General features: G+C 48.2%; 2 protein-coding genes, 2 long non-coding RNA genes and 1 pseudogene across 11 annotated transcripts in view; 3 read left to right on the forward strand and 2 right to left on the reverse strand.

Moving 5' to 3' along the window:
- The window catches only part of LOC125629175 (uncharacterized), a 13,102-nt gene extending 4,843 nt beyond the window's left edge, over positions 1-8,259 (forward strand). Inside the window, exons 2-3 of the long non-coding RNA XR_012665024.1 lie at positions 5,647-6,523; positions 6,965-8,259. This is a non-coding gene — a long non-coding RNA (uncharacterized LOC125629175). The remainder of the gene's footprint in view (positions 1-5,646; positions 6,524-6,964) is intronic.
- Positions 8,260-14,198: 5,939 nt separating this feature from the next.
- Positions 14,199-47,579, reverse strand: LOC125629159 (uncharacterized). Of its 4 annotated transcripts, XM_075119756.1 has the most exons (6): positions 47,375-47,579; positions 40,478-40,566; positions 39,034-39,147; positions 37,629-38,852; positions 35,028-35,031; positions 14,199-20,661 (listed from the first exon to the last, which is right to left on the reverse strand). In XM_075119756.1, exons 2-6 carry the CDS (start codon positions 40,506-40,508, stop codon positions 19,731-19,733), a joined length of 2,304 nt encoding a protein of 767 aa, XP_074975857.1. In that variant the 5' UTR covers positions 40,509-40,566; positions 47,375-47,579; the 3' UTR covers positions 14,199-19,730. The 4 variants fall into 4 exon arrangements, with proteins under 4 accessions (XP_074975857.1, XP_048690425.2, XP_048690426.2 ...); XM_048834468.2 differs by lacking the exons at positions 14,199-20,661; positions 35,028-35,031 and having other exon boundaries at positions 35,899-38,849; XM_048834469.2 differs by lacking the exons at positions 14,199-20,661; positions 35,028-35,031; positions 40,478-40,566 and having other exon boundaries at positions 35,899-38,852.
- LOC125629143 (E3 ubiquitin-protein ligase TRIM39-like) lies at positions 42,469-76,319 on the forward strand (annotated as a pseudogene).
- An 850-nt stretch (positions 76,320-77,169) lies between these two features.
- SH3BP5L (SH3 binding domain protein 5 like) lies at positions 77,170-87,334 on the forward strand. Of its 5 annotated transcripts, none has more exons than XM_075119768.1 (7): positions 77,170-77,189; positions 78,556-79,297; positions 82,652-82,714; positions 83,221-83,349; positions 83,585-83,746; positions 84,365-84,538; positions 85,249-87,334. In XM_075119768.1, the coding sequence occupies exons 2-7, from the start codon at positions 79,094-79,096 to the stop codon at positions 85,612-85,614; spliced, it is 1,098 nt and encodes a 365-aa protein (XP_074975869.1). In that variant the 5' UTR covers positions 77,170-77,189; positions 78,556-79,093; the 3' UTR covers positions 85,615-87,334. The 5 variants fall into 5 exon arrangements, with proteins under 5 accessions (XP_074975869.1, XP_048690449.1, XP_074975872.1 ...); XM_048834492.2 differs by lacking the exon at positions 77,170-77,189 and adding an exon at positions 77,609-77,702; XM_075119769.1 differs by lacking the exon at positions 77,170-77,189 and adding an exon at positions 78,356-78,437.
- Positions 87,335-89,159: 1,825 nt separating this feature from the next.
- LOC142069236 (uncharacterized) lies at positions 89,160-91,939 on the reverse strand. The gene is made up of 3 exons (XR_012665035.1): positions 91,813-91,939; positions 90,424-90,599; positions 89,160-89,253 (listed from the first exon to the last, which is right to left on the reverse strand). It is a non-coding gene; the product is annotated as an uncharacterized LOC142069236 (long non-coding RNA).
- Between the last annotated feature and the right edge of the window lie 39,609 nt (positions 91,940-131,548).

Below are 131,548 nucleotides of genomic sequence, written 5' to 3' on the forward strand. Positions count from 1 at the left end.
GTCTAGGTCCCTCTGTATCCTATCCCTACCTGCCACCGTATCTACCACTCCTCCTAGTTTAGTATCATCCGCAAATTTGCTGAGAGTGCAATCCACACCATCTTCCAGATCATTTATGAAGATTTATGAAGATATTGAACAAAACCGGCCCCAGGACTGACCCTTGGGGCACTCCACTTGATACTGGCTGCCATCTAGACAATTATCAATCAATCCCTTGATTCCAGAAGCTTGTGCCTTCAGATAAATACCAAACATTGCCATTGCCATGATAAAATAATGAGAGTTGGCGACACAGGATATATGTATTTGACTACCTAGAAACACACAGCATTGGTATGAATAGGAAATGTTTGTTTAAATTATTTCTAGATAGAGGCCTTCATTTGCAAACATTGATCGGGTGCTACTTCTCCCAAAGAATGATTTGATACCATTTTGGATTTCTAAGTATATTGTGTCACCACTATTACCTATTACTGTTTGCCAGAAGCTGGGAATGGGTGACGGAATGGATCACTTGATGATTACCTGTTCTGTTCATTCCCTCTGGGGCACCTGGCATTGGCCACTGTCAGAAGACAGGACACTGGGCTAGATGGACCTTTGGTCTGACCCAGTATGGCTGCTCTTATGTTGACCAACCAAACTTGTAATCTCATCACAAAAAGATATCACGTTAGTCTGACAGGATTTATTTACCATAAACTCACGTTGATTTGCATTAATTACATTACCCTCCTTTAGATCTTTATTAACTGAGTCTCTTATCAGCTGCTCCATTATCTTGCCCAGGATCATAGTTAGAATGACAGATCTATAATTACCCAGGTCATCCTGTTTATCCTGTTTAAAAATTGTTGCAACCTTGGCTGTCTGCCAGGCTTCTGGAACTTTCCCAGTGCTCCAAGGCTTATTGAAAAATCAGCATTAAAAGTCCAGCAAGCTTCTCAGCCATCTCTTCTAAAACTCTTGGGTGCAAGTTACCTGGACCTGCTGATTTAAAAATGTATCACTTTAGTAGCTTCTGTTTAACGTCCTCCAGAAATACTAGTGGAATGAAAAATGTGTTGTCACCACCATATGATGACGTTTTTTTCCTCAAATACAGAACAGAAATATTTATTGAACATATCTGCTTTTTCTGCATTATTATTGATAATTCTGCCATTTCCATCTACTAATGCACCAATACCTTTCTCATGATTCTTTTTGTTTCTAATATTTTTTTTTAAAAGCTCCTTCTTGACTCTAATGACTCTAGATTTCTCCTTATGTCCCTTGGCTTCCTTTTTTAATTTTTTTAGAATTCCTAACTTCTGCTTTATATGTATGACTATCAACTTCCCCTTTTCTCCATTTGTTTTATATATATATATATATAATTTTTTGCAGCGGCCTTCACTTCCGCATTAAACCAAGTTGTTTTTTTAACCAGTGTGGCCTTCTGCCTTGATTGTAGGATTGTGGCTTTTTGGACACCTAGTAAGATGTTTTTAAATGATCTGCAAATATCATTCAAATTTTTCTGATTACATTCTTCCTCCCAGCTGATCTGGATCATAATTGTTTTCAGCTTTGCAAAATTGGCCCTATTAAACTACCAAGTATAGATCTCACTGGTCTGGACTTTATTCTACTTCCTTGTTATAAATGTGATCAAGCCATGATCACTGGTGCCTAAGTTTCCATTGACTTTTAGTTCTGTGATCAGTTTCTCTTTATCAGTTAAGACAAGGTCTGATAAAAAAATCCCCTATGTTGATTACAACACTATTTTGCTTAGGAAATTGCCATCTATTACATTTAGAAATTCCCAGGGATTTAGCAGTGCTTAATTTTTGCCAGGGCTGAGCCTTGGCACCTCTGGTGGCAGTTCATAGCTCCAGCACCTCTGGGTTTGCTGCATCACTTATTAATGTAAAAATATTGCCTGAGCCCTGGCACCTCTTTCATTACGAATTAAACACTGTGTTTTAGTACTGAAAGCATGGGACCTACAGAATATGTCACTCAAACTGAAATCCCTCATGATCACACAGGTTTTTTTCCCTACACATTGTAGATAGGTGTGTAACCCTTCTGCCAAGGCACCAGCAGGGGACAGGTCCTTATTTCAGGGGATTCTCTTCAATTTTGTCTCAAGCTCCCACCCAGTAATCTAGAAACCTCTAATCACTCGGGTACCTTTGCCGGGCAAATCTGTTCCTATTTGCAAGCACAGAGATTTAAAACAAATAAAATTCAAAAAAGAACTAGATAAATTCATGGAGGATAGTGTGACATTGCACTTCATATGATTTTATGAAAATATGCTAATAAGTGTGAATATAATGTAACTGGAATATGCTTCATGCAAAAGGTCTCTTATAAGGTATCATTATAAAGCTTATAATATACTGAGTGTGGTCATCCTATTTGTATGAATGTATCATTCTTGTATCTAAAACTAGAAATATGAAATATAACTCTGGGGTCCTATTGTACTTATGCAAAGTGTGGGCCATTAATAGTGGTTTAGAATCTTGATGGCTTCCATCGACTAGGACAATTGACTGTAGATGACTCTGTTTACTTGCAAGCCTTCCTGTGAGTCAAGCTGGGAAGAATGAAGGTTTGGGGTCTCACAGGACATGTGACCATGTCACCTGGTACTGAAGTCCATCTTAAATCTGGTGCTTTTCCATTTAGAAAGAGATGTGGGGACCCAGAGAGACAAAAGATTCCAACCTTGTGCCAAAGCTATAAAAGGGGGTGGAACAGAACAAAGTGGGCTGCGATCATGAGAAATCCCCTAGCTACCACCTGAGCTGGAACAAGGACTGTACTAGGGGAAAGGATTGGGCCCAGACTAGAAAGGAGTCTAGTCTGTGAAAGAAGCTTACTGGAACATCTCTGAGGGTGAGATTTATCTGTAATCAGTTTCTTACTGTATTAGGCTTAGACTTGCGTGTTTTTCTTTTATTTTTCTTGGTAATTTACTTTGTTCTGTCTGTTATTACTTGGGTCCACTTAAATCTGACTTTTTATACTTAATAAAATCGCTTTTTGCTTATTAATTGACTCAGAGTAAGTAATTAATTCCTGGGGGAGCAAACAGCTGTGCATATCTCTCTGTCAGTGTTATAGAGGGCGGACAATCTATGAGTTTACCCTGTATACGCTTTCTACAGAGTAAAATGGATTTATTTAGGGTTTGGATCCCATTGGGAACTGGGTATCTGGGTGCTAGTGACAGGAGCACTTCTTAAGCTGTTTTCGGTTAAGTCTGCAGCTTGTGGGGGACATGGTTCAGACCTGGATCTGTGTTTGTAGCAGGCTAGCGTGTCTGCCTCAACAAGACAGGGTACTGAAGTCCCAAGCTGTCAGGGAAAACTGGTTCAGAGGTAGTCTCAGCACATCAGGTGGCAGTCCCAGGGCGTCTTCTGTGACCCAGCCCATCACAGATAGGTCCATCAATGGCTATTAGCCAGGATGGGCAGGGATGGTGTTTCTAACCTCTGTTTGCCAGAAGCTGGGAATGGGAGATAGGGAGTGGATCACTTGATGATTACCTGTTCTGTTCATTCCCACACCTGGCATTGGCCACTGTCGAAAGAGAGGATACTGGGCTACAAGGACCTTTGGTCTGACCCAGTATGGCCATTCTTATGGTCTTAACTTTATTGGGGGGGCCAGGGAAGGGCCAGGTTAAACTAGGACAAATATTTACAGTTTAACACCTTTCACCACCATTTACCTCATGGTGCATAAGTCTTAGTCCCAAACAATTGGACCCTGAATGGCTGATGCAGTTTGTTCTGCCATCCCAGCCTTCAACTCTCAGTTCATGGGTCCCCAACTTCCTCCCTCATTGTTGGTGGTTCCCAGAGTCCAGGTAAACCTGTCCTGCTATAGCAGCAGTTCTCAATCAGCAGCCCAATTAGCACAGAGCTGTGGCCCAGCTGTGTGCTAAAAAAAATGTCAAAATTTCCCATGCTGGTCTGATAAGGGGTGGGGCTGGCTGAGCAGGAGAGAGAATAAGGCAGCCTGCTGGAGTGATGCTGCCAGCAGGGGGCTGGTGAGTTCTGCAGGGAGTGGGTCTGTGGGCAGGTTGGGGAGGGCACTGGGATCTAGAGTTTTGCTGGGGTGCTGCAGAACCCCCAGGTTTTAGGTGGGGCTCTGCTCCAGAGGTTGGGTTCAGCTGCCCAGCCCCATGTGGGGGGGTCAGATCTGGCTGTGGGCTGCCTGGCCCCTCACAGTGGTGTCCCGGGGTCTTGCTCCCGGCCCTGCACTGAGAGGTCCAGGACCAGCTGCCGGCTGCACAGCCCTGCACTTCAGGGTCTCGGGTCCTGCTGCCCGGCCCCACATCTTGGGATCCTGGGCTCCTGCTGCCTGGCCTCGCACAGCAAGGTCCTGGGCTCTGGCTGCCTGGCCACACTGTGGTTCTCAGCCTGCAGCCCATGTAACACATTGTGGGCCGCATATGCAGCCCCCAGTGATAAACAGGTTGAGAACCACTGTGCTATAGTGAGTTCAGAAGCTGGGACAAAGTCACTAGGCTGACACAGATGGTTGCTGTGAATTCCTGCTCCCTGTGTCATTCACACAACTGCTCTCTGCCACAAGCTAAGGCCTGTGGGTGAATCCAATGACTGCCTTGCTTTGGCAGCTGCTCAGACATCCAGAACTGCGGCTAGGCTCCCACCTCTGCTTGCCAGTGTCGAGACAACTGGAATCTCTGGTGACTTCTACCCATGTGAAGCAATTACACCTCTTAGCTCAGCTTTCCAGATGCAAGGAGACCAGTAGCCTTAGGACCACAGTAGAGACTTTACCACCCAAAGAGCTATTCCCAGTGACAAACATCAGTATCCATCAGGGTGACCATACTCAGTCATTCTCCAGCCTTTGCCCAGGTGGGTTCTCAACAGCATACTCTCAACTATATGGACCCCAAGTACAAAACTTAGTCAAATTATACCCCAATGTCCCCAAACTATCTGCAGTTAATATGCAAATGAGGTACTGCCTCACTCAGTCCACTGCACTTGCTCCCTGGCAGATGCCAGCAGAGAGCTCACTCAGTTACCTCCCTTCTCTTATAGGCTTGAGGCCCCAGGACTTAGAAATGTGTGAGAAGCCAGTCATCCTGTTCTCTATTGTGATGTGGTGGTCTGTAGCAGACACCAACTAGTATCCCATCTTGTGCTTGATCTGCTCGGACACCGATCCATAAACAGCTCAACATCATTTTCTTCCAAGTTATCAGTGACTTGGAAACAAGTAATGTTATTTTTGACATAGGATGCCAAGTTCCCCCCTACACACACACTTTTTGCCCACTTGCTCCTTCCCAGAGAGGGTATAATAATTGACTGTAACATTCCAATAGTGCAAATTATCTCACCAAGTTTCCATAATACCAACTAGATCAAAGTTATACTCATAAATGAGCAATTCTAATTACTCTTGGTTTGTTACCCAGGCTCCTAGCATTGGTTTATAGGCAATATGAGTCAGTGTGCCCCCTTCCTCCCACCCTTGTAAGTCTTTTATGTGGGGTCATGGAAAACCTGTTAAAGCATTTTAAATTTAAAGGAATTAACAGATGTTCCCCACCCCGCACTCACACTTTCTTTTATTCCCTTTCCTTTACTTACTTAGGCCTGGTCTACACTACAAGTTTATGTCGTATTTAGAAGCGTTACATTGAATTAACCCTGCCCCCGTCCATACAACAAAGCCATTTTTTTCGACATAAAGGGCTCTTAAAACCGATTTCTGTACTCCTCCCCAATGAGGGGATTAGCACTGAAATCAACATTGCCATTTCAAGTTAGGATTAGTGTGGACGCAATTCGAAGATATTAGCCTCTGGGAGCTATCCCACAGTACACCATTGTGACCGCTCTGGACAGCACTCTGAACTCGGATACACTGGCCAGGTGTACAGGAAAAGCCCCGGGAACTTTGGAATCTCATTTCCTGTTTAGCCAGGCAAGCTCATCAGCAGAGGTGACCATGATGGAGTCCCAGAATCGAAAAAGAGCTCCAGCGTGGACCGAACGGGAGGTACTGGATCTGATCGCTGTATGGGGAGATGAATCCATGCTATCACAACTACGTTCTAAAAGACGAAATGCCAAAACATTTCAAAAAATCTCCGAGGCCATGAGGGACAGAGGCTACAGCAGGGACGCAACACAGTGCCGCGTGAAACTTAAGGAGCTCAGACAAGCATAACAGAAAACCAAAGAATCAAATGGATGCTCCAGGACAGAGCCCCAGACATGCCACTTCTACGCTGAGCTGCATGCAATTCTAGGGGGGGCCGCCACCACTACTCCACCCCTGTCCGTGGACTCCGATGATGGGGTACTCTCCGCCATGCCTGAGGATTTTGTGGACGGGAAAGATGAGGAGGAGGAGGACGAGCTTGGGGAGAGCACACAGCACACCGTTCTCCCCGACAGCCAGGATCTTTTTCTCACCCTGACTGAAATACCCTCCCAATCCAACAAAGCCGGAGAAGGGACCTCTGGTAAGTGTACCTTTTTAAATATAATACACATTATAAAAGCAAGTGTTTTTTAATGATTAAGTAGCCCAGAGAATTGGATGGGGTTTGGGATTAGTTTGGTTTCTGCTGCTGCACGTTAACAGGAAAACCGCAGCACTAAATGGCCAACTCAACGTGCTTTGCTTGGTATGGGAGAGGAGGGCACTGCTGTTATGAAGATTGCAGAAGCCGAAAGACTATGGCTTACCATGGCCGCCTGCAAGCCGAATTCTGTTGCCTGGCACTGCATGTGTGATCTCTAACACCAAAGCCACAGGCACTCAATATAAGATGCAAAATGCGACCTTGTACCAAAATCACATGTGCTATGTAATGTGAATAGTGTTGTTCACCGTGAAAGAGTATAGCCATTGTTCTGTAAAATGCTCTTTTTAAATACTTCACTCCCATTTTTTCCTCCAGCAGCTGCAAATGTTTCAAGCCTCCCTCCTCCATCCCAAAGGCTATCTCAGATAAGGCGGAGAGAAAAACGCATGCGAGATGAAATGTTCTCTGAGATCATGCAGTCGTCCGGCACTGACAGAGCTCAGCAGAATGTGTGGAGGGACACAATAGCAGAGTACAGGAAAGTGGCCGATGAATGTGAGGAGAGGTGGCGGCAGGAAGATCAGAGGAGGCATGAGGCAACCCTGGGGTACTGTGAGATCAAACGGACATCTGTCCAGTTCATGAACGGCAGCAGGATCACAGACTGCTGCTGCAGCCCCTGCTTAACCGCCCTCCCTCCTCCCCAAGTTCCATCGTCCTCACCCAGACGCCCAAGAACGTGGTGGGGGGGAAGGCTCTGGGCACCCAACCACTCCACCCCAGTGGACAGCCCAAGCAACAGAAGGCTGTCATTCAAGAAGTTTTAAAGTGGCCTTTTCCTTCCGTCCTCCCACACCCCACCCAGGCTACCTTGTGAGTTATCTTCCTATTTTTATAATCAATTAATAAAGAATACATGGTTTTTAAATGATAGTGACTTTATTTCCTTTGCAAGTGTAAGCAGAGTCAGGATGAGCTCCACCCTGACATCTGGTGGTGAGGTGTGGCAAGTTGTGGAAAAGAACTTCACGGGCCGATCTCATTTGCATAGGCTCACCCACCCCCGCTAGAATGAGGCCATAGCTGCCCAAATGATCACTTTGGCTGCTGTGGGATCCCCAGTGTCTCTGTTATTGGGGCAGGAAGAATAAATTGTTATTACCCTGATTATGGGAATCAAGGACAGTAGAACTGTACTTGGCCTTTTGTTATGATGGAGGGATTCACCATCAACTAAGTAGCACTCGCTAGGCAAGGGACATGGGTTCCAAAACTCTGTGAATGGAGAGAGGCTGGGGACAGGTTGTCATAAATATAAAGGGAAGGGTAAACCCCTTTGAAATCCCTCCTGGCCAGGGGAAAGCTCCTCTCACCTGTAAAGGGTTAAAAAGCTAAAGGTAACCTCGCTGGCACCTGACCAAAATGACCAATGAGGAGACAAGATACTTTCAAAAGCTGGGAGGAGGGAGAGAAACAAAGGGTCTGTGTCTATCTGTATGCTGGGTCTTTGCCGGGGATAGACCAGGAATGGAGTCTTAGAACTTTTAGTAAGTAATCTAGCTAGGTATGTGTTAGATTATGATTTCTTTAAATGGCTGAGAAAAGAATTGTGCTGAATAGAATAACTATTTCTATCTGTGTATCTTTTTTGTAACTTAAGGTTTTGCCTAGAGGGGTTCTCTATGTTTTGGAATCTAATTACCCTGTAAGATATCTACCATCCTGATTTTACAGGGGGGATTTCTTTATTTCTATTTACTTCTATTTTTTATTAAAAGTCTTCTTGTAAAAAACTGAACGCTTTTTCATTGTTCTCAGATCCAAGGGTTCGGGTCTGTGGTCACCTATGCAAATTGGTGAGGCTTTTTATCCAACATTTCCCAAGAAAGGGGGGGTGCAAGTGTTGGGAGGATTGTTCATTGTTCTTAAGATCCAAGGGTCTGGGTCTGTAGTCACCTAGGCAAATTGGTGAGGCTTTTTACCAAACCTTGTCCAGGAAGTGGGGTGCAAGGTTTTGGGAAGTATTTTGGGGGGAAGGACGCGTCCAAACAGCTCTTCCCCAGTAACCAGTATTAGTTTGGTGGTGGTAGCGGCCAGTCCAAGGACAACGGGGGGAATATTTTGTACCTTGGGGAAGTTTTGACCTAAGCTGGTAAAGATAAGCTTAGGAGGTTTTTCATGCAGGTCCCCACATCTGTACCCTAGAGTTCAGAGTGGGGGAGGAACCTTGACACAGGTATTAGTACTTGGTGGTATACACCCACCCCCCTCTGGTAAGGGCCTTACATGCTAATTGCACTTCCTCCTCTCTCTACTGTGGAATATCAGAGCTAATTTTGATTCCATTAGGAGTCTAGTTACAGGCTGCTGAGCTGAATTCACTTGGGGCTAATGGTGCACCAGCACTGAGGCTCCTCTACTACAAGCTGAAATCACAAAAGAGCTGAAATCACTGAGTGTTGTGTTAAGTAGTGGGGGAGCCTGAAGCTATATGGTGGAGCAGTTTGTGGGATGGTGAGCAGAGCGGCTGGTGGAGCAGAGTGGTTTGCGGGATGGCTGGCAGAGCATTGCAGTTTTTGGGATGGCGAGCGGAGCGGCTGCAGAACATTGCAGTTTGCAGGATGGCGAGCAGAGTGGAGCGGCTGGTGGAGCAGAGCAGTTTGCGGGACAGCGAGCAGAGCAGAGCGGCTGGTGGAGCAGAGCAGTTTGTCGGATGCCTAGAGCAGCTCATGGGGCGGCTGGCAGAGCGGAGCCCCATGGAGAGGTGGGGCCATCAGATTTGGACCACATAAGGTGCCCCTTAACCCCCCTCCTCCCCCCCCATCTCCACCCAGGTTGGGAGGTAAAACTCTGCAGATAAACTTTTGAACTCTGGGGCTGCCCTGACCAAGGACAGAGACTTTTGGGTTGTGGAACTTTGGGTGATTTTGGGTTGCTGGACTCAAGAACCAAAGGGAAAGGACATGCCCCTTTTTTTGCTTGGGGTGGGTTTTAATCATGGGTTGTGTTATGAATCCTGTTGGTGGTGTTTCCCCCAACATAATGCCACATTGTTTCTCTCTGTTATTAAAAGGCTTTTGCTACACTCAGACTATGTGCTTGCAAGAGGGGAGGCGCCCAGCGCGGGTGGTATATATTTGTCCCAGGTCACTGGGTGGGGGATCAAGCCGGTTTTGCATTGTGTTATTGGAATGGAACCCCTAGATACTGAACCCTTGTTGCTGCCAACTCTGACGGGCAGAAGGGTTACACAAGCAAGCTGTGATCAAAGCGGGGAGGGCGGGTGGCTGACAGAGAATTTAGAGGCAACTAAGGGGGCAGGTTTTCATCAAGGAGAAACAAATAGAAGTGTCACACAGTACCCTGGCCAGTCATGAAACTGGTTTTCAAAGCTTCTCTGATGCGCAGCACTTCCTGCTGTGCTCTTCTAACTGCCCTGGTGTCTAACTGCGCGTATTCAGCGGCCAGGCAATTTGCCTCAACCTCCCACCCCGCCATAAACATCTCCCCCTTACTTTCACAGAGATTGTGGAGCACACAGCAAGCAGCAATAACAATGGGAATATTGGTTTCGCTGAGTTCTGACGGAGTCAGTAAACTGCGCCAGAGACCCTTTAAATGTCCAAATGCACATTCTACCACCATTCTCCACTTGATCAGCCTATAGTTGAACAGCTCCTTACTACTGTCCAGGGTGCCTGTGTACAGCTTCATAAGCCAGGGCATTAAGGGGTAGGCTGGGTCCCCAAGGATAACTATAGGCATTTCAACATCCCCAACTGTTATTTTCTGGTCTGGAAAGTAAGTCCCTTGCTGCAGCTGTTCATACAGACCAGAGTTCCTGAAGATGTGAGCGTCATGTACCTTTCCCGGCCATCCCACGTTGATGTTGGTGAAACATCTCTTGTAATCCACCAATGCTTGCAGCACCATTGAAAAGTACCCTTTTTGGTTTATGTACTGGCTGCCTTGGTGGTCCGCTCCCAAGACAGGGATATGTGTTCTATCGCCCCACCACAGTTAGGGAATCCCATTGCAGCAAAGCCATCCACTATGACCTGCATATTTCCCAGAGTCACTACCCTTGATAGCAGCAGCTCAGTGACTGCATTGGCTACTTGGATCACAGCAGCCCCCACAGTAGATTTGCCGACTCCAAATTGATTTCCAACTGACTGGTAGCTGTCTGGCATTTCAAACTTCCAGATGGCTCTTGCCACTCGCTTGTGAACTGTGAGGACTGCTCTCATCTTGGTATTCTTGCGCTTCACGGCAGGGGAAAGCAAGTCACAAAATTCCATGAAAGTGCCCTTACGCATGTGAAAGTTTCGCAGCCACTGAGAATCATCCCAGATCCGCAATACTATGCGGTCCCACCACTCTGTGCTTGTTTCCCAGACCCAGAATCCGTGTTCCACGGCATGAGCCTGCCCCAGTAACACCATGATCTCCAAATTGCTGGGGACAGCAGCAGTTTGAGAGAAATCAGTGTTCATGTCCTCATCACTGCGCTGCCATCACCTCCTCGCATGGTTTTTCAGGTGCTGGTTCTGCATAAACTGCACGATAATGTGCGAGGTGTTTACAATGGTCATAACTGCTGCAGTGAGCTGAACGGGCTCCATGCTTGCTGTGCTATGGCGTCTTCTCAGGCAATCCAGGGAAAAGGGCGCGAAATGATTGTCTGCTGTTGCTCTGACGGAGGGAGGGGCAACTGACAACATGGCTTACAGGTTTGGCTTACAGGGAATTAAAATCAACAAAGGGGGTGGCTTTGCATCAAGGAGAAACAGAATGGCCCCCTCAAGGATAGAACTCAAAACCCTGGGTTTAGCAGGCCCTTGATTTCATGGAGGGAGGGAGGAGAAAATGAATACAAAACAAATCTGGTCTATTTCTTGTTTTGATCCACTTCATCTATCTTTATACATCTTGCTGGCAGCAGATGGTGCAGTACAACTGCTGGCCATCATCATCTCCTGGGTGCTCGGCAGAAGACGGTGCAGTAGGACTGCCGGCAGGACTGAATCGCCATGAGACAAAAACTTAAAAGGGAAATGACCTGGCTGAGTCACTCCCATGTTTGCCCAGGCACCCCTGACCGACCTCACCGAGGTCGGCTAAAAGAGCACCCTGGAGTACGGCAACGATAGCTACCAGTCATACTGCACTGTCTGCTGCCAAAAGGCAATGAGCTGCTGCTGTGTAGCAATGCAGTACCACGTCTGCCAGCACCCAGGAGACATACAGTGACAGTGAGCTGAGCGGGCTCTATGCTTGCTGTGGTATGGCATCTGCATGGGTAACCCAGGAAAAAAGGCACGAAACGATTGTCTGCCATTGCTTTCACAGAGGGAGAGAGGGAAGAGGGGGCCTGACGATATGTACCCAGAACCATCCGCGACAACATTTTTGCCCCATCAGACATTGGGATTTCTACCTAGAAATCAAATGGGTGGCAGAGACTGTGGGAACTGTGAGATAGTTACCCACAGTGCAACGCTCCGGAAGTCGACGGTTGCCTCGGTACTGTGGACACACTCCGCAGACTAAATGCACTTAGAGCATTTGTGTGGGGACACACACAATCGACTGTATAAAAATGCTTTCTGCAAAACCAAATTCTATAAATTCGACCTAATTTTGTAGCGTAGACATGGCCTTAGACCTGCTCTATTTGGGGAATTTTTTTCAGATTAACTTTGGGGGTGGCATAAACTGCCTTGTGTCCACACACAAAATTCTCCCCTCCTCAATTTCTCTAACATTTTACTCCACATTAATTAATCCATTTTGGAAGATCTAGTTAATTCAGTCAGATTCATGTGGATGTATCCTTAATTCAGAATAACTACTCTTCTTCTAGCCGTCCTCCCACTGCTATCCCACATTGCACTGCTTCACACTTGGATCGGACTGTCTGTTTACGTGTGTGCTCTCTATTGTGCTGGGTTCATCATAACCCAACATCACCTTCCCATTTAAATGCTGGCAAGCAGGCAGGTCCCGTCATCCCACCCACCCATGAGATTCAAGCTTGTGAGTTCACACACCTAGTGTCACATGCCCATTACAGACAATCATCAAGTGATCCATCCCCTGTCATCCAGTCCCAACTTCTTGTGAACAGAGGCTAGGGACACCCAGAGCATGGGGTTTCATCCCTGACCATCTTAGCTAATAGCCATTGATGGACCTAATCTCCATCAATTTATTTAGTTCTTTTTTGAACCCTGTTTACTTCTGGCCTTTATAACAAGTTCCACAGGTTGATTGTGCGTTGTGTGAGGTACTTCCTTTTGCTTGTTTTAAACCTGCTGCCTATTAATGTCTTTGGGTGATCCCTAGTTCTGGTGTTATGAGAAGGAGTAAATAATACTTCCTTATTCACTTTCTTCACACCAGTCACAATTTTGTAGACCTCTATCATATTCCCTATTAGTCATCTCTTTTCCAAGATGAACAGGCCCAGTCTTTTTAATCTCTCCTCATATGGAAGCTGTTCCATACTCTTAAGCATTTTTGTTGCCCTTCTTTGTACCTCTTCCAATTCTAATATCTTTTTGGAGATGGGGTGACTAGACCTGCACATAGTATTCACGGTGTGGGCATACCATACACTGTGGGGTGTCAGGGAGCTAGTACGCAGCCAACCGCCAGCAAGTCTCTCTCTCTCACTGATGCAGAAGGTTAACAAAATGACTCTCAGTACTGGGCCCTCTGAGAGACCATCACACCCACAGAATGTCTCCAGCTAAATGACAAAAAAGCCTGCTTTGGGAGCTTGCCACTGGGCTAATCAGAAGGTGCTTCTCTACCCCCAGGATTTTTGCAGACTTCTACATCATAGAATACTAAACTGCATCACATTTCACATTATTCAGCATCATATATTAAAATATAAATTAAAGCTAAAATATCTATCAAATGGGATATGTATGCAGATTTCTTTATTAAACTTTTTACCATATCTATGTACATTTAATCATTTTTGTTTTTAAATTCTGGACCAGGATTAAAATTTCCTCTTTCTACACCAGTCTTTAAAAACTGGCAAGACACCCCAATGGACTTACATGCCCAAACTGTATTCCAATTTCCCTTTATTCTACTTACTCAAAGTAACATATTTCTTGGCAACTTTTTATATTTATTAGAAATTAGCACCTTTTAGCTTAAGCTGTACTAGAAACTCTTAATTTTAATGAAGTCTTGCCCAAATGAATTGCTCAGCATACACAAGTGCAAACAAACAAAAATTGTAAAAATAGTTCACACGGACATCATTTGTAAATTATGAAGGAAGTTTAGGTTGCAGGGAATAGCAGTATCACACAAACCCCTCCTTTCCAGCAGGATTTGACAATGTATGTCCTTCCTCAACACACACATCTGTAGCACCATCATCCCCTCTTGCCCCCATCTCTGTTACCTTGAAAACAGATTTAGGGTACTCCCAGAATAAGCTCACCTATTGTCCCCTCCCGAGTTCATCAAGAGTTCCCTAAAAACAATTCAATATTAACCAATCTGTTTTCCTAAGGTATGGGTCTCCAGGGGAGCTAGGAAATACGTGGAGGACACAGATACATGATTGACACAAGCAGTATTCTTTTCCAAAACAAGGCACCTTTTTATTGGTGCAAATAATAAGAATCCCTAATACAATAACAAACTAACAATCCCCTTATTGATGTTATAAACACAAATCCCTTATAACAAGTGAAAGAGCACCCCAAACCATACTACCTTACTGTTTGAAATGATTCTAAGTGGTTGCACCCTGTTACAGATGGCCAGTCTGTCACAGATTGCTAACAGCAATTTTTAAATGGTTTAAATCTCATACATTTCTTTCACTATCAACACACACTCATACATCTTTCTTAACCCAGAAATATACATGTACTCACTAACACTATACTATACTGTCCTATACTATACTATAATTATAATTGACAGGTTTACTCTGTCTGCTGACACAGGACTCCTTCTGCTGCCACTGTTGCTGCTGCCTTCTTGCTTGCTTCTTCAGGACTCCTCTTGTCCACTCTTCTCTCCTCAGCTCTATCTGCACTGGCTGCTACCCACTGACACATCAACTTTTATACTGTCCTGTCAAAACATTCTAGATGCCTTTTTCCCCCCAGTGTACTACACTCCCGTTTGTTTGAATGGCCTGGCGTTTGTTGTGATCTTTACTGCACATGCTCAATACCAACATTCCACAAATGCTCAGGACTGTTGTTTACCTGAGAATTATGATCTGCTGACCTTTCCCCTACTTTTACACATACTCCATAAATATCATGTGACCTGCAGCTTCCAATAGTGGAGTGACTTGCTTATTCAAAATGGTGGTCAGGAATACAAAATGAAGTCTGAGTAATTTCTCTGCTATCATCTCCTCCTTCTCAAAACAATTAAGCATATATTCAAGCCAAAGAGCAGACTATTTTATAAATATGCCACATTTAGCATATTGGATTTAATAAATAAAATACAAACAACAATGGAGCATTAGGGAAACCTATATTTTAAGTCTTTGAGAGGCAGTAGCTACAAATAAAATGTCCTTAAGATTCAATGTATTTTATATGCTTTAGCAGTACATATTTTGCATTATTAACTTACTTGGCACATTTAGCAAAATACAAAAAATAAATAAAAATAATGAAACAGACACAAACATCCACATTCACACACTTACCAAGACTTTTGAAGGTAACATGAAAAAACAGGGCATGAGGATAAGAGCTGCCCAGGATTTTAGGAGACATTTTCATGACTGTTTGAAATTTTTATTTAGTGAAAATTTTGTATCCATTCTTTGTTAGTTGTCATGCTTTAACAAGGGTAAATGCATATAATACATAAGGCATTACTTTCCCACTGTTATTTTTCTAGTCACTTTTTCACAGAAGGGCAGAAATACTAAATATATACATTGGAGCCCCACAGAATAGCAGTGACTAAACACCTAAAAGCAAGATGGGGAGCAAACACATTGAGAGAATTGTGCTGTGACACTGCTGCAAAAAGCCAAAGCCAGACCCTTTCAACTCATAAAAAAAGCCCTGTGATATAATGAAAATGTATCAACGTCTTTACATTTGTACCAATATTTTACAGAGCTATCTGCAAAACAATTACTTTCCCGCCCATTTTATTTATCACCACACTGAAGCGGCCTTACAGAATTAATTGCCCTGTGCAGATATAAAACTTTACATTGTATACAGCCTTTAAAACTTCTAGCACCTCCCCAAACCCCTCTCATACAACATTATGATTTTGTCTTACCGAAACAAAATGAAAATGACAATACGTTTAAAAGAGAGACTATCCCAACTTGGAAAAAAAAATAGCATTAGCTTGTTTTTAAAATTTTGCCTAAATGAATTGCCCAGTATGAAGAAACACCAACCAGATAAAAACTTCTCTAAATCTCTTTACAAATACAGGACATAGAACTTTTAATAAGCTCATCATTTTGTGAATTGTGAAGAAAGTTTTAAATTCTGGGATACTGTATTAAAAAAACCCACCCACTCCCACATTTATAAGGGGATTTCACAGTCAACACATACAATTTTAAAAGACAAGAACGGAGATAAAATCTCCAGCCTGGCACTGACATCTAAAGAAACATGCCTATTCATGCCTACCCCACACCCCACCTCTTCTTTACCTGACTTATTTTTTCTTCAACTACCATCTTCTGTTAACCACATGATTTTTAATCACATCAAATAAAATTTTAAAATACAAACTATCATAACTTTTTAAAAGTTTAACATGAAAAAAACAGGGTATAGGGGTAAGAGAGCTGGCCCAGATTTTAGGGAAAATTTGACAATTATTTGAAATACTTTTTAGTGAAAGTATGCATTCTTTGTTAATTGTCAGGCTTTAGCATGGGCATTTGTCACACAGCAGCTCTCCCCAGCTTCATGAAGCTTTATTCCCCCTATTGCTTTGCCAATCTTTCTAATCTTTGTCCTGGCCTATCAGAAATAGTAACAATAAATAAATAAAATAACAGTAACAAAATCATTGGCAGGATTACATACTTGGTGATACTCTGTGGTGGTATTTCTGCAGAGCAACAACTCCTTTGCTGTTTTTTTTTTTTTTATCATTATCACATTGAAGAAGTCCTAAAGAGTCAAGTTTTCCCTGTTCTTATATAACACTTCACATTTTACTTTTACACAATGTGTCACCTCAGGCTAGTCTACACTAGAAGTGCTGCAGCAGCACAGCTGCACCGATACAGCTGCGCTGCTGTAGCACATCCGGTAAATACACTCGTATGTCGACGGGAGAGAGCTCTTCCATTGGCAGAATAAAACCAGCTCCACAAGAGGTAGCAGACACCGGCACTTAGGATGGTGTAACTTATGTTGCTCAGAGGGGTGGCTTATTCACACACCTGAGTGACATAAGTTACACTGACAGAACTGGTAGTGTGTACAAGTCCCTAGATATTTTACAATGTCAAATAATACAAGACAGTAGATGACAGAAGTGAGAAATTACAGAAAACTGTGTTATGGTGAGTACAAGTGTAATGCAGAGAGACTAAGGGGAAATTAAAAGGCATAGTTGAAGCAGAAAAAGGTGTAATTGAAGAGATTTTAAGCAAATGGGAGCCAGCTGGTTCAGGGTATACCACTTCCCATAACCCCCCCCCCCATACAAGCACCTAGGGCCCTTTTCAGGGGAACGGGTGTGTATGCCTTTTGTTTTTAAATGAACGGTAACTTTCCAACAACTATAAAAATACAAAACAAAGTGTTCAAACATCTTCACCCTCACTCCTTCCCTTTTTACAACTGTCTCTGTCCCACTATGCACTGATCAAAAGTTTCTCCTTACCTTGGAGGAGACCAGGCCTTTTAAAGCATTGTCCCCAAAACTATTGGCTAAGAAAGTAATATGCAACCATCATATAAAAGAGGACACGCCATTCAAAAAGGTCTGTGAGTTAAAGATGGAGGTTTCTCACAGTCCCTTGAATTAAGCCTCGCCAGCTCTGGCACTCAAACAGCTCATGAAGAGACACCAGACGGAGGAAACTGTGGGAACAGAAGGAACCAATATACTCTTGGCACAACCAGTGCGTGCCACTCTGGAAGCATGTCACGGGAGCAGGCCAACAGGGAGAGCACCTGATGAAGGTTATCAAGACAGTGCAGAGGGGGAGCATGAGGCCAGACTGCTGACCCAGCTTTGGTTTAACACTCCAGATCCCAACCAGGAGACCCCAGTTCAAACAGAGTGGGGTGGGTTGGAGAGGGCTGGTAACAGGACCTGGCCATGCTAGCTCAGTGGACTCTCATGTTCAGCTTCCAGCTGAAAGGTCAATGGAGTGAGACCATCCCAAGGCAATTAAGAAAAAAAAAAAAAAAAAAAAAGCTGTGACCTGAAGAGGTCTCTTGACACACAAAGGAAAGGTTTTCAAGCACAGTATAAAAACTAGTATGATGCCTTATCTGCGTTTCTTATTTTAAATCTCTCAGCAGCTGAGTGATGGTTCTTTAGAGGCCTGGGAGAATGTGACCACCAAAAGCCATGAAGAAACAAACAGTTTGGGCCTGGCCTGCTTTTGCCCTGGCCCAAAACCGGATGCTCTGTAGGCAAGGGTGCAGAAACAATTTTTATAGTAAGGGTGTTGAGAGCCATTGAATCAAACTGTAAGCCCTGTATATAATGGAAACCACTTCAAGCCAAGGGGTGAGGCAGCACCTCCAGAACCCCGACGTCCATAGGATACCAAAAAAGAAGGGGATGCTGATTCTATAGACACGTACTATCTAACTCTGAGAAAGAAATCTGGCATGGAGGCTGTGCTAACCCATAACTGGTCAAACTTTTGCTTTTGATTGTACAAGTTGCCATAAGCAGAATCATCACACATTGTCTGAAAGAGAAACAGTCTGAGAACTGCTGAGATTGTGTCATAGATGCCCCAGGCCAAAGCAGCCATGACTGTGAGCTGGACTGCACATGATGTGAACCAAAAACTCTCAAATATTTGTCCCTGTTTAACCCAGGAATATTGTGCTCAAGCAGTAGAGTAGGTGAACAACATGACAGATGCTAGAGACCCAGATAAAGTATTGGATGAAATAATAAGAGCCTCAGGTAAATGCTTAATGCAGAATCTTGAATTTCTTCTTCCTTCAGCAAATTACAAAACCCTGTTTAGAAGAAGAAAAAAAAAGAACTGTTTGTAAAATACCTAAGTTAGAGGGTACTTTGGGAACAAAACTGCTGATGCAAAAATAAAATAAAATAAAATAAAAGTGTGGTGGGGACGGGGGTCGTAAATACAATGTCAGTTGCAAATGCCTGTGTGAAGCATGTTTTTCATGGGACACTCCATTGGAGTCCCTGTTCACATGAAGAGATCGGCACTGAGCTACTCAGCTCCTCGTGCAAATCCTACGAAAACACAGACCCATGCATACAGCATCTGAGGCACTGGTTTGCCCCTAGCAGACCAGGAAGCAACTTGAAGATAAGAACCGAGACCTGAACTTGATTCAATATTCTATGGGAAGCCAGAGTAGAGACCGAGGGCAGGCCTGAGTTGTCCATGCATAGCCTTTGTCGAGAGAAGTGCTGCAGTGTTCTGTACTAGCTGGAGTTTCCTAAGTGCTGACGCTTTTGTGCCCAGGTCCATAGCACTGCTGTAGTCCAGCCAACAGGTGACAAAGGTATGAACAACTACTGAGGCCAGCTTATTGTCCACCAGGATGGGACAGAGTTTCCTAGCCAACTAGAGATGAGAGAAAGCATTACTCACAGGGGCAGCTATGTGAGCGCTTAGTGCCAACAAGGAATCCAAGAGTCCTCCCACACTACACAGGGAACTGGCCACTTGTGGGTAAATGATTTAGATGTAGGAGCTGATCACAGGATGTTCAGAGCTTTCTGAGATGTAATAATCAAATCCCATTACAACGTGGAAATCTTATCTCAGCCTCCTGCTCTGTACAACTCTGTCCCAGGAAGGTGGTTCCATTCTCTGCTTTGATAACCATTACATGTCCCCATTACACGACCACTCCAGCCTGGCCTGACTCGCTGAGACTGTGGGAACCAGCAGAGGTATCATTCACTTGGCCCATCCCTAGTTAGAACACTTCTGCGGTTTCTCCCCTGTGTGGACTCTCTGATGTGAAAAAAGGTAGGTGCTACGAGTGAAGGTTTTCCCACACTCGGTGCACTTATAGGGCCGCTCTCCCGTGTGGGTTCTCTGGTGTATAATAAGGTCTGAACGCAGACAGAAGCCTTTCCCACACTCGGGGCATTTGTAGGGCCTCTCTCCCGTGTGGGTTCTCTGGTGTTTTCTAAAATGAGATCGATCGCTGAAGGTTTTTGCACAGGTCAGGCATATATAAGGTCTCTCTCCCGTGTGGGTTCTGTGGTGTGTAACCAGGTATGAGCGCCTCCTGAAGCTTTTCCCACACTCAGGACACTTGTAGGGCATCTCTCCTGTGTGGATTCGCTGGTGTGTATTAAAATGTGACTTGTCACTGAAGCTTTTCCCACAGTCGGGGCATTTGTAGGGTCGCTCTCCCGTGTGGGTTCTCTGGTGTATAACTAGGTAAGAGTTCCGACTGAAGCTTTTCTCGCACTGTGGGCATTTGTAGGGCTTCTCTCCTGTGTGGATCCTCTGGTGAGTCTTAAATTGAGATCTATCACCGAAGCATCTCTCGCAGGTCAGGCATTTGTAGGGTCTCTCCCCAGTGTGGGTTCTCTGGTGAATGACAAGGTGTGAGCTCTGACTGAAGCTCTTCCCACACTCAGGGCATTTGTAGGGTCTCTCTCCTGTGTGGGTTCTCTGATGGGAAGTAAGGAGGTGGTACTGAGGGAAGCTTTTCCCACAGTCAGTGCATATGTAGGATTTCTGCCCCAAGTGGATTCTCTGGTGAAGATTGAGATCTGAGCTCTTGCTGAAGCTCTTCTCACAGTCCGGGCACTTATAGGGGTTCTCTCCCATGTGGATTTTCTGGTGAATAATAAGAACGGATCTCCAACGGAAGCTCTTCCCACACTCACTACAGGTGAAGGGTCCCTCTCCAGCAGGGATTTTCGGTTGAACAATATCTCTGATTTCCTCTACCCTTCTGCTCCTCTGAATGGATTTACCCCATCTACCCCCTGGCTGGTTTCTCTGCTGCCTCTCTGGCCTGTGCTGCCTCTCACAGGCTTCTCCCTGCTCAGGACTCTGCGAAACATGCCCTTTGGCATTTTCTGATACCATTGTGTATGGTTCTACTTGATCAGGACCTTCCTGCTGAAGATTTTCCTCGTTGTTTCCACTCACCGTCCTGTTACCTGCTGGACAGAGAGAGAATCCAGACAGAAATCACTCCCTGTGTCGGGGAGACAGAGAACAGCAGAAAGAGGTATGGCACAAGGGGGAATATACCCCAACGACTACTGGGGACCAATAAAATAGGAACTGAATCACCTCACAAACCCTTCCCCAGAGGGGAGAGAGCTGATGACCAATTCCATCTCCTTGTCCCATCTGAATATTGATGAGGGCAGCAGCTATAGGTTTACACAGAACTTGTGAAACTGCCCAAGGATAAAAATATTGGTTTCTGAGTCAATTTAGTTGCCACCTCACCTGTGTGAATGTTTCTCAGGATCTCTTTTTCCTCGTAACCCTGGAGATCAGGGACCCATGGTTTCTCCTCACATTCCAGCCGGGAGATCATGTCAGATTTGGAAATTGGAAATCCTGCTTGGGGGGGGGCAAGAAAACCAGTGTTGATCTTGTTCATTAGGGTAAGAGCTGTTACTACTTCAAGATCCATGTTCTAAGTAGCAAAACCCAGAAAGGCTCCTTCCTCTCCCTCCCACAACTCTACAGGGACTTGGCTGTACATTGTAAAAGATCCCATGAGGCACTGTTCTGGAGCAAGGGTTCAACCACTCTGCCTAGGGAATGGCCCTAACTTATTCCCATGAGAAGTTGAGCATAGTTGCTATGCTCTTTAGGTATCTGGGGTACAACCAAGTCTCCATCGCTGTCAATTATAACCCCTCCATCCCTTCCCCCCACCCCACCCCACCCACACATACCTCCACAACACAAACCAGAGCAGGAAAACCTTAAGGGCTGGTAAAAAAAATCCATACCCCTGAATGACTTAGTTAAGCCAACCTAAGTCTCCGTGCAGACAGCATTGGGTTGATAGAAGAATTCTGTCGATCCAGTAACCGTCTCTCAGGGAGGTAGATTAACTATAGCAATGGGAAATCCCCTCCCATTGCTGTAGTACATGTCTACACTGAAGCACTACAGCAGTACACCTGCAGCTGTGCTGCTGTAGCGTTTTAAGTGTAGACACAGCCTTAGGGAACCAAAAGGGATACATTCAGGAAATGGAAGTAGGGGCATGTCTCCAAGGAAGCATATATGTAAATAGCACAAGCATGTGGGGACAAACTCAGGAAAGCCAAGGCAAAGAATGAGTTACAGCTGGCAAGGAATGTTAGAGACAAACAAGAAGGGATTGTATAAATATGTCAGGCAAAAAAGAAAGATCAAGGACAGCGTGGGTCCACTGCTCAATGGAGAAAGTGAGCTGGTAACGGAAGATGATAGGAAGGCAGAGCTGCTCAATGCCTACTTTTCTTCAGTCTTCTCACAAAAAATAACATGGATGATTAGTGAAGTTACCATAGACAATAAAGGGGAAGGGCTGCAGATCAGAATAAGTAAAAAACACGTCAGAGATCTTCTGCCAATTAGAATGAAATCAAATCAGCAGGGCTGAATGCTATTCACCACAGGCTGCTGAATGAATTAGCTGAAGAAATCTTGGGAGTCACTGGCAATAACATCTGCAAACTCATGGATGACAGGAGAGGTCCCAGATGACTGGAGCAGGGCTAACGTAGTGCTTATCTTTAATGGGAGGTCTATACTACGGCAGGGATTGACACTCTGAGATCGATCCACTGGCGGTCAATTTAGTGGGTCTAGTAAAGACCCGCCAAATCGACTGCAGATAGCTCTCCAGTCAACCCCGTACTCTGCCGCTGATGAGAAGAGTAAGGTAAGTCGACCCATTGACACACCCCCCCGTGGTGTAGACCCAGCGATAACTTGACCTAAGGTACGTCAACTCCAGCTACATTATTCACGTAGCTGGAGTTGCATAGCATAGGTCAACTTACCACAGAAATGTAGACATAGCCTGAAAAGGGGAAAAAAGAGGAGCCGGGGAACTATAGACCAGTCAGCCTGACTTCGATACCTGGGAAGTTACTAGAGCAATGTATAAAACATTCAATTTGCAAATACCTGGAGCATGAAGGGGTGATCACTAGCAGCCAGCATGGATTTACCAAGAAGAAATCATTCCAAACCAGCTTGATTTCCTTCTGTGACAAGGTAACTAGTTTGGTGCATGGGAGAATGTGGTGGACATAATATACCTGGACTTCAGCAAGGCTTTTGACACAGTCCCACATGACAATCTGATAAGTAGGCTGAAGAAATGTGAGCTTGGTGGCACTACCATTAAGTGGATACATAATTGGTTAAACAACCACAAACAAAAAGTAACTATTAATGGAATGATGTCAGATTGGAGGGAGGTCTCAAATGGTGTTCAACAGGGATCTGTTCCAGGCCCGGTGTTGTTTAACATCTTTATTAATGGCCTGGCTGTAGGTATAGACAGCATGCTGATCAAATGGGCAGATGATACAACGTGGGGAGGGAGAGAGTTGCCAACACTTTGGAGGACAGAGCTAAAATTCAGAGGGATCTTGATAAATTGGAGAACTGGGCTATAGACAACAAAATGAAATTCAACAAAGACAAATGTAAGGTGCTACACTTAGGGAAGAGAACCCAAATGCACAAATACAGAATGAGGGATAACTGGCTTGGCAGCAGCACTGCTGAGAAGGATCTGGGAATTGTGGTGGATCACAACCTCAACACAAGTCAGCAGTGTGATGCTGTTGCAAAAAAAGCAAAGCAATTTTAGGTTGCATTAACAGAGGCATAGTGCAAGTCACGGGAGGTGATAGTACAGCTCTATTCAACACTGGTTAGGCCTCAGCTGGAGTACTCTGTCCAATTTAGGTCACCAATGTATAGAAAGGATGTGGAGAAACTGGAAAGGATCCAGAGGTGAGCGATCAAAGGGATGGAATGCAAACCATATGAGCAAAGGCTGAAGGAACTGGGTACATTTAGTTTGGAAAAGAGGAGATGAAGGAGGGACATGGCACTGGTCTTCAATACTTGAAAGGTTGCCATAAAAAAAAGATGGAGAAAAGTTGTTCTCTCTTGTCACAAAGGGCAGGACAAGAGGTGGTGGGTTCGAACTACAGCATAGCAGATTAAGGGTACCCTTACAGAGTTTTTGCACTGTAAGTTTCACTGGTGATAGGGAACCGGTGAAAGTAAAGCACTGGTTTGTGTACTCACTCAATTCCTCAGGCATCAGAGAGTGTTTACACTACCAGCACTTCCATCGCCAATGAGAACAGCGCTATCCCACAGTGCAGCTCCCTTGATAGGTCTCGTAGGAAGGGGGGGGGGGTGAGCGGAGGGCATGCTGGGTCCCTGCCCAGTGCCCTGTGCTGCCCTGCTTCATGTCCCAGTAGCCCCATGACTTCCTTGTTTCTTTCGTGGCATTTTTTTTAAAACCCCCTGCTGTCTGGCTGCTGTCCCTGCCATATCTACAAGCAAAGGGAAAGAGAGCTTCAAACTTCCCGGGGCTCACAGAGGGAGGGGCGGACGTCCGTTTACTTGGCGTCAGAGCAGCGGAGATGCTGGCCAGAGTGGTCACTTTTGGAACTGTGGGATATCCTTCGGAGGCCAAAAGGTATTTACACTAGTAGAATGTGTCTTCATTTTCACAACAGCACAAAAAGAACAGCGGTAAGAGTTAGATGCCTCTCGTGAAGGTGGTTTTCTTTTTGTGGTGAAACTTCTGAGTTTCACCGCAAAAGGTCATTAAGAAGTGTAGAAGCTCCTGTGGTTTTAACACAAAAAAGGGACTTTTTGCACTTTAAATGGTAAGTGTAGACATAGCCTTAGACTAAATCTCAGGAAAAAATTCCTAACTGTAAGAACAGAAGGAAAATGGAACCGATACCTCGGGAGGTTGTGGAAGCTCCTTCATTGGAGGTTTTCAAAAGGAGGCTGGATAGCCATCTGTCTTGGATGGTTTAGACACAACAAATTCTGCATCTTGCCAGGGGGTTAGACTAGATGACCCTTGCAGTCCCTTCTAACCCTATAATTTAGACTGTGAGCTCTTTGGGGTGGGGACTCTCTCACTGTGTATCTGTGCAGTGCCTAGCTCAAGGGGGCAGTGACCCCTGATTGGGGCCTTTAGGTGCTGCCCAAATATGAGTCGCCAAGAAATAAACAGAGGAAATGCCACCTAGGGCCTGGAAAGAAAATCACTAGACACCTGCCCTCAGTCTGGCACAGACAGCAAAAAGCTTCCTGTCATGGGTTCATGATGGAAGAGCACAAGGGCACATCCAATGGCTGGTCAATGGTCATTCAGAACCTTCCCATGACCCATGAGCCCTGTTCTGCCCCTGCAGAGTCCTGAGTCCGAGTGCAGTGTGAAATACAAAGACCAGCCTTCCTCTCTCTTTCCCCCCAATGCACACTAAATTCGTCCGGACCTTGCTCAGCCCCATGACACTGCTCCATGCCCTTCCTGGCTGGTGGCAGAGTGTTGAGAACATCTGGGGCCTCCCACTAACAAAGCTGGCTGAGGCACACCACAGACAAGATGGAGAAGTGCATCTGAAAATTGCCCACTGGGGACCTGGGCAGAGCCGAGTCATGAGACACTTGTCTATCTCAGAGGCTCCAAAGGACGTTAGCCCTGGGAACAGGAGGAGACAGTGAGTTTGTCCCACTTGCAAACCTTGGTTATAGGAAGGCTAGCATCATTGTTACGTCCCTGCATCTTCTTTCCTGGGGATATGGAGGGGCCAGTCTCATACACAGGGGATCTGGGGCTGTCATGTGAAATCTGGGGGACCAGTGAAGAACCATGCACAGAAACTGACAAAGATGCTCCAGAGGCACACAGTCCTCCCCCACAGCCCCACAACACACACACACACTTTCTAATACTCAAGGGGACAGGAATCCTTACCCAGCGAGGTCACAGTCTCATAATTCTCCTGCATGACGCCCCAGTAAAATGCTCTCTGACTCAGGTCCAGCAGAGCCCACTCTTCCTCCGTGAAATACACAGCCACTTCCTCAAAGGTCACTAGTTCTATTGCAGACATTTCCCTTCCCTTCCCTCTGGGGGATGGGACAATCTGGACTTGGATGTTACTCTGCAGCCTGTCAGGGTTAGAAGGACAATTAGTCACCCCAGGTTCTTTCTATGCGCACACATTCTAGACTCTGCCATGTGGGGAAACAGTTCCACAAAGATTTTCAAAATCAGCAACATCAACTTAGTCCCAAAATCAGTGCTTAATTTGCGTCAGGGCTGAGCCCCGGCACCTCTAGCCTTGGCAGTTCATAGACCTGGCACCTCTGGCCTTGCTGCATCAGTTATAAATGTAAAAATATTGCTTGAGCCCCAGCACCTCTTACATTACAAATTAAGCACTGTCCAAAATCCACATTCATTTCTCTCAATAAGTCTTCTGAGATTCCAGAATGCTCAGCCAGCAACATTGGAATTCAGTTCTGAATACCTTTTATTCAGGTGCCCGAACATGGATTTAGAAATCTACCTTTAGGCTCTTGTATTTCAAGACACTGGCTTGGTCACTTTATTCCAGTGCAGGTGCCACCTCTCCCACCAGGGCTAATCTGATTGAGACATTGTTAAAACCTCTGGGTAACAGAGATTTAAGTGAAGTCATTGGGACCACTCACGTGGCCAAAGACAAGCATATAAGCAAATGTTTACCAGATCAGATCTGAAGTTAGTACAAATCATATCAAAAAGAAAAAAAGTCAGTGTGTACGCACAATGGAGATTTACCAACCCTTATAACAAAGCAATTTCAAAACAGGTCTTTCCATATTACAGAGATGAGAGTGTCTCAGCCAGAAATTCAGTCAAATGTAGTTTCTAGCCAAACGTTTTTAACATGCAAGGGCTGTTGAAAATTTGATCAAACTTTTTTATGCATGGTGCTTCTTTCCCTTCCTGCCCCATCTCAAAAAATGGCTGAGTGTCTTTTCCTCAATATTTCTACAATAAATTCACCCCAGACAGAAATTTTCAACCCTAAAGACGAGCAGAAGATTTGCCAAAGTGAATCAGACCCAAGGTCCATCTACTAATTCTGAGCATGTTATAAGCAAAGGAACTGGTCCCTTCAGGCTGAAGTTGTGCAGCCAAAGAGCATAATCCCAGGAGCCGCTTTGGGGAATCCCCCTAATACTGTCCTAAGGGCAGCGCATCCCCCCAGCAACAGAGGCAGGAACTGGCTTTTCCTCTCCCTGCCCCCCACCTTGTCCCAGGAAAGTCAATCTGCCCAGAGGTGCAGCAGGGAATGGGGCTGGGCAGGGCTGGGAGCTGGGAACCTCCCTCCCCACTGGCAGCTCCTGCTGCCCCTGCCCCTCCCCACCACTCGGGCTGGAAAACTCAGTCCCTGGCCCGGGGCCTTCGCTCTCCCGGCGCTGGCTCGGCTCCTGCAGGCGCTCAGGGGGGCAGAGCCGGGGTGGGGGGCAGCAGCTCCGGGACTCGCAGACCCCCGCCCCCCCGGGAGCAGAGCTGGGGCGAGGAGGGGCCGTTGGTGCAGAGTCACTTTCCCCCCCGGCCCCGGCTCTTTCCCCGGGTCTCTCCCCTCACCTGCAGGCTCCGGCTCAGGGGCTGGTGTCGGCAGAGCCCGGGGCTGCCCAGGGGCTGATTCCAGCCCCCGGAGAAAGTCCCCGCGGCTGGGCCCCGAGGGGCGCTGGGGAAGGGCTCTCCCCGCACACACCCCGCTGGGCAGCGGCAGCGGCTCAGCCCGGGCTCCCGGCTCACGATGGAGGCGGCGGCAGCGTCTGACCCGGGAAGCTCAGCCCCGGATCTGCGGGCCGAGAGCAGCAGCCTGGAGCCAGGCGGATGCTCAGTAACAGCTGCTGAAGCCGCTGCCCTCACTCTGCCCATACTACACCGGCCATCAAAGGGGGTAAAAAGGCGGGTGGGGGTGCAGGGTGCTCAGGGGAAGGCGAGGTGTGACGACACAAATCTCAAGCCTCCCCTTTTGCAGAAGAGGCCAAATCAGGGGCAGGGCGCAGGACCAGGGGTCGAGCACAGGGTCCAAGCGCTGCCGGAGGGGCCCCAGGATGCGGGCGGAGCGGATAGAAGTTATTGCAGACGGGGTGAGCTAGCTGCAGCAGGGGCTGCCAAACAAGGGGGTGGGGGGCTTGTGCTCCTAGCTGGCTGGAACGTGTCAGCTCTCCCTTCCCAAACCTGGGTGTTAAAGGCGCAGTGTCACCCAGTGCCTAGACAAGGCAGCTCTTCTCTGTCTGAAACGGCCGGTGTATTGACAGGTTTCAGAGTAGCAGCCTTGTTAGTCTGTATCCGCAAAAAGAAAAGGAGAACTTGTGGCCCCTTAGAGACTAACCGCTTATGCTCGAATAAATTTGTTAGTCTCTAGGGTGCCACAAGTTCTCCTTTTCTTTTGTTGGTGTATTGGTGTTTAAAAAAATTGTTTGGCAATTTCTGTGACTGTAACATGCAGACACCTCCAGCCTCATAGCAGTTCATTTGTTTGACTTATTGGAGTTCTGATTGCCAGGACTGGTCTCCCTTTCCTGTAATCCACTGTCAGTGTTGCTTCACTCCTTTTAATTATTTAATGTTTACAATTATTTTTGGCTCATTGTTTTTACTGCTCCAACATTTACTTTGGTTCACATTTTGTGCAGATGAATGGAATGTTGCTACTTTAATGTTTATAATAGCAAGTACTAATGAGTAATATAATTAAGATTAATATTAAATTATCAAATAGTTTAAGCAATCGCATCTCACAGTGAGTTCTAGTACAACACTTCCTGTGTTTTACTGTGATTTTGTAATATGCAATTTTTCTCCATAGTAAAAGTTTATTATTTGTGATCATATGACTACAGCTGACTGAGTTCTTGGGTTGTCATCAGTATACAGGAATTGCCATTTTCTTTGATCCAGTGAGGATTGCCTTTTTCAACTGTAGTTTTGCCTCTCTTTGCAGCACCCCTGTGCATTTTTCACATTGCACCACTTGTGTGTAGAACTAACTTCCCAATATATTCAGTAAGGGCACTGTACTATCCTGTATGAAATTCCTTTCAAAGGCAAATTTGCACTGTAATTTTTATTAAACATAGAAATACACTGTCAACAACCCTAAGAATTCAAAACTGTACTACTTGTGCACCAAAAATTATGAACTTTTTAAAAATAAATATATTTGGGGTTCTTTTTATCTGCCTTTTTGTTTCTGAACCTTTAGGGTGCACTTGTTCCATATTTGCAGGCTTTTTTGCTGCAGACATGAAGGGCTAGAAACATTTTTGTTGTTTTTGTTAAGGAAAGCTGAGTTGCTCAGACAATTCCTTGATTCCAGTGTTGTCCCTCTTCTCCTTCCCTAGGCAGTACGTTGTGACCCACCTTCCACGTGCCTGCACAAGGACTGTGGGTTGTGCAGGGGGCTGTGCTCCCCAGAGCATCCCTGTCCACTCCAGGGGAGGCATCAGGGTTCTCCAAAATCTGCTCTGGCTGCAGGACATGGCACCATGCAGGAGAGTCAACGGCAGGTGCAGTCACAGACATGATGGCTGGCACAGCTACTGGTGGTGGAACTGAACCACCCCTGCTGCTAGCCCATGCATTCAGCATCTGCTCCAGGATCAATCAGTCCTGTTCCACATTCCTACACTCTTCTTCCAGGGACTTCTCCCTGCTCCCATTGTGTCCCGCTTCTTCTTCACCCTCTTGAACTCCAGACACTCTTTGCTCCTGCATGCAACAACCCTGAAAAGGTCCTCTATGTTCCTCAGTGTGGGCCAGTTTTAGGACCCAGCGCCCTGGGTGGGAGGCTTGGCCAAGCAGAAAGTGTCTGCCAGTGGAATGAAACAGACAGCATATTAATTGTATTGCTGCGAGGAAAAAAAAAAAAAAAGAATCCCCCCACTTTGCTTTCTCCATCTACACATGGCTGCGGGTTGCAACATTTTGAAATGTGTATTTAATCCTTTATGAATTCTCCTGTGCAGACCCTCCTATTTCTAGCATCAGGAGAGCCCCACCCACACACCATGATAAGGAACATTCATTTTATTTAAAAGAAAAAAAAGTGTTGAAAAAAAGCCACCCCTGGCTGAGGCAGGGCACAGTTACCAACTTGCTCTAACTTTGTTTCCGGCTGGGGAAGCCATAGAAGATATACATGGGTGGCAGGTATAATAGGCCAGGGGAGGCTAAGCCTCCCCAACCCAGGCTGTGTGGCCCCTCCCATGCTCCACCCTGAGGCCCCACCCTCACTCTCCCTCTCCCCAGAGGCTGTCGGAAGCTCAGCTTGGGCTGGCGGCCTGGAGCTTGGGGCTTGGGACAGCTGGTGGCCTGGCCCCAGGGGGGCTTGGGCTGGTGCTTGGGCCGGCCAGCAGTCCAGAGGTTGGGCCAGTGCTCGGGCTGGCCGGGGCATTGGTGCAGCTGGGACAAGTGGGCAGGCGCTCCTCTGGCTGTGGGGGGCTTGTGGCTCCAGTAGGCGAGGGGGGTGGAAGGGGTAGGATTTCAGGTGGGGCCAGGAGGCTAGCACCCCCGAAGGGGGGGGGTTTCACATGCCACCCATGAAGATCTACATCTTTTGGAAATATTAGAATGGAAGAAGGAAGTAGTTTTCCAGGTAAGTGGTGGGACCCCATTATCTAATGCAAAGGAGATATTTAGGTGGCTGAACAGCAAGTGAGCAAATGGAGTGGTTCTACTGGAGGGGGCTAGGGGGAGAGAGTTCTCTCTACCCAGACATCTGAACAATTGTTTGGAATTCCTGCTGTGGGGGGAAGGTGAATCAAGATGTTGGAGTAGGATTCAGAGTCTTGCAAGTGGCAGAGTGGATTCCCCTCCCCCTCATCTTCCCACCACAGCCTAGAAGTCCAGGAAGAGGCAGGAAGTAGGAAGAGGCAGCCAGCTAAGACTGTCTGCTGCATGAAATGTCATCTAAAGTCACCTGGCAGAAGTGGAGGAAAATCAGAACAATAAAATAACAGGCTGAGTGTATATCAAGCAATGAGGACCACAAAGAACTTCACCACTCTCTGAAACTCAATGGATTTATAAACCTGTGCTGTATGGGACTGTGCAGTTTGCTAGCCAAAGTCTAAGTGTAACATGACATTAGCATTCTTGAGTTACCACCAGCTGCGCTTGCAAAGACATGCACTCATACCTCCTAGGCCTATAAGCCTTTACTTGTTTTGCTAGCTATAATTGCAAACAGAGCTTGTCAGAGAAATTAGGGAGTTGTGGCTACATTTTTTTTTCTCCCTTTGGCAAAGTCAAAAGCCCTTGAGTTAGGAAATGCCAGAATGAATGCTGCCCATGCAACCTTAATTCAGTTTACTTGTGCCCATGCATTATGATGCAGCTTTAATTACACACAGAAGAAACCATCTGTGAACAGTTTGGTATAAGTGACTTGGCAAACATCACATAGGAACTCAGTGGCAGAAGCCGGACTAGAAACCAAACCTCCCAGGTGGTAGTCAACTGCCCTAACCACAAGCCCATCCTTTCTCTCATTGAAGGCCCCCCCAAACCTTCCAACTTCTGCAACAAAAAAGGCAGTAGTCCCACAGACAACAGCCTCCTTTACTACACAATGGATTCATCTCCTGAGCAGCCCCAGCATGTGCACTGACTGAGGCAGGGATCTTGGGAAAAAAATAATACAGGTTCATGTAATTAAAGACTGCATCATAGTACATAAACACAAGGGGGGCAAATTAAGATGGCATGTGCAACATTCTGGAATTTCCTCCCTTGAGAGCCCTTGACTTTGCAACCTTTAAGGATTAAACTTTGTATTTCCTAATTGTTAATTATTTAGTTTATTGATGAGAGCAGCCTTAACTAATGCTAAATGAGGTTTTTTTTGTTTGTAAATATTCTTTTTTAATAGAAACAAAATCTTTTATATATGTGCCATTTAAATAATAAAACACATTTATTAGGTTCAATGCCTATTTTATTGCTACTCTTATCTTTGTGCAGCTCCATATTTCACCACTTCAGTGTCTTGTTGACCAATACCTGGGAAGTCATTAAATTAAATTGTATTCAAATGAAACATGTTTTAAACTTCACATTTACTGCAACTTCTACATGACTTAAAAATGTGTAATGGAAAATGGAATAGGGACTTAGATCTCTAATTTCCTGGGTTGGTTTGTTTTGGAAAGGTAAATATTCAGAAAGCCAGAGATCGCCCCCAGTTTGTAAGAAGCAGCTAGCCAATCTCCATAAGCAGGAGCTGTAATTTTGTACCTTATTTTCATGTGCCACCCAGTCCCCACCCAAAGGAGCCCTGCTGCTTTCACTGCAGTGCCTGCTGGGACCCTGCTTTGTATCAATGACAGGGGGAATCAGAGGGAAACCAATTAGCAAAGGCAGCCATTGCCATGACAGCCAGGGTCATAGTGACCCTCCCCAAATGAGCAAAGGGACTGGATGGGGGGACACTGAGTGGCTGATTGTCTCTGCTGTCACAGTGGATCTGCTCTGACAGGGGACAGCAAATGTGTGCAGAGTGGGAAAAGGCTGGCTTTTCGAGTGTGCTGGTTTTCCCAAATTTCCTGAAAAATCCACCCCATCCAAACACAGCCCGGGGATCCCTGCACATGCACATCTATCCATGGTGGACTTTTGGTTCCAATTCCCCACATGGCAGGTTTACCAGAAAGGGTTTCTGAACAGAGCTGAGATGTGGAGGTATGGACCCGGTAAACCAGCCAGTTCTGACACAACCATAATTATGGTCTTAAATTCTATGGGTCTTGCTACGGCGAGACTGTAATCCTGAGGTAGCATCTAAAGGCCTCATCAAAGGCTCAGAGCCCTGTGGCACTGGGCCCTGCAGCTCAGGGAGAGACGGGCTGACTAGGAGATGTTATCTCAAAATAATCTGAGGGGGGTTTGTTCTTGTTTGTTGGAGCAGAGGGAAACTTCCCCTTGGGTCATCAGCAGGGATGGAACAGAGGATTTCCGCATTTTAAAGCATACGCTCCTCAATTTAGTGGTTGTGACCCCCAGGTGCGGGTCACATCCTAGGAATCCGTTTGCCATGGAAAAATGCAGAATTTGCATTTTTACAGAGAATCTTTCACTTTTACATTTTGTGAAAAAATAAAAATGTATACAGTAGAACCCCATTTATCTGAGCCTCCATTATCCAGCTCTCCAGATTAGCTGAACCACCAGTGCACACATAGGAATATAGGAAATTGATACTTCGGCCCTGCATCCTATGGCTGACAGTCTGAGCCCCTGCTGATGATCTGAATTTTTGATTATCCAATCGGGACCCAGTCCCAGTTAGATTGGATAAATGGAGTTCCACTGTATATCAATAAAACATTGGGTTCAACTGATACCTATATATATTGGGGCTAGGGAAATGAAAGTTCAGCCTTTCATTTTAATCACACAAAAATGTGGAGTTTTATGTTTTTTTGTTGGAGAATTTTGTTTTTTTAATCACAGAAAACTAGGAGCCCTGGTCAGGAGGCCTGGCAGTGAGATCTCTGTGGCAGGGAACTGAGTCCCTAGGGGAAGGGTTAGGAAGCAGTTTGGGAACTGAGGAGACAGGGTTGTGGATGCATCTCCTGTTTCCATCCCTGTGAGTGAGCAGGCTCCGAAGGGGCAGGACTTTCTTTGGGAGCAGTGAGGATGTAGTTCCCTCCCACAGTAATCTGGGCAGAAATGAGTTGGCTCCTGGTCCTATCTTACAACCCCCCCTATGCCAGGTCTCCAATCCCACATCACAGCAACAGGGATGCAGATTAGATTTATGTTCCAGCTAAACCAGGCAGTTAATACTTCTGCAATAGCTAAATGTTGCCTTTAGGGATTATTGCATGAATGGGGACAGTCCCCACCACTTGGCACTATTGTTTTAGGCTGGCTGCACACTCAGGCAGACAAATCTGCATCAGTACCACTCCCTTCACATTTTCAAGGGTTTCTTTGCATTCATGAGAGCTGGTGGGCATACTGTTTATTTTAAAGGAAAGTTAAGATTCTGGAGCAGATTTATGTTTTTAGCAGGGGATGGAATTTAAGGAGCTGCTTGGGGGATCCCCCTGACACTGTCCCCAGGGTGGCACATTCCCCCAGCAGCGCGGGGACTAGGCAGAGGCAGGAACTGGCTTTTCCTCTCCCTGTTCCTCACCTTGTCCCAGGAAAGTCAATCTGCCTGGGGTGCTGCAGGGAATGGGGCAGGGCTGGGAGCCGGGAACCTCCCTCCCCACTGATTGCTCCTGCTGCCCCTGCCAGTCTCTCCCCGTGTCGCCTTCCTGCCCCCCTCCCCTCCTCTCGGGCTGGGAGATTTGATCCCTGGCCCGGGCTCGGGACAGTCGCTCTCCTGGAGCTGGCTCGGCTCCTGCAGGCGCTCAGGGGAGCAGAGCTGGGGGCGGGTCAGGGAGGACAGCAGCTCTGGGACTTACAAACCCCTGACACCCCGGGAGCAAAGCTGGGGCAAAGAGGGGCCATTGGTGCAGAGTCACTTTCCTGCCCGGCCCCAGCCCTTCCCCCCCCCCGGTCTCTCCCCTCACCTGGAGTCTGCAGCCCCCAGAGAAAATCCCCCTCCGGCTGGGAAGGGGCGTTAATGTAGGTTTCTCCCCAGCTACCATAGCCCTTCCCTTTTCCTTAACAAAGCCCTTCCCTGCAAAAGTATCGGGTCTGCAACTTCTGCCCCCAACTCACTCACAGACTGGAGACAGGTCCCCAAAAATCTTCAGGTGCTGTGACACAAACTCACCTGATGCCCAGGTGCCCCAGAGCAGCATGAACTGGGACCACAAATAACACAGGGGACAGATGGGAACCTACTCTCCGCAAACTCCAGGGGTGCCAACCCTAAACACCATGGCCCCTCTTGCTTCTTTACAAATGGGGTTTACTGAGCCATTGGAGTTTGAGTTAACAGCAAATCAGCCACCCACACTTCCCCCTGGATCTTCCAGATTCCATCTTGTTCCTGAACAGAGAGGACCCTGCAGAACAAAGACACCCAAGCCTGCTGCCATCTGGGGCTCCGAGCAGTCCCTTGGCCATTGGGTCTCTTCTGCTGTGAGGTATCCTCTGGCGCAATCCTGGGTCCTCACAGAAACACCCCAGACTCCTGGTGTCTCCTTATTTCCATTTGCTGGATCCACAGAGAAGGGAGGCCAGTGTTGATGTGGCCATCATATTTAGACTCACCTGTAAGTATCCCCTGGGGCCTGGCTTTATGGGAGTGGTGAGCTTCCCAGCTTTGTGGGAGCTGAGCCCCCCAGGCACTGAGGAGCACCTGCCAGAGTGTGGGTAGCCTGGTGAGGGGGTTGAGATGTCACTGGAACTGGCTGAATACAGCCAGGGAATTTGCATTTAGAACTCTAGGATGTTTTACAATCAGTTGTAGGGTGGAATTCATGCCTGGGACAGGGGCCAACCAATGGTCTGAAAACACAGCTTTTGTGGGACTTACTTAGTGCAGAGCCCTGCCTGGGGTGGGGCAGTTGTTATGAATTGTATTACGGGAGCACCTCAAGGCGCTGAGAACCGATCCCCATTGTACTGCGATGCGCAGACCCTGAGAGGGTCCCTGCCCCAGATAGCTCACGGTCTAAATAGATTATTACACCCATTGTATATTACACAGGGAAACTAAGGCACATACAGATTAGGTGACTGGCCTGAGGTGATACGGGGAGGCTGAGAGAGCGGTCCCAGCCCAATGCCACAACCAGCCTTCTTGCTACAGACTCCAGGTCTGTGACTCCCCAGCTCTATTGCTTAGAAGGGGAGTGTGCCAGAAATGACTAAACCCATAACCGTCACTCTGGCCCCATTACAAATGGGCTTACCAGTTCTTTTCCTGGGCCCACCAGGGGCATGTGTCTTCTGGGCTCCAGGCAGTCTCCTTGGGGTCAGGCTTCCCTCAGCCCCTGTGCCCTTATATTTTGGGTATTCCCTTTGATAATCCTGGGTCCCAGTAGTGTCCCTACCGCCAGCACCCCCGCACAGGTGTTTGTTACAGAATGTATGAACTGCAGGTGTATTCCTACATTGATGCACGTGACCTGAGTGTTTCATTGTTTCCACACTTTTTATTGGGTAGCTTTTTTATTTTAAAAAACCCCTAATAACCTTGGGAGTTATTTTTTGCTAACATTTGCTACTTACAAAACAAGCGGCCAGATCTCCAACAGCATTCAGCTTGTCCGTAGACCATCCCACACGCTGAGCTAGTCAGAAAGTCTGGCCCTGCTTGTGGGTGCTTTGGCCCATAAAACTTCATGGGATGAAGTCTCCTAACTCTGTTCCTTTCTAAGCTCCCACTCCTCTATCCCTATTGGAAGTAACCTTGGGGTCTCCTCTCTGGATCCCTGTTACAGCAGATAGTGGCTGTAAGTCACACAGAGATGGAGTTAGGTCCTCGGAGATCAGCCCTTGCTAGGCACTGGAGAATCAGCATCCCACGTTTGATTTCAGCTGCAAACATCAGTGTTTAGATTAGTGCATAGACTTTGTGCTGGCCCTCTGTGCAGAGAGGAATTATAGCTGGGACCTCCAAAAGAGCTAGGCACTCAGATGCATTGACTTGACCCTGCAGGCCATGAACATGCAAGCCTAGGCACCTGAAATTCATTGATGTCAATGGGTGCTGGGTGCCTAGAGGCTTTTGAAAATCCCACTAGGTGCCTAAATACCTTTAGAAATCTGGCCCTATGTGCTGAAGTTTCCTCCTCAGTCCAAGGGTTACATGCATCAGCCCAGCCCTGCTAAATAATGCTCAGCCCATAAGGGCATATCTGCACGATGGCGTAGGCAGTGAGAAGCCTCCAGCACAGAACAGCTAACGCCTAGTCCCCACCATCCGGATGTGAGAGCAGTGCCCCTCACAGTCGGAGCAATGATTGGAGAGCTCAGCACAGACTAACAGAGGTCTCAGAGGCACCATACGGGTTGAGCTTCTGACACCCATGAGGATCTGAGAAGTGTTCCAGGAACTGTGTCAGTTGGCCAGGTGTGTGGCCCAGGGGCTGTATGTTGTTTTTGTCTTGGGGGATGGGGTGGAGTGATAGCCCCAGTGATAGGGCCAAGGGGAACCCCTTTCTTAGTGCCAAAATCCAACACCCACAGGAGCTTATTGACCGTGAAAGCTTGCCCTGCTCAAACCCTCTGGCATGCAGAGATATGTGAAGGAAAAGGGCCTCAAATTCTACATATCAAAAGAGTTCAGGCCTCATGTGTCCCTTGTCCAAGGACTCACACACAAAACACTATATGTCAGCATCGACAGCAAAACTGCCACCTTTCGGCCCGGTCTCCCTCTCCCCACAGAGACAAGGGCTCTTTGCTACTTTTCGAAAAAACAACAGCAAAATCCCACTAACTTATTATTGAATGATTGTTGCTTCAGAAAACTAACTTATGCAAAAGGCTGGGATGGAAAAATATTAACCAAAGTGATTCCTGAGTTGACTCTGTTACCGATAACAAAAAAAAGTCAATAAGGAGGCATCAAAGGCAAATTCACTTGCACAAACTTGAGGGTGAACTCTCAGAAGAAGGTGATGGAGAGAACAGTGCCTCAGCAGACAACTCATGCACCATATGCCCTCTGTCCGAAAGGGCTCACATACACACCTGTGAAAACAGAGCCCTGGCACATGCAGATGTCTCACCCACCATGCGCCCTCCGTCCGGAGTGCTCACGCAGGCAGCTGTGTACGCTGGCCACAAGATCAGCTACCCTTGCAGGGAGCCAGGTCCCTTCCAATACCCAGAGCAGCTCAGCTGGATCTAGGTAGGGCACCTGTAGCGCTTCTCCCCCGTATGGGTCCTGTGGTGTCGGATAAGGTCCGAGCTCCGGTAGAAGCTCTTCCCGCACTGGGCGCAGGCGTAGGGGCGCTCGCCAGTGTGGATGCGCTGGTGGGTGACAAGGTTGGAGCTCTGGCTGAAGCTCTTGCCACAGTCGGGGCAGGTGTAGGGCCGCTCGCCCGTGTGCACACGATGGTGGGTGATGAGGGTGGAGCTCTCGGTGAAGCTCTTGCCGCAGTCGGGGCAGGTGTAGGGGCGCTCGCCGGTATGGGTGCGCTGGTGGCAGATGAGGGTGGAGCTATCCACGAAGCTCTTGCTGCACTGGGGGCACTGGTAGGGGCGCTCCCCGGTGTGGACGCGCTGGTGCCGCATGAGGGAGGAGCTGTCGTTGAAGCTCTTCCCGCACTGGGTGCACTTGTAGTGCTTCTCGCCGGTGTGGATGCGCCGGTGCCGCAGCAGGGTGGAGTTCTCGCTGAAGCTCTTCCCGCAGTCACCACAGATGTAGGGCTTCTCCCCGGTGTGGATGCGCCGGTGCCGGAGCAGGGCCGAGCTCCAGATGAAGTTCTTTCCGCAGTCCCGGCAGGCGTAGGGCATGTCGCCCATGTGGACCCGTTGGTGCTGCACGAAGTAGGAGCTGTCGCTGAAGCTCTTGCCGCACTCCCCGCAGACGTAGGGCCGCTCGCCCGTGTGGGTCTTCTGGTGCCGCACATGGGTCGAGCGGATGCTGAAGCACTTCCCGCACTCCTCACACCGGTAGGGCTTCTCGCCCGTGTGGGTGCGCTGGTGCTTGATGAGGGTGGAGCCGTGGCTGAAGCGCTTCCCGCAGTCAGGGCACTCATACGGCTTCTCGCCGGTGTGGATGCGCCGGTGTGCAATCAGCGCCGAGTTCTGGTTGAAGCTGTTCCCGCACTCGGGGCACTTGTAGGGTCTCTCCCCGGTGTGGATCCGCCGGTGGATGATGAGGGCTGAACTGCTGCTAAAGCTTTTCCCACAGTCCTCGCACCGGTAGGGCCGCTCCCCGATGTCTTTGAGCTGATTGACACCTCTGCCCGGGTAGGAGGATCTGCTCTTCCCTGTCCCTCGAGGGTTTCCCTGCTCAGCACTCTGGGAAACATCCCCTTTGGCTGTTCCCGATACCGCCCCATGTGGTTCCACTGGTTCAGGGCCTTTCTGCTGAGGGGTCTCCTTCTCGCTCTCACTCCCCGTCCCGTCACCTGCTGGGACAAAGAGAATCCAGACAGGAGTCACTCCCTGTGCCGGGAGGAAAGGGAATCTCAGAGAGGGAGGAAGAAACCCATATAACTGTGGGAGAGGGAGAAAAATCAAGAGACAGTTCCTTAGCCACAAACCATCCTTCCCACTGTAATGTTTTCCTGGCTGATGTAACCAATTCCTCACCTGGGCGGACATCCCTCAGGAGCTCTGGTTCCTCAGAGTCCTGCAGATCTGGGGCCCACAGCTCTTTCCTCTGCTCCATCCAGGAGATCACATTGGGCTCGGGGATGGGAAATCCTGCTTGGGGGAAAGAGAACAGGCAAGATCAGGGCTTGAGACACAGACAGAGAATATTTATTATAGAGATGTGATTTTAACCCTCTCTCTGTGCTGGGAAGTTGGGAGAAAAGGTCCATGGACACACTCTGGGAGAGTCAGATGTCTGCTGGGGGATGTGTTGTGTCACTATTACAGATTCAAAGGTTCCAAAGCCAGAAGGGACCACTGTGATCATCTCTTGTATAACACAGGCCAGAGAACTGCCCCAAATAATTCCTATAGCAGAGCTGTTAGAAAAACACCCAATCCTGATTTTAAAATTCTCAGTGATGGAGAATGCACCATGAACCGTGGTAAATTGTTCCAATGCTTAATTACTCTCACTGTTAAAATGTATGCCTTATATCTAGTCTGAATTTGTCTAACTTCAGCTTCCAGCCAACGGATTATGTTAGACCCTGCTCTGCTAGAACGAAGAACTCATTATTAAAAATTTGTTCCCCACCTAGGTACTTATAGACTGTGATCAAGCCACCCTTTCACCTTCTCTTCTCTCTGAGCTCCTTGAGTCTATCACAATAAGGCAGGTTTTTTAATACTTAAGTCATTCTTGTGGCTCTTCTCTAAGCCCTCTTCAATTTATCAACATCCTTCTTGAATTGTGGGCACCAGAACAGGACACACACATAATATTCTCTAATAGAATACAATATTAAAATTTACATATGCCTATAATATAAAAGTGCAAACGAGAGGTCAAAATGAAATGGCTTGACTTTCTCTCATTGAAAATTTCATTGAAATGGACACGTTCTGGTAAGACATTTTGATTTTGATGAAATGGCATTTTTTGACTAAAAACTGTTCAGTTGCAAATTTTTTGACCAGCCCTAACCACTGGTGTGTCCTTGAATCTCCTCTCCCAGGGGAAGGGGAGTGAAAGGAACAGTCACTCTTTTAACACACGCACACATACTCTGGGGCTGATCCCCATGAAACCTAAGGGAGTGGAAAAGCACCCCGAGTAGAACCCAAGCCAGCTGCTTCTAATACCTGAGGGGACAGGAACCCTTCCCCGTGACATCCCTGTAGAGGGCTGTCTGACCTGGGTCCATCAGAGCCCACTGCCACTCGTTGAAATACACACATACCTCCTCAAAGGTCACTGGCTCCTGGAACAGCAAGAATCCCCCACTCAGTGAGCCACAGTCCCACTCGCTCAGTCACTGGTGCCCTGAGTGCCCCATATTAAATGCATCTCAGCAGCTCATTCCTTTCTCAGCACCTTCTGTTATTTCAAATCAATCGTTCCCCCGTCCCCCACCAGCAGCCCCTGACCATCCCCTACCTGAGCCAGCTGCTCTGCAGCCATTTCCCATCCCCGACCCCCGGGCAGGCGGTTTGATCTGGAGTGAAACCGGGACGTTATCCTGCAGCCTGTCAGGATGAGAAGGGCGAGTGGGGAGGTTTCAGAAGCGGCTTTCACCCATTTCTCACCCTGATTCCCCCCAGGGTCTTTCTGTGGATACAGAAATGAAGCTCACAGAACATTCAGTCTCCAGCCACCCAAGCACACCTATACAGGGGAGCGGCTGGCTATCACATTATAAGCTGGGCTGACAGCACCACCTATTATTAAGATTGCCCGGCACATCCTGTTATAAGAAACTGTTTTCTGTGGCTTATAACTTTGCCAAACGTAAACTGTTTGGCCTGATCTTTTCCATGCCAGGTCTCTGCCTCAGGCTGAAAAAGCTGGGAAAATTTCAGCCAAACAGTCCAGCCATTTCTGAAACTGAGGCTAGGGAAAAATAAGTGGTTTTGCCCATGCTGAAAAATTCAGATGTCCTTTTCTTTGAAAAGCTCACGCACTCTCCATGCTTCAGAGCAGGGTGTTGTAATGCGGGGAGTGGGGGGGGGGGGAAAGAATTTTGCCATGCCTGGGAAACCCGCATTTGGCTAATGTATATGCCTTTGAAAAATGCTATTTGCACATGGTCAGCAGAGGCTTCTTTGGTTTTAGCTGCTAAAATTGCTGAAGATTTTGTCCTCACTGAGCATGTTCAAGCCCCTCCCTGCTCCTAGTGCTGGCCAGACTGTTCATTCACCATCCCCAGAGAGCAACTGAACAAGCCCTGTCTCCTCCCAGCTCCCCTATGCCTCACTAGTCCCTGGAGCCCACTGCTGTGTATGCCAGCAGCCTGCTGACCATCCCCACAGCAAGAAGAAACTCTTGTGAGCTGCCTCTAACCCAACCTACAGAACTCAGCGCTGACACGAGGCATAACTGATCCCTCTGGGTATATGTTGTGCACCCCTCCTCCTATCACAGTGACAACTCTGCCAGCCTACTCCAGTTAACCCCTCCACCAGTCAGTGCAGCTGCACCTAATGCAATGAATTCAGGTGGGATGCATGCTGGACTACAAATCCATGGAATACAACCCAATGTCTCTTGGTCTCCTTCACATCTCCTTTGCATGGCAGCAACGTTATTGAACCCACTCCAGCAGGTCGGGCCAGCTCCGGGGGCCAGAGTTAGGGCAAATGTAATCCAAAACAACTATTGCAAGCCCACAGGACCAGGGAAAGGTGAGGAGTAGCAAATTGCGACAGGGAGACCCCCCATACCCCAGAATTTGCTACCACTGGCCCCAGGGGATGGAGGTAGAAAAATTCTAACGGGGTAGCACAGAATGATACACCAGCTGTGTCAGATATTAATACCAGTAGCAAACTGGAACAGGCAGCAGTTCGTGACACTCCAACTGACTCTCCCTGCAACCGCTGCTCCAGACTATGGTGGGGCTGGGCACCTGAACCAGTGGAACTGTCTCCCCTACACTCTCAGTGACCCCCTGCAGCACCACGGAGGAAGCTATATGATTAGAATGCAGTTGGTGCAAAGGCAGACCAGGGTGGGAGGGGGGAAGGAGCAGATTGGCACAAGGACTGGGACTGGATGTGGAGGGAGAGAATCTGGGACTGCTCAAGGAGACTGGGAGACAGTGAGGGAAATGGGGGGATTGGGAGCCAGCTGGCTGTTGAGAAACACTGAGGTCAGGAGAGGAGCTGGGAGGAGTGTGGGGAGACTGACATGGGCTGAACAGTCTCCCAAGGTCCTTGCACTTAGGCTCTGTCCAATTCTTGCTGTTTCTTTCTGTATAGCAGCTGTAAAACACAGCCTTGCCTGTCCCACACACAGCTCAAACACCCCACCAGGCTCTCCATTACCGCAGCACCCTTTGCACCCGGAGCAGGGGGACCAGAACCTGGGTTTCCCCCATGAGAGCACTAATCACTGGACTGCAGAGTCCGTCTCACCCTCTCACTGTCCCAATGAATATTGAAATCGTGATGCACGGTGGAGCAGCTGCAACAGGCGAGACGGAGAGCCCGCTGGCCAGAATGCCCCGTGGCCAGGGCACTTCCGTGAGAGGCAGTAAACCCTAATTAAAGCCTACGCTTCCCCACCAGGCAGAGACAGGCGACCCAGGCTCAGTTCTCTCGCCTTGGCTGAGTGCTCCAACCCCTCAGCTAGCAGGTAAGGAGAGGCACCATTCCTCCATATTTTGAAAGTCAGGTGAGGGCTCATGGCTGTGACTCCTGAGCAGAGGGAGGGGGAGGACTTAGGCACCTAGGTGTCCCCTAGAGGGACAGGGCTGAGGACTTACCCCTCTTCTCAGCATTTCCTATTGGCTAGCTCAGGCTGGTTTCCCTGCTAGTGGAGCCTGTTCCTAGTTGCCTTACTCTCCCCATTCATCGTACAGGTGCCTAACTCAGGCCTGTGCCTTCCACTAGGCAGCAGGGCATCTGCGTGTCAGGCATGGCAACCCAGGTGGAAAGTGGTCTGAGAAAAGTGGGAGGCCTAACATAACCTGGGAACAGCAGCTTTGGGTAAGACAGCGCTCAAAAGTGTCACTCGGAGACCCAACTTCTTTAAGCTGCTGGAATCCTGTGTCCAGTTCGGGGTCCACAATTCAATAAGGATGTTGATAAATTAGAGGAGGTTCAGAGCAGAGCAATGACAATGATTAAAGGATTAGAAAACCTGCCTTACAGTGATAGACTCAAAGAGCTCAGTCTATTTAGTTTAACAAAGAGAAAGTGAAGGAGTGATGTGATTACAGTCTATAAAGTAAAAAGAAAAGGAATACTTGTGGCACCTTAGAGACTAACCAATTTATTTGAGCATAAGCTTTCGTGAGCTACAGCTCACTTCATCGGATGCATACTATGGAAAGTACAGAAGATCTTTTTATACACACAAAGCATGAAAAAATGGGTGTTTACCACTACAAAAGGTTTTCTCTCCCCCCTCCCCTGCTGGTAATAGCTTATCTAAAGTGATCACTCTCCTTACAATGTGTATGATAATCAAGGTGGGCCATTTCCAGCAAAAATCCAGGTTTTCTCCCCCCCCCCCGGATTTGTGCTGGAAATGGCCCACCTTGATTATCATACACATTGTAGGAGAGTGATCACTTTAGATAAGCTATTACCAGCAGGAGAGTGGGGTGGGGGGAGAGAAAAGTTTTTGTACTGGTAAACACCCACTTTTTCATGCTTTGGTGTATAAAAAGATCTTCTGTACTTTCCACGGTATGCATCTGATGAAGTGAGCTGTAGCTCACGAAAGCTCATGCTCAAATAAATTGGTTAGTCTCTAAGGTGCCACAAGTACTCCTTTTCTTTTTGCGAATACAGACTAACACGGCTGCTACTCTGAAACCAGTCTATAAAGTATCTACATGGGGAACAAATAATAGAATTATAGAATATTAGGGTTGGAAGAGACCTCAGGAGGTCATCTAGTCCAACACCCTGCTCAAGGCAGGACTAACCCCAACTAAATCATCCCAGCCAGGGCTTTGTCAAACCGGGCCTTAAAAACCTCTAAGGATGGAGATTCCACCACCTCCCTAGGTAACCCATTCCAGTGCTTCAACACCCTCCTAGTGAAATAGTGTTTCCTAATATCCAACCTAGACCTCCCACACTGCAACTTGAGACCATTGCTCCTTGTTCTGTCATCTGCCACCACTGAGAACCGCCTAGCTCCATCATCTTTGGCCCCCTCCTTGAAAGTTGAAGGCTGCTATCAAATCCCCCCTCACTCTTCTCTTCTGTGGACTAAATAAGCCCAGTTCCCTCAGCCTCTCCTCATAAGTCATCTGCCCCAGCCCCCTAATCATGCCCTCCATTGGACTCTCTCCAATTTGTCCACATCCTTTTTGTCGTGGGGGACCCAAAACTGTACGCAGTACTTCAAATGTGGCTTCACCAGTGCCATCAAGGGGAATAATCACTTCCCTCGATCTGCTGGCAATGCTCTTACTAATGCAGCCCAATATGCTGTTAGCCTTCTTGGCAACAAGGGCACACTGTTGACTCATATCTAGGTTCTCATCCACTGTAATCTCCAGATCTTTTTCTTAGCCAGTCCCCAGCCTGTAGCCGTGCATGGGATTCTTCCATCCTAAATGCAAGACTCTGCACTTGTCCTTGTTGAACTTCATCAGATTTCTTTTGGCCCAATCCTCCAATCTGTCTAGGTCCCTCTGGACCCCATCTCTACCCTCCAATATATATACACCTCTCCCCCCAGCTTAGCGTCATCCGCGAACTTCCTGAGGGTGCAATCCATCCCATCATACAGGTCATTAATGAACATGTTGAACAAAACCGGCCCCAGGACCGACCCCCGGGGCACACCACTTGATACTGGCTGCCAACTAGACACCGAGCCATTGATCACTACCCATTGAGCCCGATGATATAGCCAGCTTTCTATCCACCTTATAGTCCATTCATCCAATTCATACTTCTTTAACTTGCTGGCAAGAATAATGTGGGAGACCATATCAAAAGCTTTGCTAAAGTCAAGGTATATCACAAATATTTAATAACGAGCGCTTCAATCTAGCATAGAAAAGTCTAACATGAACCAACGGCTGGAAATTGAAGCTAGAGACCCACAGACTGGAAATGAGGTGTAAATTTCTAACAGTGAGTGTAATTAAGCACTGGAACAACTTACCAAGAGTTGTGGTGGATTTTCCATCCCTGACCATTTTTAAATCAAGATATTTATTTTTCTAAAAGATCTGCTCTAGAAATTAGTTGGGGGCAATTCTCTAGCCTATGCTGTGCAGGTAGGGTGACCAGATGTCCAGGTTTTATAGGGACAGTCCCGATTTTGTGGGCTTTTTCTTATATAGGCACCTATTACCCCCCATCCCCTGTCCTGATTTTTTACACTTGCTATCTGGTCACCTTATGTGCAGGTCAGACTAGATTATCACAATGGTCCCTTCTGACCTTAAAATGTATGAAAAAATATCTTTTGTCAGGTCTGCAACTCCTTGAGATGCTTCACTCCCCCTGCATGCACACACACTTTAAGCACTAGTTCCAATGTGGAATCTAGTCCCTTTGTGGCTTTAGCCCTTGGAGACTCCAAGCAACGGATAATCTGTTCCCAAGGTAATTGGTTCCCACAGATAATTACACTGACAGTTAAAAACTCTGCTCCTTAAAACAGGGGGATTGACGATGGTATCTATGCAGGGAGAAGCTTTCTGAGACAAGGCTCTGCAGTCCAGCGGACAAAGACAAAACAAGATCCAATGGCTGGAGTTGGGAGTCAGTAAATTCAAACAGGAAATGACACTAGTGTGATCACAGTGAGGCATCAAAACAGAATACCAGCTGGTCAGGCTGGATGTAGGGATCACTGGATGAGGAGCCCTGGTCTGTGCGATGCAGGAGGACAGGACAGATGATCACAATGGTCCCTTCCAGCCTTAAAATCAGTGATAATAAATATTTACTGTAACTACATCAAACCACTACAAACTGGATCACGGGTTAGAGAACACAAGTTCTTCCAAGTGAGAGAGAGGGTCGATCCTTCTGCATCATGTTATCAACTCTGGTGATATTACTGTGAGTAATATTTAGAGTACATCATACGGCCCCAGCTCCTGGAGTCTTGTGCTCCCTTGTGAATCTCAGCTAGCTAGCTTTCTTGCTAGTTTCCAGCCCTTGTGGTTGAAGAGAAAACACAACCCTTTAAAGGCTTGAAAAGCAAAAGATTAATATGCATTGGATTCTTTTTATCTCTCTTTTTTTTTTAAATAACATGATTTTTAAATCCATCTTTTTGGACTGTGGTGCATGACTTTTTAGCATTTCGAGTCAGCAATACCGTATTCCTTATGATATTTTGTAGCATTAATATTCTAGGTATGGAGTATGTACAAAAACCAGTCATCCTGCCAATATATTTCTATAGGCTGAGCTGGCAAAGTCCATTGCTGGGAGCTTTGCCATTCCTGACTAACACAACCATTTCAAACAAACAGTCATGCCATGCCATGATGTTACTCCCTGGGACTAAGTCAAACCTTACTTCATCTCCAATCTGCTTCTCTCAGGGCCTCTTTCACTAAAGCCCAACAACAAAGAACACCTCGCAGACAAAGGCTCTCATCCCCAGTGCAGGCACAGTGCACAGAGATCCAAGCGCCATACCCCACAGAGCTCATTGCAGAGCGGTCACTTTGTTCTGCACAGACCCAGCCCCTCCCACCCGGCCTAAACCCACCCACAGACATTTTAAACCCCCCCAGTAACAGAGTCTCTGAGCCAAGAGCTAGAAAAGAGCAGAATCCAAGGAGCTGCTTTGAGGGATCCCCCTGACACTGTCCCCAAGGCAATGCATCCCCCCGAGCAGTGTGTGGACTAGGCAGAGGCAGGAACTGCCTTTTCCTCTCCCTACCCCTCATCTTGTCCAGGAAAGTCAATCTGCCCGGGTGCTGCAGGGAATGGGGCTGGGAGCAGGAACCTCCCTCCCCATTTATTGCTCCTGCTGCCCCTGCTAGTCTCTCCCCCATCTCCTTCCTGACCCCTCTCCCCTCCCCTCGGGTTGGGAGACTGGGTCCCTGGCCCGCTCCCGGGCCGGTCGCTCTCCCGGAGCTGGGTCGGCTCCTGCAGGCGCTCAGGGGAGCAGCTCTGGGACTCGCAGACAGGAGGGGCCATTTGTGCAGAGTCACTTTCCTGCCTATCTAGGGTGATTAGCTAGCAAGTGTGAAAAATTGAGACACCTTTTTTGGGAGGGGGCAGGGGGAAGACAGTGGATATAGCTACCCATACAAGACAAAACCCCTAATATCTTGGGACAGGCCAGATAATATTAGGAGGTCTGGTCAACCTACGCCCACCCCCGGGTCTCTCCCCTCACCTGCAGCAGGCTCCGGCTCAGGGGCTGGTGTCGGCAGAGCCCGGGGCTGTCCCGGGGGCTTGTTCCAGCCCCCAGAGAAAGTCCCCCCGGCTGGGCACAGAGGGACACTAGGGAAGGGTTCTCCCCGCACCCACCCCGCTGGGCGGCAGCAGCTCAGTCTGCCTTTTGGACACTACAGATGAAGCAGCAGCTGTGACCCAGGAAGCTCAACCCCGGATCTGCTCAGCATAGAGATTGCAGTAACCAGCATCTTCCCTTCCTTCCAATAGCCAGAGCCCTCTGGTGGCCACAGCTCAGGAGCCCTGGGCCCAGACCTGCTGCATGGCAGGAATCCGGCCAGAGCCCTGCCTGCACCTGAGCAGTTACAAACCAATTTGGAAATTAGGAGGGAAACAAGAAAAGAATTTTTTTCTTTTCGGGTTGTGAAATTTTCCATCCTTAGTGTGACTGAAGATGGTTGTGTACCATGATCAAAATATGAGCTTTCAAAAAAGGATTTCTGTAACCAGCATTACATATGTACCTATATTTTAAAATTCTACTATGTGACAAAGACAATCAAGTTTTAGGCAAGGGTCCTGCCGACTTCCCATCCTGCATTACAGTTAAGCATGTGAATAAGCATGTTCAACTGAGGTGGCAAAATTTGCAGATGATACAAAACTACTCAAGCTAGTCAAGTCCCCGACTGCGAAGAGTTACATAGGGATCTCACAAACTTGGGTGACTGGGCAGATGAAATTCAATATTGATAACTGCAAAGTAATGCACATTGGAAAACATAATCCCAACTATACATATAAAATGATGGGGTCTAAATTAGCTGTTAACACTCAAGAAAGATGTTGGAGTCATTGTGGATGGTTCTCTAAAAATACGCAGCGGCAGTCAACAAAGCAAACAGAATGTTGGGAATCATTGAGAAAGGGATAGATAAGACAGGAAATATCATATTGCCTCTATATAAATCCATGGTACGCCCACATCTTGAATACTGTGTGCAGATGTGGTCATCCCATCTCAAAAAAAAAAAATTTTGAATTGGAAAAGGTTCAGAAAAGAACAACAAAAGTGATTAGGGATATGGAATAGCTTCTGTATGAGGAGAGATTAATAAAACTGGGCCTTTTCAGCTTGGAAAAGAGATGACTAGGGGGATATGATAGAGGTCTATAAAATCATGACTGGTGTGGAAAAAGTAAATAAGGAACACAACACAAGAGCAAGGGGTCAACAAATGAAATTATAGGCAATAGGTTTAAAAAACAAAAGGAAGTATTTCTTCACACAATGCAGAGTCAACCTGTGGAACTCCTTGCCAGAGGATGTTGTGAAAGCCAAGACTATAACAGGATTCAAAAAAGAAATAGATAAATTCATGGAGGATAGGTCCATCAATGGCTGGTAACCAGGATAGGCAGGCATGGTGTCCCTAGCCTCTGTTTGCCAGAAGCTGGGAATGGGCAACCAGGGATGGACCACTTGATTACCTGTTCTGTTCATTTCCTCTGAAGCACCTGGCATTGGTCACTGTCAGAAGACAGGATCCTGAGCTAGATGGACCATTGGTCTGCCCAGTGTGATGGAGTGTGCATACCCCTCACTAGGTGAGAATGGGTTCATCCCACACTGTGGGTGGAGGAAGTTCCGCCCCTCAGACCATGGTGGGCATGCTCCAACTCTTGTTGGAGTATAAGAGGGAGCAGACTAGGTCAGTCTAGGCTGAATGCTGAGGAGGAAGGATGCTTGGTGAAGGCTCTAGCCCAGGAGCCAGTACAGCCCTTGCCTGTGGGAGCTGGAGAGCCCAAGAACTGACCAGAGACCTGTTGTCTATAGCTGAGTCAAAGTCCCAGTGAGTTACCTTTGCCAAGGGCCTGGAGACCCCAGTGTCATATGGACCATGACTTCAGGAAGCAGGGTAGGAAGCGGCCCAGGGAGGGGGAAGAGAATTGTGACCTCCCGCAAAGCAGAGTCTGCCTGTTGTGATATGATTCCCCACTGACTGGGTGGCAGACACATTTGCTACTAATGGGGCCCTGGGCCAGGAGCTGGTGGAGCAGAGAGGGCTCAGGTCCCATCCCTTCTCCCTGCCCCCGCCCCCCTGGACTGTCACTGCCCTGGGTTGTGGTCCTTGGCCTCTAGGCCACATAGCCCTGCACTTGACCACTATATTGACTCTGGGGGGAGGGATAGCTCCTGCTAAACCCAGGGTTGTGAGTTCAATCCTTGAGGGGGCCATTTAGGGATATAGGGCAAAAATTGGGGATTGGCCCTTCTTTGAGCAGGGGGTTGGACTAGATGACCTCCTGAGGTCCCTTCCAACCCTGATATTCTATGGCCACTTAACCATGCCACCTTGCACTTGAGGGCTGCTATATTGACTCTGGCCATTAAGCAGCACTATCTTGAGTCCCAGGACATTCTGGTAGACTAACGGTGGTGCCATCACACCCACAATCCACACCAAAGAGGGATGGGGTGTTCATGCACCACCACACCAGTATGGTCATTCTTATTTTCTTAAGTCTTTGCTTTTATATCTTGTGTGTGGCCTATGGAAAGCCCCAGGACTGCTCACCATACATGTAGGAATCTCTGAGTGGGGTTCTGGCCTGGGTTATACAGGGAGTCAGCCTGGATGATCAGTGGTCCCTTTTGACCTTGGAATCTAAAACCACTAATTACATCAAACCAATTTATATTTGATTGCATGTTAAACAGATGCTTTCCCCAGTTGACAGCTGGGATTGATCCTTCTGCATCATATTATCAACTGTTGTGATTTTATTGTCTCACAATATGTAGAGTTTATCTTGCACCCCCAGCTCCTGGAGTCATGTGCAGTACATGCTGATGTGTTTGCTGAACCGGGCGGCCTTATATAATTATGATATTTAGATTGCTGCTAGGGCTGTTTAATTGCAGTTAACTCAAGTGATTAACTCAAAAGAAATTAACCCAATTAAAAAATTAGTCGGGTCTAATTACACCATTAACAATATAATACCAATTTAAAATTTTGGGTGTTTCTCTACATATACATTTCAATTACAACACAGAATACAAAGTGTACTGTGCTCACTTTACATTTGATACAAGTATTTGCACTACAGTACTTGTATTAGGTGAATTGAAAAATACTATCTTTACAATGCAATCACTTTATCATGAAAGTTGAACTTACAAATGTAGAATTATGTACAAAAAACCTGCACTCAAATAAAACAATCTAAAATTTTTTAGAGGCTGCAAGTCCATCAGTCCTACTTGTTCAGCCAATTGCTCAGACAAACAAATTTGTTTACATTTACGGGAGATAATGCAGCCTGCTTCTTATTTAAGTCATCAGAAAGTGAGAGGAGGCATTCACATGGCACTTTTGTAGCTGGCATTGCAAGGTATTTACATGCCAGATAGGCTAAAACTTTTGTCTTCCACTTCATTCTTTAGCCACCATTTCAGAGGAGCTGTTTCCATGCTGATGCATTGTTAAAAAAATGCATTCATTAAATTTGTGACTGAACTCCTTTGGGGAGAATTGTACATCTCCTGCTCTGTGGTTTTACCTGTGTTCTGCCATATAGAACATGTTATGGCAGTCTCAGCTAGTGACCCAGCATATGTTGTTCATTTTCAGAACACTTTCCAGTACTGGATTTACCATGGTGCTGGGCCCACAGTTCAAAGGGGCCCCACCTGGCCCGCTTTTCTCCACGGCACCCCCCTCCCCTCCCGGCTCTCCTATGGGGGCAGAAGCTTGATGCTGTTAGGGACACTGGGGCATGGCCACTAGGTAACTTGAGGGGATGGAAGACCACGAGTGTCAATGAAGCCCCCTCGCACTAGGCCCAAGTGTCCTTGGGGGGGGGGGGGGCCCTCCCCGCCTGGAGGCACACACAGCAGTTATGCTGAGAATCTGCAACAATATGTTGCAGAGTCAGACTGCCTGAAACTAAGCAAGGCCAAACAGGGGAGATATGGAAGAACAATGCTGAATAAAGCAGCTTTATGTATAGTTTAACAAATGATACAGAGAACCAGGGAACTAGCTGGGAACTGCATTGGCTGGCTATATGAATACTTAGAGCAGCTTGCTATTGGATAAGTATGCTGGGAAAAAGATGTATAAAAGCCTATGTAACTTCCTGCTCTGGGTACAGGATTTGAGATTCAAATCTCCCTGTACCTATTTGAAGCTTCAAATAAACTTTTCTGCTTCTCCATCCACCCTGTTGTGATTATTGGGTGTAGCACACTGGGTAACGAACCAACTTCAGCTGTTTAGCCTCTTGGCACTGGGTGCCGGCAACAATGCTGCCAGCTCCTGCTTAAGGCTTAGCCCTCTCACTTTTAAAAATGATTGCTTGCCCCTCAGGCTTTTCTGGCAGCCCTGTTGCCAGGTATCCCGTTTTAGACTGGAAACTCCAGTAGAAAATGACGAGTGTCCAGTTAGCAGAACTGACTGGAAACTAAAACTCCAGTTATAGGAGTAACCACATTAGCCTCTGCTCCTCCCACTCCCAACACCCACCCCAGAAGGCTGGAAGAGAACCGGCCCTGCTGCTGTGGGAGGAGGGGCAGCTCAGTGCAGAGAGACTAAGAGAATGGGCTAGAACCAGGTAAGTACCTGCTCTATGTGGGCAGGGGGTGGGGCGTGGAAAAATCCTGTTTACCTCTCCCCAGCCCTGCTGGGTTTGCAGTTTACCCCTGGCCCCTCCCTTGCTCCAGGGACCAACCCTAGCTCCTGCCCCACTGGGCTTGTGCCCCAGCCCCTTTTACAATCATTCCCCAAGGGGCCCACAAATGTTGTGGGCCCAGCGCCAAAAAAGTTAATCTGGCCCTGACACTTTCACTGCAGATTTGACAAAATGCAAAGAAGGTACCAATGTGAGATTTCAACAATAGCTACAGCACTCGACCCAAGGTTTAAGAATCTGAAGTGCCTGCCAAAATCTGAGGGGGATGAGGTGTGGAGCATGCTTTCAGAAGTCTAAGCCCTGGTCTACACTAGGACTTTAGATCGAATTTAGCAGCGTTAAATCGATTTAAACCTGCACCCGTCCACACAATGAAGCCCTTTATTTCGACTTAAAGGGCTCTTAAAATCGATTTCCTTACTCCACCCCTGACAAGTGGATTAGCGCTTAAATCGACGTTGCCGGCTCGAATTTGGGGTACTGTGGACACAATTCGATGGTATTGGCCTCCGGGAGCTATCCCAGAGTGCTCCATTCTGACCGCTCTGGACAGCGCTCTCAACTCAGATGCACTGGCCAGGTAGACAGGAAAAGAACCGCGAACTTTTGAATCTCATTTCCTGTTTGGCCAGCGTGGCAAGCTGCAGGTGACCATGCAGAGCTCATCAGCAGAGGTGACCATGATGGAGTCCCAGAATCGTAAAAGAGCTCCAGCATGGACTGAACGGGAGGTACGGGATCTGATCGCTGTTTGGGGAGAGGAATCTGTGCTATCAGAACTCCGTTCCAGTTTTCGAAATGCCAAAACCTTTCTGAAAATCTCCCAGGGCATGAAGGACAGAGGCCATAACAGGGACCCGAAGCAGTGCCGCGTGAAACTGAAGGAGCTGAGGCAAGCCTACCAGAAAACCAGAGAGGCGAACGGCCGCTCTGGGTCAGAGCCCCAAACATGCCGCTTCTATGATGAGCTGCATGCCATTTTAGGGGGTTCAGCCACCACTACCCCAGCCGTGTTGTTTGACTCCTTCAATGGAGATGGAGGCAATACAGAAGTAGGTTTTGGGGACGAAGAAGATGATGAGGAGGAGGTTGTAGATAGCTCACAGCAAGCAAGCGGAGAAACCGGTTTTCCCGACAGCCAGGAACTGTTTCTCACCCTAGACCTGGAGCCAGTACCCCCCGAACCCACCCAAGGCTGCCTCCTGGACTCAGCAGGCGGAGAAGGGACCTCTGGTGAGTGTACCTTTTAAAATGCTATACATGGTTTAAAAGCAAGCATGTGAAAGGATTACTTTGCCCTGGCATTTGCGGTTCTGCCTTTGCAAAAGGTTTCTGGGGAGGGCAGCCTTATTTCGTCCTTCATGGTAGGACACTTTACCACTCCAGGCCAGCAACACGTACTGGGGAATCACTGTAGAACAAAGCATTGCAGTGTATGTTTGCTGGCATTCAACCAAAATCCGTTCACGCGGTGGGAGGAGGCAAAATGCGACCTTGTAACGAAAGCACATGTGCTATGTATGTAATGTTAACTTTCAAGGTTTACCCTGAAAGAGTGTAGCCACTGTTTTATAAAATGTGTCTTTTTAAATACCGCTGTCTCTTTTTTTTTCTCCACCAGCTGCATGTGTTTCAATGATCACAGGATCTTCTCCTTCCCAGAGGCTAGTGAAGCTTAGAAAGAAAAAAAAACGCACTCGCGATGAAATGTTCTCCGAGCTCATGCTGTCCTCCCACACTGACAGAGCACAGACGAATGCGTGGAGGCAAATAATGTCAGAGTGCAGGAAAGCACAAAATGACCGGGAGGAGAGGTGGCGGGCTGAAGAGAGTAAGTGGCGGGCTGAAGACAGGGCTGAAGCTCAAAGGTGGCGGCAGCGTGATGAGAGGAGGCAGGATTCAATGCTGAGGCTGCTGCAGGACCAAACCAGTATGCTCCAGTGTATGGTTGAGCTGCAGCAAAGGCAGCTGGAGCACAGACTGCCACTGCAGCCCCTCTGTAACCAACCGCCCTCCTCCCCAAGTTCCATAGCCTCCACACCCAGACGCCCAAGAACACGGTGGGGAGGCCTCCGGCCAACCAGCCACTCCCCCACAGAGGATTGCCCAAAAAAAAGAAGGCTGTCATTCAATAAATTTTAAAGTTGTAAACTTTTAAAGTGCTGTGCTTAAAGTGCTGTGTGGCATTTTCCTTCCCTCCTCCACCACCCCTCCTGGGATACCTTGGTAGTCATCCCCCTATTTGTGTGATGAATGAATAACGAATGCATGACTGTGAAGCAGCAATGACTTTATTGGCTCTGCAAGCAATGATTAAAGGGAGGAGGGGAGGGTGGTTAGCTTACAGGGAAGTAGAGTGAACCAAGGGGCGGGGGGGTTCATCAAGGAGAAACAAACAGAACTTTTACACCGTAGCCTGGCCAGTCATGAAACTGTTTTTCAAAGCTTCTCTGATGCGTACCGCGCCCTCCTGTGCTCTTCTAACCGCCCTGGTGTCTGGCTGCGCGTAACCAGCAGCCAGGCGATTTGCCTCAACCTCCCACCCCGCCATAAACATCTCCCCCTTACTCTCACAGATATTGTGGAGCACACAGCAAGCAGTAATAACAGTGGGAATATTGGTTTCGCTGAGGTCTAAGCGAGTCAATAAACTGCGCCAGCGCGCCTTTAAACGTCCAAATGCACATTCTACCACCATTCTGCACTTGCTCAGCCTGTAGTTGAACAGCTCCTGACTACTGTCCAGGCTGCCTGTGTACGGCTTCATGAGCCATGGCATTAAGGGGTAGGCTGGGTCCCCAAGGATAACTATAGGCATTTCAACATCCCCAACAGTTATTTTCTGGTCTGGGAATAAAGTCCCTTCCTGCAGCTTTTGAAACAGACCAGAGTTCCTGAAGATGCGAGCATCATGCACCTTTCCCGGCCATCCCACGTTGATGTTGGTGAAACGTCCCTTGTGATCCACCAGAGCTTGCAGCACTATTGAAAAGTACCCCTTGCGGTTTATGTACTCGGCGGCTTGGTGCTCCGGTGCCAAGATAGGGATATGGGTTCCGTCTATAGCCCCACCACAGTTAGGGAATCCCATTGCAGCAAAGCCATCCACTATGACCTGCACATTTCCCAGGGTCACTACCCTTGATATCAGCAGATCTTTGATTGCGTGGGCTACTTGCATCACAGCAGCCCCCACAGTAGATTTGCCCACTCCAAATTGATTCCCAACTGACCGGTAGCTGTCTGGCGTTGCAAGCTTCCACAGGGCTATCGCCACTCGCTTCTCAACTGTGAGGGCTGCTCTCATCTTGGTATTCATGCGCTTCAGGACAGGGGAAAGCAAGTCACAAAGTTCCATGAAAGTGCCCTTACGCATGCGAAAGTTTCGTAGCCACTGGGAATCGTCCCAGACCTGCAACACTATGCGGTCCCACCAGTCTGTGCTTGTTTCCCGAGCCCAGAATCGGCGTTCCACAGCATGAACCAGCCCCATTAGCACCATGATGCATGCATTGGCAGGGCCCATGCTTTCAGAGAAATCTGTGTCCATGTCCTGATCACTCACGGGACCGCGCTGACGTCGCCTCCTCGCCCGGTATCGCGTTGCCATGTTCTGGTGCTGCATATACTGCTGAATAATGCGTGTGGTGGTTAATGTGCTCCTAATTGCCAAAGTGAGCTGAGCGGGCTCCATGCTTGCCGTGGTATGGCGTCCGCACAGAAAAAAGGCGCGGAACGATTGTCTGCCGTTGCTCTGACGGAGGGAGGGGCGACTGACGACACGGCTTACAGGGTTGGCTTCAGGGAGCTAAAATCAACAAAGGGGGTGCCTGTACATCAAGGAGTATTTCAGGCAGGACTGCACGGAGGGTTCCAATAAGAAATGGTGCACCTAAGTTATCGTTGTTATTGGAACAAGGAGGTTAGCCTGGCCTCTGATTGATACATGGCTAGATTTACCTCGCTGCACCTTCTCTGTGAGTGACTGCAGTGTGACCTAGAGGAATGAGTCCCCTAGACAGGGGAGGAGGCAAATGAGTACAAAACAAATCTGGTCTATTTCTTGTTTTGACCCACTCCATCTATCTTTTACATCTTTGGCTGGCAGCAGACGGTGCAGAAGGACTGCATGCCATCCACATCTCATGGCTGCTTGGCAGAAGATGGTACAGTACGCCTGCTAGCCATCCCCATCTCTTGCCTGCCTGGCAGAAGATGGTGCAATACGACTGCTAGCAATCCTCATCTCTTGCCTGCCTGGCAGAAGATGGTACAGTACGACTGCTAGCAGTCCATATCGCCTGCCTGCTCACCATAAGACGGTTCAATAGGACTGACTGCAGGACTAAAGAGAATGACCTGGTCAAGTCACTCCAAATTTAGTCCCTGCGCCCATGTCTGCCCAGGCGCTCCCAGCCGACGCGGCCAGGAGCACCTCGGACACGATGAGGACGACTACCAATCGTATTGCACCGTCTGCTGCCAGAAGGCAAGGGGTTGCTGCTACTGTGCAGCAAAGCCGTACCGCGTCTGCCAGCACCCAGGAGACATAGGGTGACGGTTACCTGAGCGGGCTCCATGCTTGCTGTGGTATGGCGTCTGCACAGGTAACTCAGGAAAAAAGGCGCGAAATGATTGTCTGCCCTTGCTTTCACGGGGGGAGGGAGGGAACGGGAGGCTGACGATATGTACCCAGAACCACCCGCGACAATGTTTTAGCCCCATCAGGCATTGGGATCTCAACCCAGAATTCCAATGGGCAGCGGAGACTGCGGGAACTGTGGGATAGCTACCCACAGTGCAACGCTCCGGAAGTCGACGCTTGCCTCGGTACTGTGGAAGCGCTCCGCCGAGTTAATGCACTTAATGCACTTAGAGCATTTACTGTGGGGACACACACACTCGAATTTATAAAACCGATTTCTAAAAAACCGACTTCTATAAATTCGACCTTATTCCGTAGTGTAGACATACCCTAAGAGCAACACTCTGAGCAGCAACTACAGAACCCAAACTACCAAAAAAGAAAATCAACTATCTGCCTGTGGCATCTGACTCAGATGATGAAAATGAACATGCATCAGTCTGCTCTGCTTTGGATAGTTATAGAGCAGAACCGATCAGCATGGAAGCATGTTCTCTGGAACAGTGGTCCAAGCGTGTAACTTTACAGTGCAAATATTTGTAAAAATTTAAGGAGCACTGTACTTCATATTCTGTTTAACTGAAATCAATAGTTGAAAAGTTAGAAAACTACCATTTAAATATTTTGGGATTTCTATTTAACAGTGATTAAAATGGATTAATCATGATTTTTAATCGCAATTAAATGCAATTAATTCATCATTTGACAGCCCTAATTGCTGCGGTACCTAGAAGCCAGGGCCTCATGGTGCCATGGACTCTACAAACACACTTGACTTAAGTTTTAGATGTAGGCTTAACCTAGCTAAATCACTCAGACTCCTGGAAAATCTCACCCCCTGTGTGATGTAGTTAGGATGACCTACCCAACTGTACAGGCAGTTTGTCTTATCGAAGATTTCATAGAATCATAGAATATCAGGGTTGGAAGGGACCCCTGAAGGTCATCTAGTCCAACCCCCTGCTCGAAGCAGGACCAATTCCCAGTTAAATCATCCCAGCCAGGGCTTTGTCAAGCCTGACCTTAAAAACCTCTAAGGAAGGAGATTCTACCACCTCCCTAGGGAACGCATTCCAGTGTTTCACCACCCTCCTAGTGAAAAAGTTTTTCCTAATATCCAATCTAAACCTCCCCCACTGCAGCTTGAGACCATTACTCCTCGTTCTGTCATCTGCTACCATTGAGAACAGTCTAGAGCCATCCTCTTTGGAACCCCCTTTCAGGTAGTTGAAAGCAGCTATCAAATCCCCCCTCATTCTTCTCTTCTGCAGGCTAAACAATCCCAGCTCCCTCAGCCTCTCCTCATAACTCATGTGTTCCAGACCCCTAATCATTTTTGTTGCCCTTCGCTGGACTCTCTCCAATTTATCCACATCCTTCTTGTAGTGTGGGGCCCAAAACTGGACACAGTACTCCAGACGAGGCCTCACCAATGTCAAATAGAGGGGAACGATCACGTCCCTCGATCTGCTCGCTATGCCCCTACTTATACATCCCAAAATGCCATTGGCCTTCTTGGCAACAAGGGCACACTGCTGACTCATATCCAGCTTCTCGTCCACTGTCACCCCTAGGTCCTTTTCCGCAGAACTGCTGCCTAGCCATTCGGTCCCTAGTCTGTAGCGGTGCATTGGATTCTTCCGTCCTAAGTGCAGGACCCTGCACTTATCCTTATTGAACCTCATCAGATTTCTTTTGGCCCAATCCTCCAATTTGTCTAGGTCCTTCTGTATCCTATCCCTCCCCTCCAGCGTATCTACCACTCCTCCCAGTTTAGTATCATCCACAAATTTGCTGAGAGTGCAATCCACACCATCCTCCAGATCATTTATGAAGATATTGAACAAAACCGGCCCCAGGACCAACCCTTGGGGCACTCCACTTGATACCGGCTGCCAACTAGACATGGAGCCATTGATCACTACCCGTTGAGCCCGACAATCTAGCCACCTTTCTACCCACCTTATAGTGCATTCATCCAGCCCATACTTCCTTAACTTGCTGACAAGAATACTGTGGGAGACCGTGTCAAAAGCTTTGCTAAAGTCAAGAAACAATACATCCACTGCTTTCCCTTCATCCACAGAACCAGTAATCTCATCATAAAAGGCGATTAGATTAGTCAGGCATGACCTTCCCTTGGTGAATCCATGCTGGCTATTCCTGATCACCTTCCCCTCATGCAAGTGCTTCAGGATTGATTCTTTGAGGACCTGCTCCATGATTTTTCCAGGGACTGAGGTGAGGCTGACTGGCCTGTAGTTCCCAGGATCCTCCTTCTTCCCTTTTTAGGTCATCCATCGACCTAGCTACCATCGCTCAAGGGGGTGGATTAATTAGTGATAAAAACCCTTCTGTTGCTGCAGCATGGTGTTACAGTAACACCGCTTCAATGCTGTAGCTGTGCCACTGAAGTGTGGGTGGTATAGACAGGCCCTTCAGCTCTGATCTCACAACCACTTGCACGCTTTCATTTACTACAGTGAAATCAAAGTTAAGACAAATGAATCATTACAGGATTGTGGCCCTTTCAGAGCAGCAAAAGAGAAAAGGGAATTTTTTTTTTTTAAAATTCTTTTCCCTTCACACCAGCCCCCTCCCCCTACTGCCTATTTTTGTCTTCAGCACCCTACAGCTGATTGTCTGCAAACAGCTAATCCAGCTGCCCATCAAAGGTTAATGGGGGGGCCCTCCCAAATGTGCAAGAGCTGATTTGCTGCTGATTATCACAGTGGGATTACCCCTCAGTTCACTAGCTGAGCACCCACTCTTTTTCCTATGGGTGCTCACATATGGCAAACAGGGACTTTCTTTCCCAACTGGCAGACCACCACTGGTAGTGTTGAAATGCTCGTAGTGATCCTGGGGTCCTAGCCTATCCCTTGCTCATGAAGCTGTACACCTCTACAGCATGAAGGAGAGATTCAACTACTGTCTTTTTTTGGGATGGGGTGACCACATCTGCATGCATTATTCTGGATTTATATAGAGGCAATATATTTACTCTTATCTATTCCTTTTCGTGATTCCCAACATTCTGGTCACTTTTTTGACTGCTGCTGAACAGGGAGTAGATCAGAGGTGGGCAAACTATGGCCTGCGGGCCACATCCGGCCCGCAGGACCATCCTGCCCGGCCTTGGAGCTCCCTGCTGGGGAGGCTAGCCCCTGGCCCATCCCCCACTTCCCCCCTCCCCTGCAGCCACACAGGCAGCAGTCTGGGTGGCGGGGCTGTGTGCTCCTTGCAGGGGATCCCAGCAGGGCAGGGAGCTGGACTGGTGCAGGAGCTGTAGTTGGAGGTTACCTGCTCCATCTGCACCAAGTACATGGCGGTGCCTGTGATGCTGGACTGCGGGCATAATTACTGTGAGGACTGCATCAGCCAGCACTGGGGCAGGGTGGAGGAGGAGCCGCCGAGGCAGTGCCCCCTTTGCCGCTGGACGTTCCAACAGCGCAGCTTCCGCCAGAACAAGCTGCCGGCCAACATGGTGGCGATCATGGAGCAGTTCCCCTCCCAGGACAAGGCCCAGGATGTGCACTCCACATCCAGCATGCTGTGGGGGGAGGTGGAGCCCATGGGGAAGAACCCCCAGGAGCAGCAGGTAAAACAGCAAGAACCCAGTGCAGCTGGAGTGAGTGCCCCCATGGCTCGGTGGTGCCATTCTGTGCCCTGAGATCACCAGGGGAAGGCTGGTGGCTGGAGGGGGGACCCAGTGGCAATTGGGAGGGGTCTCACCCAAGCTTGGAGGGCATGGATTACCCTGACATCAGGTCCCGTGCAGCCCCACACCATGACCCCAACCCCCACTTGGAATGGGGCAGCCATGGGGTACTCTCCACCAGCCCAGGAGCTGGGTTGCTACCTGGCACATTCCATCTTGTAAAAAGAAAAGGAGGACTTGTGGCACCTTAGAGACTAACAAATTTATTAGCGCATAAGCTTTCGTGAGCTACAGCTCACTTCATCAGATGCATGCAGTGGAAAATATAGTAGTGAGATTTTATATACATAGAATATGAAACAATGGGTGTTACCATACAGACGAACAAGAGTGATCAGGAAAGGTGAACTATTTGCAGCAGGAGAGCGGGGGTGGGGGGAAACCTTTTGCAGTGATAAAGGTGGGCCATTTTCAGCACTTTACAAGAACAGTAGGAGGGGAAATAGTTTTACTTTGTGTAATGACCTATCCACTCCCAGTCTTTATTCAAGCCTAAGTTAATTAATTCCAATTCAGCAGTCTCTTGAGTCTGTTTTTGAAGGTTTTTTTTTTTTTGTTGAATTGCAACTTTTAGGTCTGTAATTGAGTGACCAGAGAGATTGAAGTGTTCTCTGACTGGTTTTTGAATGTTATAATTCTTGATGTCTGATTTGTGTCCATTTATTATTTTACATAGAGACTGTCTGGTTTGGCTAATATACATGGCAGAGGGGCATTGCTGGCACATAGCACATTGGCAGATGGTGCAGGTGAACAAGGCTCTGATAGTGTGGCTGATGTAATTAGGCCCTATAATGGTGTCCCCTGAATAGATATGTGGACACAGTTAGCAATGGGCTTTGTTGCAAGGATAGGTTCCTGGGTTAGTGGTTCTGTGGTGTGGTGTGTGGTTGCTGGTGAGTATGTGCTTCAGGTTGGGGGTCTGTCTGGAAGCAAGGACTAGCCTGTCTCCCAAGATCTGAGAGTGATGGGTCATCCTTCAGGATAGGTAGTAGAACCTTGATGATACGCTGGAGAGGTTTTAGTTGGGGGCTGAAGGTGATGGCTAGTGGTGTTCTATTACTTTGTTAGGCATGTCTTGTAATAGGTGACTTATGGGTACTCTTCTGGCTCTGTCAATCTGTTTCTTCACTTCAGCAGGTGGGTACTGTAGTTCTAAGAATGCTTGATAGAGATCTTGCAGGTGTTTGTCTCTGTCTGAGGGGTTGGAGTAAATGCAGTTATATCATAGACCTTGGCTGTAGACAATGGATCGTGTGGTGTGGTCTGGATGAAAGCTGGAGGCATATAGGTAGGAATAGCGGTCAGTAGGTTTCCAGAGAGGGTGGTGTTTGTAACCATCACTTATTAGCACCATAGTGTCCAGGAAGTGGCTCTCTTGTGTGGACTGGTCCAGGCTGAAGTTGATGGTGGGATGGAAATTGTTGAAATCATGGTGTAATTCCCCAAGGGCTTCTTTTCCATGGGTCCAGATGAAGACTCCATCAATGTAGCGCAAGTAGAGTAGGAGCATTAGGGGACGAGAGCTGAGGAAGCATTGTTCTAAGTCAGCCATAAAAATGTTGGCATACTGTGGGGCCATGTGGTTCCCCTCTCCCCCCCCCCCCCCCCACTCTCCTGCTGGTAATAGCTCACCTTTCCTGATCGCTCTTGTTAGTCTGTATGGTAACACCCATTGTTTCATATTCTGTGTATATAAAATCTCCCCACTATATTTTCCACTGTATGCATCCAATGACGTGAGCTAAAGCTCACGAAAACTTATGCTCTAATAAATTTGTTACTCTCTAAGGTGCCACAAGTACTCCTTTTCTTTTTGCGGATACAGACTAACACAGCTGTGTCATAAATATAAAGGGAAGGGTAAACCCCTTTAAAACCCTCCTGACCAGAGGAAAAATCCTCTCACCTGTAAAGGGTTAAGAAGCTAAAGGTAACCTCGCTGGCACCTGACCAAAATGACCAATGAGGAGACAAGATACTTTCAAAAGCTGGGAGGAGGGAGAGAAACAAAGTCTGTCTGTATGCTGCTTTTGCCGGGGATAGAACAGGAACGGTCTTAGAACTTTTAGTAAGTAATGTAGCTAGGTATGTGTTAGATTATGATTTCTTTAAATGGCTGAGAAAAGAACTGTGCTGAATAGAATGACTATCCCTGTCTCTTTTTTGTAACTTAAGGTTTTGCCTAGAGGGATTTTCTATGTTTTGAATCTAATTACCCTGTAAGGTATCTACCATCCTGATTTTAGAGGCGATTCCTTTACTTCTATTAAAAGTCTTCTTGTAAGAAAACTGAATGCTTTTTCATTGTTCTAAGATCCAAGGGTTTGGGTCTGTGGTCACCTATGCAAATTGATGAGGATTTTTACCAAACCTTCCCCAGGAAGTAGGTGCAAGGATTGGGAGGATTTTTGGGGGGGAAGACATGTCCAAACTACATTTCCCAGTAAACCCAGTTTGGTGGCAGTGGATCCAGGGTCAAAGGATAAAATTAATTTGTACCTTGGAAGTTTTAACCTAAGCTGGTGAAAGTAAGCTTAGGAGGTTTTTGTGCAGGTCCCCACATCTGTACCCTAGAGTTCAGAGTGGGGAAGGAACCTTGACAGGCTGCTACTCTGATTCCATCTTGTGAAATCAGCCCAAGACTAAAGCATTTCCCACAACTGCAGCTGCTTCCAAGCTGGGGCTGGGAAAGGAGAAGCTGTGCAGAGTTTCACAGCTGTTCAGCACTGAGCGGGGGGAGGGGAGCAGTCAAAGACCACAGGCAGGGAGGTGGGTGACCACAGACAAAGGGGTTTGTGCAGAGATCAGGCAGGTGAGTAGAGGGCTGTGTGAAGCTTGGAGAGCTAGATACAGCTGGATGGAGATTAGAGGGCTATGGGGAGATGTGTGGAGATTGGACGAACAAGTGGCGGGCATGTATGAAAGATGGATAAATCAGTGTGGCGTTTCTTGCTCCTTCCTCTGAAATGCTCTGCATTGGTGCCACTCAGACAGGACACCCGGCAGGATGGGCCAATGGGACTGATCTGGGGCAGTGAGGAGGGGGATGGGTGTGTGTAGGGGCAAATACCAGGCTAGATGGGGGCACTGCTCTGATCCTGTTTCCTAGGTAATTTTGTAGGAGTTGTTTCAGTCCCATTTCTATTCAGTTCACAATTCATGTCAGACTGGGAACAGAAACTAGCAAAATCGCACACTGGTCCCCACTCCTTCCTCTTGGGCCTCAAATTGTCCCTCAGTGCCAACCTCCCCTTAGCTGCTCCTGTGGCTTTGTGTAAACACCAGCCCCTGCACTGTTGTCCTGGTTCCCTTCCCAGCACACAGTGGGGAATTGAGATTGGATTCCCCCCTTTGAGCTCACCTGGCTGTGATCTCACATGTTGACAGCCAGGAGCAGGGAGCCAAGAGCCCAAGGGGGCAGCTGGGCTTGTGGTGGGGAGCTGCAAGCCCTGGCTCTCAGCCCCTCACGTTGCCCCTCTTTGGTCAGTGGAAGTGTTCCTGGTAAGGACATGCACCACTGACAGAAGGGAAGTAGACATGAAAAAACAGTAATTTTGTGGTGGCTGTAAATCAACCTAACATAGGTCAACTTATGGCTGTAGTGTAGACATGCCCTATGTTGCTCAGGGGTGTGGATTTTTCACACCCCTAAGGCTTGGTCAATCTAATTTTCTAGTGTAGACTAGCTCTGAGGTTGTCACCACTACAATTAAAAACACATGGCTGGCCTGTGCAAGTGTAACCACCACACCCATGAGGTGTGTGGATCTATCCCATCTAGTGGCACCAATACCACAGAGAGATTAAGGAGTCTGCTCTACAGCTTTAGCTAAGTGCCATATGGCTTTTAGCGCATGCGATAGAGGCTCATGCACTAAGCTCTAGAGGTCCCAGGTTTGATCCTGCCCACTGACAACTGGGGTCTGTCAGTGTTACACAAGCTGGCTTGGGCTAAGGGGCTGTTTAATTGTAGTGTAGGCTAGGTCTAGAGTCCAGGGTCTAGGACCCTGCCGGGGGGGGGCATTGGAGAACTGGGGCTGTAGCCCCTTATTCCAAGCCCAAGTCAGTGGCACAGGCCAGCTGTGGGTGTCTAATTGCAGTGTAGATATTCCCTAAGGGGCTGTCCCAAATTGCACTGCACATTCAGCTTTCCCTTTGAGGCCTCCCCATTACAGGACAGAGGTGATCCTGGAGTGGAGGTGCATATATCCGGTCTGCAGCAACATTAGTTCTGTGAAACCCAGGGTGTGGCAGGGATTGGACTGTAATAAGAGTAAAACAACAAATCTGTGCCAGCTGAGGGGGATTAGGACCATGAGAGGTGCAAAGACCAAGGAGGTGGGGGAGGTGTTTGGGGGGTGGGAATAAATGAGAGCATGGCATGAAATTTGTTATGCCTGTTACAGTAGCACTTACCTCCCTGTGCCAGGCACTGCCTAAACACACAGTGAGAGAATCCCTGCCCAGCTGAGATCAGGGCTCCATTGCACCAGGTGCTGCACAGATACACAATGAGAAACAGTCCCTGCCCTGAGTCTGAATTGACTAAGGAAGGAGAATATCTGGGAACCAGACCTCCTGAGTACTGGCATTGGGTCTCCAGTCTGACTCTCAATCTCCAGCACCTACAGGCAAGGGCTGTGATGGCTCTTCAGCTGGAGCCTCCACTAACAGTCCTTCCCCTCCAGCAGTCAGCCTAGAATGAGCTGGACTGCTCCCTTTTATACTGAGGCAGCAGTTGAAGCATGCCCAGCAAGGTCCGAGGGGCAGGACTTCCACTGCCCATAGAGTGGGGTTAACCCTCTCTTGTCCAGTGCATGGTATGCACACCCCATCACACCGTCCCTGATGTCCTTTGCATGACAGCTCCAGCTGGAGATCCCAGGGACCTGCTCTGCCTCTGATGCTCAGTGGGATCGATCTGTTCACTAACCAACCAGACTTTCCTCCCCCTCCAGGAAAGTTTCAGGCAGCATTTGGAGACTCTGAAGAGGGACCTGGAGATCATGCTGAGCCTCCCATGCCATGGGGAGATGTGAGAGGCAGGTGACCCTATCACCCCATTAGCCACATCCAGCTCCATGACTTCTGTGGCAGCATCCCTGCATACCCCAGGGCTGAATAGCCCACACCTGGGCTCACAGGTCAATCTCTGTCTGGGTTAGGCACATGGCATTGTGGAGCCATGAGGTTGTGTCTACATTGCAAACTAAGCCAGGCCTCTAATGAAGGGCTGAGTGCAAGCCTCCATTCTGCCCACATACAAATCACTGACTTGGATCTGAGTGCTGGCTGACCCTGGGCCCTAGCACCCTGCTAGGGGATGGGTCAGATCCCAGTTCCTGTTGGGGTCCAAGCCCTGTCATTTTGCAGTATGGATGCAGAGGTAAAATCACCTCCCTATTTCTTCTCACTATGTCCCTGTTGATAGATCCTAGGATCACGTTAGCCCTTTGCTCCACAGCATCGCCCTGGGAACTCACATTAGTTGCTTATCCACCATCCCTCCCTAGCCCGTTTCCAGGTTCTTCCCCTGTAGCCCTTGGGCATCTGAACTCCAAGTTTTAAGCAGGTTGGGCAGCTCTGGTAACACCCTGGTTATTCAGCTGTGTCCTAGGACCTCTCTAAAGCTGTGTCCCCAATGCAGCACTGAGACCCCCAAGCAGGCACCTCTGACAACCCTATCTGCCTTGCAGCACCTGCTCTCCTTCCTGTAGGATGGGCAGCAGATGATCCTCCATCTCCTGCAGCTTCTGGAGGATCAAATGGCACATGGGAGGAGAGGAAAGAGGAGCCAGACCCAGGACAGCAGGTGAGATGGCAACAGAGACAGCCCAGATCCAAGGGACAAACCCTCCTGGGGAGACCCCCAACTCCCTCTAGGGCTGCCAATGTCTGTTCAGAATTTCCCGTGGATTCTAATGCAACGTGGGGACAGGGAGGTCTCAGCAGGGGCCTCTCACAGTCAGAGCTGGCCCCAAAGGCCCAGTGCGGCACTAGGAGGCCTGTGCTGCAGGGACAGAGATCAGCAGGGGTCACTCCACTCTCCTCTGGCAGGCAGTGCTGGCCCCAATGCTCCAGAGTAGCACTAGAGGGCCTGTGGTGCTGGGAGCAGGGCAGGGGGCACTCTCCATGGCCAGGCTGACCCCATGCATTGGAAACCATTAGAAAGGCAGGGCCAGAGGGAAGGGAAGGATTTTACTTAACATGAGAAAAGGAAAACCTACAATGTAACCTGACTCTTTCTTCCTCTCTCTCATCTGGTGCAGGATGAAAATATCACCTTGAGCAGGTAAGGACTCTCCCTTTCTCAGACAGCACAACCCTTTAATACATGCAACCCCTAATAACCTTCATAAACCAGAGATCTAACTATTTATTTTTGTTTTTTTTATAAAGCTTCTATGGTATCTATCTATCCAGATGCTCCAGAGGAAGAGAGAGAGGGAGAGATGATGTGATGTGAACATGTGGACATAGTCTTGACTGGCTGAAAGCCTTGATGCAGGCGCTCCTCCTGTCCTTTGAGGTCTCTTGAGCTGTGTGGATGCTAGGATGAGATAGGTGGTGCTGTCTCAGCATTCCATGATGGTGTAATTGGGCAGACAGAGCAATTTGCTATCATAAATTTGAGTGAGGTGGATCACTGTCAGTACATTGCTACTTGTAATTTTCTGAGCAGCACCATTAGCTGCAGAGTCTGGAGACCTGCCCCTGGGAGTGAGGACTAGACTCTGCTCATTGACCAGTCTTGTTTTCATGTATCGGCTAAGGTGTTGGGATAACTTGGAAGAGCTACTCCTTGTGGGTGTCTGAGCCCAGTGAAAGCCCTCAGAGGAAGGCCTTGAGGTAATAGGATCTCATCTTATAGCTGCTTCTCTAAGCTATGAGTAGGGCCTTACCAAATTCACGGCCATGAAAAATGCATCATGGACCGTGAAATCTGGTCTCCCCCTGTGAAATCTGGTCTTGTGTGCTTTTACTCTGTACTACACAGACTTCATGGGGGAGACTAGTGTTTCGCAAATTGGGAGTCCTGACCCAAAAGGGAGTTGCAGGGGGGTCACAAGGTTATTTTATGGGGGTTGCAGTATTGCCACCCTTACTTCTGTGCTGCCTTCAGAGCTCGGGGGCTAGAGAGCAGCAGCTGTTGGCTGGGTGCCCAGTTCTGGTGGGACGCTGCCTTCAGTAGCAGCACAGAAGTAAGGGTAGCAATACTATTCTATGCCACCCTTACTCCTGCGCTGCTGCCTTCAGAGCTGGGTGGCTGGAGAGTGGCGGCTGTTGACTGAGGGCCCAACTTTGCAGGCAGCAGCACAGAAGTAAGGGTGGCAATACCATACCATGCCTTCCTTACTTCTACACTGCTGCTGGCAATGGCTCTGCTTTCAGAGCTGGGCTCCCTGCTAGCAGCCACTGCTCTCCAGCTGCCCTGCTCTGAAGGCACTGCCGCCGCCAGCAGCAGCACAGAAATAAAGTGGCAATACCATACCATGCCATGCTTAGAATCCTAGAATATCAGGGTTGGAAGGGACCTCAGGAGGTCATCTAGTCCAACCCCCTGCTCAAAGCAGGACCAATCCCCAACTAAATCATCCCTGCCAGGGCTTTGTCAAGCCTGACCTTAAAAACCTCTAAGGAAGGAGATTCCACCACCTCCCTAGGTACCGCATTCCAGTGCTTCACCACCCTCCTAGTGAAAGCGTTTCCTAATATCCAGCCTAAACCTCCCCCACTGCAACTTGAGACCATTACTCCTCGTTCTGTCATCTGCTACCACTGAACAGGCACAGTGTTCACCCTGCAGGCCAACTCTTCAAGTTGGTTACCTGATGAAAAAAATACAGAATCATAATCTAAATTCTACACTTTAACAGACTAAGCAAGAGTTGAATCAAACAGCTTTTCTTACACCACTGGATGTTGGAGATAGGTTACGGTTCTTAATACACAGGCTGAATTTCCTCCTCAGCCTGGGACCAGTCTCCCCAGTTCAAAATCTTTTGTCCTCCAGACGATCTTCCAGATGTTGAGATGGGGGAGGAGAGAGGCCAGGTGGTGTCATCAACCCTCATTTATACAGTTTCTCCTTGCATGACATGGGGGTTAAATAGTCCCCATTGTGAATGTGCCTTTTCTGAGGGATCTCTGGGAGCGTGGATTCTTCTTGATGGGCCATCAACATGTCTGGCTGGTCATGATGTAAATCTATTTTGTCAGTGTTAGTTACTCCTTTGTTGCCACTGAAAGGCTAGCTGTGGGAATTTCCCATTTGCCTCATATTTCAATAACACACACAGCAATATTTCATAACTTCACATACAATGATAGTACATACACCCCAACAGGATATTAATGTTCAACAAATCAAGACTTTCTAACGGATATCTCACAAGGCATGTATTGTATAAAGCATATCATCATATCACAGGGGAGAATATGTGGGTTCTATGGTGCTATTTTGAGGTACAGAGTGTCCTAGCAAGGCCACATTTCTGGATCTATGTGCTGAGCTTGGCACAGCCCTCCAACACAGAGACACCAAACTGAGAGCTTCACTGACAATGGAGAAATGAGTGGCAATCATACTGTGGAAACTTGCAAAGCTGGTTTGGGAGGTTTCAGAGTAACTGAAGCTGGTTTGCTACTTTTGGAGTGGGGAAAATCCACTGCGGGAGCCACTGTCATTCAAATGTGTGGGGCCATTAATCATCTCCTGCTATGCAGGACTGTGACTCTCGGCAACAGGCAGGACTTAGATTTGCAGCTAAGGGGTTCCCAAACTGCAGTGGAGCAAGGAACCCCATTTTGCCCTCAGATCACCTTTCCACAGAGTTCACCAACAGAAAGGGCTACTTTTCTGTGGTCATGCAGGTGCTGGTGGATCACCGGGGATGCTTCGCCTACATCAGTGTTGGCTGGTTGTGGAAAGTGCTTGACACTCACACCGTTAAGAGCACAGGACTGCTTAGAAAGCTACAAGCAGGGACCTTCTTTCCTGATCAGCAGATTACTGTTGGTGATGTTCAAATACCAGTAGTGATCCTGGGGTCCCAGCCTAGCCCTTGCTCCCCTGGTTCATGAAGCTGTATGTAGGTCACCTCGACAGCACCAAGGAAAGATTCAGCTACTGGATCAACAGGTGCAGAATGATAGGTGAATGTGCTTTGGTAGATTGAACAGTGCTGGTATTGTTTACTCACCAGAGTGGATCTTGGTGTGAAAATATCCCAGTGGTTATAGCTGCCTGTTGTGTCCTGCATAATACCTGGGAAGCAAAGGGGGAAATGTTGCTGCAGGGGTGGAGATGGAGGGGCTGTTTGAGTTTGAACAGCCAGACACAAGGGCTATCAGAGAGGCTCTATACGGCTTGGGGAGGCTTTGAAAGGGCACTTTAACAGTGAGCCATGGTAATGTGCTGTGGTGGACTGTGCTTAACCTGGCACTGCAGTTTGGGGGCCTGTTAGGAACTCTGTGGTGCTTGCTGCATATCTGGGCACATCTTACTGCCAGTGCAGCTGTTAACAGGGGGGTGCTTGCTGTACATTTATGATGACTGCACTGATCCACTGGGTTGCAGGGGCATGCACAGTGTGGGATAAGCAGGGCCCCAGGCCCCTGCAATCAGTGGGGGCAGAGAACTCTTCCGGAGCCAGGGCCTGGAGAGTGAGCTCCTTCAGCCCTGGGGCCATGGAGGGAGATCCAGCTCCTCTGGCTGCTGGGAGAAAGCGAGCTCCACCCCTGGGGCTGCGGAGGGTGGGGAGGGAGAGCCCAGCCCTAGGGCTGTGGCAGGGAGAGCCAGCTCCTCTAGCCATGGGGGGAAGGGAGATCTAGCTTCTCCGCCCACAGGGGGTGAGGGGAGGCACAGAAAGTGCCTCTCCAAAAGCGGCCAAATTTTTATTCCTGTGCACGTTCCTGCTGGTGCGGTGCACAAACCACCACTTTCCCTGCCACCAGGCATTATACACCATGTGTAGTAAACTAGGAAAGGTGAATCACTTTTCACAACAAAAGAATGAAAACTGTTCCCAACACACAATCTGAAAAACTTAACAGTAAATACATTTTAACCTAAAAAATTAGGGAGCCTTAATAAATAAACCAGAGGAAGGAATAGCCATGTCCATTGTAGCTACATCAACGCTGGCTTTCACAGGTCAGCTCTGGTTGTTTACGCTTTCCCCGGCGTGGAGTGGTAGGGATAGGCATGCTGGCTATGAGGAATGCTGAGGGGGCTCGTAGGGAGGTGCTATGCTGCAGTGCTCCGCAGACTGCAATGGGAGTCGAGCCCTGGAGGTCCACAAGAGTCTACAGCATATGTGTTTGCTGACAAAGAAGCCCTATTTTGTCCTGGTGCTTCTCCTGTCCTCTTTTTCCTTCTCCATACAGTCTGCAGTGTTCATCCTGCAGGCCCTCTCTTCTAGGTCTGGTTCAGCACCGGCTTGCAGAATCTCACAGAACGTATCCCCCCACATCCTCCATTTTCCTCCTCCTTTTCTGGTCAATTGTTCCACCCATGTGGAGGGGGAACCCTTCAAGGCCACAATGGCAGCAGCTGCAGATAAAACACGCAGAGGTACCAGCGCCAGTGTAGTAGGAATGGAAAGTGAAAAAGAACGTTCAGAACTGCCCCCTTCCCTTGTTCCCCTAAAGTGTTACACAAGACAAGCTTATTAAGACTTCTGATTCAGCGTGCTCGTGCACAGCGCACTCACAGCACCAGACGTCATGAGTATGAGCTGCTGGGGTGATGGAAATGAGGAGGAAATTGCTCAGTTGCGTGAAAGTATGAAATTAAAGCAGTGGCATTGAATACTGGCACCATTTTCTGCAGGTGGTGGTGGCAGTTTAACCTGATATCTCACTCCTTAGGGTAACAAAGGCACAGGGAACGCAGCTGCTACTGCTGGTGTCCCAAAGTCACCCAGGTACGTACTTTCCTAGCCAGTTTGTGGCAATGGTGCCTGCCGAAGTTACCACCAACTGACTTGGGAAAGTGTTCTACAATGGAGGCAGAAATTAGGCGGCCATCCCTAGAAACCTCCATGGACGTTTCATTGAGATCTCTCAGGAGGATTCAAGGGACATCCTTGGTTACATAAACAAACTGCTCTGTGTGGCCTCCTTGCCTAACTCTACAGAATGAAAATGAAAAGCAGACAGCAACTCCAGCTCCCTTTGTTGTACCACTACCTCTTCTAGTATGAGTCAATTAATGAAAATTCTATAGCTGTGTCCTGCTAATCTGGGAGTGCCATCACTATATCCAAGGTTAGGTCATGCTTGACCTGGGGACTGACTGGACTGCGATGGAATCTCAAACCGGTCCTGGCTCACAGCATAGGTGGTCCTCCCTGTCACCTGTCCTCCATCCTCCTACTCTTTTTTCTTGTTCACCTCCTCCTCCTCCTTGCTCTTCACATCAGAGGTCTGTGACTTGGGCTCCTTGGAGGTATCCATGGTGGTGAGAGGGGTGCTGGTGGAATCAACAAGTATGGCATGCAGCTCTTTGTAAAAGCATCATGTCTATGTCTTGGAACTGCATCAATTGTTGGCCTCCTTGGAACTCCTGATATGCCTGCTGCAGCTCCTTAGCATTCACGTGGTCCTGCTGCAGGTCCCTGTCATACCCTTCTCCTGCGTCCCCCTTGCAATCTGCTCGTAGATGTCCACATTTCTATGTCTGGTCTGTAGCTGTGACTGCACAGCCTCTTCTCACAGGCCTAGGAGATCCAATAGCTCCAGTCTGCTCCAAACCGGAGCACGCCTGGAACATGTAGCCAGCATGTGGTCAGCTGGGCAGTTGCGTAAAACAATGGAGAGCTGCTAGGTATGCTCACCAAGCTGGACAATCAAGAAAAGGCATTGCAAAAATTCCAGGGGCTTTAAAGGTGATGGGGGGGCTTCCAGCCTTTGTGACCCCTGGCCAGTGGAGTTCACCATTGCAACCAGAGTGGTGCGTAGCAGGCATTCTGGGATGGTTGCTGGAGGACTGTTAGGGCAAACATAGGTAACACAGTGTCTACATTTCTGTTGCATCAGCCTACATACATCGACCATAGATCAACATCACTTGGGAAGCTGGTGTTATTGTGTTGGCTTATTGGGGTGCTTACGCCAGTGAGGGACACATTTAAGTGTAGACACGTGCACAAATGGGTTGATGTAAGGCAGCTAACACCATTCTAACTCTGTAAGGTAGCCCAGGCCTGAGGCTGGGCAAAGGCCCACTCAGGCTGGATAGCAGCATTCATGATGATTGTTCCAAAGGAAACCAGGGAAGCCCGGTGGCTTGGCATGCTTTACCCTACAGTCCTAAGAAGGAGCTAGATGGGGCCACACTCCCGGTGTCCTGTGGCTCAGTGATCTGTAACTACGCCTCTCTTGGTGGGTTGCAGGTCTGGCAGTGAGAAGCCCTCAAAGCTCCGCTTGCAGTCGCCACAGCCATGTAACTGCTAGCTGCCCCTGCTGAACAGCATCCAGAGGATACAGATGGTGGGTTACAGAGGTGAAGCAGGAGCCAATTCCATTCCTTTTCTTCTTGCTGCTGTGGCTAGGCCTATGCGTGACAGCAAGCGGGGCTAGGTCCTGCAGGTCTGGTGTAAATTGTCCGGGCGTTGCTAGCTGTGGCGAAATGCACCAACTGTGGACCTGGCCTAAAGAGAATCACAGGGCTACAGGCTTCCCCAGCAAGGGGCTCTGTGGAAGGAAATGCGGGGGAATGGATCCATATAGCATGCTGTACCCCAGCAATCACATCACTTTCCCAATGTCAACTGGATGGTGTGGAGAGGCCCCTTCACTTACAGCCCTGGGGACTAGGCCTTAGCCCACATAACATGTGGGGCATGGGCAGCGCCAGGGTGAGCTTCCCTCATGCTGTCCCACCTTGGTTCAAACTTCAGGGTGGGTGGGTGGGTGGGAGGGTTACAGGATAGTTTGGCCTCTGGGACCCCAATGGAAAAAGAACTAAGAGTCAGATCCAGAAAAAAGGACTGAGTCACATTAAGGGGGGATATGAGAGAGTTCTGGAAAAAAAAAAAAACTAGTGTGGAGAAATTGAATAAGGAAGTGTTATTTACCCTTTTATACAACACAAGAACCAGGGCTTACCCAATGAAATTAATAGGCAGCAGGTTTACCACAAATATAAGGAAGTACTTCACATAACCTGTGGAACTCTTGGCCAGAGAATGTTGTCAAGACCAAGACTATAATAGGGTTCAAAAAAGAACTAGATAAGTTCATGGAGGACAGGTAAATCAATGACTATTAGCCAGGATGGGCAGGGATAGTGTCCCTAGCTTCTGAGTGCCAGAAGATAGGAATGGGCAACAGGGGATGGATCACTTGATGATTTCCTGTTCTGTTCATATCCCTCTGCAGCATCTATCATTGGCCACTGTCAGAAGACAGAATACTGGGCTAGATGGACCATTGGTCTGACCCAGTATGGCCATTCTTGTGTTATTATCCATCTGCTTGTCTCACCCGTGCCGCTAAAGCTATCAGTGGGAATGGCTTCAAGCTACTGCCAGATCAGCCACACTGGAACTGATGCCTCGGGGGAAAGGTCTTGTATCCCACCAACCCCCAAGTCAGCCAATGCTCCCACTCTAGAGCCAGATCAGAGCTAGCAGCCCCTGGAGGGGAAACTCCCTATGTCCCCACTCCCTGAGCCCCATAGTCCCCTGTCACCATGCCTCCGTGGGTAACAACTGACCCAAATTCAGGACAAATTGCTAAGCAATAGGGCAGCCATACCCCAAAACTGGTGGTTATTCTCCCATAAGATATACCAAACCAGTAACAAAAGTAAACATCTGTCTCACCACCCTAGCTAACAAAAAATCAGAAAAGCATTCTCCTTAGGCATTCCAGTCCTGGATTTAATACCCGAACACTAGACTTAATGATGAGTGGTTATTTAAAACCAATTTCATCAAAAAAAATGTTCTTCTGATCCCAAAGGACCTGCCACACACCCAGGTCAATATACAACTCAGATCTTACCCAACCATCAGGCTGTTACCAATCCTTTAGTATCTAAAATCTAAAGGTTTATTTATAGAAAAAAGAAAGAGAGAAAGGTGAGAGTTAAAATTGGCTAAAGGAATCAAATATATACAATAAATGCAAAGTTCTTGGTTCAGGCTTGTAGCAGTGATGGAATAAACTGTTGGCTTGTTAAGTGTCTGGTTGCTTCCAAATCATTAGAAGGTCCTCAGTCCTTTGGTTAGAATGCTCTCATTAGTATAAGTCCATAGTCCAGAGGTTTGAGCAGGAAAGAGGCAAAATGGAGATGTTTCCAGTGCCTTTTATAGCTTCTCTCAAATGAAGGGAAACCCATTGTTCTCACTGTGGAAAATTACAGGTGACAAGACGGTGTTTGGAGTCACATGATTTTGCTTAGTCATAGCAAGAAAGTCCATTACATGTAGATAGGTGTCTTCCATTGTGAGTTAAGTGTTCTTTAATGGGCCATTCAACTTGAATAGTTCCTTCACAATGTGCTGGCTAAATACCTTGTGGGTGCTACCCAGAGCAAACATTTGAAATCCAGGTATAGAGGCAATACTCATCACTTCAAATCCAAAAATGATGCATGCATACAAATAGCACAGTCATATTCAGAAAATCATAACCTTTCCATAGACACCTTACTTGATATACTTTATAAGATTTGTTACAATTATATATCAGTGGTAGCAACAATGATCTACATGGTCATATTTTAATCAGATAATGTCACATCCCCTCTCCCTGCAACCTGTACAGAGCTGGCAACCCCTAGAAAGGAAAGGGCCCATGTCCCATTCCCCACATCCCCTGAGCCAGTGGGTTCCCCAACTCAGAAAACTGAAAAACTCAGTATGTGATATACATCTAGAGGGAGTAGATAGGGACATCTTATATTTTCTCTAAGTAATGTTTCTCTCCTTGCAATGACCTGATTTCTTCTCTTTCCCCAGCCCAATTGCACACACTCCCTTTATCTATTATCTAATCTAATCTATCTATCTATCCAATCACACATTCTCTTTCTCTCTCTCCAGTAGAGGTGACTCTGAATTCTAAAACAGCCAACCCTGAGCTTGTCCTGTCCAGTGACAGAAGGAGTGTGTCTCTTGGAGACGAGCGGATGGACCTGCCCAACTACCGCGAGAGATTCGACACAGCTCCTTGCGTCCTGGCCAATGAAGGGTACTCGTTTGGGAGGTATTACTGGGAAATGGAGGTGTGGGATGCTGGCTGCTGGGCTGTGGGGGTGGCCAGAAAGTCAGTGAAGAGGAAGGGACATCTCAGACTCACACCTAAGCATGGCTTCTGGACTGTGGAGATGCACATGGGCAAATACTGGGCTCTCAACACCTCCCTGGCCCTTGTGTACTGCAACGAGAGGCTTGACAGGGTCGAGATTTACTTGGACTACACGGAGGGTCAGGTGGCCTTTTACAATGCTGAGTCCTTGACCCATCTATACACCTTCATTGCCTCTTTCAAGGAGGAAATTTTCCCCTTCTTCTATACCAAGGACAAGAAGATCCCACTGGTCATTAATAGGTTCGAGACAGAGGGATGGATTCCTCTGACTGAACAGACGCAGCCTAGTCCAGCCCCCATCATTTGACTTGCATGTGCTTTCCATTGCCCCTGGCACAGACAGAACGTGAGCATGTTGCTTACATCCGCTTTGCAGTCAAATGTTCCATTTTAATGCCATTGAAACGCTGCCTTTGGATTTTTTTCAGACTGAAAATTTGTCAACGTGAGTGGAATGAAACATTTCAATTTTTCATTTTGAAGTTTTTCATTTTAAATTTTTAAAGTCCAAATCAGGAGAAAACATTTGAATTTTATCAGATGAAACATTTTGATTGACCTAAACCATTTTTAAAAAATGCTGTTTTGCAAGAAATTTTAATTAAAAAAATTCATTCCAATTTGGAGTGAAAATAAATTTTGAAATTGCAGAATTTCTAATAGAAAGGAAATTCCAGTTCTCACTCATAGAGTGCTAGACTCTTCTGGTTTCTAAGCCTTTAGCGGGTCACATTTAAAAGTAATTATGAGGAACAGAAACCTATTATTTTTCTTTTAAATGAGAGGTGAGATTTTTTGTAATCACAGGACTCTGGGAGCTGGGGCTTTAAGGAAAACAGAAGTTTTGCCACGAAATTGCGGGACTTGGCTTAGAAACCAGATGATTAATAGAAAGAACTCAATTTTGTTACTCATATTTTATATAAAATTATTTTTTTAAAAATCTCTTGGTTTTAAGCCAATCTCATGATTTCAGGGGGCAGTGTGTGTGTCTTTTGACACATCGATCTTGGACAGTGTGGGGTTGGTGATGCTGCCTTTCCCTCGAAACCATCACACCATGGACCAACCTGGCATTGCCACAGCAACTATGACCACTGCCTTCGTCGTCATGGCAACTGTGGCCAGTGGATGTGAAAAAAACCTCATAATAAATTAACCCCTGAAAATGAACATGGGTTTTTGGTGTGATTTGGACTCATTTGTTTATTTGTTTATTTTTAATTAACACCTAATTGTTTTTACTGTTAAAAAAATAATGGTTTCTTCCAGCTAGCTCTTCCCCCAGGATAAAGATGGGACAGTCCCCAGGGATCTCTGATTGGCTGCTGAGCCCTACGCGGTACATCATATCTCCGCCGCCAGCTTGAACGTGCGAGCAGGCAAGCCCCTGGCTTCCCTTCCAAGGAGAGAACACCGGCGCGGGTGGGTCACGTGGCCATACTGGTGGCGCTATGGGTGTGTCCATGTTGGAGTCTGCTACGGGCGTCGCCATATTCTCTTCCCTCGTTGTCGTCACCATCTTGCGTTACGGCAGGAGCAGAGGGCGAGGTAAACAGCTGGCACCCTAGAGGCCCCGGATGTTACTTTCTCTTCAGCTAGACCGTAAACCAAGATGGCGACGCCCACCGTGGATCCAGGATGGCGGCGTCCACGTGTGATTACTAACGCTCTCACTTTGAGCTTATTTATTTACCTCGGTGAGAACTGAGCCGAGCAATCTCTCTGAGCCTGCAGGGATGTTTCCCTCTATCCCCTTCCGGGGGCAGCTTGAGGGCAGAAACGGGGCGGGGGCTGCGCACATGGGAGCCGCCATGTTGTACGGCAGATATGCAGACGGGGAAAGAGGTGTCCCGGAAGAGCGGGTTCCGGTTCCGCTTGGCCTGGCTGGGTTGCGGGGAGGGGCTGCGGCTAGTTGCTTAGCCTGGAGAGTAGGAGGTAAATAGAGCAGGTCGCCCCTACCCCCGGGGGTGTCCGCCCCTATGCACTGAGCCGAGGCCCCTGGGGGCGGGACCAGGGCCCGGGGTGCATGGGGGTGGAGGTAGCGGGGGCAGGGTGCATCGGGGGGGTCAGGGCGCATTTCAGTGAGTGTAGTTTGCGATGTGGGAGGGCTGGGTGCATTAGGGGAGGGGTGGTTGCATGGAGTGTTCGGCTGGGTGCAGGCGTGGCAGGGAATGGGCAGCTTGCATTGGAGAGGAGGTTGATGTACTTTGTTTTGGGGTAGAGGGGTGCTGGCTGCACTGGGAGGAGGGATGGGCGCAGGGGACATTGGAGTGGGTGCAGCTTGCATTGAGGAAGGGGCAGTGGGATCATTGCTGGGCACATTGGGGTAGGGGTAGGGGGCGCTGATTGGGTGCAGGGTGCATTGGGGAGGAGGATGTGGGGTGGATGTAGAAGACATTAGGGTGGGTGCTGGCTGCATTGGGGTGAGTGCAGGGAGCATTGGGGAAGGGGCGGGGGTGTGTGCTGGGTGAATTGGGGAGGAGAAGGTGGGGTGGCTGCTGGGTGCATTGGGATCGGGGAGAGGGTGGTTGGATGAGTGCAGGGTGGCTGCAGAGTGCTTTATGGGAAGTAGCAATAGATGGGGTAAGGAGTAAATAGCATGGGATGAAGTGGGAACCTGGTGACTCTTCTGTGTCCATTTAAACCTGACGGGGTTCTCTTCTGTCTGGGGTGTGTATGTGTATCTGGTGGGGTGGGGAGTCTTGGTGCTGACAGGGGTCTGCCTTACTCTGTTGGTGTCTGGTACAGAAAGCAATGTCTGATTCACTCTCTGCCGCTTATTTTCCAGCCTCCTCTCCTATCTCTGCAGATCCAGCTGGACCCCAGTTCTCCAGACTTCACGCTCTGAGCCCCCCCGGGACTGGCTCTCATCAGGGTCTCGCTGGGGCTGGCAGTGGGGGGTGGAGGCGTGTCTGGCTCTCTGCCACTGGAGATTCTTCTCCACCCCCTCGGCGGTGGAGGGCTTTTAGTCTCTGTCTCAGATTGCTGAGTCTCCGTGGTCCTGATTCTCTCTTCTCCGAGCTAGCCATCCTCTGACTGGGCAGCGAGAAGTGGTTCAGATGCTGGTACGAGGAGGGACATCCATCTAATACCTCCTCTCATGCCTTGTTGCTCGATGCCCCAGCCACTCTCCAAGCTCTTGCTGTAACCCAGGGCTGTCGCAACCATTCCCAATTCCCTGCCTGCTCATGGCTCGTATGTTGGTGTGACCCAGTGGATGGGCCCAGCACTAAGATGCCTGCGTCCCTGTGAAGGCTTCGCCGGCGGCCTGCCTGCTGAGGAAGACCTGATACTGCCAAAGGGAGGAGTGGCGTGGGGGCCCCACAATGGAGGACTCAGACCAGCGGCTGGTTCTGGGTATGAACGTGGGGGATGGGCGCCAGACGCCTCCTGGGGAGCTGCGGACACCCACGCAGGAGGGTGAGGAGCTCAGGGCTCCTATCCCTGAGGATGTCTGCAGTGGTGATGAAACCAAGATGCTGTTGAGGGACGAGGAAGACGTGGAGGAAGAGTTGGATCCCAGGATACAGGTGAGGGCTGGCTGTACCTGGCTTTCTCTAATGCTATCAGTCACTGGTGTGGATGTGAGCTGTGAGCCAGTGCGAGCTACGCATTCCCATGGGGACCTGCTCCATAGGGGACGTCACAGCCCCAGCTGCAGAGCCTGGATGTTTAGCTTGAGCTGTGGAGACTCTTGCTTTTAGCACTGGTTCAATCCCTGGTGTTGGTTAAATTTTTCCTAATATCCAACCTAAACCTCCCCCACTGCAACTTGAGACCACTACTCCTTGTCCTGTCCTCTTCTACCACTGAGAATAGTCTAGAACCATCCTCTCTGGAACCACCTCTCAGGTAGTTGAAAGCAGCTATCAAATCCCCTCTCATTCTTCTCTTATGCAGACTAAACAATCCCAGTTCCCTCAGCCTCTCCTCATAAGTCATGTGTTCCAGACCCCTAATCATTTTTGTTGCCCTTTGCTGGACTCTCTCCAATTTATCCACATCCTTCTTGTAGAGTGGGGCCCAAAACTGGACACAGTACTCCAGATGAGGCCTCACCAATGTCGAATAGAGGGGAACGATCACGTCCCTCGATCTGCTCGCTATGCCCCTACTTATAAATCCCACAATGCCATTGGCCTTCTTGGCAACAAGGGCACACTGCTGACTCATATCCAGCTTCTCGTTCACTGTCACCCCTAGGTCCTTTTCCGCAGAACTGCTACCTAGCCATTCGGTCCCTAGTCTGTAGCTGTGCATTGGGTTCTTCCATCCTAAGTGCAGGACCCTGCACTTATCCTTATTGAATCTCATCAGATTTCTTTTGGCCCAATCCTCCAATTTGTCTAGGTCCCTCTGTATCCTATCCCTGCCCTCCAGCGTATCAACCACTCCTCCCAGTTTAGTATCATCCGCAAATTTGCTGAGAGTGCAATCCACACCATCCTCCAGATCATTTATGAAGATATTGAACAAAACCGGCCCCAGGACCGACCCCTGGGGCACTCCACTTGACACCGGCTGCCAACTAGACATGGAGCCATTGATCACAACCTGTTGAGCCTTACGATCTAGCCAACTTTCTACCCACCTTATAGTGCATTCATCCAGCCCGTACTTCTTTAACTTGCTGACAAGAATACTGTGGGAGACCGTGTCAAAAGCTTTGCTAAAGTCAAGAAACAATACATCCACTGCTTTCCCTTCATCCACAGAACCAGTAATCTCATCACAGAAGGCAATTTAGATTAGTCAGGCATGACCTTCCCTTGGTGAATCCATGCTGGCTGTTCCTGATCACTTTCCTCTCATGTAAGTGCTTCAGGATTGATTCCTTGAGGACCTGCTCCATGATTTTTCCGGGGACTGAAAAAAGCCCTCTTCACTGAGGGCTTGTCTACAAGGAGAGATTGACCAGTAGAGCTATAGTGGAATAATTATCATGCTGTAGCTATGCCGGTATCACTCCCTGCATGGATACGCTATTCTGGTATAAAAATGACTTTCTTCTGGAAGTTCGAGGGGAAAAAAGGTGGGTGAGGTAATATCTTTTATTGGACCAACCGAGCTTTCAAATTACATGCAGGTTTTCAGGTTGGGGAAAGGTACTCTGAGTGCCACAGCGAAATACAAGGTTGAAGGGATAGTTTAGTGTAAGTAGTTAGCACATATTCTAAGGGGCCATTCAAGGTGAAGTGGCCTGTTAACACAGAATAACAGAAGTTGTCCAATAAAAGATATTACCTCATGCCCCTTATCTCTCTACAACAATGCTCATCCCAGAATAATTACTTGCAAGTAAACAGTCACTTTTATTCTGGACTGGCATGTCCTCTCATGGGGGTACACGGGTGTAGCTGTTACAGGATAATAGTATGCTGGACAGTTTCCCTATGTAGACAAGCCCTGAATTAAATTAAACTGATTTATAAAACATCTTTGAATTGGATTAAGGCTTTGTCTAGATCAGGATTTAAAAGTGTCCTTTGATCCTGTTATCTCACTTGATCTAATTAACACCTCCTGGGATTCCAAGACAAAGCAGCTGTAACTGCAGCCCATGCTAAACTGGTCAAATGAAAAGCCTTCCTAGGATCCTGGTAATGTAGGGCTGGAAGGGACCTCGCAATAGCCTGTAGTCCAGCCCTTGTAGTCTGTCCACAGCTTAGAGTAGGGACTGTCTTTCTTTGTGATAGTACAGTGCAGCCCCTAGGGGCTACCGTAATGTATGTGACTCAGGTCATGATCAGAGATCCAGGATCCTTGGTGCAGGGTCCCATCCTGCCGCCTCAGGGAACAGCAGAGCTCAGGTGCCATTAGACAACTCTGATCATCAATAGATCTCAGAGCTCATTAGGTCTCTCGTCCAGGCCCTTGCTGTCTCGCATCTCGATTGCTGCAGCATCTTCCTCCCTGGCCAGGACCGGTCCCATCTTCTTACCCCACTTACGTTTGTTCAGAACGCTGCTGCTGCAAAGATCATTTTCTTGTGGGACCCCCCCCCACACACCTCTCTGCGAGCTCCCCATTGGCTCCCCTTCGCATCACACACAAACTGCTTATCTTAAGGCTCTTCATGGCCCTATCTATCATCCCCCCTGTGCTATTGAGATGTGGAGCCCAGCCTCCGCTCTGCCAGTGACACCAGCCTTCATCACCCACTTGGTAGATTTTCCCAGCAGCACCTCCCTGCTGCCTGCCATGTCACCCCTGTCTGGAGGAGGGGGAGCAGCAGCAGCAGATCCCATAAACACCCACCAAGCCACCTAAGTGCCTCCTTTGCCGCGATACCTACATGACTCTCGTCGTTGGTTAGGAGCTGCGGCTGCTGCTTATCGCTCTGATCAGACATGACTCATCGTTCCTTTGCGCTCCCCATCCATCTGTCTCAGCCTGTTGTCTCCTGCACATCTATGTTACTGCAGGTGTTGTACATGGTGCCTAGCACGATGCGGCCATGACCACAATAACTGTTGTGGGTCATCAGAGAGCCTGAGTCCCTGGCACAAAGCCCTGTCCTGTCTCCTCAGAACAGGTACACACAATGATCCCCACCTCTCCTCTAGTACTTCTCACCAGCAGAGCCAAGTGTTCTGCAGATTTATCAGCATTTCACAGATGGGGAAATGAGGCAGAGAGGGGCAAAGCGACTTACCCAAGGTCACCCAGCAGGCCAGCGGCACAGCCTGGTATACGCTCTGTGCGCTAGGCCACGCTGTGTTTGTGGTGCCCCCCCCCCCCCGTAGCTGTGCCGGGCGTGGAAGGGGTGCGAGGAGGGGCTCTCGCAGACCGGGAGGGGGCCTGTCGGGGTGGTGCTGTCCTGCTGAGCTGGGCATAGCATTGGGGCGGGTACCCGAGCCTCCAGCTCTGCTTCCCCCTTGCAGGAGGAGCTGGAGCATCTCAACCAGGCCAACGAGGAGATCAACCGGGTGGAACTGCAGCTGGATGTGAGTAAGCGCTGGGCTCCCTGTGGGGCCGGCCACCATGCCTCAGACTGAGCACGGCCCTGCCACAGCCACCCTTATGTTACAGCCCTGTCCAGGCCATGGAGATCCCCGGCAGCTCCCACCGATTGTCTCTGTGCTGGGCCAGCGAGCCTGGCTGTTACCTTGTGGTGGTCGCAGCTCTTACTGGGCATTCAGTGACCCTTGGAGCTGCTTCTGTGGCCCCTGTGCTGCCCTGTGAAGCCAAGCAGAGTTGGGCTGGATTAGCACTTGGGAGGGGGCAGGGGTGCTCTCTGGTAGTCAGTGTCCCAGTGTGGGGCCTGTGCTGAAGGGAGTGGGTTGGGGCTCAGCAGGGGCCACTCTCCCTTGGTGGTCAGTGCTGGCCCCAGTTCCCCATTGCAACATTAGGGGACGCTGTGCTGCAGGGAGCAGGGCAAGGGTCAACAGGGAGTACTCTCCCCTGGCGGTCAGTGGTGGCCCCAATGCTTCTGCTCTCCTCCCCGCTGCAGGAAGCCAGGACTACATACCGCAGGATCCTCTCTGAATCCGCCAGGAAGCTCAACACCCAGGGCTCCCAGCTGGGGAACTGCATTGAGAAAGCGCGTCCATACTACGAGGCCCGTCGCCTGGCCAAGGAGGTGTGAATGCTCTCCTCTGCCCTGCCTGGCGTGGCCACCTCCCTGGCACATGCCAAAATCAGACTCCTGGGTTCTATCCTGGCCCTGGGGAGCGAGTGGGGTCTAGTGGGTTAGAGCAGGGGGGTGGGAGTCGGGACACCTGAGTTCTATCCCTGCTCTGGGAGAGGAGAGAGGGCAGGAGTCCCTTGCCCTACTCTCTCTCTCTCCGTGTGACTTTCCTCTCCCCTCCATGCAGGCCCAGCAGGAGACACAGAAGGCAGCGCTGCGGTACGAACGGGCGGTCAGCATGCACAATGCTGCCCGCGAGATGGTCTTTGTGGCAGAGCAGGGCGTCATGGCCGACAAGAACCGTCTCGACCCTACCTGGCAGGAGATGCTCAACCATGCCACCTGTAAGGTGAGATGTGGGGGTGGGGCCGGAGGTTGTACCACCCCATGTAGGGGGGAACCACACCACTTGCAAGGTGAGACATGGGGGAGAGAGGGGGCTGTACCAACCACATGGGAGGGAACCATGCCATTGGGAAAGTCAGACATGGGGACTTGGCCAGAGAGCCATACAAATCATGGGGTACAGGGGAATTATACCAACCACATGGAGGTGCTGACAATGCTACCTGCTAGGGGAGAGCTGGGGGACCACATTGGCTGGGCACAACGGGAGGAGGACTTTGCCATCTGCCTGGTGAGAGCTGGGAGCATGGACATGGTGGAGGCAATAACCAAATGATCACACCATCTGCCAGAGGAGGGGTGGGGGTGCCACAAGGACCATACCAATTGCACAGAGAAGGGGGGGGTGGTAGGTTGCACCCCCCTGGCGGGTGACAGCCTGAGTCCCTGTCAGGGAAGGACGGATGGGGAGGGGTGATGGAGCTGGATGCGGTGTGCGTGGGAGGATGGGGAGTGGATGGAGGAGACTGAGATCTGCAAGGCTCTGTGTGTATGTGAGGGTGCAGGCTGGGTGGGAACAGGGACCTGCTCTGAGCTGCATGTCATCCTGCTCCGGCTGCAGGTGAATGAGGCGGAGGAGGAGCGGCTGCACAGCGAGCGGGAGCACCAGCGTGTCACCCGGCTCTGCCAGCAGGCCGAAGCCAAGGTGCAGAGCCTGCAGAAATCCCTCAAGCGCGTCATCGTAAAGAGCAAGCCCTACTTCGAGCTAAAGGCCCAGTTCAACCAGATCCTCGAGGTGAGGCATTACAGCCCCACTGAGATCCTGGGGGGCCGGGGCACACATCCGCCCCCGCTGAGATCCCAGCATCCCTGTGGGTGGATGAGCGGGTATATGCCTGCTCGCCCCTGCTGAGATCCCAGCATCCCAGGGGGGACACACACGCATGCCCCCACTGAGATCCTGGCATCCCCAGGGGGGCCGGGGCACGTGCACGCCCCGCCCCCACTAACATCCTGGTGTCAGTGATTTTGAGGGCTGGGTGTGTGCGCGGCTGGGGTGAGACATACCCACCCCTCTGAGATCCCACAATGCCCTGAGTGACGTGTTGCTGCTCCCTACCCAGGAAGGGATGGATTTTCTCATGGGTGCTCCCCTCCCCTAGCTGTGGGGCCTGAGGCAGGGGAGCAGGGAGAGATGTGAGGCTGTGATTGGGTTTAGAGAGGAGTGGGATGCGTGTGTGTTTGTCTGTGCGCACACGTGTGGATACCTGCAAGGAAGAGTGGGGGTGGGGCTGAGCATGCAGGGGGTGGACTGAATTTATAGGATGGAGAGAGGGGGGTGTCTTTCTATCCTGGGTTTGGCTCCTCCTCTCCATCCCCCCTCTCCACCCCGGAGCACAAGGCCAAGGTGATGGGACTGGAGTGGTGGGGTGGGCGGGAAGGGTTTGGGCACACTGTGTGGTGGCAGAGGGAGCTGTCGGACCCCTGATGTCCTCCAACCCCCAGGAGCACAAGGCCAAGGTGACGGGGCTGGAGCAGCGGGTCTCCCAAGCCAAAATGCGCTACTCGGTGGCGCTCCGTAACTTGGAGCAGATCAGCGAGCAGATCCACGCCCGGCGGTTGCAACGCCTCATCCAACGCCGGGCCTCGCCGGTAGGGGCGGAGGCGGGGGCCGGGCTAGGCGCCGAGTGCCCCCCCACGGACACGCTCTCCATGCTCAGCCTGCAGACCATCGCCTCCGACCTGCAGAAGTTCGACTCGGTGGAGCATCTGCTGGGGCTGTCGGACGCCACCAGTCTCAACAGTGATGAGCAGGAGCGGCGTCGGGGCGGGCAGAGCCAGTTCAAGCACCACCGCAGCGTCAGCCTCTAACCCACCTTCCTGGCCCTTCCCCTCGGCAAGCCCAGTCGGAAGGGGCTGTGCCGTGGTGAGGAGGGAGTGCTGTGGCTGGATGCTGTGGCACTAAGGGGGAGCAGCCTTTCACCGCTGCTTCCTAAGGGGGGCCCAAAGACACTGCACCTCCTGGGGACGTTGCTCATTCTCTCCTCCCCCCCCCGGCCCCCCGCACTTCCATGAGTGCCCTCTGACACTACACCTCCCAGAGGGCATTGCTCATCCCCTCCCCCCCCCGGTGAGTGACCCCTGACACTGCACTGGGTGACCTCTGACACTACGCTTCCCAGGGGGCATTGCTCATCCCCTCCCCCTCCCCCCCCCCCCCGGGTGAGTGACCCCTGACACTACGCTTCCCAGGGGGCATTGCTCATCCCCTCCCCCCCAGGTGAGTGACACTGTGCTGGGTGACCCCTGACACTGCACTTCCATGTGGGTGTTGCTATACTGACACAAGTAGCATGGAGGCTGCTGATTCCAGCCAGCAGGGCTGTCTGGGTACCCTGGGGCAAGGCTCCATGCTGGAGCCAGGAGCAGACATGGCCCTTTGCTGGAGCGGTGTCACCTGCAGACCCCGCTTCCAGCATGCACTGATCAGAGCACCCAGTTCCCTTGAGTGCAGCGTGCTGGCAGCTGGGGTCTCCCCTGAGCAAAGACAACAGCACACTATTCGTGGTCTGCTGCCTTCACCGACCTGGTCTCCGGCACTGCTACGTGTCCTGGGGACGGGGAGCAAAACTAGCTGCTGTCTGACAGACTACATTCCTGGTGGGGGCATAGGCCCTGGCCTGGGGCTACTGCATGTGTACATCCTGGGGGACAGGGCGGGAGCTATGGAACAAGGGCCCTATGGTGTCAGCTCTCTGATAGCTACAGCCTAGTTCTTGTCCCCAAGCACCGGCTGGTGAGGGCTGCTGCTGAGACATAAAGATGGCCTGGAGCCAATGCCCTCTCCTAGTGTAAACACAGACTGGGTCAGTCCACTCTGCCTATCCTGTGGAGCCTGCAACGCTCACTGGGTGGGTTGCTCACTCACCTCCTGCAATGTAACAGGGATGCTCCTGTGAGAATTTGGGTGCTTGTGCCTGGGGTTCATATCCCAGTGGCAGAGGTTATAGGAGCAGCCAGTGCAAACTTTATAGCCTTCCCCGCTGCTCAAAGGCGGCTGGGCTCAAAGATGCCTGGAGTGAGCAGAACACCTTCACCCGAAAGATGGCAAGGAGCTGATTCCTTCCCCCACCAGCAGGTGGCACCAGATGGTTCACCCTGGGCAGCTCCTTGTACTCTTACCTAGCCTGGTTCCTCCAGATTTCCTAGGTCAAATCCCACTCAACTCTTCCTTTATATTGAGACAAATAAGTGTCAAAGCTGCGTGGAAAGTAATTTGCACTAGTTGGTGTGGGGATGGGGGGCCTTGGTGTCTGTTGGGAGGGGGAGTTCCTTGTGCATATCCTCTGTCCTGTAGCCCACTCTGGGCTCATCTGTACCCCCTGTGGTCTCCCAGGAGCTGGGGCTGCCTCCTCTCTTGTGATGGGTGCCCCTTTTGGTGGGGAGGCTGTTGCTGCTGCTGTGCCCTGGTGTGGCTTCACTCTGCTGTGGCTGTGGTGATAACTCTGCCAGTTTGAGGCAGCCCAGTGGATCTGTATGAGTGAGTGGCTGTGCTGTGTATTTTATTTAAAGTAAAGATGCCCTGTGGAGACTTGTGTGTGTCTCTGTCTCATGATTCAGTGTAATCCTGGATTGTCCACACTGCAGACACACAATATTGCAGCCAGTTCCCAGGACTCTCATCTGATCTGGGTACAACACAGGGATTAGCTGTGCATGCAGTGGTTGCTTTTTGTAACTACTCGGCACTGTTTCAGCCTTGGAGCTTCATATTCACTGTACAAATTCTGCAAAGATTAACTCCACTAGCTGGCAGGAGGAGTTGGCTGTTATCCACTAGAGGGGGATATTGGACAGTTTGCCAGGGTGTTAGAATTTCACAGTACAGTCTGGTCAGCTGTATTTTTTTTTACTGCACTGCCAATTTGTGTGTAGTGGGGAAATCTTTACAGCCATCCCAAAGTGCCTCAGCAGACTAAGGGTTTATCTACACTGGAAATTTTTCACTTACACTGATATAACTCCCTTCATGGGCACTCCTGTTCCAGAATGAGTGGCTTTTTAAAGCTTAGCTTAAACTACTTTACTTTGAAAGTAACAAGCTTAAAATGGAAAAAGGTCACTCTTAGTAAGAATAAGTGTCCATGTGGGGAGATACACTGGTGCAATTATAGTGGTTTAAATTCACTTCTGTCATACCATGGAAGCTTCCTGTGTAGACAAGCCCTGAGAGAGACCCTGTGGTGAGTTAGTGGCAAAGCCAGGAATAGAGGTGTTTGGAATAAATAATGTAAATATTTTTGATGGAAAAATAAATATCTATCTTTTGAGGGCAGTGGATGAAATATCAATTTCTATGAAAATTCCTTGGGGGAGGAAATATTTTTAAACCTTTAGAAATTTATTTTGAGTTTTATGCTTTCAGTTTTTATTTTTCAAATTATGTTATTTCATGCCACATCAATAGTTCATATTATGCACCAATGACATGTCATATATTCTTTCTTTTATAAAACCATGAAGGGCAGCTGCTATTTAGTTCTGGTGGAAACATTTTATCTTTTCTAGGTCAAAATATCCCGTTTGTGCTGTGATGAAACAGTTTAACATTTTGTTTCATTAAAGTGTGTGTTTTGTATATTTTGCAGTCATGCAAGCAGCCTATTCAAAACAATGTAGCATTTCTTAACTGGAAGTCAGCAGGGAAGATTCTTAGGTTAGTGTGGGAAAGCTAAGCTTAAGGCAGAGTCCATATAGGTAGCAGCAATGGCCTCAGGATGCCATGCTCTTCTCAGCTCCATCTTTGCCCCCTCTGCGCATCTGTAGCAGCACACTGAAGACCTATCTATTGACACCTGCCCTTCCTTTAGTTCCAGGTACAGTCTTTTACTCTGCTTCCCTGCAGAATACTGGGGAAAGTCACCTGCTCTGTGGCCTGGTTGTGACGTTCCCCTCTGGTGTTGTCTTGACCGGCGATCTGTTAGGTCACGCCAATCCTTGACTCTGGGAGCCAGCTTTACCCTGCTCTGCTGTGAGAACCCCTACTCCTGGGCTGTTCACGCACAGCCTCTGGCATGTAAGCTGCTCCTTGGATTGTGCAACCGAATGACACTAGCCAGTATCTCCAGTCCCAGACACAACCCTAGGAATCTCCATCTTGCAGTGTCCAGGTATGCCCGCTGGACACTGCAAGCTTATATAAATTCATCAATTTAACAAATTGGTACCAGATTTGTTATCTGATACACTTCTGACATGCTTCAAACCAAACACACTGTTTCAGGGAGAACAAACAGGAGATTAAATATAAAGATAAATTTTAAGTGATTATAAGTCAAAACACAAGAAGTCAGACTTGGTCAAATGAAATAAAAGGAAAATGCATTCTAAGCTGCTCTTAACACTTTCAGTGCCCTTACAAACTTAGATGCTTCTCACCACAGGCTGGCTGGTTGCCCTTCAGCCAGGCTCTCCCCTTTGATCAGCACTTCAGTTGCTTGGTGGTGATGTCTGTAGATGGAGGTGGAAGAGAGAGAGCATTGCAAATGTGTCTCTATTTTATCATGTCCTTTCTTCCCTCTTGACTTTGTCCCCCAACCTTCAGAGTAAAGTGAGCATTACCTCATCGCAGTTCCAAACTGACCAAAGGAAGGGGGGTGACTCCCTCGAAGGTCTAACAAATTTGTTTGTTGCTGTCTAAGCCACTGTCTATTGTTCCTGTGAAGCTGGGCTGAGTTTGTCCCATCCATGCCCTGATGAGGTGTGAACTGCCTCTCTGTTCTTGGAGAGTTTTTGCATGGGCTCGCTTTAAGCCATGAGGATAAATTTTTGGCCCCATAACTACATACATGAAATTATAACCTATAACCTTACTGTAACAATTACTATAACAACCATGCTCAGTGCATCATGAGCCTTCTGAAGACACCCAACATGACAAACTTTGCATTGGATACCACACAATCATTTTATAAAGATGAACGTGGGGGTGTAGGGTGTTCCTCCAAGGTGTACAGAGCAGCACACCGCCCCTCTTAGTTTACTCCAAGAGGCTTAGTCACTGACTAGCTCAAAGGCAGTTTGTGGTATAGTTCTCTTGGCATCCAGCCATTAAGGCCATAAGGCAGTGTGCCTCATTTTCCCCATTCACACAGCAAACCAGGTTTTTTTATGGCTTCTCTGCTGTGATAAGCTTTAAACCTGTTTACAGGTATTAATTTAAAAGTAGCATTACCATAAGGTTTAACATCTGTCAAAATTCTTATCCCCCAAACTTAACATTAATACCAAAATTTTTATCACAGATGGGTGTTTACAAGAATATTTATTATACCACACCTTCTGTTCTGATCGTGTAGTTTGAGGTTAGTTTGTTCATTGCCAATGGGGTCCTTTGAGACTCTTTCATGTAATCAGTCACTGGCTTTTCTTTCCCTCCAGTGTGTGGGCTCTTAATTTAATCATGTTTCTGGCATTTTGATGTCTCAGGGTCTGGCAAGATAAGGGTCCAGGAGGATCCTGCACATTGGCTGGCCCTTTGGGGAACAGTCTCCCAACCCCAGGGCTGTACATATGTAGAAAATCCAGCTCCCCTTTTGGGGTTACCCTGTGTGTCCCCCTCCCAGCACTGAGTCCTTCCCTGCCCCCTAGAGGGCTGTGAGCTGGGCGAGGGGTGCTTACCCTTTGATCAGATGCACCTTTTCCCAGCAGCTTTCCCATAACTGCTCTCTGTGTCTCATCAGCCTGGGGGAAAACACCCCCTTCTCTGTCAGTTGGGTCATTTGTATTCTGGCAAACTACCACCTGGCAATTTCCTGGTCCAAACTCCTCTGTTATCACAGGCATTAGAGCTGCATCTTGATTTAAAGAGAGACAGTTACTTTCCAAAAACTTATCAGAAATAGCATCCTGAAAAATTGGGACCTGGATTGGGGTACCATCTGCCACCCCTTTCTCTGTCCCTGAGAAGTCAGTGGTGTGACGGCTCCCCTCCAGGAGGTCAGTGACACAGTCCTTCTCAAAACCTGGGTCACAGCCTGAGTGTCTGGTTGCACAGATGCTGACCCAGCCATCCTCCTAGTGTCCTGGGCATCCTGCCCCAAGTGACTAGTGAGGAGACATTCCTGTACCCCCACTATTCCTTCCCCAGTTTCCTCCTCTGGGCCTCCTGCTCAGACACATTTCTCTGTGCCCCCTAGGAAGGGTTCTGTCCTGTGACTCTGTAACACAGGGAAGCAGAGTGCTTCCAAGTATGGGGGGGCTGAGACTAGCTCCTTTCCAGCAGAAGGCAATATGCCCTCTGGCACAGGGGCAGGAGAGGTGTTGTCAGGGATTAAGGAAACTGTCCCAGTTGTTAGCTGGCAGAGTTCTGCAGAAGAACCAAAGACAGAAGGAAGGAATAGTGGGGGTACAGGAATCCTCACCCACCTCAGTGTTTTCTGAGATCCCCTGCCCCTTCTCTGGACTCTCCTCTGGGACACATTGCTCTATGCTCCCTAGAGCCGTGTGACGGGGAACCGTGTTGGATCACAGAAAACCGCTTGAGAACTGCCAACTGATTTCATAGATGTGTTGAGACTACTTCTGCCCCTGCTTTCCCTGACAGACTGGGACTTCAGTGCCCTGCCTGGTTTGAGCCAGACACACTAGCTGGCTGCAAACCCAGAACCAGGTCTGAACCACATCCCCTAACAGCTGCAGGCTTAACTGAAAGCAATTTAAGAAGTGTTCCTGTCTTTAACACTCAGATGCCCAACTCCCAATGGGGTCCAAACCCCAAATAAATCCGTTTTACCCTCTATAAAGCATATACAGATTAAACTCAAATTGTTCACCCACTATAACACTGACAGAAAGATATGCACAGCTATTTGCCCCCCCCCCCCCGGTATTAATACATACTCTGGGTTAATTAATAAGTAAAAAGTGATTTTATTAAATATAAAAAGTAGGATTTAAGTAGTTCCAAGTAATGACAAACAGAACAAAGTGAATTACCAAGCAAAATAAATTAAAACATGCAAGCCTATGTCTTATACAGTAAGATGCTGAATACAGATAAAATCTCACCCTCAGAGATGTTCCAATAAGCTTCTTTTACAGACTAGTCTCCTTCTAGTATGGGTCCAGCAATCACTCACACCCCCAGTAGTTATTATCCTTTGTCCCAGTTTCTTTCAGGTATCCTTTGGGGTGGAGAGGCTATCTCTTGAGCCAGCTGAAGACAAAATGGAGGGATCTCCCTGGGGTTTAAATAGACTCTCTCTTGTGGGTGGAGACCCCCCCTCCTCTCTCCTGTGCAAAGTCCAGCACCAAGATGGAGTTTTGGAGTCACATGGGCAAGTCACATGTCCATGCATGACTCAGTTTTTACATGCAGTAGCCATTGCCCACATGCTATCTTGAATGTCTCCAGGAAGACTTCTTATGTGGATTGGAGCCTTCCAAGACCCATTGTTTGTTAAGTGTTTCTTGATTGGGCACTTAATTTGCACATTCCTTTCTCAAGAAGCTGACCAAATGCTTTACTAAGGCTACTTAAAATAAAGCAAGTACGCAGCCAATATTCATAACTTTGAATACAAAAATGACAAGCATACATGGCATATGAAGCATAAAACATATTCCATTTATGTCATATATACATTCATAAGCATATTCCCATAAAGCCTTATGGGGTGCAGTGTCACAAGCCAGTTTTGCCTCTAGTTTAGCTGAGACCTGCTGGCAGCTAACAACCTGGAAGTTCTTTCCCTGGCAGGCATTACACCCCCATCCCTTCCTGATGTGGTGTTGCCTCCAGCTGCAGTGCAGGAGTTGATCTCAACCACCCTCCCACCTGGAAGCACACGGCTTCCCTGTGTTACAGAGTGACAGGAATCCTCACCCACCTCAGTGGTTTCTAAGATTCCCTGCCTCTTCTCTGAGCTCTGCTCTTGAACACATTTCTCTGCTCCCTAGAGCCAGTTTTGTCTCTGGTTGAGCTGCGACCTGCTGGCAGCCAACAACCTGGACAGTTCTCTCCCCAGCTGGCATTCCTTGAATACATCTGTCTGCTCACCTGCCCTGCCCCACAGGGTGGATTAACTACACAGACCCTAATACAACACCCCCCCTATATGCCACTATATTAGCATGAACAAAAACTCTGCTCGTTACAGCTCAAGCTGCTCACATGTAACCTGAAAAGCACGTCCAACCTCTGAAAAGCAGGGGAGTGTCCAGTTAAGGGAGATGTTTTCAGCATGACAAAACGCCCACACATCATGTTAACCTATCTCCTTGACAGACTCTGCACCATCGCATGGAGCTCCCTTTGCCTCCCAATGTACCAATGATCACAGTGCACATGCCGAATCCCCCTCACTCGCACTCTGAGAGAAAACCATAATTCTGACCTGAGCAATATCCCCAGGCATCTAATGCAGACACTTGTAAGCCATGGGAAGTATATTGTTACCCCTGTTGACAAAAACAGCTAGCCAAAAATTGGTGGCAGGGAGGTGGGGTTGAAGGTTGTTCCAGTTAGGAGGAGCAGCTGGTGGTTGTCAGGTATTTCTTTGATGCAATTTTATTTATAAACGGAATGTACAAAGTCCTGCTTCCCTGAACACAGGAGGAACCAAACAACATGGGCAGTGTCTTTTCTCACAGCTCCAAGCTTCTGTCAGTCAGCACATCAGCACAAAACCTTTCTCTACGCTCCTCCCATCACAACACACTGTGCTTCCAGGTAAGTCTGCTTGACTGTCTTTCTGCTTCTTTCTCACACACACACATACACACACACACACACACACCCCTCCACCAATCCAGACCCTGACCCCTGCATGTGAAACCCCTTGGGCCACACAATTCAGTTTATTCACATGTTTTTCCATGTCCCTGTGGCTTGGGTGCTATTGCTGTAGCTTAGGTCACATTTACCCTGGATGTCAGGTGGCAGCTATGCCCATCATACAATAGCAAGGTTTAACTCAGTCCACAACAGTGTTTTAGATCTCCACGGATAGAGTCTGGGGTGGACACCAGGGTTTTGCATTATGTGTGAAGTAGGCCTGGTATATACAGGTTTTGTACCAATTTAAATGTATTGGTTAGGTTGTGCATATTTACAAAAGTAGTCTATAAAACATAAGCCCCTTTATACCAGTATAAGGGCATCCACACTAAGGGGTTTACAATATTGTGTTCTAAAGTTGAATCAATATAAAAACTGATTCAGGCCTTAGAGCATTTGGTACATAAAGTGTGTTTCTTTGGCAGTGCAATGAGTATCCTTGTGAGGTTGCAGAGTCTGGCAGTGCGATAGGTTAACGTGCCATGCAAGTTCAGTTCTGTTAAAGACACCTCCCTTAAAATGGACATTCCCAGACATTTCTGCAGTTGTATCAAATACTTTGTTTCTTCTAATATATTTAGAATTCTGGTTTCTTCTGATAAAAGGAAACTCTGATCCTATGGTGCCTGTCATCTTATCTTCTAGGGCAATAAATACTTCCCAGGTAGGCAGCCACTCCCCTTATACTGAACAAAGTCTCTTTGGAATCACAGTGAGTTTCAGAGTGTCCCAGCACTCTATTCTCCAGTATTTTATCCAGTCTGAGTTTCCAGTATCCCAAGCCCATGGGGAGAGGCTTCTCCAGCCCCAGAGCTCTTTTTGTTTTATAGATTCTTATATTCATGTTAAGGCCAGACAATGAATGACTGCTGCATCCAGCTCACTGACTTGTGCCTGAGCAGATCTTTCAGAAAGCGTTGTCCAGTCACAATTTAGACTCCAAGTGATGGAAAATCTACCACATCCCTTGGGAAGCTGGTCCAATAGTTAAATACGCTAAATAATTATTTCCTGAGATTCAATCCACATTTTCACTTATTGTCATTGCATTCATCATCATTATTTAGGGGTGTGGTGGGTAAATTTTTTTCCCTCTCTGGTGTCCTCAGCTTTCAGGTATTTGCAGTATGTTCTCAAATCTCCCATGAGGTTTCTCTAGACTAGCAAGTGCGTTCCCCTATTTTAACTTGAGTTAATTTATTGCTATTTAGCTCAAGTTAACACACACACACACTATTGTAAATGTTCATCTAGACACTTCACAAACATTTGTTCCAGAATAAAACAAACAATTTGTGGTTTACCCCAGAGCTCAGCCACAAATGTCTTGTCTAGACAATGATTTAAGATATGGGGTGACACATTTCACAACTCGGGTGTAAACGTGGATTTCAATAGGAGTTCAGTGCCTAACCTGCTTAGGTGCTTTTGCAAATTCCACTGGGGCTGGGAGTCACAAGGGGGACCTGTGTGCTGCAACACCCTGCATAGTGGAGCCGGATTTTTAAACACCCTGCTGCCTAGTGGAATACACAACCCTGAGTTAGGTGCCTAAAAATTGGATTACAAAAGCCAGTGAGCAGAGAGGGAGGGGCTATCTAGGCTGGCCAATGGGAAATGTTGAGGAGAGGGGTGTGTGGCCTAAAAAAGGTTCCTAAAAAGGGAGTTTGGGACCTAGGTCTGGGATGGAGTGAGGCACCTTTCTCTGTATCCTTCAGAGACACAAGTTCAAATCCATGCTCTACATCAGGCAGATCATGCAGGGTCATGTGCCCTCCCACCTCATATTTGCTGCTCAGCCATGCTCAGTAACACTGCTGAAGCCAGCTGCCTTCACTCTGCCCCCCACTATCGGCAGGCACTGGTCCTCTCACTTCCCTGACTCTTTCCTCCTGCCCCCACTCAGTTCACAACTGCCCTGCAACAGACAAAACATGAGGAAACATGAACAGCGTGCCAATGCCCCACATCTCATGCTGAAGCTGATTGGTTTTGTCACAAACAGGTTATGAAATCTTACACCCCACCTGTGCCTGAGGCAAAGAAGCATTTCTGTGGCTCCTCCAGAGCATTTGCAAAGCCTCATTCAGTGGTTTCATTCCAGGTGGTAAACTGCCTGGTCAATCGCAGCTGCCTCGCTGCTGATGTGAGTGAAATTGCTGGAGTCATTGTGGACAAAAGGTTCCATACATAGCCAATCAGACCAGCTTGTCTGTGATCTTTCAGGCAGGGCAATGTGTGATGGGAACAATTCTAGGGCCTGACCTATGCTGAAAAACTAGGTCAACATCGCTATGGTGCTCAGGGGTGTCCAAAATTCACACTCCTGCATGACGTAGCTATGGATTTCCTAACCCTACTGTAGACTCAACTAGGTTGATGGGAAAATGGTTCTGCTAGCCTAGCTATCGCTGCTTGGGAAGGTCGATCATGTACAACAACAGAAAAAACCCTTCAGCCATTGTAGAAAATATCTACACTATGGTGCTACAGAGGCATAGCTACAGTGCTGTAGAGCTCAAAGTGTAGACATGGCCTAAGACTCCTCTACTTCAGTTTCAACACGTTACTTATGGAGGTTCTGGATATGTTGGGGGAACTTCATGCCACACGCTTTCATTTGGCTCCATGTCGTGTCTGGCTGCTGAAGACAAGTGTGGAAGTCCTGGGTCCTTTGATACCAGTGCTCTGGGATCTGCACTGGCTGCCCACAGCCTTTCATGTGGAGTTTTAGATTCTGGTTTTGACACCGAGAGCCCTAAATGGCCTGAGACCTTCCTGCTTGAGAGACATTTCACTTCCCTTGCCATAATACTGCTCCGCTAGAGGTGAGTGAAGTCACTTGAGTTAGAGCCCCCTCCCCCCTTGACATAAAAAAGGGGCTGCCGGCAGGGTGTTCATGGGTCTGAAATTGCCCGAATCTGTTGACCTTCTGGTCACACTGCAAAGCCTGTCTGTTTGGGCTGGCACTTGCAGACTAGTGGGGTGGGTTTGGGGGAGTGATGGGGCGATTTTGATTTGTAATATGTGTGGGGAGGAAAAAATATGCTACAGTGTGGTGTGATGATTTTTATATTGCAGCCTCTAAAGGTTGGTGAGGATGGGGGTCTGCTTTACTGTTTTACATAAAGCCAAATAAATGGATACAATAGATGCCCATGAAATAATGAAACATCACAACCCAGTCAGTTAGGCTACGGGTGTTCTAGTGATGTGATTGCTTGGTCATCACATTTTTATCAGTGAGCCTGTGGGGTCTGATCACTGAGAACAGCCCAGTTTCATTTCTTGCTGGCTGTAGGATCATTTGCTCAGTGCAAATTTTCAAATGAATGGGCATTCAATATAGATTTATTACTAAACCTTGTACTTTAGATATGGATGAAACTTTATGGGCATCATGAACTCTGGAAGCCAGGACTGTGCTCTCTTAACCAGGACTATAGTTGTTCCTCATTGCCCCAAAAGGCAGAGTAAAAGGTGGTCTACCTAGAAAAGTCACATCAGCATAGCTGTGTCTCTGAGGGATGTGAAAATCCACACCCTAGAGAGGTGTAGTTAAACCGACCTAATCCCCAGTGTAGACAGCGGTAGGTTGATGGAAAAATTCTTCTGTCAACCTAGGTAACACTTTTTGGGGAGGTTGGTTAACTACACTGATGGGTAATAAGTGTCTACCCTAATGCACTACAACAGTGCAGGTGCAGCTGTGTCCCTGTAATGGTTTAAGTGTAGACATGGCGTTAAATAGAGAACCATGGAGTAAAGAGAGTTCTGTGTGGGGCTTGTTATCCCTCTTCCAGCACAGGCAATGGGAAAATACCTAATTAAATAGATTTAGAAAACATGCTGCTTTCATTCACATCCCTCTTTAAAATCCACTTCTTCTGTAAGGCCCTTGACATGAGACTATCACTTAAAGAATAAACCACATACCCACGCCTTGTTATGACTCTCCTGTGTCTTTTAGACTGCAGTTACCATTGTGTAATGGTTTGAATCTGCAAGTGACCTATGCCCCATGCTGCAAAGGCAGAAGAAAATCCACCAGGGGCTCTGCCAATCTGATCTCGGAGAAAAAATTTTCCTTACCCCAAATATGGCAATCAGACCCACGAGCCAGACACCTGGGACAGAATTCTCTTTAGTAAATCAGAGCCCTCCTCATTTAGTGTCCCATCACTGGCTGTTGGAGATATTTTCTGCTAGCAGTCACAGATCGGCTACATGCCATTGTAGGCAGTATCAGGATACCATCATCTTCATAAACTTCTCAAGCTCAGCCTTGAAACTAATTAGATTCCTCTTCTCCCCCCCACCCCACCCAGCTCCCCTTGGAAGGCTGTTCCAAAACTTCACTCCTCTGATGGTTAGAAACCTTCATCTGATTTCAAGCCTAAAGTTGTTGATGGTCAGTTTATATTCATTTGTTCTTGTGTCCACATTGGTGTTTAACTTAAATAACTCCTCTCCCTCCCTGGTATTTATCCCTCGGATGTATTTATAGACAGCAATCATATCTCCCCTCAGCCTTCATTTGGTTAAGCTAAACAAGCCAAGCTCCTTGTGTCTCCTCTCATGAGGTAGGTTTTCTGTTCCTCTGATCACCCTAGTAACCCTTCTCCAGTTTAAACTCATCTTTAACATAGGAGACTAGAATTGCACACAATATTCCAGATATGGGCTCACCAGTGTCTTGTATAATGGTACTAACACTTCCCTGTCTCTATTGGAAATACCTTGGCTGATGCATTCTAGGACTGCATTAGCCTTTTTCATGGCTGCATCACATTGACAGCTCATAGTCATCATGTGATCAACCAGTACACCCAGGTTTTTCTCCTCCTTTGTCACTTCCAACTGATAAATCCTGAGTTTATAGCAAAAATTCTTGTTGTTAATCCCTAAATGCACAACCTTGCACTTTGCACTATTAAATTTAATCCCATTTCTATTACTCCAGTTTACAAAGTCATCCAGATCTTCTTGTATGATATTCCGGTCCTCCTCCATATTGGCAATACCTCCCAACTTTGTCATCTGCAAATTTTATTAGCACACAACCACTTTTTGTGCCATGGTCAGTTATAAAAATGTTAAATAAAATTGGTCCCAAGACTGATCCCTGAGGAACTCCACTAGTAATTTCTCTCCAGTCTAACAGTTCACCTTTCAGTGTGGCCCATTGTTGCCTCCCCTTTAACCAGTTATTTATCCACCTTTCAATTCTCATATTAATTCCCATCTTCTCCAATTTAATAATTTTCCAAGTGGAACTGTATTAGATGCATTACTGAAATCCAGGTAGATTAGATCTACTGCATTTCCTTTATCTAAAATATGTTATCTTCTTAAAGAAGAAGATCAGGTTGGTCTTGCATGATCTACCTTTTGAAAAAACATGTTGTACTTCATCCCAATTACTGTTAACCTCTATGTCTTTAATTGCTTTCTCTTTCAAATTTGTTCAAAGACCTTGCATAAAATTGAGGTCAAACAACAGGCCTGTAGTTTCCTGGATAACTTTTTTTCCTTTTCTTAAAAATATATTAGCAGTTCTCCAGTCGTAGGGCCTGACCCCCAGTTTACATATTCATTAAAAACCCTTGCTATTGGGTTTGCAATTTCGTGTGCCAGTTTCTTTAATATTCTTGCACGGAGATTATCTGGTCCTCCTAATTTAGTCCCATTAAGATGTTTGAGTTTCACTTCCACCTCGGATGGGGTAATTTCTACCTCCATATCCTTGTTTCCATTAGCCACCCTGCCACTACCTCTAAGCTCTTCATTAGCCTCATTAAAAACTGAGACAAAGTATTTGTTTAGGTGTTGGGCCATGCCTAAATTATCTTTAATCTCCACCCAGTCCTCAGTGGTTAGTGATCTCACTTCTTCTTTTCTTGTTTTCTTTTTATTTATATGGCTATAGAACCTTTTACTGTTGATTTTAATTCCCTTCAGAAGGTCCAACTCTGTCTGCTTGGCTTTTGGCATCTCAAAAATTAAGGAAATTAGTTAGGGAAGTGGATTGGACTGAAGAATTTATGGATCTAAAGGTAGAGGAGGCCTGGGATTATTTTAAATCAAAGCTGCAGAAGCTATCAGAAGCCTGCATCCCAAGAAAGGGGAAAAAATTCATAGGCAGGAGTTGTAGACCAAGCTGGATGAGCAAGCATCTCAGAGAGGTGATTAAGAAAAAGCAGAAAACATACAGGGAGTGAAAGAAGGGAGGGATCAGCAAGGAAAGCTACCTTACAGAGGTCAGAACATGTAGGGATAAAGTGAGACAGGCTAAAAGTTAAGTAGAGTTGGACCTTGCAAAGGGAATTAAAACCAATAGTAAAAGGTTCTATAGCCATATAAATAAGACGAAAACAAAGAAAGAAGAAGTGGGACCGCTAAACACTGAGGATGGAGTGCAGGTCAAGGATAATCTAGGCATGGCCCAATATCTAAACAAATACTTTGCCTCAGTCTTTAATAAGGCTAATGAGGATCTTAGGGATAATGGTAGCATGACAAATGGGAATGAAGATATGGAGGTAGATATTACCATATCTGAGGTAGAAGTGAAACTCAAACAGCTTAATAGGACTAAATCGGGGGTCCCAGATAACCTTTATCCAAGAATATTAAAGGAATTGGCACATGAAATTGCAAGCCCATTAGCAAGAATTTTTAATGTATCTGTAAACTCAGGGGTTGTACTGTATGACTGGAGAATTGCTAACATAGTTCCTATTTTTAAGAAAGGGAAAAAAAGTGATCCGAGTAACTACAGGCCTGTTAGTTTGACATCTGTAGTATGCAAGGTCTTGGAAAAAATTTTGAAGGAGAAGGTAGTTAAGGACATTGAGGTCAATGGTAAATGGGACAAAATACAACATGGTTTTACAAAAGGTAGATCGTGCCAAACCAACCTGATCTCCTTCTTTGAGAAAGTAACAGATTTTTTAGACAAAGGAAACGCAGTGGATCTAATTTACCTAGATTTCAGTAAGGCGTTTGATTCCGTGCCACATGGGGAATTATTAGTTAAATTGGATAAGATGGGGATCAATAGGAAAATTGAAAGGTGGATAAGGAATTGGTTAAAGGGGAGACTACAATGGGTCCTACTGAAAGGTGAACTGTCAGGCTGGAGGGAGGTTACCAGTGGAGTTCCTCGAGGATCGGTTTTGGGACCAATCTTATCTAATCTTCTTATTACTGACCTCGGCACAAAAAGTGGGAGTGTGCTAATAAAGTTTGCGGATGATACAAAGCTGGGAGGTTGTCAAGGTTCCTCCCCCACTCTGAACTCTAGGGTACAGATGTGGGGACCTGCATGAAAAACCTCCTAAGCTTATCTTTACCAGCCTAGGTCAAAACTTCCCCAAGGTACAAAATATTACACCCGTTATCCTTGGAATGGCCGCTACCACCACCAAACTAATACTGGTTACTGGGGAAGAGCTGTTTGGACGCGTCTTTCCCCCCAAAATACTTCCCCAGAACCTTGCACCCCACTTCCTGGACAAGGTTTGGTAAAAAGCCTCACCAATTTGCCTAGGTGACTACAGACCCAGACCCTTGGATCTTAAGAACAATGAACAATCCTCCCAACACTTGCACCCCCCCTCTCCTGGGAAATGTTGGATAAAAAGCCTCACCAATTTGCATAGGTGACCACAGACCCAAACCCTTGGATCTGAGAACAATGAAAAAGCATTCAGTTTTTTACAAGAAGACTTTTAATAAAAAATAGAAGTAAATAGAAATAAAGAAATCCCCCCTGTAAAATCAGGATGGTAGATATCTTACAGGGTAATTAGATTCCAAAACATAGAGAACCCCTCTAGGCAAAACCTTAAGTTACAAAAAAGATACACAGACAGAAATAGTTATTCTATTCAGCACAATTCTTTTCTCAGCCATTTAAAGAAATCATAATCTAACACATACCTAGCTAGATTACTTACTAAAAGTTCTAAGCCTCCATTCCTGTTCTGTCTCTGGCAAGAGCAGCACACAGACAGACACAGACCCTCTGTTTCTCTCCCTCCTCCCAGCTTTTTTAAGTATCTTGTCTCCTCATTGGTCATTTTGGTCAGGTGCCAGCGAGGTTACCTTTAGCTTCTTAACCCTTTACAGGTGAGAGGAGCTTTCCCCTGGCCAGGAGGGATTTCAAAGGGGTTTACCCTTCCCTTTATATTTATGACACGCCCCCCAAATCTCAGCTAGGGTGAAACACTGGCTGGGATTTCTTCCTGGAGCTCTAGGAAAAACAGAGTTAATAAGACACATGCATCTCTAAATATACTACCAAGTACATAAAGACTAACAATATTTTCCACATCTCAAGGACGATTTTAACCAGTTGATTCTGGGAAACTTTCACGGGAGAGTGCATCAGCCACTTTGTTAGAAGCTCCTGAGATGTGTTGGACGTCGAAATCAAAATCTTGGAGAGCTAAACTCCACCGAAGAAGTTTTTTGTTAGTTTCCTTGACGGTGTGAAGCCACTTCAGTGCAACATGGTCGGTTTGCAGGTGGAAACGCCGTCCCCAAACATATGGGTGTAGCTTTTTCAGAGCGTAGACAATGGCATAACATTCTTTTTCAGTGACTGACCAGTTGCTTTCCCTCTCAGACAGTTTTTTGCTGAGAAACACTACAGGGTGGAATTCTTGATCAGGTCCTTTCTGCATTAAAACTGCTCCCACACCACGCTCGGATGCATCTGTGGTTACTAGGAACGGTTTGTCAAAGTCTGGGGCCCTTAGTACAGGGTCAGACATGAGTGTCGCTTTAAGCTTGTTAAAGGCCTTCTGACACTTTCCGGTCCACTGAACAGCATTTGGCTGTTTCTTTTTGGTTAGGTCTGTCAGTGGGGCAGCGATTTGGCTGTAGTGCGGTACAAATCGTCTGTAATAACCGGCCAAGCCTAAGAAGGATTGAACCTGTTTCTTTGACTTTGGGACAGGCCACTTTTGGATAGCATCCACTTTGGCCTGTAGGGGGCTGATAGTTCCTTGACCTACCTGGTGTCCAAGGTAAGTCACTCTGTTTAGGCCTATTTGACACTTCTTAGCCTTAACAGTTAGTCCTGCCTCCCTTATGCGCTCAAGGACTTTTTGTAGATGTTCCAGGTGGTCTGCCCAGGAATCCGAAAATATGGCCACATCGTCAAGGTAGGCGACTGCATATTCTCCTAATCCCGCTAGGAGACCATCTACAAGTCTTTGGAAAGTGGCGGGTGCATTTCACAGCCCGAAAGGGAGTACATTAAATTCATACAGCCCGAGATGTGTGGTGAAGGCTGACCTTTCCTTGGCAGATTCATCTAGCGGTACCTGCCAGTACCCCTTGGTTAAGTCCAAGGTAGAGATGAACTGGGCCCGTCCCAGTTTCTCTAATAGTTCATCTGTGCGTGGCATTGGATAGTTGTCTGGGCGAGTTACAGCATTTAGCTTACGGTAGTCCACGCAAAAACGTATTTCCCCATCTGGTTTGGGAACTAGAACCACTGGAGATGCCCATGCACTTTCAGAGGGGCGGATTACCCCCATCTGTAACATATCCTGGATCTCCTGTTCTATAGCAGTTTTAGCTTGAGGAGACACCCGGTAAGGTTGGACCCTAATTGGGTGAGCATTACCTGTGTCAATGGAGTGGTATGCCCGTTCAGTCAGTCCTGGGGTGGCTGAGAACGTTGGCGCGTAGCTAGTGCACAGCTCCTGGATCTGCTGTCGCTGCATACGCCCAAGGGTCATGGAGAGGTTCACCTCTTCCACACCACCAGCACATTTCCCTTCGTAGTAAACACCTTCAGGCCACTCAGCGTCGTCTCCTCCCTGGGCTGTAAACTGACAAACCTTTAATTCTCTGGAATAAAAGGGCTTTAGAGAATTAATATGGTACACCTTAGGCTTCCGGTTGGAGGTGGGGAATGCTATGAGATAATTAACAGCTCCCAGGCGCTCCTGGACCATGAATGGCCCTTCCCACAATGCTTCCATTTTATGGGCCTGGAGCGCCCTTAAGACCATGACCTGGTCTCCTACTTTGAAGGAACGCTCTCTGGCATGTTTATCATACCAGGCTTTTTGCTCTTTTTGAGCATCCTGTAAGTTTTCTCTAGCAAGGGCTAAAGAGGTTCGGAGGCTGTTTTGTAGGTTGGTTACAAAGTCCAGAATGTTAGTTCCTGGAGAAGGTGTAAATCCCTCCCATTGCTGCTTCACCAACTGCAATGGCCCCTTAACCTCACGGCCATATACAAGTTCAAATGGGGAAAACCCTAAACTGGGATGTGGTACAGCTCTGTAGGCAAAGAGCAACTGCTGCAACACTAGGTCCCAATCATTGGAGTGCTCATTTACGAATTTACGTATCATGGCCCCCAAAGTTCCATTAAACTTCTCCACCATGCCATTTGTTTGATGGTGGTAAGGAGTGGCAACCAAGTGATTTACCCCATGAGCTTCCCAAAGGTTTTTCATAGTTCCTGCCAGGAAATTAGTCCCTGCATCTGTGAGGATGTCGGAGGGCCAACCTACCCTGGCAAAAATGTCTGCTAGTGCCTGACACACACTTTTAGCCCTGGTGTTGCTCAGAGCTACTGCTTCCGGCCATCGGGTGGCAAAATCCATGAAAGCCAGTATGTACTGCTTTCCTCTGGGTGTCTTTTTCGGAAAAGGACCCAGAATATCCACAGCTACTCGCTGAAATGGAACTTCAATGATGGGGAGTGGCTGGAGAGGGGCTTTGACCTGGTCTTGGGGTTTTCCCACTCTTTGGCACACCTCACAAGACTGGACATAGGTAGAAACATCCTTGCCCATTCCCTCCCAGTGGAATGACCCCCCCAAACGGTCTTTGGTCCTGTTCACCCCAGCATGGCCACTAGGGTGATCATGGGCTAAGCTCAAGAGCTTGGCCCGGTATTTAGTCGGAACTACCAACTGTCTCTGAGGATGCCAGTCTTCCTGGTGTCCACCAGAAAGAGTTTCCTTGTATAAAAGTCCTCTTTCTACAACAAACCTGGATCGATTAGAAGAGCTGAGAGGCGGTGGGTTGCTTCGTGCCGCCGTCCAAGCTCTCTGGAGGCTTTCATCTGCTTCCTGTTCGGTCTGGAACTGTTCCCTTGATGCTGGAGACATCAGTTCCTCATGGGATTGTGGACCTAGGCTTGGTCCCTCTGGAAGCGATATAGGGGATGGAGCTGTTTCTATTGACTGTGAACCGCTCTCCGCTGGTGCACTATGTTGGGATTCAGGCTCCGGCTGAGCCTCTTGTGTAGGGTTATCGGCTGCTGCCAGTTCAGGTTCGGTGGGGCCTTCTGGTGTTGAGGTTGCAAGTACTGGATTCAGTGCTGACACGGGGTCTGGTGTTGGTTGTTCAGCTGGTTCCGGTTCTAGGACTGGTTCCGTCTGGGTCTCTGGGACTGGATCCACTACTGCTGTTGCAGACATTGGCCTGGGGTCCGGGTCCATCACCTCTGACTGGGTCCTGATAGAAGTTTCCGGAACAGAGCTAGGCCTCACGGCTTGTTTAGCCTGGCTGCGGGTGACCATTCCCACCCTCTTGGCCTGCTTCACATGATTGGCCAAGTCTTCCCCCAACAGCATGGGGATGGGATAATCATCATAGACTGCAAAAGTCCACATTCCTGACCAGCCCTTGTACTGGACAGGCAACTTGGCTGTAGGCAAATTGAAAGAGTTGGACTTGAAGGGTTGAATCGTCACTTGGATCTCTGGGTTGATTAAATTGGGGTCCACTAAGGAAGCATGGATAGCGGACACTTGTGCTCCGGTGTCCCTCCACGCGGTGACCTTCTTCCCACCCACACTCACAGTTTCCCTCCGCTCCAAGGGTATCTGGGAGGTATCTGGGCCTGTGGACCTCTGGTGTGATTCCGGTGCAATGAACTGTAATCTGTTGGGGTTCTTGGGGCAGTTGGCCTTTACATGCCCCAGCTCGTTACACTTAAAACATCGTCCAGCTGACGGGTCACTGGGGCGAGGAGGGTTGCTGGAGAACGGGGTGGTGGGACGATAAGGGGTCTGGAGGGTTCTTTGGGAGGTAGGTGGGGCTTTGGGCGGCCCCCGGTAATAAGGTGTGGTCTGGGGTGGTCCCTTCTGGTCTCCGCTCCAACTGCGACCAGTTTTCTTCTTCTCTGCCACCTCCACCCATCTGGCTCCAATCTCTCCTGCCTCAATTACAGTTTTGGGTTTCCCATCTAGGATGTATCTTTCTATTTCCTCAGGAACACCCTCTAAGAATTGTTCCATTTGCATTAGGAAGGGCAAATTTACTGGAGATTCAACACCTGCTCCTGATATCCAGGCATCCCAATGTTTCACAATGTGGTAGGCATGTCGGGTAAATGACACGTCTGGTTTCCACCTTAGGGCTCTGAACCTCCGACGAGACTGCTCGGGTGTTATCCCCATTCTGACTCTTGCCTTGGATTTAAACAGTTCATACTTGTTCATGTGTTCTTTAGGCATTTCAGCTGCCACCTCAGCTAAGGGTCCACTGAGCTGCGGCCTCAGCTCTACCATGTATTGGTCAGTAGAGATGTTGTACCCAAGGCAGGCCCTTTCGAAGTTTTCTAGGAAGGCCTCAGTATCATCGCCTGCCTTGTAGGTGGGGAACTTTCTGGGATGGGAAGTGGTACTTGGAGAAGGATTACTAGGGTTTGTTGGGATATTCTGCTGAGCCTTTATCTTCTCCATCTCCTCCACATACTTCCTCTCTTTTTCCTTCTCCTCCAGTTCTTTGTCCCTCGCTTCCATAGCTCTCCTGTGAGCAGCTGCTTGGTGTTGTTCTGCTTCTCTCGCTGCCTCCCTTTCTTGTTCCTTCTTCAGCCGCATGAGTTCTATCTGTCTTTCATGTTCCCTTTGTCTTTCCTCAGCCTGAAATTTGGCTAATTCCAGCTGTAGTCGAGCTGAGGATTTGGTCATTCTAACCTCTCTGTTTTTAACTAACTTTACACCCGAGGTTTAGAAATAAACAAACAAAACTTGGCTGTAAAATTTTGCTGTGCTGCAATAGAATACCTATTCTCTGATAGTGATTGTCAGCCTACAGAAAAAGACAATTCCCTTGTCTCTGCTCTGGGCCCAAATTAAAGCAAAAAACCTCCAACTACTTGGAAACCTGCTTACCCAGCCCAAAGAAAAAGCAAATGGGTAGAACACACACCCCCTATTTACTTTTAGGAAGAAAAGAAAAAAAAAACCTCTGGGTTGGAAGACTGTGAATTTCCCTGCCAGGAGTTAAGTACCCTGCCTCCAGGCAAAGAAAACCTGCAATTCACAAGATAATCCCCTTTTGTCTCTGCTTGGCCACAAAGCAGAGAGAAACCAAGCTGCTTTCAGTTTCAAAGCTGCTTTCTGGACTTCCTAAAAATTCCTTTTTAAAATCTGTATTTCTAGTTCAAAAAATCTCAACTGGATCTCAAAATGATTTCAGGTTAATCCCACCACTATGCCACCATGTCAAGGTTCCTCCCCCACTCTGAACTCTAGGGTACAGATGTGGGGACCTGCATGAAAAACCTCCTAAGCTTATCTTTACCAGCTTAGGTCAAAACTTCCCCAAGGTACAAAATATTACACCCGTTATCCTTGGAATGGCCGCTACCACCACCAAACTAATACTGGTTACTGGGGAAGAGCTGTTTGGACGCGTCTTTCCCCCCAAAATACTTCCCCAGAACCTTGCACCCCACTTCCTGGACAAGGTTTGGTAAAAAGCCTCACCAATTTGCCTAGGTGACTACAGACCCAGACCCTTGGATCTTAAGAACAATGAACAATCCTCCCAACACTTGCACCCCCCCTCTCCTGGGAAATGTTGGATAAAAAGCCTCACCAATTTGCATAGGTGACCACAGACCCAAACCCTTGGATCTGAGAACAATGAAAAAGCATTCAGTTTTTTACAAGAAGACTTTTAATAAAAAATAGAAGTAAATAGAAATAAAGAAATCCCCCCTGTAAAATCAGGATGGTAGATATCTTACAGGGTAATTAGATTCCAAAACATAGAGAACCCCTCTAGGCAAAACCTTAAGTTACAAAAAAGATACACAGACAGAAATAGTTATTCTATTCAGCACAATTCTTTTCTCAGCCATTTAAAGAAATCATAATCTAACACATACCTAGCTAGATTACTTACTAAAAGTTCTAAGCCTCCATTCCTGTTCTGTCTCTGGCAAGAGCAGCACACAGACAGACACAGACCCTCTGTTTCTCTCCCTCCTCCCAGCTTTTTTAAGTATCTTGTCTCCTCATTGGTCATTTTGGTCAGGTGCCAGCGAGGTTACCTTTAGCTTCTTAACCCTTTACAGGTGAGAGGAGCTTTCCCCTGGCCAGGAGGGATTTCAAAGGGGTTTACCCTTCCCTTTATATTTATGACAGAGGTATTGCCAATTTAAAGAAGGACAGAGATATCCTACAGGAGCATCCGGATGACCTTGTAAACTGGAGTAATAGTAATAGGATGAAATTTAATAGTGAGAAGTGTAAGGTCATGCATTTAGGGATTAATAACAAGAATTTTATTAATAAACTGGGGACGCATCAATTAGAAGTAACAGAGGAGGAGAAGGACCTCGGAGTATTGGTTGATCACAGGATTACTATGAGCCGCCAATGTGATATGGCCATGAAAAAAGCTAATGCGGTCTTGGGCTGCATCAGGTGAGGTATTTCCAGTAGAGATAAGGAGGTGTTAGTACCGTTATACAAGGCTCTGGTGAGACCTCACCTGGAATACTGTGTGCAGTTCTGGTCTCCCATGTTTAAGAAGGATGAATTCAAACTGGAACAGGTACAGAGAAGGGCTACTTGGATGATCCGAGGAATGGAAAACTTGTCTTATGAAAGGAGACTCAAGGAGCTTGGCTTGTTTAGCCTAACTAAAAGAAGGTTGAGGGGAGATATGATTGCTCTCTATAAATATATCAGAGGGATAAATACCGGAGAGGGAGAGGAATTTTTTAAGCTCAGTTCCAATGTGGACACAAGAACAAATAGATATAAACTGGCCACCAGGAAATTTAGACTAGAAATTAGACGAAGGTTTCTAACCATCAGAGGAGTGAAGTTTTGGAATAGCCTTCCAAGGGAAGCAGTGGGGGCAAAAGATCTATCTGGCTTTAAGATTAAGCTCGATAAGTTTATGGAGGAGATGGTATGATGGGATAACATGGTTTTTGGTAATTAAATATTCATGGTAAATAGGCCCAATGGCCTGTGATGTGATATTAGATGGGGTGGGATCTGAGTTACCCAGGAAAGAATTTTCTGTAGTATCTGGCTGATGAATCTTGCCCATATGCTCAGGGTTTAGCTGATCGCCATATTTGGGGTCGGGAAGGAATTTTCCTCCAGGGCAGATTGGAAGAGGCCCTGGAGGTTTTTCGCCTTCCTCTGTAGCATGGGGCATGGGTCACTTGCTGGAGGATTCTCTACTCCTTGAAGTCTTTAAACCACGATTTGAGAACTTCAATAGCACAGACATAGGTGAGAGGTTTTTTGCAGGAGTGGTGGGTGAAATTCTGTGGCCTGCGTTGTGCAGGAGGTCAGACTAGATGATCATAATGGTCCCTTCTGACCTAAATATCTATGAATCTCTCACTTTATCCCTGTTACCCGCACACTCTAGGGGCGCCCACCTTTACCCAGTTTCTAGGGATCAAGGCATAACCCTCTTAATTTAGGCACCCACCCTTACTCCGTTCCTATGGCTCAGGGTGTAACCTTACACTGTATGGGTTTGTGGGGTCTTTTACCAGTGAAAGAGCATTACATGGTAATATCCTTATCTCTATTTATTAACAATCACCAAAACAGAATGCACATGCTAAGCATACAGTGCTTACCACTCCCAATAAGGCAAACAAACTTTTCCTGCTAGCAAGTCATAATCAGGTGTGACAAAGTTCCTCCTCTGCCTTGGTGGGTCCTGTGCTTATTGTTGGATTTGCTCGCCTCAGAGATTCATGGCAGCCCTCAGTTTGGCCACTTTTGCTAGTGGCTCAAACTTGCCGTTCGCTCAGCTAACCTAATCACTGGCCAACATGGGGAAAGGGAGGAGACCAATCCCTGCAGTCTCTGCAGACTCACCTAGTGGGTCTGGTGACAGGCCAGGGACCTTCCCCTCGGGTGAGACCCACAATCCAGGTCAACTCCTCCTGTATTCAATAGGGAGTTGGGGGGATGGGGTGAACCTGGGCCCACCCTCTACTCCAGGTTCCAGCCCAGATCCCTGTGGATCACAGCTATCTACAGTGTTTCCCGTAACAGCTATGCGACAGCTACAACTCCCTGGGCTACTTCCCCATGGCCTCCTCCCAACATCTTCTTTATCCTCACCGCAGGACCTTCCTCCTGATGCCTGATAATGTTTGTACTCCTCCAGCAGTACACCTTCTCACTCTCAACTCCTTGCACGCCTCTTGCTCCCAGCTCCTCGCACGCACCTCACTAACTGAAGTGAGGTCCTTTTTAAACCAGGTTCCCTGATTAGCCTGCCTGTCCTAATTGATTCTAGTAGCTTCCTGATTGTCCTGGAATTGCCCCTGTTTCCTTACCCAGGGAAAAGGGACCTGCTCCACGCCACACCCCCTGTGTCTCCTCCCTTGCCTGCAGCCTAGTGGGGAGGAGTGGTCGACCTGTCCCCTCCTTTCCCCTCCTCCCTCCGGTGTTTCCCCTCCCTCCCTGCTCATTATGGCGGGGGACACGGCGGGTGAGTCTCCTCAGGCGGATCCCACTGCCCCTTCCCCGCCTGTCCCTGCATTGTCCCCGCTAGCCTCTACCTCAACCGCCGCTGCCAGACCACCTGCTATCGCCCCCGCTGGGGCGCCGGCAGCAGCGGACACAGGGGTGACCTCTGCTGCTGCCACTTCCCTCACCCCTTCCTATTCTGGGGGAGCCCCCCAGCCGGCAGGAAGGGCCAGGGCAAAAAGAAGGGGAAAGGCCCCGCCAAAAAGACCAGGCCCTCCATGGCAGGGGCTGCCCCCACTGCCACAGCCCTGCCACCGGCCGCGGCATCCCTCCCCGCTGCTCCCTCCACCAGCTCCACAGGTGCCATTCCCCTGGCCCCCAGGGTGTATGCCCAGGTGGCGACAGCCCCCCCACCTGCCACTACATCATCTCCTCTGACCACCACCTCTGCTACCATCTATAGCAGCTGGGGCCCCTTCCCCACCTTGACCAGGAAGCACAGCGTCTGTTGCCTCCTGGTGCCTGCCTCACCCCATGGAGAAACCTATGTGCGGGCATTGGCAAGGGTGGTGGGGCCCACGGCCATCATGGCAGCCTCAAAAATGTACAGAAAGGTCATGTTCTTCCTAGCATCGGAGGCCACCGCCCAGGAGGTGGTAGAGAAGGGCCTGGCGGTGTGTGTGTGTGTGGGGGATTGTTCATCCCCCTAGAAACGCTAGAGGAGCTAGGCGTCCGAATAGTCCTGACCTCTGTCCCTCCCTTCCTTCCCAGTGTCACCCTGTTACCCACCCTCTCTACCCTGGGGAAGCCCACCTCCATTGTCAGCCCTCTCCCACTGGCCTGCAAAGACCCCACCCTCCGTCACGTCCTCTCGTTCCGCCGGCAGGTGCAGCTTCAACTGCCGCTGGCGGCACGTGACAGAGAGGCGCTCGAGGGGTCCTTCCTGGTTCCCTACCAGGGGGCCTGCTACCAGGTGCATTATTCAACTGGGGAGGCCCGGTGCTACCTCTGCCGGGCAATGGGGCCCATCTGGAGGGACTGCCCCTTGGCCCGGCATGGAGGAGCATCCTGGACCCCCGAACCCTGGCAGGGCACCGGCCCTATCATCACCGGTGCCCCGGCTGCCCGGCACCCAGAACCGCCTCTCCTCCTCCCCAGCCCACCACTCCCCAGCCCACCGCTTGGGCCAAAGGGCACCTCACCCAGTATGCCCAGACGAGCGGGAGAGCCCCACCTCTGCTGCCTGCAATCAGGCGGGGCCTGTGGAGGAGGGTGCGGTGGGAATACCGCCGGGCATAGGAGAAGGCCCGCCCCAGGGGGAATCTTCCCTCCCTCATGCTGCCCCACTGTTACCTCCCTGAGTCCCTGAGCCATCGCCCCTGCCCCCCGACCCGACCACTGCTAGCCAGCCCCCAGATGATGCCATGGAAGGCTGGGTCCTAGTACAGGGGAAGCGGGGCAAGTTGAAGGCTCGAGCTCCCCTCCTTCCATCAGATGCGGAGGCTCCCCGGAAGACCAGGAAGGGGAGCACCAACACCAAGCCTTCTGCTTTGCCCACGGGTGTGTTCCATCCACCGGTGCCGGCTGGAGAAGACGTGGCAGCACTGGGGAGAAGCGCTGCTCCTCCATAGAGCTGGGGTCTGAGGCGGGCCGTGTGGCGCCGACCGATTGGGCGCCACGTCGGGGGTCCACCCCTTGCCTGCCCATCTCAGTGGGGCTGTGCCAGGAGCCCCTCTGGAGGAAGGCTGGGGGCCAGTGACTCCAGGCCCCCATATGCTGAGAGAAGAGCTGTGGGAGTGTCTTGAAGACGTCCATGGCTCCCGTAACAAGGTGCAGCTCGCTCTCCAGCGATGGGGGGATTTTCATCAAATCCTTCGGGCTGCGAGGGCCCTTATGGAGGAGGGTAAAAGGACCGGGAAGCAGGCCACCACAGCCTATCAGCGGGTCCTTGGCTTCCGTGACTCCTTGCTCACCTAGGGGGTAGATCATGGTTTGCTGTGCGGACCAATGGGGACAGTGAACATCCCTGCCGGCGAGGATCCTCCCAGCCCTCCTCATGGCACCCGTCATCTTTGCAATATTGAACACCCGAGACTGTAGGATGGGTTTCCCCAGGTGCCAGGTGCTCTCCTTCCTTTGGGGGCGGGGGGTACTCTGTGGTTTTCCTGCAGGACACCCATATGGATCCAGCCGCTGAAGACAGCTGGCGGCTGGAGTGGGGGGATAGGGTCTACTTTAGCCATCTCACAGTTTGTACAGCTGGAGTGGCGACGCTGTTCTCCTACAGCCCGAGCTGCTAGAGGTCACCGAGGCTGTGCCAGGCCACCTGCTGCACCTCCGGGTCCGCATGGAGGGGCTCATGGTCAACCTCGTTAACATTTATGCCCTGACATCGGGCCCGGAGCGGCTGCGTTTCAATCAGCAGGTGTCCGCCTTCCTTGACTCCTTGGATCCTCGAGAATGCCTGGTCCTGGGCGGGGTCTTCAACACCATCCTTGGGGAGCGGGACCGCTCAGGGACCGAGCAGTGCCTGGCCGCCACAAACGTCCTCCGGGAGATTGTAGACCTGTTGGACGTCTGGCGTGACCACCACCCAGACGATGTCTCGATGTTCACTTTTGTCCAGGTGGAGGCCCATCGGTCACACCACTCCTGGTTGGACAGCAGATACTTGTCGCACTTCCACTTTTCACAGGTCTGTTCCTCCAACATCCAGTCGGCCCCATTTTCAGATCACCATCTAGCCACCATGATGGCCTCTCTCTGTGCGGAGAGGCTGGGGCCGGCCTATTGGCATTTCAACAACAGCTTGTTGGAGGATGTGGGCTTCGTGGCATCCTTCTGGGAGTTCTGGTTGGCCTGGCGAGGGCAGAGGCCTCGGCACAGCAGTGGTGGGACGTGGGAAAGGTGCACACCCGGTTCTTCTGCTGTGACTACACCCAGGGCGCCAGCCAACGGAGGGATGCAGCGATAGATCAGTTGGAACGGGAGGTCTTAGAGCTGGAGAGGTGTCTGGCTGCCAGCCCCGAAGATCCATCCCTCTGCGGAGCGTGCTGGGAGAAGCGGGAAGAGCTCCGGGCCCTTGAAGATCATTGGGCCTGGGGTGCCTTTGTTCGATCCAGCATCTGCCTCCTTCAAGAGATGGATCGTGGCTCCCGCTTCTTCTATGCCCTGGAGAAAAGGAGGGGGGCCAAGAAGCACGTCACCTGCCTTCTGGCAGAGGATGGAAACCCCCTCACAAATCCGGTGGAGATGTGCGGGAGGGCCAGAACCTTCTACGCAGGCCTTTTCTCCCCAGATCTGACTGATCCTAATGCTTGCAGAATGCTCTGGGATGGGCTCCCGATGGTCAGCTTGGGTAACCAAGACCAGCTAGAGCTGCCTCTCACTCTGGCTGAGTTCTCGGAAGCCCTCCGCCGCAAGCCCACCAATAAATCTCTGGGCATGGATGGGCTGACCGTGGAGTTCTACCGCGTGTTCTGGGACATTCTCGGCCCAGACCTAGTCACCGCCTGGGCCGAGTCCTTATAGAGCTGGGTCCTCCCTCTCGTGCAGGTGAGCCGTGCTCGCCTTATTGCTGAAGAAGGGCATCCGTCTCGCTCCTCAGCACAGATTACAAAGTCATAGCGAAGGCCATCTAGCTGCAGCTGGGGTCCGTGCTGGTGGACATGGTCCACCCAGACCAGACCTACTCCATCCTGGGTAGTACCATATTTGATAATCTGTATCTGGTCTGGTATCTCTAGGAGCTCGGGTGTAGGGATGGTCTGTCATTCACCCTCCTGTCCCTGGATCAGGAGAGGGCATTAGACAGGGTGGACCACGGGTATCTCCTCGGCACTCTGCAAGTGTTAGGCTTCAGACCCCAGTTTGTAGGTTTTCTCCAGGTGCTGTATGTCTCCACGGAGTGTTTGGTCAGGCTCAACTGGACCCTGACCAAATCGGTCACCTTTGGGCAGGTAGTATGGCAGGGGTGCCCCCTCTCGGGCCAGCTGTATGCTCTGGAGATCGAGCCCTTCCTCTGTCTCCTCCATCAGAGGTTGACGGGTTGGTGCTGTGAGAGCCAGAGCTGCGGGTGGTCCTGTCGGTATATGCCGACGACATGCTCCTCGTGGTCCAGGACCCGGGCAACTTGGCACAGGTTGAGGCTTGCCAGGCCGTCTACTTGGCCACCTCCTCTGCCCGGGCCAACTGGGTCAAGAGCTCTGGCCTGGTGGTCGGGGATGGGTGGCAGGCGAGCTCCTTCCCACCCGTGCTTCAGGCCATCCGGTAGAGCGCAAGTCTGCTGCTCTATCTTGGCGTTTACCTTTCTGCCATGCATCCATCTCCGCCGGAGAACTGATATGGTTTAGAAGGCAGGGTGACAGAGCGGCTCCAGAAATGGACAGGACTACTCTGGTGCTTCTCTCTTTGAGGGAGGGCACTGGTGCTTAATCAACTAGTCCCGCCCATGCTCTGGTACTGGCTCAACACCCTTGTCCCAGCCCTGGGTTTCCTGGCCAACTGCCGGATGGTGATTCTGGAGTTTTTTTGGCCAGGAGTGCACTGGGTCTCTGCAGGGGTCCTCCACCTGCCCCTGGAGGAGGAGGGCAGCGCCTGAAGTGCCTACGGCACTCAGGTCCATGTCTTCCGCCTCCAGACTCTGCAGAGGCTCCTTTATGGTGCAGGTAGTCCGGCATGGAGAGTACTGGCACACGCCTTCCTGCACCGCTTCCGAGGGCTCCGATACGACTGGCAGCTCCGATAAGACCGGAAGCTCCTTTATCTCCATCCAAGAGGTCTTCCGCAAGACCTCTCCGGGCTGCTAGTCTTCTACCAGGACCTCCTCTGGACCTGGAAACTGTTCTCTGCAACCAGGTCCGTGGCAGCCACCTTAGGCTGGGGGGGTTGACCCTTTAGCAGTGGGCGGGCTTCCTGGATCCCAATAGGATTACTCTCCTGTAGCCATCTGGCCTGACCCTGTCACACAGGTCATCCAGAAACTCCAGCTTTGCATCATATAGTTGGCAGGGTGTTGAGGTCTGGCAGCTCTGATATTGGGCTGTGTCCTGGTGCTGGTTCCAAAGAACTGCCTTTTGGACCCCAGTTTATATAGTGAAACTTGAGTCCTGCTTAGCTATTACTTAACCAATCATTTTACTAAAGTATTACAAAATAATTCTTTGACCAATCCTAACATAATGAGAAACAATTCTTTACTCAATCGTACCCCACCACCTTAGTTGATTTACACCTTGTTACATAACTAATTTTGGAAGACAGAAACAATTACAGAACCCGACAAAAAACATACCAATAAACAATAGAAAAGTGGGGACCATAAAGACAAAACAATAAAGAAGTAGAGATTTCACACCCACAACTGTTGATAGGTGATGCCTTGCCAGACGGAATGCCATCAAGCAAAGTTTTCTTTAAAAATCTTAATATCTGCTTCTTTATCTGGTGATGGGTACTGTTAGGGCAGGATCCCCTTCTTAAGAGCCCGATATTACATTATCTTCATGTAATTGAGATGGAATGTGCAGATGTGACTTTCTGCTTCTCGGCTCATGGCTACTGCTCTCCTAATATGGCTGCAGGAAAAGGCCTCAGACTTTACATCCTGGCACTTTCTGACCTCCAAGAGGTAGTTTTCCTTGCATATCCCTCCCATCTTCCCTTCCTTGTTGGCTTTCTGCTTCTCTTCATCACCTGTTTGAGATGTTTGCTCATCCAGCTTGGTGTGCAGCCCTTCCCTATGAATATTTCCCCTTGCTTGGGATGCAGGCTTCAGAGAGCTTTTGCAACTTTGACTTAAAATAATTCCAAGCCTCCTCCACATTCAGAACTTGAGTTCTTCAGTCCAGTCCAATTTCCTAACTAATTTCCTTAATTTTTTAAACTGAGCCCTTTTGAAATCAATGACCCTAGTTACAAATCTATTTTTGTTTATCCTTCCATTTATTTTAAACTGAACTAGCTCATGATCACTCAAACCAAGCTTATCTCCTACAACCAGCTCTTGTATGAGGTCCTCACTACTCACCAATACCAAATATAAAATGGTATCACCTCTTGTTGGTTCAGCAACTATTTGGTAAAGAAATCTGTCAAATATCAAATCCAGAAAAATCTAGGCCCAACTATTATTAGTAGCACTTGTCCACCAATCTATATCCAGGAAGTTAGTCTCCCATAATTACATAATTCCCAGTAGTATTTAATTCATATGAGAATCTGTCACCCAGAGATTTTAACCCAAATTAGTGGTAACTTAACTGTTTAATTCCAGGTGGTGTTAGCAATAAATCAATGCAACATAGCATTTCTGGCTGATGAAAATGTATACAAATAAGAGTGCTCTTATCTAAAACTATTATTTATTAGATTTAAGCAAACAGAGACATAAGCAATAGGTTTAGGACATCCCAAATAATTACCTAAAATCTGAGATGGTATTGAGTAATTAGCAGCAGGTCAGCAATGGCCAGTCATTTCCGCATTGGGGAGTAAGGTGTCAGGAAACAAGTCTCTCAGGATAGCTTCAGAGAATTGCTCCAAAGTACACACTATTATCTAGTCTTTTTATAACTAACTTTTACAAAACATACAGCTCATAGTGACCCCTACTAGGTCATCACTTCTCCAATCTTCAATAAACTACTCATCAATAAAATATTCCTAACAACCTTAACCATAATAAGCTTCTATATCAAAGGTGCCCAAACTCAAGGTCTCCATCCACTTATTTTCTTTCAGTCTCATAATTTGTTGACTCTTTTCTCCCCTCCTCCATTCTGATTAGCAAAAACTGCAGGTCTGCAGCTAGTATTTGACCTTGCCTCCAAAAGCCCTGCTTGTCCAAATTAACCCTTAACTTGTGGTGTTCTATTTTATTAATTAATGGTGCCTCATGCATATAATATGGCTGCGATTAGCTTGATCAATTTCTGGGGTAACAAAGCAATTACTTTATAATGCAATCTAATTAATTTTCTTTCTCCCAATTGTCAAGTTTGATAATTGTTTGGTTCTTCTGGTCATTTTACTTTGAAAATTGCCTGGCATCCAACTCCTTTTTACCCGACACTCCTGTCATTCTGGGAGACAGCTTCCGAACCATTTTTCTGGATACTTGAGCTGTTTAACTATCCTCTAAGCCAGGAGTTCTCAAACTTCATTGCACTACGACCCCCTTGTGTCAATAAAGTTACAACATGACCCTGGGTGGGGGCAGAGCCCAAGCCCCGCCACTCCAGGTAGGGGGAGAAGGGGCCAGAGCCTGAGCCCTGCTGCCCTGGGTTGGGGTGGAGCTCGGGCTTCAGCTTCAGCCAGGGGTCCCAGCAAGTCTAATGCTGGCCCTGGCGACCCCATTAAAATGGGGTCATGACTCACTTTGGGGTCCCAACCCACAGTTTGAGAACTGCTGCCATAAGCAACTGCAGATTGTCAGTAGAATGGGGGTTTGGAAGACTGAAGGGAAGGAGGAGAATTTTCCTGACAAGGCTGGAGGCTGCTGAGCAATATCTGCATCTTGTGATAGGTGCTTGATATGTTTTGAAAAACACCTGTGAGAACCAGGGGGAGATCCTCAGTGATGGCTTAGGGGGAGCTGGGAGGGACTTTCTGTATGTTATGAATGGCCAGACAAGGGGCCTCTACAAGGTACCTCAACTGGTTAGGGACGTGGGGCCGGTCAGGGATGTGTTGGGCTCCTACTTTGACGTCAAAGTGTAGTGTCTGAAAATGAATATCCTGTAACCAAGGACATGAATGCCATGTGTTTGTGTAAAGAAATGATTAATAATTAATTTTATTAGGGGGGTCTGTAGCTCATTAAATTTTTAAGATGGATTGTACATGATAAAACCTTTATTGATTTATTATAACTCAGGGCAAATTTAAAACCAATGGATGTGTGGCACAACACACCCAAAGTGCTGAGCGCACACATGGCTGTGCTGATGGGCTCACAAAAATATGTAGGTGAAAACTATTCTCCTTGTCTTGGTGAGTGGAATGGAGTGGGCAGAGCAAAACGGGATCCTCCACATAGCATGACCTCACAGACACTGAACAAGTGAGGTTATACCACATCGAGGACACCATTTTGCTCTACAATATGGAATCCTCCATGTATCCTTGTGTGCACTGTACATCTGAGGTCACACCGTGTGGAGCAAAATGGCATCCTCCACACAGTAGGGATTGCTGTGACCCTCCACATGCTGATGGCACAACCCCAGCTGCTTGTGCATCACTCAACACCATATACGCAGCTTCTGCTTCTGCTGCGAGGTAGAGAGCCAATCAGAGGACCCATATCCCCTTTACCAGCCTGCTCCTGACATTGCCCTCTCGAATGTTAACAAAAAGGTGTTGGAGTCATGCTTCAGGCCTATTTTACACAGTCCCTTACCCACTTCCTGGTTATCAGCCCCTGCCAGGGGACTCATCTGTTCTTCCATGAGCTGTTGCTGCAACTATACCTGAAATGTAATAAATTGTTGTAGGAGCTGTTGTTCTTCTTGCCAGAATAGCCAGGTGTGACATACTTCCCCAGAGTAAAACCTGGAACTGGGGTACTGCTGAGCCCTCTGTCTCACCAACCTGGGCCCCCTCTCACACTGATGTTGTGAAGAGCTGCAGACCCCCTTCTGATCCTTCACTTACACAAGCATTTACAGACAGGGACATACCCAGGTGCAGTTACATGAATGCTTCTAACCACACATGAACCAACAATAGAGAGGCTCTAGCCAGTTTCCCAAGCCTAGAACCCCAGAACTGTACTGACTTGTCCTGGTCAAAAGCCTGACCAGTGTACATTTTTAACCCCATCCACCCTTCCCTCAATGTGAAGAGGACCATGCACCAGCCCCTGTTCCGGAGCAGATTTCCCTTTGCACTTCAAACAACACACTGTTTTAGGTAAAAAATATAAAACAGATTTATTAACTACAGAAAGATAGATTTTAAGTGATTATAAGTTTTAAGTGTACAGATCAAAGTAGATTACCTAAGAAATAAAACAAAACTACAATTCAAGTTCTATAAACTAAACAAGATTTGAATCAAGCAGTGTTTCACCCTGATGGTACAAACAGTCCACCAGTCTTCCATACACAGGCTGGAATTCCTTCTTTCTCAGCTGGCACCCTCTCCCCAGCTCATTCCTTTGTTTCTAGATGTCTTTCCAGGTGTTGAGTTGTGGGGGGAGTGAGGCCAAATGATGATGTCACTTCCCCCTTTTATAGAATCATAGAATAACAGAGTTGGAAGGGACCTCTGGAGGCCATCTAGTCCAATCCCCTGCCCAGAGCAGGACCAATCCCAACTAAATCATCCCAGCCAGGGCTTTGTCAAGCCTGACCTTAAAAACTTCCAAGGAAGGGGATTCCACCACCTCCCTAGGTAATTCCAGTGTTTCACCACCCTCCTAGTGAAAAAGTTTTTCCTAATATCCAACCTAAATCTCCCCCACTACAACTTGAGACCATTACTCCTTGTCCTGTCATCTGCTATCACTGAGAATAGTCTAGATCCATCCTCTTTGGATCCACCTTTCAGGTAGTTAAAAGCAGCTATCAAATCCCCGCTCATTCTTCTCTTCTGCAGACTAAACAATCCCAGTTCCCTCAGCCTCTCCTCATAAGTCATGTGTTCCAGTCCCCTAATCATTTTTGTTGCCCTTCGCTGGACTCTCTCCAATTTATCCACATCCTTCTTGTAGTGTGGGGCCCAAAACTGGACACAGTACTCCAGATGAAGCTTCACCAATGTTGAATAGAGGGGAATGATTACATCCCTCGATCTGTTGGCAATGCCCCTACTTATACACCCCAAAATGCCATTGGCCTTCTTGGCAACAAGGGCACACTGTTGACTCATATCCAGCTTCTCACCCACTGTCACCCCAGGTCCTTCTCTGCAGAACTGCTGCCTAGCCATTCAGTCCCTAGTCTGTAGCGGTGCATTGGATTCTTCCATCCCAAGTGCAGGACTCTGCACTTGTCCTTGTTGAACCTCATCAGATTTCTTTTGACCCAATCCTCCAATTTGTCCAGGTCCCTCTGTATCCTATCCCTACCCTCCAGCATATCTACCACTCCTCCCAGTTTAGTGTCATCCGCAAACTTGCTGAGGGTGCAATCCACACCATCCTCCAGATCATTAATAAAGATATTGAACAAAACCGGCCCCAGGACCGACCCTTGGGGCACTAGATACCGGCTAGATACCGGCTGCCAACTAGACATGGAGCCATTGGTCACTACCCCTTGAGCCCGACAATCTAGCCAACTTTCTACCCACCTTGTAGTGCATCCATCCAGCCCATACTTCTTTAACTTGCTGACAAGAATACTGTGGGAGACCGTGTCAAAAGCTTTGCTAAAGTCGAGGAATAACATGTCCACTGCTTTCCCTTCATCCACAGAGCCAGTTATCTCATCATAGAAGGCAATTAGATTAGTCAGGCATGACTTGCCCTTGGTGAATCCATGCTGACTGTTCCTGATCACTTTCCTCTCCTCTAAGTGCTTCAGAATTGATTCCTTGAGGACATGTTCCATGATTTTTCCGGGGACTGAGGTGAGGCTGACAGGCCTGTAGTTCCCAGGATCCTCCTTCTTCCCTTTTTTAAAGATTGGCACTACATTAGCCTTTTTCCAGTCTTCCGGGACGTCCCCTGATCGCCATGAGTTTTCAAAGATAATGGCCAATGGCTCTGCAATCACATCTGCCAATTCCTTTAATACTCTCGGATGCAACGCATCCGGCCCCATGGACTTGTGCACGTCCAGTTTTCTAAATAGTCCCAAACCACTTCTTCCTTCACAGAGGGCTGGCCACCTCCTCCCCATGCTTTGCTGCCCAGTGCAGTAGTCTGGGAGCTGACCTTGTTCGTGAAGACAGAGGCAAAAAAAACATTGAGTACATTAGCTTTTTCCACATCCTATGTCACTAGGTTGCCTCCCTCATTCAGTAAGGGGCCCACACTTTCCTTGGCTTTCTTCTTATTGCCAACATACCTGAAGAAACCCTTCTTGTTACTTTTAACATCCCTCGCTAGCTGCAACTGCAGGTCTGATTTAGCCTTCCTGATTTCATTGCTACATGCCTGAGCAATATTTATATACTCATCCCAGGTCATTTGTCCAATCTTCCACTTATTGTAAGCCTCTTTTTTGTGTTTAAGATCAGCAAGGATTTCACTGTTAAGCCAAGCTGGTCGCCTGCCATATTTACTATTCTTTCAACACATCGGGATGGTTTGTCCCTGTAACCTCAATAAGGATTCTTTAAAATACAGCCAGCTCTCCTGGACTCCTTTCCTCCTCATGTTATTCTCCTAGGGGATCTTGCCCATCAGTAGCTTCTTCCATGTAGAGGGAACTTCATTGTTCCAGCCAAAGTCCCCAGCACAGTTTGTGGAAAAGTATAGGCATAAGATGGAGTCCAGTATCACACGATCTGGTCACATGCCCTTGCATGCTTCAATGAGTCATAGCAGCCATTATTCATATATTGGCTGCCACATCCACAGGAAAATTCCTCAGGTGAAGATAAGCTTCTTCCATTGCCCATTATGTTCACTGATAGGCCATTAACTAAAGACTATTCACAATGTGCTGGCTAGGCTGGATGTAAACTACTTTGTGGGAGTTAACAGAGGAGCAAACACATTTGAAATACAGGTACATACTTAATATTCATTACTTCAGATGCAAATATGATACATGCAAAGAAATAGGAGAATCATATTCAGCCAACGATAACTTTTCAGTTGACACCTCACATGACATATTTTGTACAAGATACATCATAATCATATCACCATGGTGAAAATGGGAGTTCCAGGGCATTGCTTTGGGGTACAGAATGTCACACAAGGATGGTATCACTTGTCACTGGGTCTTCTGAAACTCTTGGAGGGTTTTCTGCAACTCCTTTTGCTGTTCTGCTACCCAGAACATCAGTTTCTCCCTGCTGCCTGGTCTGGCACTCCTTCTCATCAGCTCCCCTCTCTAGTCTTTCTCATCCACCACAGCGTGCAACATACTGGGCAAGCCCTTTCTTGTAACAGGGTCAGGTTCCCTCATCCTGCTCTGCTTGTTGATAACAGCCCTCACACACTCCTATGGCAACGTCAACACCATGTTCTTTATTTACAATGTCCCATACGAGTGCTTGTCTCCCACACCATAAGGCTTTTACCATCCCTCCAGACACAGGATGCCAGGGAGTGTGGTGGGGTGGGAGGAAATCTCATCTCTTTGGGTATGTCTACACTGGCAGAGTTACAGTGCTGGCATTTACAGCACCGCCCAGAGTGCTGTTGTGTGTTCACACTGTCAGCTACCTGCACAATAGTGTGTTCACGCTTGTGGCACTTGCAGTGGTATTCGGAGTGGTGCACACTGGGCAGCTATCCCACAGAGCACCTTTTTCTTTTCTGCTGCTAAGAGTTGTGGGAAGGCGGAGGGGGTCACGGGGCATCCTGGTCCTGTCCCAATGACCTGTGGTGCATTGCTTCGCATCCCAGCAATCCTTGTGCTTCTGTCTGCATTTGGCGCCATCTTTCAATGGTTTGTGTACTGTGTGCTCTGCCTCTTCAGTCTGCAGGAATGGATCCTGCACTGTTGACCAATATGCTGCTTGCTCTGACTAACACGTCATGAGTGGCAGTGGAATTAGTCCTTAAACTACAAAGACAAGAGGAGTGTGACATTGATTTTGCCATGCATAGTAGCTACGACAAGATATTAATTGTGGTGTTCGTGGAGGTGCTGACCACAGCGGAACGCTGCTTTTGGGCTCAGGAAACAAGCACTGAGTTTTAGGATCACATTGTGATGCACATCTAGGATGACGAGCAGTGGCTGCAGAACTTTCAGATGAGGAAAGCCACATTCATAAGACTGTGTGATGAGCTCGCCCCAGCCCTGCGGCACAAGGACACGAGAATGAGAGCTGCCTTGTTGTTGAAGAAGCGCATGGTGATTGCACTGTGGAAGCTGGCTACTCCAGACTGCTACCGATCAGTCGCTAACCAGTTTGGAGTGGGAAAGTCAATCGTTGGACTCATATTGACGGAAGTATGCAAGGCTATTAATCGCACCCTGCTCCAAAACACCATGACTCTGGGCAACGTGCATGATATTGTGGATGGCTTTGCACAAATGGGCTTCCCTAACTGCGGAGGGGCGATAGACGACATGCATATTCCAATTCTGACACCAGACCATCTAGCCACAAAGTACATTAATCAGAAGGGGTATTTCTCAATGGTTTTCCAGTGATGATATGGATCACTGTGGGTGTTTCACGGACATTAACACAGGCTGGTCCAGAAAGGTGCATGACGCATGCATCTTTCAGAACACTGGCCTGTTCAGGTAGCTGCAAGCAAGGACTTTCTTCCCAGACCAGAAGATCACTGTAGGGGGAGTTGAAATGCCCATTACGATCCTGGGAAACCCCGCCTACCCCTTAATGCTGTGGTTTATGAAGCCATATATGGGGCACCTTAACAGCAACAAGGAGCGGTTCAACAACAGGCTGAGCAAGTGCAGAATGACTGTTGAGTGTGCTTTTGGCCATTTAAAGGCCCGCTGGCACTGCCTATATGGGAGGCTGGACCTGGCTGATGACACTATTCCTATGCATGCTGTATGCTCCATAATATTTGTGAAGTGAAGGGTGAAAGCTTCACTTAGGGCTGGAACACTGAGGGTCAGTGCCTGGAGGCTGCATTTGAAGAGACCGGGGGGCACAGCGCGGGGCCATAAGGATCAGGAGGCAGCAATTTGAAGCTGAAAGCCACTAATATTTGTTGCTCTGCTCGGGAGAGCAGTGCTTATAATGCTAGCAGGTGGTTGTGATTGGTTCAGACGATGCACTATGAAGGTGTAAGAAAATTGCCTGTTGCTTTGCAGGGCTCTGTTTGCTTTCAATGAATGGAATAAAGATGGCTTTCAGACCAAAACAATTCTTTTATTTAAAAACAACAACCGGACGAGAGAGACAAACAAAAAACCACATCAGCACTGAGGGGGATGGGGGAAGGGAGGGTCCCAGGAGGAGGTGGGGTCCCGGGACGGTTAAAGATTTGTGTATGTCCAGGTATTATATCCAACCTTCTTCTCTGGAGTACGGGGCAGTGGGTACTGTACTTTAGCAGGGCTAAACAGCAGCTGCAGGGGAGGGCGGGCGTGGAGCTGCTCAGTTTGCAGTGCTGGTAGTGCCTGGAGCATGTCCACTGGGTGCTCCATAACATTTAAGAGCTGCTCCGTGGCTTCCTCTGTGTTCTCCTTTCAGTACCTCCTCTCGCTGTCCCATCGCTCCTTCAATTCTTGTTTTTCAGTCACGGAGTGCATCATAACATCACACAGAAAGTGCTCCTTAGTTCTTCTTGGCCGCTTTCTAATTCTGTGCAGCTGTTCAGCCACCGATAACAAAGAGGGAGGCTGCGCTCCCAAGGTCATACCAGTGAAGGTCAAAATGCAACAATTTACAGAAGCAGTGTTGTTTGCAACACAGAGACCACTAATTTAAAACACATCCACTATTCACGTACCTGTTACTAACTGGCTCACCCCATGCAAGCACACATGAGCCAAAAGACCCCTAAAATGGTAACCACAGGGGCAGGGGAAATCAGTGTTCCAGGACCGTACTGTACATTGAGCACATGGCTCTTGGGGAGAGCCAGCACTGTAGGGGGAGCATTATAATCTTTGTAGTCCTCTTTGCATTGTGCTCTTTGTAGTCCTGTCCTCACATTTTCCACAGACTATGTTCATTATGGAAGATAGCTCACTGCTGAGGGAGAGCAGGGAATGTCTTCTCCAGGACTACAGCTTCCACCCTGGCTCTTATGGGGCTCGCCCATTTGCAGCAATGGTCCTGCCCATCCCCCCCAGTGACGGCAGAGTGGTGTGGGAAAGTTACCCTTAATTGCTCAAGAAACAAAGCAGCTCTGCCAAAGAACCTGCGGCAGCAGATTGCCTAGTATCTCCATGAGAGTTTCCTGGAGATCTCTGAGGCAGATTCCCATGAAGTGAGGGAGTCAATCAACACCCTGTTCCACCGCTCAGACTAGGCATGTGGTGGTAGGCGCATCATACAGACACAAGCCTGCTTTCTGCAGCCCTCCTGCCCCCAACAACTTGCTTCATCGATTCCCAAAATCAAAGCCAGGGGCCTCCTCTCCTGTTTACATTTCACCAAGATCCGACAGCTGTGACTGGCTAGCCTCCTCCATGGTAGAGAAGAGCTCCTGGCTGCATGCATCTCTGACCTCTGAGTCATCCTCTGCCTCATCCTCTGCCTCTGGGTTCCCCTCCCGCTCCACATCCTCATCCAAGATTTCCTCCTCCTAGCTCGGTCCGCTCTCGACTGGCATGCAAGCTAACGAAGTATCCACATTGCCTTTGCAGTGGAGGTGGGGTCACCACCTAGTATCACGTCCAGCTCTTTGTAGAACTGGCAGCTCGTGGGTGCAGCACCAGAGTGGCAGTTTGCCTCCCGTGCCTTGTGGTAGACGTTCTGCGGCTCCTTCACTTTGACCCTGCACTGCGGTGTGTCTCAGTCATGGCCCCTTTCTGTCATGCATCGTGAAATCTGTCTGTAGGTATAATTCCTACGGCTGGAGCGCAGCTGGCACTGGACAGCCTCCTCTCCTGAAATATTGATGAGGTCCAGCAGCTCGGCATTGCTCCAAGTGGAGAATCGCCTGGTGCGTGGAGCAGGCATGGCCACCTGGAAAGATGCGCTGAGACCACTGCACGCATCACCGAGCAAACAGGAAAGGGACTTTCAAAATTCCTAAGGAATTTAAGGGGGTGGAGATCATGGTTGGTTATCTGAGGGCAGAGCAGTAGAGTTCAAACCGATGACCAGAGAGGCCAGTCGCAGAGCTGTAATCGACCAGGGTGTCTACACTGGCATCGCAGCGCTGCAGCCCCAGCGCAGAAAGCTGTGCGCCTCTCGTTGGGGTGGGTTTTTTGCAGTTCTGCAACTGTGTAGTTTCTGTTCATTAAGTGGCTCAGCAGTGTGTACACCTAGGGAGTTAGAGTGCAGACAGCTGCTTTACTACTAAGCAGGGGCCAGGCAGCTGGAAGAGAGTCAGCCTTGGCTGGTTTGGGACTCATGGGGAGGACCAAAGCCCTGGCCCTGGGCTCCCCTCCCCGCAAGATGGACTTGGCTGAAAGTCACTGATTTCTGTGCTAACAAGTTCTGCCCTATGCTGTGTTCCTGTCAACTAATAAACCTTCTCTTTTACCGGCTGGCTGAGAGTCATGTCTGACTGAGGAGTTGGGGTGCAGGGCCTGCTGGCTTCCCCAGGAACCCCACCCGGGCAGATTCACTGCAGGAAGTGCACGGTGTGAAAGGGGATGCTGAATGCTCCGAGGTCAGACCCAGGAAGGTGGAAGCTTCTTGCCCTGGAGACAGTATGCTCAGAGAGAGGAGGCTCCCCCAGAGTCCTGACTGGCTTCGTATGGAGTAGTTCCAGAGCATTGACCTGGTGGCTCTGCGACAGGGGCATATCACCAAGGAAGTATACATGGGAATAGTGTGAGCATGTAGGGACAAAATCAGGAAAGCCAAGGCAAGGAGTGAATTACAACTGGTAAGAAATGTTAGAGACAATAAGACGAGGTTCTTCAAATATGTCAGGCAAAAAAGAAAGATTAGGGATGTTGTGGGTCCACTGCTCAGTGGAGAAGGTGAGCTGGTAACAGAAGATGATAAGAAAGCAGAGCTGCTCAATGTCTACTTGCTTCAGTCTTCACACAAAAACCATGTAACTGGACAACTAGCAATGGTAATTTAGACAAAGGGGAAGGGCTGCAGTTCAGGATAAGTAAAGAACACATCAGCGATCTTCTATTTTTCAATTTATCTAATGTTTTATCCCACTTTAATTAATCCTCTTTGGAAGTGCCATTATTCTGTTCCACAATGAGGTCTATTAGTAAACGGTTCCTATTTTGGATTAATCATACCACTTCTGGCAGTCATCCCATTGCTATTCCATGCTGCATTGCTGCATGTCCAGATTAGCCTGTGTATTTCTAGGGCCACCATGACCAGCTACCATCACCCCATTTAAATGCTTGCTCACAGCCTTATGCACCTCTTTATCAGTTCTACTCATGGGAAGCTGACACAACTGGAGTCCCATGCCCATTACAGCAGATACGCATCATGTTTCTGTTTGATCCCATCTGGTGATCGTGCACTGCCTTGCTCCCTAGAGAGATGAGCACACCCAGTTCCATCTGAACAAGAGTGACTGGACTGTCAGGATCTATAAGGGACTGGCAGAGCACATACAGGAGAAGGGTCACTCCTGGGATATGGCTCGGTGCTGCACCAAAGCAAAGATGCTCTGTCAGAGCTACAAAAACACAAGGGATGCAAACAGGACCTCCAGCAATGCTCCCAATGACTGCCCTACTATGAAGATCTGGGCTGGACTTTTGAAATGAGGCCACCACTGAATGCCAGCATGGGACTCTGGGCACTTTGGAGTCAACCCCACAAGAAAATTAGATGACCCCAGATTCTGACTAGGAGAAGATTTTCTTAAAGAGCCAGTGCATCTTTGGCATGCCCGAGCCAGAGATCCAGGGGCTAGAGAGCCCCCAAACTCCAGAAGGAGACCCATCCTGAGACTGTTGTGGATGGGAGCTCTACTAGACAGTGTTATGTGCTGTATTTCAGTACAACTATATAGGGAGATTTAAACAACTTTGTTCCGGTACTGGCTGGACAGATGAGAGTTATGACTCTTTCTCTCTCTCTCTCTGACTGCTCTGCCTTCCCTTCCCCCCATCTTGAGTGCTAAAAAAATGGCACCCATGCCAGAAAACTTTAAACTCTAAAGGATTTATTTCCCTGAACTATCAAACCCCTCAACCAGTGGCCAAACGTGCCATACCCTCAATCTGCTTTCCCATTATGCTTAATGCTCACCCTTCCTCCCAGACCCCTGCAGCCCTCCCTCCATCTTCAGTGAAGATGATGGCACTGTAATGGTTGAAAAAATGTAACATGTTGCAGGGTGGGATCTGAGTTACTACAGAAAATTCTTTCCTGGGTATCTGGCTGGTGAATCTTGCCCACATGCTCAGGGTTTAGCTGATCGCCATATTTGGGGTCGGGAAGGAATTTTCCTCCAGGGCAGATTGGAAGAGGCCCTGGAGGTTTTTCGCCTTCCTCTGTAGCATGGAGAACAGATCACTTGCTGGAGGATTCTCTGCTCCTTGAAGTCTTTAAACCACGATTTGAGGACTTCAATAGCTTAGACATAGGTGAGAGGTTTTTCGCAGGAGTGGGTGGGTGAGATTCTGTGGCCTGCATTGTGCAGGCAGATCATAATGGTCCCTTCTGACCTTGGTATCTATGAATCTATGTTTATTGTAGCAGAAGATACAGAAAGAGAAAAAGCAATAGAGAAAGTCATGGGGCTCACAGAGTGACCAGTGCCCTGAGCTTTCAGCTACCTTTCCTTTTTCAAACTCATATTGTATGAGGATAATGGCACAATTAATTAGATGGAATTATGAATTAATTGCTTCTCACCTAACTAGCTCAGGAAAACCAGGAACTAATGTGCTTAATCTGGAGCAAGGGAGATTTAGGTTAGATATTAGGGAAAACTTTCTAAATATAAAGGTAGTTGAGCTCTGAAATAGGCTTCCAAGGGAGGTAGTGGAATCCTAATTGCTAGAGGTTTTTAAGAACAGGTTGTGCAAATTCTTATCAGGTATGATTTACTGTCTCAGTGCAGGAGGCTGTCCTTGATGACTTCTTCAGGTCCCTTCCAGTCCTACTGTTTTATGATTCTATGAATGGACTAGTGTTATAAAACTGAATATAAAATTCAAACAGCTATGAGAATTAATCAGAATGGTATTCCATTAAATATTCATAAACTACATCAAGAGATTGTTTGCCCTAATTAAGAATAACTAGTATCTAAAAATTATTAACATAATTTAAAAGTTAAACTTAAAGCAATAGTATCAGATAACCAAGTATAAACTTAGTAAAGCAAATAAATTACAACAATTATACTTCAACTTGATATTCAAACTTTTAAACTAACACTGAATAAAACTAGATAGGTTGGGTAGGAGAATATAACTGAAAGTATTGTCAATGTAACAAAAACAAGCAAAACTGTTGCTAATACTTTTACTTCCGTCTCAAAAACGGTAGCATTTTGAGGCTAAGTGAAATTTTTAAGGCGAAGCCAGAGTCATATGATTACTACAGCTTGAAATTCAGCAGAGTTTAGACAAACATCTCTAGCTGGAAATGACTACAATTACATAGAAAAGCGGGGGTACAAGAATCACCCAATGTGATTATTATACAACAGTGGAGAGCAGAGAGGATTGCTTTTGATTTAGTGGAGTTAATAGGCAATTTTACAAGTGTGAAAGTTCAGAAAGTAGTTTGATTAACCATGGTATTCAAATTACAGCTAATCAAGCAGGCTGAGGGAGGGTTCTTAGAGTTAACAAGCAGCTAGCAGGAAGATCCTGGTGATCGAATTAATTGGCAGAAAAGAGAGATTATTAAACATAATTCTGTATACCAGTGAGTAAACACTGTAGTGTTCAAGTATAGAAAGAGAATTATCACAAAGTACCCTACTTATGGTATTTTAAATACACAAAGATAAACTAGTTAAGCTACCACCCCAAGGGTGAAATGAGGCTAGTATAGGAGTATAAGGTATTAACACATTTGATAACTCTTGTAGTTAAAAACACACCACACAATTAAAAATAGAATAAAAGTATTCTAGAGGTTAGAACATAAATATTGTAGAAAGATGCTGAAGTTGGAAGGTAGCTTTTCTCAATCTCACATAGAGTGTAATGTTATAAGGGAGAGAGATCTAAGGCCTGATCTACATTATGAAATTAGGTTGGTATGACTACATCACTCATTGGTCTGAAAAATCCCTCCCCTCTCAGCTACACATTTAAACTGATCTAACCCCCCGGTGTAGAAAGTGCTAGGTTGATGGGTGAAATCTCCCATTGACCTGGCTACCGCCTCTCCAAGAGGTGGAGTACCTATGCCATCAGGAGAAACTCTCTCATCGACGGAGGCCGTGTTTTCACTGAAGCACTACAATATTTTTCATAGTTGGGTGGAAGTTGTTAGCCTTATATGACTGGTATTTTCCAAGTAAGAGTTCCTACTGTCCCAAGAGTCTGGATTTATGGAATAAATCTGAACTCCAATGGGTTCAGTGTTCTAAGGAAACAATAATTATGCTCCGAAAGAACAAATTCTGACTTCATTCAAAGTGCATAAATTCCCTATGTAATTTTAGCAACAAGCATGGATTTCCTAAATCCTTCTGCACTTTTTACCAGGTGGAATTTCTCACCCTGGCTTCTGTTGTTCATTGTGAAGTCTCCTTCATGGTGGGACATAGGATTCTGTCTTCAAAGAAATGTAAAGAGTCAATGGAAAAAGGGAACTGGACTCACAGTCACCCACCTTATGGAGTGGTTGCCCTAACCATAATGCTGCTGAGTCATTCCAACTCTCTCTCTCTCTAGCCAAAGGACTCTTTTTAGTATTTATATAAGGTGGAATTGTTTCATAAGGAGATACTGAGGGATCTATCAGAATATCCCATAGTTTCGTGGCCAGGGCACTCACGAGAGGTGACAGATACCTGCTCAGATACCTTTGTTTCATTAGATGGAGGGGGGACTTGAAATGGGGGAGGTCTCCCACATCCTGGGCAAGTGCCGTAATGATGGGGCTAAACGTTATGAGTGAGATCCTCCTTTCCCACACCAGCTGTTTTGTGTGGAGGTAGGCAGCCTCTGAACATACCTATTGGCTTGGATGCCATCAGCAGAGGAGTGTCTAACTTCTCCACTTCATGAATCAGAAGCAGAGATAGGTGCCTATCTCCATGAAATGGGCAGGGCTTAGGACATACCCTTCTCATTGGCATCTCCTACCGATTAGCTTAGGCAGCTCCCCACCTAGTGCAAAGGCTTTTGTGAATCACATTCTAAGATGCATTCTCTTCCCCTTCCTTGTATAGGGAGCCTGGATATCTAACTTGGGCTTTGTGGATCCCAGGGTTGTTCCTGTGAACAACCTAAAAGTTAGGCATTGTAATTATCTGAGTGTCACAATGCATAAATCCCATGTTGGATTTGGGCCTAAAACACTATCAAGAATAAATGAGAAGTCATAACATATA

Source organism: Caretta caretta, chromosome 14 (genome assembly GCF_965140235.1).
Source record: "Caretta caretta isolate rCarCar2 chromosome 14, rCarCar1.hap1, whole genome shotgun sequence".
Classification (NCBI taxonomy): domain Eukaryota; kingdom Metazoa; phylum Chordata; order Testudines; family Cheloniidae; genus Caretta; species Caretta caretta.

Bases quoted from the DNA above. Each gene is read 5' to 3' on its own strand.
- LOC125629159 (XM_075119756.1), bottom strand. From the start codon at position 40,508: ATGGGAAATGGCTGCAGAGCAGCTGGCTCAG. The intron at 39,148-40,477 runs GTAGGGGATGGT...TCCCCCAAGCAG, and splicing joins CTGCAGAGCAGCTGGCTCAG to GATTTCCCATCCCCGAGCCC. The intron at 38,853-39,033 runs GTGAGGAATTGG...TCTTTGTCCCAG, and splicing joins CCTGAGGGATGTCCGCCCAG to CAGGTGACGGGACGGGGAGT.
- SH3BP5L (XM_075119768.1), top strand. From the start codon at position 79,094: ATGGAGGACTCAGACCAGCGGCTGGTTCTGGGTATGAACGTGGGGGAT. The intron at 79,298-82,651 runs GTGAGGGCTGGC...TCCCCCTTGCAG, and splicing joins AGTTGGATCCCAGGATACAG to GAGGAGCTGGAGCATCTCAA. The intron at 83,747-84,364 runs GTGAGATGTGGG...CTCCGGCTGCAG, and splicing joins TCAACCATGCCACCTGTAAG to GTGAATGAGGCGGAGGAGGA.